The 118,343-nt window shown below is 49.2% G+C and overlaps 2 protein-coding genes and 4 long non-coding RNA genes across 23 annotated transcripts; 4 read left to right on the top strand and 2 right to left on the bottom strand.

The window, feature by feature from the left end:
* Nucleotides 1-4,561: 4,561 nt before the first annotated feature.
* Nucleotides 4,562-26,361, top strand: LOC135975585 (P-selectin-like). 3 transcript variants are annotated; one of them, XM_065566918.1, is made up of 6 exons: nt 4,562-4,652; nt 7,706-7,796; nt 16,395-16,784; nt 18,270-18,377; nt 21,137-21,454; nt 24,886-26,361. In XM_065566918.1, the coding sequence occupies exons 1-6, from the start codon at nt 4,650-4,652 to the stop codon at nt 24,906-24,908; spliced, it is 933 nt and encodes a 310-aa protein (XP_065422990.1). In that variant the 5' UTR covers nt 4,562-4,649; the 3' UTR covers nt 24,909-26,361. The 3 variants fall into 3 exon arrangements, 2 of the variants coding, with proteins under 2 accessions (XP_065422990.1, XP_065422989.1); XM_065566917.1 differs by lacking the exon at nt 4,562-4,652 and having other exon boundaries at nt 7,628-7,796; XR_010592515.1 differs by lacking the exons at nt 4,562-4,652; nt 7,706-7,796 and adding an exon at nt 10,602-15,383.
* A 10,921-nt stretch (nt 26,362-37,282) lies between these two features.
* On the top strand, nt 37,283-42,140 carry LOC135975583 (uncharacterized). Of its 8 annotated transcripts, none has more exons than XR_010592513.1 (7): nt 37,283-37,781; nt 38,038-38,115; nt 38,364-39,251; nt 39,477-39,549; nt 40,070-40,393; nt 40,542-40,629; nt 40,755-42,140. It is a non-coding gene; the product is annotated as an uncharacterized LOC135975583 (long non-coding RNA). The 8 variants fall into 8 exon arrangements; XR_010592511.1 differs by having other exon boundaries at nt 38,364-38,727; nt 38,911-38,971; nt 39,140-39,251; nt 40,070-42,137; XR_010592512.1 differs by having other exon boundaries at nt 40,542-42,140.
* A 9,001-nt stretch (nt 42,141-51,141) lies between these two features.
* On the top strand, nt 51,142-77,993 carry LOC122173011 (uncharacterized). Of its 9 annotated transcripts, none has more exons than XR_010592505.1 (10): nt 51,142-51,304; nt 54,151-54,241; nt 64,439-64,828; nt 65,757-73,678; nt 73,934-74,011; nt 74,261-75,148; nt 75,374-75,446; nt 75,953-76,276; nt 76,425-76,513; nt 76,639-77,993. It is a non-coding gene; the product is annotated as an uncharacterized LOC122173011 (long non-coding RNA). The 9 variants fall into 9 exon arrangements; XR_010592504.1 differs by having other exon boundaries at nt 74,261-74,624; nt 74,808-74,868; nt 75,006-75,148; nt 75,953-77,992; XR_010592501.1 differs by having other exon boundaries at nt 74,261-74,624; nt 75,037-75,148; nt 75,953-77,992.
* LOC135975582 (uncharacterized) lies at nt 56,216-62,129 on the bottom strand. The gene is made up of 2 exons (XR_010592496.1): nt 61,149-62,129; nt 56,216-59,064 (listed from the first exon to the last, which is right to left on the bottom strand). It is a non-coding gene; the product is annotated as an uncharacterized LOC135975582 (long non-coding RNA).
* A 9,061-nt stretch (nt 77,994-87,054) lies between the features above and the next one.
* On the top strand, nt 87,055-117,817 carry LOC135975580 (E-selectin-like). Its single transcript, XM_065566904.1, has 5 exons — nt 87,055-87,201; nt 96,907-96,997; nt 104,426-104,815; nt 107,389-107,496; nt 112,955-117,817. The coding sequence occupies exons 1-5, from the start codon at nt 87,199-87,201 to the stop codon at nt 113,707-113,709; spliced, it is 1,347 nt and encodes a 448-aa protein (XP_065422976.1). The 5' UTR covers nt 87,055-87,198; the 3' UTR covers nt 113,710-117,817.
* Nucleotides 88,659-96,800, bottom strand: LOC135975581 (uncharacterized). Its single transcript, XR_010592495.1, has 2 exons — nt 91,543-96,800; nt 88,659-91,496 (listed from the first exon to the last, which is right to left on the bottom strand). It is a non-coding gene; the product is annotated as an uncharacterized LOC135975581 (long non-coding RNA).
* Nucleotides 117,818-118,343: the final 526 nt, after the last annotated feature.

Below are 118,343 nucleotides of genomic sequence, written 5' to 3'. Positions count from 1 at the left end.
CCTCGGGTCACAAGAAGCTGGAAAGGTTGTCTCTTCCACCATCAGAACTTGGTCCAGTAAAAGATATTACCTCACGCATCTTGTCTGTCTCATCCTGGGACTCACACAGCTACAACAACACTCCTGAACTGGATAAGTTAGATTCTGTTCTAGTGGATGGATTGGTGCATACAACCTGAAAGAAAATTGTACAGGGACTTTGGGGCTAGACGTGGTCAGAAACTGTTAAATATTTTCCACAAACTTTTGAAAGGAACAAATTAATGTTTCTGGGAAGTCTTTGGGTTTTTATTTAAAAACAAATATTTCCCTAAACTTTTCAGCTTTCAAAAATTGAATTTTTTGGCTCTTGCAAATTTTTAAAATGGAACACCTTACTGACTGTTTCCAAAATAACTTTCATCAGAAAATAATTTTTGACCAACTCCACTGTAGCTCAGCATTCTCTCCTGCCTCATTTGAGCACTGGGCCACTTGCAGCTTGGTGCTCGGTCTATTGCAGGGGTAGGCAACCTATGGTACGTGCGCCGAAGGCGGCACGCGAGCTGATTTTCAGTGGCACTGACACTGCCCGGGTTCTGGCCACCGGTCTGGGGGGCTCTGCATTTTAATTTAATTTTTAGATGAAGCTTCTTAAACATTTAAAAAACCTTATTTACTTTACATACAACAATATTTTAATTATATATTATAGACTTATAGAAAGAGACCTTCTAAAACCGTTAGAATGTATTACTGGCACGCGAAACCTTAAATCGGAGTGAATAAATGAAGACTCAGCACACCACTTCTGAAAGGTTGCCGACCCCTGGTCTATTGTGAGGTCACTGGACCAGATCCAGCAAGATATTTAGACTCCTAATTCCCAGGGATTTCAACAGGAGTTCAGGGCCTAAATATCTTTTGTGAGGATACAGACACTGTCCCATTCTGATTCTTCAGTCCTCCAACGTCCTCTGCCAAAACCAGGGTAGGAAAAATCTGCTATTTCAAGAGTGAAATGCAAGCAAGAAAAACGTTGTCCCAGGTCACAAACGCTATTATGCTCCCTTCTCAAGTGAGTTCACAATGCCCCAGTGATGTAGGAAAGTGCAGTTAATCCTAAGTAACAGGCGGGGAAATGGATAAAACATTAAGGCTGATGGGAGAAAAGGACATTGTATCTATAGGGTTCAGCGTGGTAGCCATGTTAGTCTGTGTGTGTGGTACACAAAGATGGGAGTTGCCTTAGCAAGGGGGGGGTCAGTGCTAACGAGACAATTCAATTCAAGTGGAAGTGGGCTATTCTCAACAGTAGAATACCAAGGGAGGAAAAATCACTTTTGTAGTGGTAATGAGGTCAATGTAAACAGGGTGGCCCATTTCAAACCATTGACAAGAAGGTGTGAGTATCAGCAGGGGGAAATTAGTTTTTGTAGTGACTCCTCCACTCCCAGTCTTTATTCAGGCCTAGTTTGATGGTATCCAGTTTGCAAATTAATTCCAGTTCTGCAGTTTCTCATTGGAGTCTGTTTTTGAAGTTTTTTGTTGAAGAATTGCCACTTAAGTCTGAGTGTCCTGGGAGATTGAAGTGTTCTCAGACTCAGAATTTTTAATGTTATAATTCTAGACGTCTGATTTGTGTCCATTTATTCTTTTGCGTAGAGACTGTCTGGTTTGGCCAGTGTACACGGCAGAGGGGCATTGCTGGCACATGATGGTTTATGAGACATTATGGGCTGAAGTGTCACCACTTTGAACCTGGAAACTGCTCCCCTCCCCTGTGGCCGTGTTACATCCCAGCAGCAATCAGGGGCAAGGGGTTAACTGACTGGGCTCTAAGGCTGGCCAATGGGAGAGTGAGGTGACTCTCTCCTGAAGCTATTGACACAGCCCATGCAGAAGGGGAGGTTTAGCAACAAGCAGGCTGTGGAGAGGAGACCCTGGAGGACTCTGCAGCACAAATGGCATTTGTAGCTGCTGCTGGTGGTACCTTTTGTGGGGGGAGAGGCAGAGAAGTGATGGGCTTTCCCTGTGCTAGATTCAGGAAGGAGCAGTGACTGCCCAATACAAAGGGCTATTAGCTGAATTGCCCAAAATAATGTCTCTGAAAAACCAGTTCTGTCCTGTCTCCAGAGGACCCTGCTTAATACTTGCCAAGTTTATTTAGGGTTCATGAAAAGGGGTTTCCCTGACCCAGGTGGAGCTCAGGGCTCTGTGGGGGGAGGGGCATGGGGACCCAGGTGCAGCCTCCAGGGCCAAGGTGAAAGCAGTGATCCTTTGCAGAAGGGGAAATGGGACACCTGTTTCATAGTTCCTGTCCTGAGGCTGGGAGGTGCCCCAGAATGACTGCAGGATGGAGTTACCGATGGTGCAGGGACAGAAGGAGCAGCTGTCTGCAGAACATCAGGCCACTGGGGAGGGGAGGGGTGGCCTGATCCTGATGGTCAGGAGCTTGAGGGAGAGCTAGAGACACTGCGTGCAGAGACCTCGAAACCCTGGAGAAGATTGTGACTGAAACGAAGACTGGTATTAAGGAGTGTGGGGCACTTGGGGAATATGGCTATATGACTACGATATATGGAGTCTATTTTGGGTTGGGGGTGAGAGCAGTCCAGAGGGGGCCTCACAAGTAAGGGAAAAGGCAGGTTTTTGTGGAGGGGTGGTATGTCACTCGGTGGCTGGCACCTGGAACTGCAGTAGGTCCTGCATCCCTGTTGGGACAATGAAGGGGCCAGGCAGCACCTGGGGCTATAAGGGGCAAAGGGCATTCCTGAGAGGGAGGGGCTGTGAGGAGGAACTGTCTGAGGGAGACTGGGGTAGGAAATGACAGGAAGCATCTGCCAGAGTCCCTGAGATGCAGAAAGTGAGCTGAGAAACTGTCTTGATCTTGTTCCAGTTTGGGACTAAACTGTGTCAGAGCCTTGGTGTGGCCATGAGCCCTTGGCAAGCGGGGGGAAGCCCGGCCCTGCGACGGTTCCCGTTCCATTCTTTGGCAGGAGTCTCCTGTAGCCCTAGGCTGTGACAGATGCTGCCTTCAATCCGATCTCCCCTCCCCTGCCTGGGTCTCCATCACTCTCCCGACTCATGTGTCTGTGACCCTGTCTGTCACTGGCTACATGTTGAGCTCCTGTATCTCCCTATGGAACCAGTGAGAGCTGCAGGTGTCCAGCCCCTCTCGGGACTACCCCTGTTGGCTGCGTTTCATGGCACCGTGCTGTGCCCTCCACCTTGTGTTCTAGGCTGATCACTGCAGAGCCACCCGGGGACTGACAGCCAGTGCCTCCTGTACAGGGGAATCCAGGCAGGGGTTTCAGTGTTAGCTGGAGATGGGCAGATACCAGAACCATCACTCCACCCTTCCCTGATCGCTGGGGGCTCTGAATGAAGGACCTATTGGCTGTGGGCCCATATATTGTCCAGCCTTGTTTGTGAATGAACCGCCTGTAACGTGGGTTGCCTTGAACTCCCAGATCTGTTGTTCACCCTGACCCCCAGGGCAGGAGCAACTCCCATTGATTTCTGCTTGGAGATACTCTTACCCTCCAGTCAGCATCAAACCCTGACATCGCTGGCCTGAAGCTTTCAGGAGGTTGGGCTTCTAGAGTTTTCCAGTGAGCAGAGTCAGCTCTGCCAACTAATTCCACTGCAACAATTTGTACTTCGCTGGGTGACCTGGGTTCAGTCTGTAGTGGTGTAAGGACAATGTCTGAGAACTAGAGAAGTGGACAGAGGCTATTGAGTGTCCACAGGAAGTGGAGAGGAAATAGTTGTTTAGCTATATTGTAGAGGGGAAGTTAATGAGAGCTAGAACTGAAGGGTCAGGAGAGGTAAAGACAGATCTCTCAATGGTCTCTGATTCTCTCACTCAGAAATTTAATTCCATAAAACATGAACAGGTAATAAGAGAGAAGCGGTGTTTTGCTTACTTCTCCCAGTTCAGGATGTGCCCCGGTGTTCCTTATGACCGATTTATGGAAATATTGGACACTGAGGTTGATGAATGGGGCATATTTGTATAGTTAAGGAGAACCTTTTTTCTTTGATGGGGGTATTGGTTTTCATAACCATTTGTCCCCATAACGAGTGGCACTGGTGGTGATACTGGGAAACTGAAGCGTCTAAGAGAATTGCTTGTGTGACTTGTGGTTAGCCAGTGAGGTGAGACCAAAGTCCTCTTTGGCTGGCTGGTTTGGTTTGCCTTAGAGGTGGAAAATCCCCAGCCTTGGGCTGTGACTGCCCTGATTTAGCAATTTGTCCTGAATTGGCACTCTCAGTTGGGTCTCGCCAGAACCGCATTCTTACAACTCACTATACCAATCATGCATTGGTTTCCTAACCACTGGGCTAAGGGATATATTGACAGAGGATCCCTCGGTTTCAGCTGTCGTATTCTGGATCAATACCAGATCATTGGAGCAGGGGACTGGGCCCTGGATTTCTCACCTCCCAGCTCAGTCCCTACCCACCAGGCTTCACAGTCACGCTCTCTGGCCCAATGAATCTTCGATCTGTGACTCGGTGCGGGGGGAGGAATAGGGAAGGGATGCAGTGAGGTTCTGCACACTTAAAAGGAAGTGCTGCAAGACACAGCCAAGCAGAGGGACGGTTTAAGCTGTCTCCGGTCCAGGGATTGAGCGAGAGGGGAGGCTGGCAGGTGGGCACTGGAGATGGTAAGTCTAGCACCTTCTTCTACCTGGGGACGTGGCTGGCTTCACCTGTGCAGTGTTTAGGAAGGAGGGAGGCAGGCAGAGGAGCTGCTGCTCACAAGGGAGAGCTACAAGCTGGCTCCTTAGCGACAGCCCCCACCCTCCGCCCCAGACATCTCTGAGTGTGGGGACAGGGGACAGTGCCAGGAACAGAGACCCCAAATGGCCCCCAGAGCAGGTCCCTGCATGGGCAGCAGGGACAGTGCCCTGACAGTGCCCCAAGACCCCTGCAGAAGGAAACTCCAGGTGGTGAGGGGGGTTGAGTTCTCTCCTGTGCTCAACTCGCCAAGATTAATTGAAATGAGACCACCCAGCTTCAACCAGCAGAGCCCGACTGCCCCGCCCTGAGCTGTTGGGGAGCCCCCTCCCTCCCACTGCCGCACCCTGAGCTGTCAGGGGAGCCCCCTCCCCCCCACTTCTGCCCTGCCCCGAGCTGTTGGGGAGCCCCTTCCCCCCCACTTCTGCCCTGCCCCGAGCTGTTGGGGAGCCCCTTCCCCCCCCCACTGCCCTGCCCTGAGCTGTCAGGGGAGCCCCCTCCTCCCCACTCCTGCCCAGCCCTGAGCTCTTAGTGGAGCCCCCCCCCCCCCTCCCGCCCAGCCCTGAGCTGTCAGGGTGCCCCCTCCCCCCTCCACTGCCCAGCCCTGAGCTGTCAGGTTAGCCCCCTCCCCCCACCCACCGCTGTCCAATCTTAGCAGTCAGGGGAGCCCCCGCCCCACCACCCAGCCCTGAGCTGTCAAGGGAGTCCCCCCACGCTGCCCAGCCCTGACATACCCAGGGGAGCCCCCCCCAGCCTGAGCTGCCCAGGGAGAGCCCTCCCCCAACCCTGCTGCCCAGCCCTGAGTAGCCAGGGAGAGCCCCCTGCTGCCCAGCCCTGAGCTGAGGAGAGCCCCCCTGCACTCCCACCCAGCCCTGAGCTGCCCAGGGAGAGCCCCCCTGCCATTGCCCCGCCCTGAGTTGCCAAGGGAGCCCCCCCGATGCCCATCTGAACTGAGGCGAGCCCCCTCACGAACCCCCCACAGCCCTGAGCTGCCAGGGGAGCCCCCTCTGCTGCACAGTCCTGACTTGCCATGGGGACCCCCTCCCCACACTGGTCAGCCCTGAATGCTCAGGGAGAACCCCCCATTGCCAGCCCTGAGTGGCCAGGGAGAGAACCCCTCCCCACCCCACAGCCCAGCCCTGAGCTGATAAGGACAGCCCCCCCACCCCAATGCTGTGCAATTGGGATTTCCCTCAGTCACCTGAGCTGGGAGGCTCTCTCTCCCCCAGCAAACCCATGAATATCCCCTGCACATCAGCTCGAGATCCCGACCTGGGAAGCAGAGCTAAAGGTTAAAAACCGCATGGGGGGGCTCTTCCCCGCTTTCCCTTCCCTTCCTTTCTGCCTTCCCTCCAGAGCTCCTACACTAATGACTTTACTGAATGCTAGCCAATGGCTCCCTGTGCCCCCGCAATTCCAGCCAGGTGGCTGGTACAGCTGGACTTTGTGGGCGTCACTGGGAAGAGCTGGCGCACGGGCGGTGGAATAGCAGCAACCCCAGTGTTGCCTGCCCAGAACTGGGCCCGAGATGGCAAACAGGGGGTTCGTCGCCCAGTGTGCTTGGCACCAATAAAGACACCGAGGGGAGAAAGCAAGCCAAGTTTATTTCAGAGCTCTGAAATGGCACTAGGAGACCAGCATGTCTCAAATCCAGTGCAACAAACAACTTTTACCTTTTATACTCCAAACTGTTTGCATACATCTCTTTGTCTGGCTGTTCCCCCTTACCCCTCCCTTCCAGACAACTGGTACAATAAGCTCTACATAAGCTTGTGAGAACTTTCCCAGTCTTTGCGACCTTGAGTTAGACGCCTGCAAACTAACTACCCCGCTTCTTATCTCTATTATTTCTGCTAGTGTGAGTGAAACTGCAGCCATCTGCTAAAAAGCTGACATTACATTTCTGCTTCAGCCTACTTCAGAGCCTGTAAGCAGTTAGCATAGAAGTAGGTGAGAGTTCCCAAGATGGAGTCACTGTGGTTCACAGACCCAGAGCAAAAGAGCTTCATCGGCACTTTTGGCCTTCCACTCTCCCGAGTTACCTGGTAGCTATGCCTAGTGGACCCCAACCCCAGCATGAGGATTGGTTGGGAAAGTGGAGATGGGCTACCAGAGACGGCCTCATTCAAAGCCTCCCTGCCAGCCAAAAGACAGCATGGAGCCTCTCCGGCCTGGGAGGCTGCTTGGGGAGCCAGCCAGCCACCCCCGGGAAGCTGAGATCCGGATGAGAGGCGCAGCCAGGCCTTGCCACACCACCAGCCTAGCTTCACTGGTTCAGACCACACCCCTCCTTTCCCCCAGATCTCTGGCAAGGCTGGGCTCAGCCCCTGTTGGTAAGATGCCAGAGGGTACATCTGCACTGTGCTTTACACCCACAGCCGGGCGTCTCCCAGCCCAGGTTCGCAGAGCTCACACTATGGCCCTACACACAGCTGTGTAGACACTCGGGCTGGGGCAGGATCCTGCCCTCTGAAGCCCAGGGAGAGGAGGGGCCTGCTGGCGCAGCTTGCAGCATTTCAGGTTTAGACCCAGGGATGGTTCCCATTGTTTCTAATTCTAATATAACTCTATTACACTGGAATATTGCTCCGACTGACTGAGCTGCTCAGCTGTTTATCTGATTTATGGACAAAAACTGCCTCCATCCTCTGAGCTGAACTCATGACACTGACCGACAACATCTCACACTCATACTCACGTTCTCCGGGACGTTCATTAACAACCTGTTGTGGAGATGATGTTGCTAAATCGAATCACTTGCCTTCAATTCCAACGGTTCCTTCTTCCCCTGTGGAGGCTGGCAGCTCTTCCCTCTGAGATTCTGCATTTTATCTGCATGGTGAATGGGAGCTAATCAGAGACAGTGTCTGTGTCAGCCAGGTGTGTCCAAGTGTCTGTTTCAGCTCAGTGTGTAAATATGCCTGGACCTGCCTGCTGTGAAGCACAGAGGGGTTTATGGACATGTTTTTCTGACCCCCAGGGCAGCGCCGGAGGACTCTGCTCCAGTCCAAGGGCTTGGGGATGTGGCTGGAATGTCACCCGACTCCTGTGCTTTGCTGCCATTAGCTGGGGTAAGCCTTCCTGCAGCTCTTTGATGGCCTGCCGCTGCCCCTGCCAGGGGAGAATTCACAGACGTATCCCGGGAAAGCCCTGGGAGGGGAGTGGCATTGTTGTGGCACCATCAGTCGCTCCTGGTCTGCTCAGGGACATTTCACTGCCAGGCCCATTGAAACCGTTTCATTTGGGCCACATTCCCACCTGGGGGTGATTATTTAGGGACCTAAATCCTATTCCTCCTAATCTCTTCTCTTGGCTTTTGGCCCCTCCTGTATCCCAGAAAGCAGTAGAGTCCCTAGCAATTACCTGAGAAACACGGCCCCCTGAGGCTGAGGGAGCCAGGCGCTTCCACCCTAGTTACAATGGAGAAGCCTTCACATGGGCCTGCACGGCTTCCCAAGACAGCTCACAGTTCCCGAGCCAGGCCAGGGGCCGATGAACTCCTCCGTACAGGTGTGGTCCAGGCCAGCCCTCCCCTCTGCAAGTGCTTCCCTGGGCCTGCTGACTGCATTGAGAAAGTCCCAACCCCATTTCCAGCACCGGCACCAGCAGCAGTGCGAGTTTTGGTGCAGACAGAGTGCAGGGGGTTGGCACCTGTCATGGATTAGAGGGTCTGGGCCATGCCCCAGCCTTTAAACCAGGCCCTGGGAGTAACCCCTTTAGTGTGCCAGACTTCCAAGGGCAGGCCACGTGACTATTACTGTAGGCCTGGGCCTTCGGACTCCAGCTCCCCTGTTTCTCACTTAGTGACAGGTTTCAGAGTAGCAGCTGTGTTAGTCTGTATTCGCAAAAAGAACAGGAGTACTTGTGGCACCTTAGAGATTAACAAATTTATTTGAGCATAAGCTTTCGTGGGCTACAGCCCACTTCATCAGATGCATAGAATGGAACATATAGTAAGAAGATATATATACATACAGAGAACATGAAAAGGTGGGAGTTGCCCTACCAATTCTAAGAGGCTAATTAATTTTTTACAATGTGGTAGGCGTGTCGGGACAATGCCACGTCTGGTTTCCGCCTTAGGGCTCTGAACCGCCGACGGGCATGCTCAGGTGTTAGCCCCATTCTAATTCTGGCCTTTTGTTTAAAATGTTCGTAGTCGTTCATGTGTTCTTTAGGCATTTCATCTGCCACCTCTGCTACAGCCTGGAATGGAACCCACAATTCCTGAGGTCTCTGCTGTCAGCAAATAGCTGTGAAATCCACTGGCAAAATGTGTGTCTCATCTCCCTCTAGTGCTGGCCCATAGGGAGTATGACAACCTGCTACTGCTATTGGCTCCTCCATTCACTCAAGTGGCAGAGGTCTGTGCACGGGATCTCAGGATTTTAACCCTGCTGATGATCCATATTGGTGTCACTATGATGCCACGTGATGGGTCTTCTGTTTTTTACAGTTTGCTTTTTAAAAAACCTAGGAAGTTACAGACACACACACACACACACACTACAGAAAAACCTACTTTAAAAGAACATTGTTAACGTTTCAAAGTCAAGCACTGATACCCTAGGGAATGCCAGAGCCCTTGCCTCGCTGAGTGCACAGGATGGACCTACGCTAGGGAATGAATGCAGGTTGTACACTGAGAAAAGCTGTTGTCTGTAGGAGCCCTACCCCATCTGTTGCAGGAGCTGGACGGTGTGATGAATGAGGCGCGGGTTGCAAGAAGAGAAAGGATGGTTTCAAGGGTAAGGCTGTTGACTGCCGCCCTGGAGAATTGGATTCTATCCCTGCCTCTGCCCCAGAGTTGCCATGTGGTGCTGGGCAAGTCACTTAAACCAAACTTTTCCCAGGTGGCCACTGAATGTGTGTTCCTCACTTTCTGGGTGCTCAAATGGAGACCCTGGGGTCTGATTTGCAGAAGTGCTGAGCGCTCACAGCTGCAACTGAAATCAATGGGAGCAGTGCTCTGAACATAGTGCTTTAGAATGCTAAATACTCCAGAAAATCCGGTCCTCAGGGTCTCAAATGCAGATACACAAGGTATATCCGCGGGTGTGGATATCTCTGGCTATAAAGCGGATCTCCACGGATTGGCAGGGCTCTAGTGACAGCGAGTGAGACCCGAAGGGCCATGGCCAACGACTGGGCCAGGAACCGCAGTGGCGAAAGAAGCAGCATGTCGGGCTGTCGTTGCAGGAGCCAGAACCCAGCCCAGGCAGCTCCTCCGGCATGGCTGTACCTCCGCCAGCCCTGCCAGCGGGGCGGGCACTAGACTGACTGGCAGCTGTCTCTGGTCACACTAGTGTGTGCAAGCGGTGTCTCCTGACCGGGAGCATGTGCGCCTGTCTCGCTCGTTGTCACTAGAGCCCTGCATGTCTGCGGTATCTGCTTTAGATCCATGGATATCCGCATCTATGGAGATAATTATGTGTCCGCGCAGGGCTGTACTCAAATGGGACACCCAAAATTACTTCCGGCCTTAATCTCTCTCGTCCAGCTCCTCAAAGGTATTTAGGCACCTAACTTGCAATAAAATCAATGGCAGTTAAGTGCCTAAATACCTTTGAGAACCAGTGCATCTATGCCTCTGTTCCCATCTGTGAAATGGGGATAATACCGCCCTCTCATCTCCCAGGGCTGTTGTGAGTATAAACTCATTCATGTCTGTGAAGCACTCAGGTACTGGCATGATGAGCGCTATAGAAAAGCCTTTGGGGAAATGAATAATTCTGTCTTCAGAGCAGGGTTTGTATAGTGTGCAGTAAATAAGGCTGGGGTGGGGGGAGGAGCAGTCACACATTGACCAGTGAGGAGAAAACACACTATTGAATAGCTCCTCATTCAGTGAGCACCGTCCATCCTCTGTGTAAGGGGACTGTTGCCCCCTTACTAACACTCAGTGGGGGTGTTTTGGTTGGCTAGCTCCCAGCACTAAAAGGGGAAGGGTCGATGGCAAATCAGGAGTCTGAGACTGACTGTCCCCAGGAACAATGGGGAGAGGCCAATGCTCCAGATCAGCCTGATTGACAGGGCGGGCAGGCTAATCAGAGAGTCAGGAGGCCGGGGGGGTCCCGTCCTCCGTGTGAACTGGAATGGCCTGAGACAGACAGAGTGGGGCCGAGCTAAGGAGAGAGCAGGGGCCCGAGCCGAGCTGCTGGGAGCAGAGCTGCAGCCCCAAAGCCAGAGCACAGCCCAGAGAGAGCAGAGCTGTAGCAACCAGAGCCAGAGGGGCCAGACAAGCAGCCAGGAAGCAGGTCAAAGCTGGGAGCAGAGTCACAGAAGCAGCCTGCAGAGCAGAGCTGTGCTGGGGGCAGAGCTGCAGCAACCAGAGCCAGAAAGGCCAGAGAAGCAGCCCAGGGAGCTGAAGGCAGAGGAGCAGCAGCAGCTGTGCTGAGGCAGAGTGGAGCTGGAGCCGGGGCTGGAGCAGTCCGGAGCTGGGGCTGGGGCAGTCCGGAGCCGTGTGCAGTCCGAGTGTGGTGAGCAGCTGGGGAGAGTGAGGGGAACCCTGGGCAGTGGGCCCAGCACAGGGAGACGCCTCAGCCAAGAGGCCTTGCAGGCCAAACTTGCAGGGGGATCATAACCCCGACCGGGCGGGGGCGACGCTGGGAAGAAGGGTCCTGCCACCTAGAGCCTGAGAGCGTGTGGCCACCACCAGAGCAAGTGTCCAACCCACAGCGTCCCTGCAGCACAGACAGGGCCTGAGAAGCAGGCCTGGGACCTACAAGGAACAGACTGAACTGCCCTGACGTTCCAGAGACACTGTTTGTAATGTTCCCTGCCACAGAGCAGGGTGATGTGTTTTCCTTTAACCTTTCCCATTTTTTCCTTATTCTTTTTTAAAATTAATTGTTAATTAAACAACTTGTATTTGCTTTAAATTGTATGGAATAATCAGTGGGTCAGAGAGGTGCCCAGTGCAAAGAGAGTACCCCGGAGTGGGGACACCCTAGCCCCTGTCCTAGGTGACCACAGCAGGGTTGGGGGTCGAGCCCCCCAGGAATCCTGGGCCCAGCCTTGTTGGGGTTACGAGGACTCAGCCAGACAGGAGAGTGGAAGGGGAGCCCTCAAGGGCAGGGAGGCCTCTGGGTAAAGGAAGTGGGAGCGGGGACTCAGATCCTTTCGCTAGTCCACTTCACCGGGGTAGTGCAGAAGCCAGGAAAGTTCCCCACAATAGCGGGACCATTCCCCCGCTTACATAATTGGCGTCACGAACAGGATCCTATCCACAGGGTCCATCCCATTGGTTTTCTGGTTAAGTTCTAGTAGCATGGTCCGGGCCTAGTTGAGCACCCTACCATGGCTGGAATTGAAGAACTACGAACCCAGTTTGCTGAACTTCAGCGCAGATTATCAGACCAAGCGGAGGCATTACAGCAAGCTAGAACTGAACAGAGAGAAGCCTTATCGCTGGCCAAGGCAGTAATAGACCAACAGACAGCAGAAGCTAAGAAACCCCCTACTATTTACGTCCCACGAGAGCGGAAGGTCACGGAGTTTGGTGGCTTCCCGACTAGACCAGGAGACATTACAGTAGAGGAGTGGGTCAAGTCTGTGAAGGCGGCTCTGCGTGTGCTAAGAGTACCTGAAGAAGATCATGTGGACTTCATAGAGGAGCACCTCAAGGGCCAGGCCAAGGCCACAGTAAAGTTCATGGCAGTGGCAGACAAGAAAGATGTGGAAAAGGTATTTGAACTCCTCCTAAAAGTGTATGGAGACAAGGTACCTATTGGAACCCGACTAAAGGAGTTTTTTGAAAGAAAGCAGGAGCCTGGTGAAACTGTCCGGGCATACGCATATGACCTCCAGGAGAGAATGAGCAAAGTGGAGCGGCGAGACCCTCAGCGAGTTCCAGACCCAGATACGGTTCTGAAAGAGCAGTTGGTGCTGGGGCTCCGTGATGACTCCCTCCGACGTGAAATGAAAAGGAGGTTTAAAGAAGAGCCCAGTAAGAAGTTCCATGAACTCATGCAGGCTGCCATTATGTGGTCAGAAGAAGAGGAAGTTCCTGTGGCAGAGGCGGCCAAGCCTAATCCCCATACACGAAGTGGGGGCCTAGTGAATGCAGCTGCTGGGGAAAAGGTCCTGCCCCAAACAGAGCTAACATTGGAAAGCTTAAGTGAAGCTGTCCAAAAACTGGCGGTCCAACAGGGGGAGATGCTGAAAGTGATGACTGAGTTGATGAAAGAAAAGAATCCCATTAGTATGCCAAAGTATCCAAGGGCACCGGGATCCCGAAGAGCCCCACTGAAGGATGAGCTGGGAAGATACATTTGTTACACTTGTGAAAGGCCAGGACATACTAGCCGAGAATGTTCACTGAGAAGGAGAACAGAGTCCCAGGCACTCGAAACCAATGGGGCACCAGGAGCAACTGGTCCCTCTACAGTAGAAGGCCAAGCAGTGGCAGAAGGATTCCTAGGCCTGTCCTTCGTGGAAAATCCCTCTGCATACAGTGTTGAGAGGAACATGGGCAGTGCCAGCATATCTAGCGACTTCTGTAAGCGAGCATTTGGAGACTGTCTAACTGCTGAAGTATGTGTAGCAGGGGTGAAGACCAGATGTTTGTTAGATACTGGCTCAGAAGTCACCACCATTACTGAGTCGCATTTTCAAAAATATCTGAAGGACAAGGACCTGACCATGCACAGCACACAGTTTGTACGTCTAACAGCTGTTAATGGATTGGCAATCCCAGTGGTGGGGTGCCTTGAAGCAGACATAGAGTATATGGGCCAGACACTGCCAGGAAAATGCATCTTCATCCTGAAAGACAAAGCCTCAAAAGGGAGCCATATAGGAGAAGGAGTCCCCGGGATTCTAGGGATGAACATCATTAGTGAGCTAAAGGAGCTACTCTTACCAGGAAAAGGGACTAGGAGGATGAACTGTCACGAGCACTCTACAAAGAATGCTGTGCTGAGTAGAGTACTGGCTCGAGAGGAGAGGCAGAGTCTTTCCCTGGGCCCCACAAGGCATATGGGAAATGGTAAAGTGGGCAGAGAACGGAAGACCATTATTCCTCCTTGGAGAGGGAAGATCCTTGACGAACACAGCTGTGTACCAGGAAATGAGCTGCAGGTGACGAGGAAGAAAGGAGGCTGAGTTACCTTTCTTCAAGAAAGATGTGATGGGAGACTGCCAGTTCCAGTTCAAGCGGCGCGTCAAAGGCTAATTCCTGCACATGTGGCTAACATAAAGGCGTTGCCAGAGAAGCATCAAGAAGTCTTTTCTAAGAATGAGATGACCAATTATGATGACCAGGTCAAAGGTCACCATGACAGGCTGAAGACAGCCTGGAAAGTTGCTCTCAGTACAACTAAAGACAGAGCCCAAAGTAGGAAAAGGACTTATAATAGCAAGTCCAGTGGGGCTCTCATCAGATCTGGTGACTGTGTACCAGTTCGTAGCCGTAGACGCCGGAGATGTAATAAAATACAGGACAAATGGAAGCCAAATCCCCCCACTGTGGTCACCCACAACAATCCCGAACTGCCAGTGTACGCTAACCAGCCTGAACGAGGAGGTCCTGGGATAGTAGTACATAGGGACCAGTTGAAACATTGTACTCTTAGTCCAGACAGGGACCATAGGAGGCATAGATCAGTACGCCCTGAGGAGGCTGAAACCAATTGGGAAATGGTTCTAGTCCCACAAACCGAATACAGAGGGGGACAGAGTGGGGCAAACCCAAACCCTAACAAGAATGGCCAGATCCTTCAAACTGACCCAGTATTACCCGAGAATAGGAAAATAGAAAATATGGGTAACGAACCGCCAGTCTTAGAAAGGTCCCAAAGGGCTAATAAGGGCGTACTTCCTGTTAGACTTAAAGATAATTATGTTATTGGTTCTATGTAGTGTTTTAATGAATATTGTTATGTATGGTATTAAAAAGTAGATGTGGAATGTTAAATATGCTAAATGTTCTTTTGATAATTGTTAATGGGTTGTTGATATACAATGACATGGGTTATGTTGTTACCATGGGGCCTGGATGTACCGATGTAAATATTGTGGATGTGGCAGTATTTTAGCAAGGGGGAATGTAAGGGGACTGTTGCCCCCTTACTAACACTCAGTGGGGGTGTTTTGGTTGGCTAGCTCCCAGCACTAAAAGGGGAAGGGTCGATGGCAAATCAGGAGTCTGAGACTGACTGTCCCCAGGAACAATGGGGAGAGGCCAATGCTCCAGATCAGCCTGATTGACAGGGCGGGCAGGCTAATCAGAGAGTCAGGAGGCCGGGGGGGTCCCGTCCTCCGTGTGAACTGGAATGGCCTGAGACAGACAGAGTGGGGCCGAGCTAAGGAGAGAGCAGGGGCCCGAGCCGAGCTGCTGGGAGCAGAGCTGCAGCCCCAAAGCCAGAGCACAGCCCAGAGAGAGCAGAGCTGTAGCAACCAGAGCCAGAGGGGCCAGACAAGCAGCCAGGAAGCAGGTCAAAGCTGGGAGCAGAGTCACAGAAGCAGCCTGCAGAGCAGAGCTGTGCTGGGGGCAGAGCTGCAGCAACCAGAGCCAGAAAGGCCAGAGAAGCAGCCCAGGGAGCTGAAGGCAGAGGAGCAGCAGCAGCTGTGCTGAGGCAGAGTGGAGCTGGAGCCGGGGCTGGAGCAGTCCGGAGCTGGGGCTGGGGCAGTCCGGAGCCGTGTGCAGTCCGAGTGTGGTGAGCAGCTGGGGAGAGTGAGGGGGACCCTGGGCAGTGGGCCCAGCACAGGGAGACGCCTCAGCCAAGAGGCCTTGCAGGCCAAACTTGCAGGGGGATCATAACCCCGACCGGGCGGGGGCGACGCTGGGAAGAAGGGTCCTGCCACCTAGAGCCTGAGAGCGTGTGGCCACCACCAGAGCAAGTGTCCAACCCACAGCGTCCCTGCAGCACAGACAGGGCCTGAGAAGCAGGCCTGGGACCTACAAGGAACAGACTGAACTGCCCTGACGTTCCAAAGACACTGTTTGTAATGTTCCCTGCCACAGAGCAGGGTGATGTGTTTTCCTTTAACCTTTCCCATTTTTTCCTTATTCTTTTTTAAAATTAATTGTTAATTAAACAACTTGTATTTGCTTTAAATTGTATGGAATAATCAGTGGGTCAGAGAGGTGCCCAGTGCAAAGAGAGTACCCCGGAGTGGGGACACCCTAGCCCCTGTCCTAGGTGACCACAGCAGGGTTGGGGGTCGAGCCCCCCAGGAATCCTGGGCCCAGCCTTGTTGGGGTTACGAGGACTCAGCCAGACAGGAAAGTGGAAGGGGAGCCCTCAAGGGCAGGGAGGCCTCTGGGTAAAGGAAGTGGGAGCGGGGACTCAAATCCTTTCGCTAGTCCACTTCACCGGGGTAGTGCAGAAGCCAGGAAAGTTCCCCACAATAGCGGGACCATTCCCCCGCTTACATCTGCACCGAGTGAGGCAGAGGACCCATGGAAAAATAGTACATTATCATGCCATTAAAGACTATACCATTGTGCATGCGCACAAGGGAGCTGAACTCAGTTACATGGGCAACCTTAATAGTGGCATTTCCTAATGTTTGAGAGCTTGACTTAGCAACCTAAATAATGTTCTTTTAATGCAGTTCCTTTGTGTGTGATATAAGATATAGTCTGGTGTCACCCATCGATAGTCAACTCATAGCTCTGTCACTGACTGTCACACAACTTTGCCTGTTTTTACTCTTTCCAACAGTGCTAGTGACTCAGGTGGAAGTGGGAGCCTGGACCTACCATTATGGTAACAAAGCTGATTACTCCTGGGAGCTGGCCAGAGACTTTTGCAGGTCATTCTACACTGACCTCCTAGCAATCCAGAACCAGGGGGAAATTGCTTATCTCAACAATGTCTTACCCCACCATAGAGCATACTACTGGATTGGGCTACGAAAAATAAACAATGTCTGGACGTGGGTTGGCACCAACAAGGCCCTGACGAAGGAGGCTGAGAACTGGGCTAACAAGGAACCCAACAATAAAGGGAGAAACCAAGACTGTGTGGAGATTTACATAAAGAGGGATCGTGATGCTGGAAGATGGAATGATGAGAACTGCCAAAAGAGAAAGAGGGCGCTGTGTTACCAAGGTAACCACCCCACCACTGTCATTCTCTCTGGAAGTGTGGGTCTGTCTAACACGTGTAGGGCTGGGGAGAGTTGCTAGATTGACAGCTCTGGAGAAATAAGTCCCTAATTGTCCATAGAAGAGTGTCAATGGCCCGGCCGCCTCCCATGCCCCCTCGTGGTCTGAGGTTGCTCCGCAAGCCACTCTCGCCTCGCCTGGCGGGAGTGTTTCCCTACTGCCTGGAGTCTGTTCTCCCTGGCTCTCAGCCTTCTTCAGCCCTCTGGCTCGGGCTTCCTTCCAGGCCCAAACCCTGCCCCCGGTGAAGGGTTTCCTGCAGAAGCCTCCTGGCTTGTCTCTCCCTGAGCATCCCCCTTCTCTGAAGCTTCCTGCCACTTGTCCAGGGACATCAGCTGACCCCTGCTCAGCTGTGCCTACCTGGAAACTAGGGTTGGCTGGCCCCAGGCCTCTAGCCCTTAAAGGGCCAGACGCGCGGTTACAAAGAGGTACTGTCTGGGCAGAGGAACATCACCCACCCACCCACCTAGAGTGCCTCAACCCTCATGTGCAGGGTCAGTCGGTCTCCATGGCCCACCGAGTCCTGACTTCTCTACGGAGACAGCCACCAAGGGCCTGGTTAGTGCTAGCTGGTGTGAGGCGTTAGTGATATTGTCCCGTGGCCGGCAGCACAGATCTGCACCCGCTTTGCATGTTAGCTGCTGTGTGTAACACCTTTGCCTGGGAGCACTCACTGCTCTCTGTGCCTCGCTGGTTCCTTTGGCTGGGGAGTTAAAGTCCTGCCTTCCACGTTCTCCCTCACAAATGGGCCACGCAGACGGGAGCTGAGCCTGGGCTCTCAATGAGTCTTGCTTTGATCCCTACATTCCTCTCCTCACAAAGTCCCGTTGTAAATTGACATGCCAGGCGCTTGGTCCCAGGAGCACCTGTTCTGAGCCCTGGGGAGATGCAGTGGAGTCTCCTTGCCAAAGAGTTACTACCCTCTTCGGAGTGCAATCAGTGCGGGGGGGGGGGGGGGGGGGCAGGAAGGTCAAAGCACAGCCTGATAGCCAAACGTGGCACACACTGCCCTCTGATCAAAGCCTGGGTGTGTCCCCTGCAGGCCCAGCATGCAACGCTCCATCTCAATCCAGAGGGCAGCCTACCCGTCCAGGTCAGCGCTGTCCACAGGCAGCGCCTCTGGGTCCACGAGCAGTGTGACCATCTGTGCAAAGCAGCCACTGCCTCCAAGCTTCTGGCAAGGTGCCAGCGCCACCTAGCTGGGCAAAGCTTGGGTGCCCAGGATGGTATCTAGGCCCCAAGTGCTCTTGCAGGGCCGGAGCCAAGGCCTTTGAAAGCAGGTTTTTAACCCATGACTTTAACAGGCTCTGACAGAATCCCGCAGTGAAGAAATGCAGCAGGGATGGAGTGCAGGATCCGGGCAGTGGGGTGGGGTCTGACTGGGCTCTAAGGAGTTGTTAGGGTGGATCCTAACCCAGCTGTATCTCTGCAGCGTCTTGCCAGCGTTCCTCCTGCAGCCAGCGTGGCGAGTGCCTGGAGACCATCGGGAACTACACCTGTGATTGCTACCCTGGTTTCTACGGGCCTGAGTGTGAACACAGTAAGGGCAGTCGAACAGGGGCACTAGGGGAGGGAGCCCCGCTGCAGGGCCTGCTACAGTCACTGCATTTACTTTCTGGAGGGTCCCAACTCCCCCTGAGGGCATACCTGGCTCTGTAGAGGGTCGTTGGGGAAGAAGGCCTCTGTCAGGACTTGCAGCTCCTCTGTGCTCGGGTCTGTAAATGGCCCTGGCAGTCCTGGACAGACCTCGGCTCCCTCAGGGTCTGCAGCAGCCTCCCAGCTCTGTGGGTTTCTTGTCTTGGGTTGGCTGTAGGGTTCTGTTGTTGAAGCTGATGGTGGTGTCCAGGAAGTTGATGCTAGTGTGGGAGTGTTCCCCAGAGAGTTTAATGGCTGGGTGGGTGGTGGTTGAAGTTGTGATGGAAATCTGTGTGGGAGTTTAAGCGTTGCATTTTGCTGCGGTTCTGGGAGTACGTCTCCCAGACCCGAGGAAGAGCTCGATGGAGCGAAAGCTCGTCTCTCTCACCAACAGAAGTTGGTCCAATAATAGCTATTCCCTCACCCACCTTGTCTCTCTAATATCCTGGGACTGACACAGCTACAGTGCACTCAGCGTGATGGCATTTCTCTTGGTCTGTGACACAATAATTTGAAACACCGCAGCCCATCAATTCCAACATTGGGGAGGATGGAGGACCTGGTCTGGGGATAATGCTGGAATGAGGATACAGCCAAAGCCCCGAGCATGCAGGGAGAATGGGGGACCCTGGAATGGTGGAAAGGGAGAGAATTAGGGCACAGAATGCTCCTGGCTTGGGGCAGAATTGGGGACTGTGGAATGGAGGGGGGGGTGGAAGAAATGGGGGAGACACAGAGCTCCTGGCAAAAGGGTGGGGGCTAGGGAGTCCCTGAAATAGAGTGGGGTGGGAGGGTGGCACCCAGGGACCTTGTGGGGGACAGAGGGATGCAAAGAGTCCCTGGTGCATGCAATGTGCTTGACTTGACTTACAGAAGTAACAAAACATGGGCATCTCTCTAGTTTAGCCCCCGAAGAGTCCAACCCAAACCCACAAAGGGCCGAGCAGAGTCAGGATAAAGTTGTATGCTCAGTAATAGGTTGTTATTGAATGTTTGCTTTGCAATAGTGCTTAGAGGCCTCAACCAACATGTGGGGCCGACTGTGCTAGGCCCTGTACACTAGAGCGGTTTCAGTTTGTGGGAAGTTTCATTGTTTCACAACTAGCTTCATTCCAAACCAAGACGGATCAGGACTGCACCCGGGCCAGGGACCCGAGGACTTCCAGAGTCCCAGAGGCCAGTTACAAGTAGAGCAGCCTGGGGAGTCACTGGCCCAGGACTCTAGAGGCCCTGGGATCTCCAGCCCGGGGCAGTCTGCATGGCGGAGCGACCCCAGAGCTGCACCCCTGGGAGCTGGTCCTGGAACTTCCAGGCTTCCAGCTCCATGACACGGACACTGGAAGCGCCAAGAGCCCTGGCTCGAGCAGGGAGCCGAGCAGACAACAAGAGCCCCTAGACACCTGGCTCTGCCACAGCGTGGGGAGCCCACCCGCCCCGAGACTCGACTCCCGACTCCCCGAGCTGGGGCTCGCGGGACAGAAGAACATAAGAATGGCCAGACTGGGTCAGACCAAAGGTCCATCTAGCCCAGTGTCCTGTCTTCTGACAGTGGCCAGTGCCAGGTGCCCCAGAGGGAATGAACAGAACAGGCATCATCCAGTGATCCATCCCCTGTCGCTCATTCCCAGCCTCTGGCATCCCCATCCCCGCCCATCCTGGCTAATAGCCATTGATGGACCCATCCTCCAGGCACTTATCTGGTTCTTTTTTGAACCCTGTGGATCTTGGAACACCAACAAAAACCACTGTGTGTTTTGACGAAAGTGGAGTCAAATCTGTAGTAGATTTGGTGAATCAGTTCTCGTCAGCGCATTGGCATTTTCAGTCTAAGCTAAGTTTTGCCAGAACATTTGCAATCAGCTCTACTGTAGATGGACATAGTGCCAGAGCCCCTGAGCCAAAGAATTTACACTCTAAAGAGACAAGACAGACAAAAGGGGGAGAACGGGCAGACGTACTAACAGTAGATTGGGAAGTGAGACAGAGATTAAAGGACTAAATCCACACAGGGCTTTAGGCCCTTAAATCCAACATCTGGGGGCCATGGAGATCCTCAAAACCCCTGCTCAGCTGCCGCCTGGCCCTAGAGCTGCTGAAGTTTCCACCAGTAAAACCAGCGCTAAAGACTTGCTGACACTCTCTCGCTATGCTGTAAGCACAGCCCTGCCCAGAGTAACGGTTGCACCTTGATCCTCACTCCCCTGCCATTGCCAGCAGAAGTGCATCACTTCTCAGAACTGCCCATTCCACGTCCTTCAGGGAATCCCATTTTTCTGTAACAAAGGAGAATTGGCCACCCTCTCTCTTGCCCTGCATTGGGCTGGTGGAGGGAAATAGGTCTCAAGAAGGGTTTGAATGTAAGGAATTTGGCAGGCTTGTCAGGCATACACAAGGTTCGGGTAAGATGTCACATTGTTGGAGGAGGTTTGTCTAGACTGAAGCTTCTGGGGTTACCTGCTCACTAAACAGAGCAGAAAAGTCTTGACATGCACGATACAGCTCTATATGGGGCCAAACGAAAGAACATCCGTTTAAACTCTTAACAAGCAGGGGAAACTAAATAGCAGGACTGGAGAGATTCATTTTGTACATCTGCCCTTGTCTGCTGGCACATTGAACTATTTCTCAATGAAGGTGCCATCATCTGTCTTTCTCTTTCTGCAGAACTTACCGACCTGATGGTGAATCAAACCCCAACCAGTGTCAGTGATTTCGAAGGCTCAGAACTTACCATCAATTGTACATTCAAGACAGTCAATAACAGCACCATGTATGTGCGATGGTATAACTATGGGACGGAGGCACTAAAGACAGAGCTGGTGAATGACAGCGATGTGATCACAACCCTGCATTTGGACAATGGGTTTGCCTCTCTCACTTTGAAGAATGCGAATTCATCTAATACAGGAACCTACGTGTGTGAGGTGGGGATCACAGCAAGGAACCTGTCTGTGTCAGGAGCCGGAACCCAGGTGACCATCAGTAAGTGTCAGCAGTCTCCTATGTGCTTCCTACTATGAGACCCAGATACTGTCAGTTCACCACAGAGCGACGGAGCGGGAGCAGGGAAAGCCGTGCTGAGAGCAGTGCTTAATCTGTGCCAGGGCTTGCCAGGCCTGGCAATCCATAGCCCCGGCCCTCGTGGGCTTGCGGCATCAGTTATGAATGTAAAAAACAATTGCTTGAACCCTGGCACCTCTTTCACTACAAGTGAAGCCTGGCCTGAGAGACAGAGCCAGGGACAAACACGAGCCAGGAGTCCTTTAAGCTGCTCTAAGTTATGCCCAGCTCTGAGCTTCTTTATGACAGCGCCCAAAGACTGGGCCGGGCCTGGCCGGGCCTAAAGGCGTCTGGAGCAACACTCGGTGCACCCGAGAATCTGTTCCTCTTTTCTACATCGGTGCTTTTACTGCCCTTTTCATCCTAGTATCTGAGGCCCAGATTTGCAAAGGTATTTAGGCACTGCTCCACTCAGCCCTGGAAGGCCTAAGTGACTTAGGAGCCTCTCTCATTGGAAGTCACTGGGGCACTAAGTCCCTTTTGAAAATGAAATGGAGGCTGCTAAGTCACGTAGACTTTGCTCCACTCAGCACTGCAATGCGTAAATACCTTTAAAAAATCTTGGGCTTGAGCAGCTTCCAGCCATGCATCAAGCAATGTGACTAACATCTGCCAGGTGTGGTCCATTCTCTCTCTCATCCTCTCCCAAGAGGGGGAATTGTGTGTGCAGTGGAGCATTTAGAGTAGGTTTTTTTTAATGCATTTAACTGACACCCACAGCTGAACCTGATGCTTGTGTAAATACACACGTTCAGCAGTTGTCAACAGAATTACTGTTTTGAGGAGGTGGTGAAGGTTCTAGTTAGTGTTGCAATCCGGTGCCAGTTCCAAGCATCAGGAAGCAGTGTGGCATTTCAGTACTGCTGTGTGCTGACAGGGGTAAATGCTGATTTTGTAATGGCGACCACTGGCAAGGAGCTTTAGATAAATTGTACATTCCGAATCCCCCTGTTATTCTATTGTTATGTTGAGAGATACAAACCTTGTAGGATTTCTGGTTTCCCTCCTCCCCTACTGAGCCAGTCCCTGTCCAGTTACAGATCCATCCCGCTAGCCTAGGTATGGAGTCCTGTTTATCCTTTGGATTGGCAGGTGCAGAGTTAATGAAGCCATTTCCCCTTGGGATCAGGGGAATTGGGAGAGTTTTTGTGAGTCTAGGGTGGAAACTATTGATGGGGTCAGTTAGGGGAGCATTGCTCTCGGTAAGGGCTCTGGCCAGGTCTCTAGTGTCTTGGTCTCCTAGGGATTTCCTACTCCTGCGGCAGAGTCAGCGTGCTGGCTGGCCTCATGGGAAGGTTCCCCTAGGCAGAGGGCTGAACCCAGCCTGGTGACCCCACAGGTCCCAGCAGCTGGCATATGAAGAGGAACTTGCTGGCAAAAAGGGAGGCCAAGGAAACTGCCTGTGACACAGAAGGGGATGGGAAATTAAGGGCCGGGGGAGAAACAGTTTTTACGTCTTTAAACTGTCTCTGCCATCCCTTTATTTATCCATCAGTCTCTGTCCCTCCTTTAGAGGCAAATCTGTCCCTCTCTGTCCCTGCATCCCACACTGACAGGTTTTTCTTGATTTCAGATAAAGGGAGTGTGACGGGTTGGGTCACAGAAAATCCCTCAAGGCTGTCACTAGATGTGCTGGGATACCACTGAGAAGAACCACCCTCCCTCCCCCGCCAGACCTGGTTTCCCTCCACTCCTGTATTGCTGAGTTAGACACACCAGTCGGCTCCAGCACAGACCAAGAGGTTGGGCCACGCCTCCCTGCAGTTCACAGAAACTAAGATTCACTTAACCCAGGGGTTCTCAGTTAACAGGGACTTTCCCAACATCTAGTATTCAGTCTTTCTAGGAGCCTAAACCCCAAATAAATCTGTTTTACTCTGTATAAAGCTTATACAGGGTAAACTCATAAATTGTCTGCCCTCTATAAACAAAAGTGATTTTATTCAGTATAAAAAGTAGGATGTAAGTGGTTCCAAGTAATAACAGACAGAACAAAGTAAGTCACCAAGTAAAATAAAGCAAAACACGCAAGTCTAAGCCTAATACAGTAGGAAACTGAATACAGGTAAATCTCACCCTCAGAGATGGCCCAATAAGCTTCTTTCACAGACTAGACTCCTTCCTAGTCTGGGCCCAATCCTTTTGAAACCAACGCTATGGCTTATGGCCTGGGTCCAGCAGTCACTCACACCCCTGTAGTTACAGTCCTTTGTTCCAATTTCTTTCAAGGATCTCTTCGGGGTGGAGAGGCCATCTCTTGAGCCAGCTGAAGACTAAATGGAGGGGTTTCCAAAGCCTTTTATATTCTCTCTCTTGTGGGCGGAAACCCCTTTGTTCTTCTGTGCAAAATCACAGCATCAAGATGGAGTTTGTAGCCACCTGAGCAAGTCACATGTCCATGAATGATTCAGCTTTTTGCAGGCCGACACCATTGTTTACATCATAGTTTGAACATTCCCAGGAAAGCTCAGATGTGGATTGGCGTCTCCCAAAGTCCATTGTCACTTAAGTGTTTCTTGATTGGGCACTCACTCAGAATAGTTCTTTCTCAAGAAGCTGATCAAATACTTCACTGATGCTACTTAGAATCAAACACATGGAGATACAAGTACATAGCCAATATTCATAACTTCAAATACAAAAATGATACACACATACAGACAGCATAATCATAACCAGTAAGTTACAACCTTTCCATAGACACCTTACTTGACCTCCTTTGTACAAGATTTGGTGCAACTATAGGACCTTGGTTGCAACAATGATCTATACGAACACAGTTCATGTCAATAACATCACAGGGAGCAATGCCTCACACGTTGTTTTCGTCATCCGGATGGTTCTCGGGGCCCTTGTTATAATCTCGGCGGTGATGATTGTTGCAGAGTGCGTGATTTCAGAGAAGAGGGGTGAGAGAAATGTCTTCAGTGCAGTCACTGTGCAGAATCAGCCACACAGCTTGAGTTACACATGAGGTCCTTCTGCCTTTTCCTTCTGGGCAACTTCCCAGTCCCAGTGCGTTGAAATCGAAAAGCTGTTTCAGACCCGGCTGGGACTGTTTCCTTGGCCTGTCTGTGCTGGTTTCTGTCTAACATTAAATCCGGGTATCTCAGAACTAGAAGCACAGAGTTTAGGTCTCCATCTTGTAAATGTTCCTGAAGGCCTTTACCGCTCAGGTCTCCCTTTCACAGCACCGATGATCTTTTCCTGTTGCTGCGTCTGTCCAACGAGCCCTGTTTATTTCTGGCTGGCTGGCACGGGCGGAGCTAATTCAACCACTTGGACAAGTGTGATGCACGTACTGCAGGAGTATTCTTTAGGTTCTAACTTACTGAGTCTGATTTTTTCCACAGCTCCTGTCAATCAGACAAGATGAGGATCAGCTGTTATAGCGTACCCTTGGAGATGGAGCTCTCAGACACCTGTTACCCAGGCATTCCCCCCAACACCATGTTGACCATCCTGCCTGCCAGATTCTGCACCTGCAAATAAACCTTGAACTGAACGGAAGGGAGGGGAGGGGATGCTGGATAATTGGAAGGGAGTTCACAGGTGTTCAGAATAAAAAGACTCCTCTCTGACACCCTTTTTTGAGGCAGCAGAACCCGGTGATTGCTGATGGCTTAGGCAGTCTCAGTGGCATCCGACCCATAGGAAAATATGAGACAAACATTTCTGTCACCTAAAGATTCCCCATTGTGCTACCTAGCAATCACTTTAAAGCAGGGGAGCAGAAACTATGGCCCGCGGGCCGGATCCGACCCGTCAGGGCTTTCAATCCGGCCCGCAGGATTGCCAGCCCCATCGCGCAGCAGGGCTAAGGCAGGCTCCCTACCTGTCCTGGCCCTGCGCCGGTCCCGGAAGCAGACGGCATCACTTCGCTGCAGCCCATAGGGGGGAGGGGGCAGAGGGCTCTGTGCGCTGCCCTCGCTTGCAGACACCGCCCAAAGACACCGGGGAACCACGGCCAATGGGAGCTTCGTGGGTCGTACCCACAGGCAAGGGCAGCGCGTAGCAGAGTTGCCTGCCCCACCCCACCCCCAGGAGCCACTGCCAGACATGCCGGCTGCTGCCGGGAGCGGCACAGGGCCAGGGCAGGCAGGGAGCCTGCCTTAGCCCCGCTGCGCACTGCTTCCACACCGGAGCCACCCGAGGTAAGTGGCACCGGGCCAGAACCCACATCCCAAACCCCTCCTGCACGCTGCACCCCAACCCCCTGCCTTGAGCCCCCTCCTGAACCCCAATCCCCTCCCCGAGCCTCCTCCCGCACCCCCTCCTGCACCCAAACCCCCTGCTCTGAGTCCCCGCCTGCACCCTGCACCCCTCCTACACTCCAACCCCTTTCCCTGAGCCCCTTCCTGCAAACCGCACCCGCACTCCCTCCCGTACCCCTACCCCATGCTCCAGCCCTATAGTCATGGCCGTGCATACAATTTCCCCACCTAGCTGTGGCCCTCGGGCCAAAAAGTTTGCCTACCCCTGCTTGAGGCTCATGGAACCCTGGAAGTGAAGATGCTCAGAACAATGGCCCAAAACCCTCTTCCCTATAATTGGTTCAGCTGCTTGTCAGTCAAAGAGGAAATGGAAACATCTGCTGGGAATTGCTGTTCCGTGGGTTCAGATGGCCCCCTTGCTGACGTCAGCTGGCGTACAGTTAAGTACCTGCTTAAGGGTTTGCAGGATTGAAGCCTCTATAAAGGACCATGTTTTTATAACTGTTTTTTTAAATTGTTTTGTCACATGCTGCTCTCTAATAGTTAGATTGTTTTACACGCGACGCATAAGGCTATGCACTTCCAAAGTGTTTTAATAAAATTCTCATAACTCTGGCTATTCTTGATGTCCCTATAAATATGCAATCCTTTTTTGAATCTTCCTCTGCTCTTGCCCGCACTGATTGGGTGGAGGTAATCCTGATTGGGTAATCGTGATTGGGTGCAGGTAATCCTCAGAGAGAGGAGGAGGGTATAAATAAGACAATGGCTTCCCCAGATCCTGTCCTCTCCATCTCAACACATGGCGGCAAGAGTGTGTAAAAGACAAAGAACCAACATTAAAAAGTGTGTGTCCGGGAAGGGGAGAGCTGGAAAGCCTTCCAGTCAGTATGGCCTGCGGAAAGTTTTAGGGAGAGAGATCCCTTTTTGCTTTCAAATCTTATTCAGCTTGGTAAAGTTTAGGAGTTAGGATACGACCACAATCTTTTCTTTTCTAATCAATGCTGACTTTTATGCCTATATCACTTAAAATCCCTCTCTGGTTAATAAGCTTGGTTCATTATTTATCTAAGCCAGGGTGCTTTGGGCTGGAGTGTTTGGGGGAGCTCTACTCACGTTAAAGGCTGGGGCATGTTCATCACCCTTTGATGGAATGACGGACTTTTAATAAGTTTACACCATTTGGGGGTGGGGGGGTCCTGAGCAGTACAAGATGCACAGTTCTGGGGTGCAAGGCTGGGCCTGAGGGATATGCAGGTGTCGCCCTGTGTCTATTCATGACTAGCTGGGCAGAGCATTCATGGATTCAGCTGGGCCTGACTTTGGATGCTGGTGGCTGTGAGTGAACAGAGCCTGGAGGTGTTCACTGTTCACTAGCAAAGCATTGTCAAAGATCTGCAGGCTAGTGAGCAATGGGGACACAGCGGTTCTACAGTCCAGCTTGGGCCCTAGGGCAGTGGTTCTCAAACTAGGGCTGCCACTTGTTCAGGGAAATCCCCTGGTGGGCTGGGCCGGTTTGTTTACGTGCCGCGTCCACAGATTCAGTCGATCGTGGCTCCCTCTGGCCGCGGCTCAAGGCTCTAGGCCAATGGGGGCTGCAGGAAGTGGCGCAGAATGAGGGATGCGTGGGCCGAGGGATCACCCAAACCGAACATGGGCTCTGGCCCCACCCAAGGGATTTCCTTGTTCATCACAGCTTCAGCTCAGCATAAGCCCCCTGACTTTCCAACCCTTCCCTAAGGGCTGGGGCCCTCTGTGGACCAGGGGTCCTGCCCATTGGCTGGAAGAAGGCCCTGAGCCAGTTTAAAACCAGGCTATTTATCCAAAAACCCTTTGTCTATTAGTCCCTGGAGAATCCAGTTTGAAGTAGTATATGTGCACCTCTCCGAGGGGGGTGAGTTCAAAGGGCTGATGATAGAGGAAATACATTAGCATCCCGTCCCTCCTCCGAAGGTACATGCAATGCCCCAGTAGCACACAGAGGGAGAGGGGAGAGTGTGAGGGAGATGGTTTCTGTAACAATGTTTTGTCTCTAAGTTTCTAGCACAGACCCAGGCTCTCTGAGCGACTTGAGTTCCTGCTCTGGGTCCTGCACAGTGGACTGGGTCACAGAGTGGTTATATGAATGATCCATCTTAGTTTGAGGAAACCAACAAAGAACAAAGGTAAAGCATCCCAGAGTGAATCACAATGTGCAATTCAGTAACTGCAGGCACTTCGAACAAACTCACAGGGAAGGCAGTGGCAGAGAGATTAAGGGGGCCATTTTTATTTTTTTCTCCTTTTATCCTCCCCTTCCTTTATCCATTCTTCCCTCTTCCTTTCTGGAGTTTGTTCGTGCTACAGTCATCCCCTAGTTATGTAAACAGCAATGCACCCCATTATCAATTATTTCTTCATCTTCAACCTAGTTCTTTTCTCTCCCCTTTCACCTCTGTCCCTTTATTCAGCCAATGTCTTTACCCCCACACTCTTCCATGGGGAAAACCCAGTTGTGGATTTGGAAGGAACCAGAGCCCAAGACTGAAGTTGGGATGACGGCTGGTAAACTTCTTAGCATGGGCGTCGGTTCCTTTAGTGTTGTTAATGTTTTCTTTGTAATGCTTTCCCCTTAGGAATCTAGGTGCTTGCTTAGAAAGAGCTGTTTGGTAACTTGTAATTGTGGGCAATACACTGGGCAGAGCCTAGTGAGGGAAAGGCGGCTGGGTTGTGGAGAATGTCAAAGTGTAAATCAGGGGGCTCTGCAGTCTTAACATGCCAGTCAAGGGGGAGTGTGTGTGAAGGGAAGACAGTCTCCCCAACAGCGGTGATGGCTGGGAGCTGGGAGCCTAAAGCAGGTGGACCAGGGAAGGGGAATACTGATACAGTTACCCTGGCATGTTCTCCTTGTGCTTTGCACAAACACAGAACCAGATCCTGCATCTTCAAGGTTACTATGGTTACGACCGGGGCTCTGTTTCTTGGCCCAGAGCCAAGGGTGGGGGTTCAGGGTGCTGTTTAGGGGCCTGTGATATACAGGAGGTCAGATTAGATGATCTGTGGTCCCTTCTGGCCTTCAACTCTAGGACTACAGCTCTAAATATGACAATACAAGTGTGCACACTGCTACCTATCTGACTCGATTGTTCTAGCAGAAACATCTAGCTGGTGTGCCTACCCCACCATGCCACACGGCTTCCTATGCCTTCCCAGCTGCCAAAAGATCCAATTGTCCCCGACACAGCAGCCAAAGCCTCCAGCTTCTTCCCTGCAGTTACTTAATTGTCAAGAGTCTTCAGTAGACTGAAGCTGAAAGCAAGGGCAGTGTGAAATACATGGAATGGAAAACCTGACCCACGCAGGGGCTGCTGCGCTGATTATATTAGATTTCTTCATATTCAAGTCAGTCAAAATATTAATTATTAATAGGGTGAATGAAGCTGCTGTAAAAATTTCCAACCTGCTCTACCCACAAGGATATAGACTATGCCACAGAATATAGACCCAGCTGGTCCTGGAGTAACCAGAGCCCTAATTAGGTCTAAAGGCCTTATCCATAGTGTCAAAGTCATCAGGTCTTCCACAGTTACCACAACCCTTCACACTGAAAAACAATGAGTAACGATATAAATATGCCCCATGCATCAACCTCAGTGTCCAATATTTCCATAAATCGGCCATAAGGACACTGGGGCACATCCTGAACTGGGAGAAGTAAGCAAAACGCGGCTTCTATCTTATTTCCTGCTAGTGTTTTATGGAATTAAATTTCTGAGTGAGATAATCAGGGACCATTGAGAGATCTGTCTTTCCCTCTCCCTTCAGGTCTAGCTCTCATTAACCTCCCCTCTACAATATAGCTGAATAACTCTATTTCATCTCCACTTCCTGTTGACACGTCTCTAGTTCTCACAAACATTGTCCTTACACCATCACAGACTAAACCCAAACCAGCCAGTGAAGTACAAATTGTTGCAGTGGAATTAGTTTCCAGAGCTGACTCTGCTCACTGGAAAACTCTAGAAGCCCAACCTCCTGAAAGCTTCAGGCCAGCGATGTCAGGCCTGGATGCTGACTGGAAGGTAGGAGTATCTCCAAGTGGAAATCAATGGGAGTTGCTCCTCCCTGGGGGTCAGGGTGAACAACAGATCTGGGAGTTCAAGGCAACCCAAGTTACAGGGGGGGTCACTCACAAACAAGGCTGGAGAGGCCCTAATACTAGAGAAGAACAAAAGGGGAGATGGTTCGGGTCTTGGTTTTGCAAACTCATCTGCTGGGAAAACCAAAGCCAAACCTGGGGTGATTTGGATATGACGGTTGTAGCAGAAAGAGCCTGAAAGACAGGGCCTGGGACCAGATGAGGCCTGAACCAAACATCAGCCACAGTCAGGACCTGCTACAAAGCAAATGCTTGCTTACAACTTCACTGTCCAGTACACGAACTTGGTAAGGATGTGGCTGGTGTTGCTAAAACAGAGACACTCCTAATAAATACTAGGCACTAGCTAGTCACAAGAATACCCCACTACAGAGTTAAAATATAAATACACTCCCCGAAGATGGTTTGAACCAACAGGTCCAAGGTGGATACTAAGCATGTGAGAGGGGAAATACACAACTTGTTTGTATCAGTGTATAAAAGAGGGGTCTCAGAAGGTACATCTGGCCGAGGGGACAGTGGGAAGTCCTACTGCTGACTGAGCTGGTCCATGTTCATGAGCATACATGTCCTAATGTCCATGCAGAGTGTATGGGGTGCTAGTACCAGTGCTTTGTCGACAACAAACCTGGCCAAGCGTCTTTGCCACTGAACAAGTCTGTTGTCTTTTGGGCAGTTTGACTGAGGTCTCCTGGGCCAGCTAACTGGCCAGAGCCAGGACAATGTATGGACCCACACAGCCAATAACAGGTGTCCTTTTATCAGAGCTCCCAGTGATCATGGAAGGGTGGATGGATGGTTCTGGTATCTGCCCATCTCCCACTAACACTGAAACCCCTGCCTGGATTCCCTTGTACAGGAGGCACTGGCTGTCAGTCCCCGGGTGGGTCTACAGTGATCAGCCTAGAACACAAGATGGAGGGCACAGCACGGTGCCATGAAACGCAGCCAACAGGGTTAGTCCCGAGAGAGGCTGGGCACCCACAGCTCTCACTGGTTCCAGAGGGAGATGCAGGAACTCAGCACTGCTCAGAATTGGCCCATTATGATGGAGATGTAACATTCCACTGTAGGCGTGGTGACCTAGACAAACCCAGAGGTGGGGCAGGCAGGGGATGGGAACTATGATGTAAGCTTCCATAGGTGAGGGCTGTGTAAGTCCCACTCCATCCAAATCACAGGGAAAGGAGCCGTTCATGATCCTGGAATTCACTGTCACAGAGCCCCAGCTGGTGAGTCCAGATCTGAAGTGTAATTTGACTCATTTGAGAGTTTAGAGCCAGCCAGAGCCTTCCCCCTACAGCTCCCCTGGGGGGATGTGGGGCAGGTCACTTTGCCCCACTGAGGAGTTGGTGACGATGACCCACAACTCCCTGTTGTGATGCAGTGATTGATGGGTCAGCCACCAGGGGCTGCGGCATTTCACACCAGGATGTCGCCCAGAGCACATGGCTGCTGCCTGTAGGTCTGAGTACAGGGACTAGGGTGTTGGAGCAGGGCCTTCTGGGACCAACCTGCTTCCATTGTTAAAGATGGGAACGTGAAACACAGAAGGATGAAGGAAAGAATTCTTGTAAGGAGGAAGGAAACAAGGCAGGGACAAGACTGGAGTGGGGGGAGGAAATGAGGTATTGATAATGGAGGTGAGGGGGGAAATGGAAGTTGTTAGTGAGAAAGAAACACCAGGGGCTGAGGAAGGGACAGAGAAGAAAGAGGAAAGGGGAATGGGTGAGGAGAGAGACATGAAAAAGGAGTGGGCAAAGAGGCTGCAAGAGAAGAGAAAGGAGAAGCACAGAAGCAGTGGATGGGGTAAGAACCTGGACTGATTTCTTTAGCATCGGGTAGAATGCTGATTGTCTGTGTCAAGATGTAACTACTAGGGGTTAATCATGCCAGCATTTGTACAATTCAAAAAGGAAAGGGTACAAATGGTCTATCTGAGAAGTGGCATCAGCTTGGTTCTTATCTGTCAAGAGATGACATTGCAATTAGCACTATTCCTGTGGATTTGATCATTACATCTTGTGTGTCAGAAGTTCATATAGTACCACTCTAGTAAGAGAAACTGTTCCTATCAAGAGGTAAGGAATGCACCTTCTGGTAGCAATGGAGTGGAAACTAACCAATCTGAGTGTTTTTAGGTGAAGGAAGTGAATCTATCCTTTGCTGTCAAAGGCTACAAGCAGTTTCGTAAGAATTAAGTAATATACAAAACCAAAGCTTCTGAGAGTTACAGAAGTATTTACTTGTTCTAGTCAAGAATAAAGAAACCACTTATACCTACTAGGGTTTTAACAATACAGCTGATTGTATGGAGAGAAAAAGATAAACCAATACAGCAATTCATCACACAGAAGGCGAGCATTTATGTTCCCTGTTACAAAATGAATCTAAGGACAATTCATTTACCTGTTGCCTGACAAAAATACAGCCTGACAAATGTTGATCTTTGCAGCAGGTCATATTTTGAGATGCAAGGATGACAGACGGCTGTAGGTTACAGGAAGGAATTAGGTGATCCATCCTTTTAAGGAGGTAAGAAATACAATACGCCATTCCCATAATAGTAAATGATTCTGCTCATACTTTCAGGTGGAGGAAATGTAACTGATGAAATCTTCATCTCTAAAGAGCACAAGAAGTTGCTTTACTGAATAAAGCAATAAAAATGGGAGCTACTGGTTCAGATGTAAGTAGTCAGTAATGCTAACTAATGATGATGATCTTTGCTCCTTTTTCCTTCCAAAAAGTGCAGCCAACCAGAGTGTGAAGATGAGAATTTCAACTGGTCTCGCATTTGCAGAGATAAATTGTCCAACCGATTCTATTTTATACAGAAGTAATCATTGTTGCTTATTTATCAAATGTCAAGAAATAAGTGGAACTGATCATTCCTATCAAGAGGTAAGGAAGGCACCTCCTCACAGCATGGGGGCAGGAATTAAAGACTCTCTTTCTATTTTCAGGTGAAATGAAGGTCTTCCGATTAAAGGGAGGATGATAAGTGGCTGCTGTATTTAAGAAACAAAGTCAGCCATGTAAGACCTGGCCACAGGGAAGTAAAGCATCTTTTACTTCTAATTCAGAAAAAGGCAAGCAGCCACTTATATACTTCAAATTTTAGCCACGGAAGCTCACTGTACCTCTAGGAATCAAAGTCTTGCGGTAGAACATTGCTGACAACTAGGTGAGCACGGAAAGGTCTCTAGAAGCTTGATGATCTGGATGCTAAGGAACCTTCTCCATTGATGACTCTTCATAGCTGGTAATGAGTAATAATCAATAATTCTGTCAAACATTGATTGCAGGCTTTTCTAATATGAGATATGAACAGACCAGGTGGTCATTCCTACCAGGGAGAAGTGAGGGTAAGTGGTTGTTCCGGACAAGGAGGTAAGAAATACCAGTCTCCAAACATCCATGTGTAGATCAAGTGGTGTGGATTTTACTTTCTGGGAGAAGAACTGTGGTGGACTTTACTTGTCATGGGGAGAGTATGAAAAGCAGACGCAAGACAAAGCTCCATGGACTTGCCACTTGTTCAATCCAGGAATTAGCTGATCCATCCTTTTAAGGAGGTAAGAAATGCAATACGCCATTCACATAATAGTAAATGATTCTGCTCATACTTTCAGGTGGAGGAAATGTAACTGATGAAATCTTCATCTCTAAAGAGCACAAGAAGTTGCTTTACTGAATAAAGCAATAAGAATGGGAGCTCCCTGTTCAGATGTAAGTAGTCAGTAATTCTAACCAATGATGATGATCTTTGCTCCTTTTTCCTTCCAAAAAGTGCAGCTAACCAGAGTGTGAAGAAGAGCATTTCACCTGCTCTCGCATTTGCAGAGACTAATTGTCCAACCGATTCTATTTGTACAGAAGTGATCATTGTTGCTTATTTATCAAATGTCAAGAAATAAGTGGAACTGATCATTCCTATCAAGAGGTAAGGAAGGCACCCCCTCACAGCATGTGGGCAGGAATTAAAGACTCTCTTTCTATTTTCAGCTGAAATGAAGATCTTCCAGTTAAAGGGAGGATGATAAGAGGCTGCTGAATTTAAGAAACAAAGTCAGCCAGGTAAGACCTGGCCACAAGGAAGAAAAGCATCTTTTACTTCTAGTTCAGAAAAAGGCAAGCAGCCACTTATATGCTTCAAATTTTAGCCACGGAAGCTCACTGTACCTCTAGGAATCAAAGTCTTGGGGTAGAACATTGCTGACAAGTAGGTGAGCACTGAAAGGTCTCTTAAAGCTTAATGATCTGGATGCTAAGGAACCTTCTCCAATGATGACTCTTCATAGCTGGTAATGGGTAATAATCAATAATTCTGTCAAACATTGATTGCAGGCTTTTCTAATATGAGATATGAACAGACCAGGTGGTCATTCCTACCAGGGAGAAGTGAGGGTAAGTGGTTTTCCTGGGCAAGGAGGTAAGAAATACAGGTCTCCAAACATCCATGTGTATATCAAGTGGTGTGGATTTTACTTTCTGGGAGAAGAACTGTGGTGGACTTTACTTGTCATGGGGAGAGTATGAAAAGCAGACGCAAGACAAAGCAACATGGACTTGCCACTTGTTCAATCCAGGAATTAGCTGATCCATCCTTTTAAGGAGGTAAGAAATACAATACGCCATTCCCATAATAGTAAATGATTCTGCTCATACTTTCAGGTGGAGGAAATGTAACTGATGAAATCTTCATCTCTAAAGAGCACAAGAAGTTGCTTTACTGAATAAAGCAATAAAAATGGGAGTTACTGGTTCAGATGTAAGTAGTCAGTAATGCTAACTAATGATGATGATCTTTGCTCCTTTTTCCTTCCAAAAAGTACAGCTAACCAGAATGTGAAGATGAGCATTTCACCTGTTCTCGCATTTGCAGAGATTAATTGTCCAACCGATTCTATTTGTACAGAAGTGATCATTGTTGCTTATTTATCAAATGTCAAGAAATAAGTGGAACTGATCATTCCTATCAAGAGGTAAGGAAGGCACCTCCTCACAGCATGTGGGCAGGAATTAAAGACTCTCTTTCTATTTTCAGCTGAAATGAAGATCTTCCAGTTAAAGGGAGGATGATAAGAGGCTGCTGAATTTAAGAAACAAAGTCAGCCAGGTAAGATCTGGCCACAGGGAAGAAAAGCATCTTTTACTTCTAGTTCAGAAAAAGGCAAGCAGCCACTTATATGCTTCAAATTTTAGCCACGGAAGCTCACTGTACCTCTAGGAATCAAAGTCTTGGGGTAGAACATTGCTGACAAGTAGGTGAGCACTGAAAGGTCTCTTAAAGCTTAATGATCTGGATGCTAAGGAACCTTCTCCATTGATGACTCTTCATAGCTGGTAATGAGTAATAATAAATAATTCTGTCAAACATTGATTGCAGGTTTTTCTAATATGAGATATGAACAGACCAGGTGGTCATTCCTACCAGGGAGAAGTGAGGGTAAGTGGTTGTTCCGGACAAGGAGGTAAGAAATACCAGTCTCCAAACATCCATGTGTAGATCAAGTGGTGTGGATTTTACTTTCTGGGAGAAGAACTGTGGTGGACTTTACTTGTCATGGGGAGAGTATGAAAAGCAGACGCAAGACAAAGCTCCATGGACTTGCCACTTGTTCAATCCAGGAATTAGCTGATCCATCCTTTTAAGGAGGTAAGAAATGCAATACGCCATTCACATAATAGTAAATGATTCTGCTCATACTTTCAGGTGGAGGAAATGTAACTGATGAAATCTTCATCTCTAAAGAGCACAAGAAGTTGCTTTACTGAATAAAGCAATAAAAATGGGAGCTCCCTATTCAGATGTAAGTAGTCAGTAATTCTAACCAATGATGATGATCTTTGCTCCTTTTTCCTTCCAAAAAGTGCAGCTAACCAGAGTGTGAAGATAAGCATTTCACCTGGTCTTGCATTTGCAGAGATCAATTGTCCAACCGATTCTATTTGTACAGAAGTGATCATTGTTGCTTATTTATCAAATGTCAAGAAATAAGTTGAACTGATCATTTCTATCAAGAGGTAAGGAAGGCACCTCCTCACAGCATGGGGGCAGGAATTAAAGGCTCTACTTCTATTTTCAGGTGAAATGAAGATCCTCCAATTAAAGGGAGGATGATAAGAGGCTGCTGAATTTTAGAAACAAAGTCAGCCAGGTAAGACCTGGACACAGGGAAGAAAAGCATCTTTTACTTCTAGTCCAGAAAAAGGCAAGCAGCCACTTATATGCTTCAAATTTTAGACGGGGTAACTCGCTGTACCTCTAGGAATCAAAGTCTTGGGGTAGAACATTACTGACAAGTAGGTGAGCACTGAAAGGTCTCTTAAAGCTTAATGATCTGGATGCTAAGGAACCTTCTCCATTGATGACTCTTCATATCTGGTAATGAGTAATAATCAATAATTCTGTCAAACATTGATTGCAGGTTTTTCTAATATGAGATATGAACAGACCAGGTGGTCATTCCTACCAGGGAGAAGTGAGGGTAAGTGGTTTTCATGGCAAGGAGGTAAGAAATACCGGTCTCCAAACATCCATGTGTATATCAAGTGGTGTGGATTTTACTTTCTGGGAGAAGAACTGTGGTGGACTTTACATGTCATGGGGAGAGTATGAAAAGCAGACGCAAGACAAAGCAACATGGACTTGCCACTTGTTCAATCCAGGAATTAGCTGATCCATCCTTTTAAGGAGGTAAGAAATGCAATACGCCATTCCCATAATAGTAACTGATTCTGCTCATACTTTCAGGTGGAGGAAATGTAATTGATGAAATCTTCATCTCTAAAGAGCACAAGAATTTGCTTTACTGAATAAAGCAATAAAAATGGGAGCTACTGGTTCAGATGTAAGTAGTCAGTAATTCTTACTAATGATGATGATCTTTGCTCCTTTTTCCTTCCAAAAAGTGCAGCTAACCAGAGTGTGAAGAAGAGCATTTCACCTGCTCTCGCATTTGCAGAGACTAATTGTCCAACCGATTCTATTTGTACAGAAGTGATCATTGTTGCTTATTTATCAAATGTCAAGAAATAAGTGGAACTGATCATTCCTATCAAGAGGTAAGGAAGGCACCCCCTCACAGCATGTGGGCAGGAATTAAAGACTCTCTTTCTATTTTCAGCTGAAATGAAGATCTTCCAGTTAAAGGGAGGATGACAAGAGGCTGCTTAATTTAAGAAACAAAGTCAGCCAGGTAAGACCTGGCCACAAGGAAGAAAAGCATCTTTTACTTCTAGTTCAGAAAAAGGCAAGCAGCCACTTATATGCTTCAAATTTTAGCTACGGAGGCTCAATATACCTCTAGGAATCAAAGTCTTGGGGTAGAACATTGCTGACAAGTAGGTGAGCACTGAAAGGTCTCTTAAAGTTTAATGATCTGGATGCTAAGGAACCTTCTCCATTGATGACTCTTCATAGCTGGTAATGAGTAATAATCAATAATTCTGTCAAACATTGATTGCAGGTTTTTCTAATATGACATATGAACAGACCAGGTGGTCATTCCTACCAGGGAGAAGTGAGGGTAAGTGGTTTTCATGGCAAGGAGGTAAGAAATACCGGTCTCCAAACATCCATGTGTATATCAAGGGTGTGGATTTTACTTTCTGGGAGAAGAACTGTGGTGGACTTTACTTGTCATGGGGAGAGTATGAAAAGCAGACGCAAGACAAAGCAACATGGACTTGCCACTTGTTCAATCCAGGAATTAGCTGATCCATCCTTTTAAGGAGGTAAGAAATGCAATACGCCATTCACATAATAGTAAATGATTCTGCTCATACTTTCAGGTGGAGGAAATGTAACTGATGAAATCTTCATCTCTAAAGAGCACAAGAAGTTGCTTTACTGAATAAAGCAAAAAAAATGGGAGCTACTGGTTCAGATGTAAGTAGTCAGTAATTCTAACTAATGATGATGATCTTTGCTCCTTTTTCCTTCCAAAAAGTGCAGCTAACCAGAGTGTGAAGATGAGCATTTCACCTGGTCTCGCATTTGCAGAGATAAATTGTCCAACCGATTTTATTTTATACAGAAGTGATCATTGTTGCTTATTTATCAAATGTCAAGAAATAAGTGGAACTGATCATTTCTATCAAGGGGTAAGGAAGGCACCTCACAGTGAATCTGTTTCTACTTTCAGGTGAAAGAAAGGCAGTGCTGACCTCTCAAGGGAGGAAGATTCCAAGACATGGCTGAACTTAAGAATGCAGCCAGGCAGGTAATGATACCAGTGCAGATGCAAGAAAAGCATCTTATGACTCCAGTTTGGGAAAAAGCCACTTCTACATTATTTATTAACCAATGTAGCTGGTTGCCCCTCTGAAAATCACACCAGGCAATGGAAATTCACTGACAAGGAAGTGAACAGAGAAGAGCATCTGGAAGCCAAATGAAGCACATGTTGACCGATGGCTCTTCATAGCTAGAAAAACAAATAAAAATTCTCTGAAACATTGATGTTTGCAGGTGATCATCATTCAAGATGTGAGGGGATCAGATGACCACCCATGCCAGGAGGAAATGAGTGAAAGCGACTGTCCTGGGGAAGAGGTAAGAAATGCCCAGGCTCAGAGCACCCAAGTGGATATTAATGGATCTTATTAACTTGCAGGTAGAAGAACTGCTGCTGTTCTCACTTCTCAAGGGAAGAATGTGAGAAGCAGGTGCAGACTGTGCTAACGCAGTGGGCCTGGCCACCTGCTGAATCCACAGAGGGGACAGAAGAGCATTCTGTAGCTATAGTCCTGGGAATGGAGAGCAGCCACCTGAGACAGTGCAGCCAGTTGCACTTTCCAGCTGTAAACATCCCTGCAGATCACGGACCAAGGAGGTGAGTTTCAAGTTTCTCTTATTACCAAATGAATCTTGTGCCAAAGCAGCAGTTGCAAACCCAGTCAGGAATAAATACCAAATATTGATAGTTCCAGCAGCAGATCGTACCTCTCCTGATAGGAGAGCAGAGGCTGTTGTGCTCTAGAAAGAATTCATGAAGCTGATCTGTCCATGTCTATAGGTGAGAAACACCATTTCTGTACCAGTCAAGTGGAAACGAATGGATCCTCTCCTACCTTCAGGTGCATCTGAACATTGAGGATATAAAAAACTTCAGGAAGCTCCTAGAAGAGCTGTGAGGGTTCTTACTGAAAGGAAAAAAGTGAAATTAATCACTGCTGTCAAGAGGTCAAGAACTCACCTTCTCTTGACTTTCCAGGTTCAGTTCCTGGATCTGATTACTCTTTCAGATGAAAGAAATGAAACTTGCCTTGTATACCAGGAGAGGAATACTGCACGAGCAGCCTGACCCATTGCGAAGTGAAGAAAGCATGTTTTCCTTGTGGATAAGGAGTAGTTCAGGTAATGATACCAGTGCAGATGCAGATTTCATAGGTTATAGGAACCTATGAAATCTGTTTGAAAGATTGCAGGTGAATGTACCTCTGGTCAGCTCACCACAGCCTCGGTGAATATTTCTATATTGGTTATTTGCCAAGGGAAGAAGGTTGGGGAAAGCACCATAAAAATGTAGGACACCACAAGATTGATTATAAGTAATGCTGTGTCAAAGATTGATTGTTACAGCTGATCACACACCCCAAGATGCATGAAGAGTCGAGGGCCATAGCAGACAACAGGGGTTCCTCTTTATCAGGAGGTAAGGAATATACCCGCTTATAGCATCCCAGTTCAAATTCAAGACTTTGGTTTTTCTTTCGGAGCCTATGTTATATGTCAGGAGGGGAATGCTGCCAACTAATTGAGAACAAAGCAAAGTATGTAGCCAGAGCCTCTGAGATGCAATAGAATCATCCTGTGAGTCTATTCATGGAAAAGGAGAGTAGCCACTTATCCCCAGCAAGTGTTAAACCACGCAGCTGGTTGCATCTCTCCAAACACAGCCACGCTCAGACCATTCCCGGCAAGGAGGTGAGCATCTAAGGTTCCATTTTGCCACCTAAAGTAAATGAAAAATGATCATTTCAGTGAAGAGCCCTCCAGACACCAAACAAATCTGTCAGATATTGATCATTACAGCACCTCGCACTTCTCCGGATGTCAGGAGAGCAGAGGGCTGTGCTTTTCAAGAAGCAATTAGAGAAGCTGATCATCCCCGTTTGTGAGGTGAGACATACACATTCTCAGAGAGTTCAGGTAACAATAATGGATCTGGTCAGTCTTTCAGATGGAAGAAATGCAGCTGAGCTGATCTTCCCAGACAGGAAGGCTTGGAAGTTGCAAACAATCATGATAGCGAACCATTTTTGTTGACCAAAGGAAAAATGGAGCTGGGTGCTGGCTACAGGTCGGTAACATTGGTATTTAGACAGCTCAGTAAATAAGAGGGCAACTGACCACAGTGGAGAGGTGAGTATTTGAACTGCTCTTGCAAGAGATTAGCTGTGCTACTGATTATATTTGTGCAGAATTGTTCATTGCACTTTATTGTCCTTTAGAAGTGCAGGAAGAAGATACATGAAGTGGATCATTTCTGTTATGAGGTAAGACGTGCTCCGTCTCATGGCAACAATCTAGAAGTCAATGATTCTGGGTACATTTTCAGATTCTTCTGCCATTCAGAGGGGAATACCACAAAACTGATGACGGCCATTCTTGCGGAGATCTAAGAAAAGCATCTCCTCTCTCTAGTTAAGGGACCACCTATCAAGATTTAGACATTGCAGAAGATGTTACCTCTCAAAAGGAGAGCAATGCTTAGACCATCACTGACAAAGAGGTGAGCATTCAATGTTCTCTTCATGCTAAATAAATCGGATGCAAACCAACATTTCAATGTAAGACCCCCAAAATCTGAACATACCTAGTAATAATAAAGTATCTTTCAAATACGGTTCATTACAGCTGACTGGGCTTCAAGCTGTGGGAACAGTAGGAAGATTTATGCCAGGAAGATATACGAAAGGTGATTGTTCCTATTGAGAGGTGAGAAATGCCTTCCAGCATTCCTTTAGAAATAAATGGATGAGACTATACTTTCAGGTACAAGAAATGCAGCTGATCTTCCCTTTGGAGAGAAGAAATCGACAAGCAGTTGACAAACTGCACAGCTCAGCAAATTTCTGAAAAGAAATCAACTCAGTGACCGGATGGGGAGTAAGGAAAACTGGGACTTTCCCCTGTAGTACAATGAAGCTGGTGGTATATATGAAGAGAAGGGATCTAGGATTAGCTGTTAGTGGATGAGCAATTGAGCTGTTTGTAATTTTCCAGATGATCGTGGCCCAGGTGGCCATGAACAGTAAGAAAATATTCCTGTTTTTATACTCTGACTGGGTGCTGAACTATGCAGTTGGGTCTAACTCTGTCAGGTTATGGCTCAGAGAAAATTGGCCGTTCTAACGGGGAAGCGGTGCAGCTGTCTCTGTCAGTTAGATTCACAGTGCATCTGCTTCTGCTGTGAGTGGTGTTGAAATCCACCTGGCAAGAGAGACACAAAGGAGCTGGTTGTGACTATAGAGAGAGGAACTGGAAGGAGAAGTTAGTGCAGGGGAAGAGGAAAGCAATATAAGAGGTTGTGTCTGTCAGGATTGATCAGTGGAGCTGGTTGTAACTGTCACAGGTCAGCAATATCTGGTTGTATCTGTGTGTTAATGAAGGGGCTGATTGATACCTGCCTATGGAGGAAGAGCCTGTTGGACCCACCAAGGATAAAGCAGTGCAGCTGGTCAGAGCAGCCAGTAGGGAAACGATGCTGCTGCTGGTGGTACTGGTGAAGAAATAGCATTCACCTTGACAGGGCTGTGGGAGGATTCAAATTCGTATCTGTTCACCTGCTGGGGGAAGGAGAGCAGCTGGTTCTGTCTGCCAGGATGGAAGCAATGAAGTGAGTCGTACCTTATCAGAGGAAAGCACTGGTGATTGGCGAATAGTGGGACACAGACTGTATCTCAGGGTGTGACTGGGGCAGGGAGTGTAACCATAGCAACCAGTGGGTCCTTTCCCATTGTGGTCCTTGCTCGCATGCACAGGGTCAAACTGATCGCCATGGTTGGGGTCAGGAAGGAATTTTCCTCCAGGGCAGATTGGCCTGAGACCCTGGAGGTTTTTCGCCTTCCTCTGGGGCATTGAGCAGGGACCAGCCCTTAGGGCCATTTAGAAACAGACAATAAAAAATAATAGAAAGTGAAATGTGTCACCTTTCATCATTGCCTCTGTGCTTCTTTAAAAAAAAAAGTTGTCCTCCCCCTCCCCCATACACATGACCCTTCCCCATCTCTCTGCAGATGGGACCTTCCCTCCACAAGCAGTGTGTCACCCTCCCCCACCCCCTGCAATCATCACAGCTCTCCCCACTTGTTTCCTTTGTTTCCTCTCCCTGTATCTATTCTATTTCCTCTTCCATCCCCCCTTTTCTGGGGCTATTTCCATCAGATCTTTTCTTGTCTTTTGTGCTTTTCTTTTTTCTGCTGTCTTTTCTTTTCTATCTTTTCTCTCCATTTACTTCCTGCAATGGGGTGGACTAGGCCCAGAGGCCCCCTGCTGGAGGCCTTAGGGTCCTGCCACATCCGTCCCAGGAAAGGAGCAGTGGAGCTAAGTCCTCCGAGCGGCCTAGAGAGACTGTGCAGGAAGCGACCAATCAGGGAAAGGCTGCTGTTCTTAGGATCCCTGGGCTGGGACTTGGAGTAGTGGGTGGGCCTGGGTCCCCTCCCCTCCCATAGGCCACTGGGGAAGTGGGCTTACAGTTGAACTGCCATGCACCCCCAGAAGGGGAACTGAACTGCTAAGTGGCCCAGCTGGAGAGCTGGGGCCAGAAGAGACCCAGTGGGTGAAGATGATTGTCTCTGGGGAGGGAGGACTTCCTGGGGGCATGGCCTGGTACTATCTGAAGACTGCAGACACACTTGACCATGGGGTGCTCATGAGAGATGGGTGCCCACTGTTATACGTCCCCTTCCCTCTTTCCCTTGCTATTCTCTAGTTGTCTCCCCTTCTGGCCCAAAGCTTCCCAATCTCCTGCCCTGCTCCCTGGCTGTTTCTAATTGGCTCCAGGTGCTAACAAAGAAGCAAAGTCTGACTCAAATACTATATGAAGGAGTCTTCTAAAAACACCTGTAGTAAAGGGATATTGACAAGCTCCCCCATCAAGTGAAATTCCCCATGGTGCAGAGAGCTGGGCCAAGGCCTGTGCCCCAGGTAAACTTGCAAACCAGGGTTTAACTCCCCAGTGTTCACACACAAGCTCAGAGTTGTGCACTCCACTGTAATGCAGAGGAGTGGCATTTCCTCTGGGTCCTCTGTCACCCCATAAGACCTACTGCAATAAAACACAGCCCCGTCCCTCATACCCACTCAGAGGAAAGCTGTGTGAATGTTCCCAGCTGTGATGGGGAAGGAGCACAGGGTAAAGTTCTAGCCCCACTGAAGTCTGTGGGAACTTTGCCATTGACTCCCATAGTGCTGGGAGTTCACCCACAGCCTTGCTGATCACAGGTCAAACAGAAGCATGGACACTCCTCAGTTCAATGCACCTGGGGTGTTTGTTGTTAACCAAGAGAAGAACTGTTGTCGGAATGACCTGTAACTGGGCATGCTGGCAAAGTCCAACTGGGGGACTGGATGGGGGGTCAGCCAGGAACACATGACTGCAGGTGTTTGGCGAGAACAGCTGTGAAGGTGGAGAGGGAGGTTGAGTTGGGTTCTTATCTAGGGGCAAGGAAGCATGGTGGGAGATAGGTTAGATCATGTCCAAATCCCACTGCCATTTGTCCTGCCTGCTGGGTCATGTTCTCTGCCTGTTCCCATAAAGGTTCACAGGCAGGCGCTACCCATTCTTCTCCTAGTTGTTTCTGTGTCCCTAATTCCCCATTGTCTTCCTGCCCAGATTCTCCCTTCCCTATCACGTTCCCATTGGCTATAAACAAGGCATTCTATATGCGACGGTGGGCTTGACCTCAATATTGCAGCAGGACCCCTGTGGAGAGTTGGCTGGATGTGACCGAGGGAGCTATCATATGAGTGGAAGGCAGTAAAAAACCCACCAACAACCCCAGCAGCTGTAGACAATAGACTACCCCTGAACGTGAAAAGTAGGGCATGGTCCTGTGGCTCCAATTAACCACCAATCTTCTCAGAGGCTGCTGGTGGTGGGAGAGGTCTGGGACCTATGTCAGATCCAGCTCACTCCACAGCAGGAAGGAAAAGCCGTGCTAAAGAGCAACAGACTGTACTAAAGACAGCATCAGATCGGTCTGTGGTGAAGTGACCCCTTGGAAAAGAAGCCCCTGAATTTGGGAGAGTTTAGGTACAGGCTGAGGCCTACCTCCATGTAAAGACTTCAAACAGACAGGAAAATAAACTTTGGGTTTCTAGAGCTTGGTGAACTCATGGGGGGAAATGGGACAATAAGTAGGTGTAGATGATAAAATAAATACTACTGCAGTCCTGTTTAACAGAATTGCTACATTCTCTCTGGCTCCCTTGCCACCCTCTTCTCCCTTCTCCCCCTCCCCTCGCCCCTGTATATAAATCCTGTGGTGGTCAAGTCACTCTGGCCCACCAGGCAATCACTGGTGACGCTGGGAATTTCCCCTCACGAAAAGCTCTGCTGAAAACTAACAGTAGTTTTCTTGCTCAGATTTGTTTGACACTTTTTTAAATGGACACTCTGAAAACAAGCCATGTTCTGTATGAAATGTTTTGATGGGGAAATGTGATTGACCTTTGTCTTATGTTGCTGAAACGCTACAAGCTGAGGAGCTTGCAGTAGCTATGGCGATGTTTTAACAGTGGATGCCTTTTAATTATGTCAATATGATCAGTACAGCATCCCCTGTGCTGTTGCATTTTACTGTTTTTTATGCTGTGTCTCAATTTTTAATTGTGCTTGTCCTGCAGAGTTTAGTATTGAAAATGAAAATTGGCTGGAGAATCTTCTCACTAGTTCCCATTTGTGAGATAAACACGCTGATTGGCTGTTCAAATGATCAGCAATGAAATAGTTAATGTAGACATTCTCAAGTTGGTACAGAATTAACACTTCTGTTATGATGCACTGAGTAGTTCACATCTCTGAGCTATTGTTTCTGCCTGCCTGCAGGCTCAGGATGACAGCTCTGCAGTAGGAAGGGCTTTTTCTGACACCACAAAGGCTAGAACCGTAGGCTGGGATTGTTGAAGGCTCCCAGGAGACCGGTGACCAGATGCCATCGGTGGCACTGTGGTGGTGGCAGTTTTCAGTGCTGTCTGAAGTCAGCAACTGGGCCAATCCTAGGGCGGTGGAGCAAAGGACAGGAGGTGGCTGTTCTGCTCAGAGACCTTCTTCCCATTCCCCATGGCGGCTCCACCTTTGCTTTGCTGTCACACACCTGCCCCTGCACATGCCCATGCGGTTTCTGAGTGTAGCTAACCTGGGTTTCTCAGGCTCACCAGTGCTGCTTCTCCCTGGGACCAGAGTGTGTTGCTGTCATTCCAGTGTTGTATCTCCTGTGGTGCAATATTGGGGGCCAAGCTGCTGCCATCCCAGTATTGAGTCATTATTTCTTGGGACATGGTAGCTCTGGGGCAGGAGGCTCCCCTCTGAACTCCCAGGTCTCAACAGGTGACTGACGTCAGGACAAGAAACACAAGAATCAAGGGAAGCAGGGCTCTCTAATGGAACGGGATCCTGGAATCCTAACCTGGCTCTCTGCTAGACTCCCTTTGTGGCTTTGGGGAAGTCACTTCTCCTTTGTCTCAGATTCTCCCATCTGTAAAATGGAGCTAATACTGGTGACCCTTCTGTGCCCCCTTAGTACACGGCTTTCCGCTCCTGTGATAGGGCGGGGGGCTGATGGGAGTGTTCCTAACAGGGTTCACCTGCACTGGGACCTCACTGTGCTATGACTCCATTTTCACTTCAAATCCCCTCACGTATCGGCAGGTGGACGGGGGTGGGGCTGCTTTAAAATAGATGGAGACCCTGCTGGGAAGAGCAGTGACCCACCGAGCTGCCTTAAGGAGGGGCTGGTCAAGCTGTGATCTCGGCTACACGCCCTGGCATGTGAGAACTTCCCTGGAGAGGGATTTCAAGGAAGTTCAGTTTGGGGAGAACCAAGGCAAAAACTTTCAGCTTCCCTCGGGGAAAGGTCTTGTCAATTCTTGTGAGCCCCTCCCCGCACCAATCCCAGATATAGTGATCTCCGCTGTACTGGTGCTGTGTTGGGGTCCTTCACCAGAGTTCAGTTCCCTCGACTGCAGCTTCAGCCAAGATCCCCCTCAATGCTGCCTCTTGCTGGGAAGTCTCCTCAGTGCCATCTCTTTGCAAAGTCCTCAGTGGAGAGGATGACAGGACCCCTGAGCGGAGTTCTTGCCACGAGGTAGGAGCCTTGTTCCCTCAGTCTTGCTCTCTTCATTCAGTCCCATTATCTGACCAACTTGGGGCTCGTGTACAGTTCCAGGGAGGACCCAAAATGTCATGGAGGATTTCAGGTAAAGCTTAGGCAATGAGTTCTTTAGCTGTACTTCCCCCTGTTTGCTGACAGAGGGCGGCAGAGTTCCTTCTCTGAGCAGTTTGTCACTGGAGTTCTGGGTAAACAGCTGATGGAGCAGGTGTTGGCTGGTCTTTCTCCTCTTCACCAATGGGTGGCGGTAATGAGCTGCATAACATCTGCGTTTCAGGCTGCCAGGCACACACATTGCATGGGCTGGTAGCTGTGAGCTCTGCTACCAGCGCCACAGAGTTCCAGTACCAGGGTGACTGACACTCGTAAAACACAGACGAGGGTGAGGCAGGTAATCTCTTATCGAACCAACTTTTGTTGCTTTTCAAGCTCCACAGAGCTCCTCGGGTCACAAGAAGCTGGAAAGGTTGTCTCTTCCACCATCAGAACTTGGTCCAGTAAAAGATATTACCTCACGCATCTTGTCTGTCTCATCCTGGGACTCACACAGCTACAACAACACTCCTGAACTGGATAAGTTAGATTCTGTTCTAGTGGATGGATTGGTGCATACAACCTGAAAGAAAATTGTACAGGGACTTTGGGGCTAGACGTGGTCAGAAACTGTTAAATATTTTCCACAAACTTTTGAAAGGAACAAATTAATGTTTCTGGGAAGTCTTTGGGTTTTTATTTAAAAACAAATATTTCCCTGAACTTTTCAGCTTTCAAAAATTGAATTTTTTGGCTCTTGCAAATTTTTAAAATGGAACACCTTACTGACTGTTTCCAAAATAACTTTCATCAGAAAATAATTTTTGACCAACTCCACTGTAGCTCAGCATTCTCTCCTGCCTCATTTGAGCACTGGACCACTTGTAGCTTGGTGCTCGGTCTATTGCAGGGGTAGGCAACCTATGGTACGTGCGCCGAAGGCGGCATGCGAGCTGATTTTCAGTGGCACTGACACTGCCCGGGTTCTGGCCACCGGTCTGGGGGGCTCTGCATTTTAATTTAATTTTAGATGAAGCTTCTTAAACATTTAAAAAACCTTATTTACTTTACATACAACAATAGTTTAATTATATATTATAGACTTATAGAAAGAGACCTTCTAAAAACGTTAGAATGTATTACTGGCACGCGAAACCTTAAATCGGAGTGAATAAATGAAGACTCAGCACACCACTTCTGAAAGGTTGCCGACCCCTGGTCTATTGTGAGGTCACTGGACCAGATCCAGCAAGATATTTAGACTCCTAATTCCCAGGGATTTCAACAGGAGTTCAGGGCCTAAATATCTTTTGTGAGGATACAGACACTGTCCCATTCTGATTCTTCAGTCCTCCAACGTCCTCTGCCAAAACCAGGGTAGGAAAAATCTGCTATTTCAAGAGTGAAATGCAAGCAAGAAAAACGTTGTCCCAGGTCACAAACGGTATTATGCTCCCTTCTCCAGTGAGTTCAGGAAAGTGCAGTTAATCCTAAGTAACAGGCGGGGAAATGGATAAAACATTAAGGCTGATGGGAGAAAAGGACATTGTATCTATAGGGTTCAGTGTGGCAGCCATGTTAGTCTGTGTGTGTGGTACACAAAGATGGGAGTTGCCTTAGCAAGTGGGGGGTCAGTGCTAACGAGACAATTCAATTCAAGTGGAAGTGGGCTATTCTCAACAGTAGAATACCAAGGGAGGAAAAATCACTTTTGTAGTGGTAATGAGGTCAATGTAAACAGGGTGGCCCATTTCAAACCATTGACAAGAAGGTGTGAGTATCAGCAGGGGGAAATTAGTTTTTGTAGTGACTCCTCCACTCCCAGTCTTTATTCAGGCCTAGTTTGATGGTATCCAGTTTGCAAATTAATTCCAGTTCTGCAGTTTCTCATTGGAGTCTGTTTTTGAAGTTTTTTGTTGAAGAATTGCCACTTAAGTCTGAGTGTCCTGGGAGATTGAAGTGTTCTCAGACTGGCTTTTGAATGTTATAATTCTAGACGTCTGATTTGTGTCCATTTATTCTTTTGTGTAGAGACTGTCTGGTTTGGCCAGTGTACACGGCAGAGGGGCATTGCTGGCACATGATGGTTTATGTGACATTATGGGCTGAAGTGTCACCACCTTGAACCTGGAAACTGCTCCCCTCCCCTGTGGCCGTGTTACATCCCAGAAGCAATCAGGGGCAAGGGGTTAACTGACTGGGCTCTAAGGCTGGCCAATGGGAGAGTGAGGTGACTCTCTCCTGAAGCTATTGACACAGCCCATGCAGAAGGGGAGGTTTAGCAACAAGCAGGCTGTGGAGAGGAGACCCTGGAGGACTCTGCAGCACAAATGGCATTTGTAGCTGCTGCTGGTGGTACCTTTTGTGGGGGGAGAGGCAGAGAAGTGATGGGCTTTCCCTGTGCTAGATTCAGGAAGGAGCAGTGACTGGCCAATACAAAGGGCTATTAGCTGAATTGCCCAAAATAATGTCTCTGAAAAACCAGTTCTGTCCTGTCTCCAGAGGACCCTGCTTAATACTTGCCAAGTTTATTTAGGGTTCATGAAAAGGGGTTTCCCTGACCCAGGTGGAGTTCAGGGCTCTGTGGGGGGAGGGGCATGGGGACCCAGGTGCAGCCTCCAGGGCCAAGGTGAAAGCAGTGATCCTTTGCAGAAGGGGAAATGGGACACCTGTTTCATAGTTCCTGTCCTGAGGCTGGGAGGTGCCCCAGAATGACTGCAGGATGGAGTTACCGATGGTGCAGGGACAGAAGGAGCAGCTGTCTGCAGAACATCAGGCCACTGGGGAGGGGAGGGGTGGCCTGATCCTGATGGTCAGGAGCTTGAGGGAGAGCTAGAGACACTGCGTGCAGAGACCTCGAAACCCTGGAGAAGATTGTGACTGAAACGAAGACTGGTATTAAGGAGTGTGGGGCACTTGGGGAATATGGCTATATGACTACGATATATGGAGTCTATTTTGGGTTGGGGGTGAGAGCAGTCCAGAGGGGGCCTCACAAGTAAGGGAAAAGGCAGGTTTTTGTGGAGGGGTGGTATGTCACTCGGTGGCTGGCACCTGGAACTGCAGTAGGTCCTGCACCCCTGTTGAGCCAATGAAGGGGCCAGGCAGCACCTGGGGCTATAAGGGGCAAAGGGCATTCCTGAGAGGGAGGGGCTGTGAGGAGGAACTGTCTGAGGGAGACTGGGGTAGGAAATGACAGGAAGCATCTGCCAGAGTCCCTGAGATGCAGAAAGTGAGCTGAGAAACTGTCTTGATCTTGTTCCAGTTTGGGACTAAACTGTGTCAGAGCCTGGGTGTGGCTGTGAGCCCTTGGCAAGCGGGGGAGAAGCCCGGCCCTGCGACGGTTCCCGTTCCGTTCTTTGGCAGGAGTCTCCTGTAGCCCTAGGCTGTGACAGATGCTACCTTCAATCCGATCTCTCCTCCCCTGCCTGGGTCTCCATCACTCTCCCGACTCATGTGTCTGTGACCCTGTCTGTCACTGGCTACATGTTGAGCTCCTGCATCTCCCTCTGGAACCAGTGAGAGCTGCAGGTGTCCAGCCCCTCTCGGGACTACCCCTGTTGGCTGCGTTTCATGGCACCGTGCTGTGCCCTCCACCTTGTGTTCTAGGCTGATCACTGCAGAGCCACCCGGGGACTGACAGCCAGTGCCTCCTGTACAGGGGAATCCAGGCAGGGGTTTCAGTGTTAGCTGGAGATGGGCAGATACCAGAACCATCCCTCCACCCTTCCCTGATCGCTGGGGGCTCTGAATGAAGGACCTATTGGCTGTGGGCCCATATATTGTCCAGCCTTGTTTGTGAATGACCCGCCTGTAACGTGGGTTGCTTTGAACTCCCAGATCTGTTGTTCACCCTGACCCCCAGGGCAGGAGCAACTCCCATTGATTTCTGCTTGGAGATACTCTTACCCTCCAGTCAGCATCAAACCCTGACATCGCTGGCCTGAAGCTTTCAGGAGGTTGGGCTTCTAGAGTTTTCCAGTGAGCAGAGTCAGCTCTGCCAACTAATTCCACTGCAACAATTTGTACTTCGCTGGGTGACCTGGGTTCAGTCTGTAGTGGTGTAAGGACAATGTCTGAGAACTAGAGAAGTGGACAGAGGCTATTGAGTGTCCACAGGAAGTGGAGAGGAAATAGTTGTTTAGCTATATGGTAGAGGGGAAGTTAATGAGAGCTAGAACTGAAGGGTCGGGAGAGGTAAAGACAGATCTCTCAATGGTCTCTGATTCTCTCACTCAGAAATTTAATTCCATAAAACATGAACAGGTAATAAGAGAGAAGCGGTGTTTTGCTTACTTCTCCCAGTTCAGGATGTGCCCCAGTGTTCCTTATGACCGATTTATGGAAATATTGGACACTGAGGTTGATGAATGGGGCATATTTGTATAGTTAAGGAGAACCTTTTTTCTTTGATGGGGGTATTGGTTTTCATAACCATTTGTCCCCATAACGAGTGGCACTGGTGGTGATACTGGGAAACTGAAGCGTCTAAGAGAATTGCTTGTGTGACTTGTGGTTAACCAGTGAGGTGAGACCAAAGTCCTCTTTGGCTGGCTGGTTTGGTTTGCCTTAGAGGTGGAAAATCCCCAGCCTTGGGCTGTGACTGCCCTGATTTAGCAATTTGTCCTGAATTGGCACTCTCAGTTGGGTCCCGCCAGAACCGCATTGTTACAACTCACTATACCAATCATGCATTGGTTTCCTAACCACTGGGCTAAGGGATATATTGATGGAGGATCCCTTGGTTTCAGCTGTCGTATTCTGGATCAATACCAGATCATTGGAGCAGGGGACTGGGCCCTGGATTTCTCACCTCCCAGCTCAGTCCCTACCTACCAGGCTTCACAGTCACGCTCTCTGGCCCAATGAATCTTCGAGCTGTGACTCGGTGCAGGGGGAGGAATAGGGAAGGGATGCAGTGAGGTTCTGCACACTTAAAAGGAAGTGCTGCAAGACACAGCCAAGCAGAGGGACGGTTTAAGCTGTCTCCGGTCCAGGGATTGAGCGAGAGGGGAGGCTGGCAGGTCGGCACTGGAGATGGTAGGTCTAGCACCTTCTTCTACCTGGGGACGTGGCTGGCTTCACCTGCGCAGTGTTTAGGAAGGAGGGAGGCAGGCAGAGGAGCTGCTGCTCACAAGGGAGAGCTACAAGCTGGCTCCTTAGCGACAGCCCCCACCCTCCGCCCCAGACACCTCTGAGTGTGGGGACAGGGGACAGTGCCAGGAACAGAGACCCCAAATGGCCCCCAGAGCAGGACCCTGCATGGGCAGCAGGGACGATGCCCTGACAGTGCCCCAAGACCCCTGCAGAAGGAAACTCCAGGTGGTGAGGGGGGGTTGAGTTCTCTCCTGTGCTCAACTCGCCAAGATTAATTGAAATGAGACCACCCAGCTTCAACCAGCAGAGCCCCACTGCCCCGCCCTGAGCTGTCAGGGGAGCCCCCTCCCCCTCCACTGCCCCGCCCTGAGCTGTCAGGGGAGCCCCCTCCCCGCCTACTGCTGCCCAGCCCTGAGCTGTCAGGGGAGCCCCCTCCCCCCCCCGCCGCTGTCCAATCTTAGCAGTCAGGGGAGCCCCCGCCCCACCACCCAGCCCTGAGCTGTCAAGGGAGTCCCCCCACACTCCCCAGCCCTGACATACGCAGGGGAGCCCCTCCCCAGCCCTGAGCTGCCCAGGGAGAGCCCTCCCCAAACCCTGCTGCCCAGCCCTGAGTAGCCAGGGAGAGCCCCCTGCTGCCCAGCCCTGAGCTGAGGAGAGCCCCCCTGCACTCCCACCCAGCCCTGAGCTGCCCAGGGAGAGCCCCCCTGCCACTGCCCTGCCCTGAGTTGCCAAGGGAGCCCCCCGCTGCCCATCTGAACTGAGGCAAGCCCCCTCATGAACCCCCCCCCAGCCCTGAGCTGCCAGGGGAGCCCCCTCTGCTGCACAGTCCTGACTTGCCATGGGGAGCCCCTCCCCCCACTGGTCAGCCCTGAATGCTCAGGGAGAACCCCCCATTGCCCAGCCCTGAGTGGCCAGGGAATAGAACCCCTCCCCACCCCACAGCCCAGCCCTGAGCTGATAAGGACAGCCCCCACCCCCATGCTGTGCAATTGGGATTTCACTCAGTCACCTGAGCTGGGAGGCTCTCTCTCCCCCAGCAAACCCATGAATATCCCCTGCACATCAGCTCGAGATCCCGACCTGGGAAGCAGAGCTAAAGGTTAAAACACACATGGGGGACTCTTCCCCGCTTTCCCTTCCTTTCTGCCTTCCCTCCAGAGCTCCTACACTAATGACTTTACTGAATGCTAGCCAATGGCTCCCTGTGCCCTGCAATTCCAGCCAGGTGGCTGGTACAGCTGGGCTTTGTAGGCGTCACTGGGAAGAGCTGGCGCACGGGCAGTGGAATAGCAGCAACCCCAGTGTTGCCTGCCCAGAACTGGGCCCGAGATGGCAAACAGGGGGTTCATCGCCCAGTGTGCTTGGCACCAAGAAAGACACCGAGGGGAGAAAGCAAGCCAAGTTTATTTCAGAGCTCTGAAATGGCACTAGGAGACCAGCATGTCTCAAATCCAGTGCAACAAATACAAACAACTTTTACCTTTTATACTCCAAACTGTTTGCATACATCTCTTTGTCTGGCTGTTCCCCCTTACCCCTCCCTTCCAGACAACTGGTACAATAAGCTCTACATAAGCTTGTGAGAACTTTCCCAGTCTTTGCGACCTTGAGTTAGATGCCTGCAAACGAACTACCCCGCTTCTTATCTCTATTATTTCTGCTAGTGTGAGTGAAACTGCAGCCATCTGCTAAAAAGCTGACATTACATTTCTGCTTCAGCCTACTTCAGAGCCTGTCAGCAGTTAGCAGAGAAGTAGGTGAAAGTTCCCAAGATGGAGTCACTGTGGTTCACAGACCCAGAGCAAAAGAGCTTCATCGGCACTTTTGGCCTTCCATTCTCCCGAATTACCTGGTAGCTATGCCTAGTGGACCCCAACCCCAGCATGAGGATTGGTTGGGAAAGTGGAGATGGGCTACCAGAGACGGCCTCATTCAAAGCCTCCCTGCCAGCCAAAAGACAGCATGGAGCCTCTCCAGCCTGGGAGGCCGCTTGAGGAGCCAGCCAGCCACCCCCAGGAAGCTGAGATCCGGATGAGAGGTGCAGCCAGGCCTTGCCACACCACCAGCCTAGCTTCACTGGTTCAGACCACACCCCTCCTTTCCCCCAGATCTCTGGCAAGGCTGGGCTCAGCCCCTGTTGGTAAGATGCCAGAGGGTACATCTGCACTGTGCTTTACACCCACAGCAGTGCGTCTCCCAGCCCAGGTTCGCAGAGCTCACACTATGGCCCTACACACAGCTGTGTAGACATTCGGGCTGGTGCAGGATCCTGCCCTCTGAAGCCCAGGGAGAGGAGGGGCCTGCTGGCGCAGCTTGCAGCATTTCAGGTTTAGACCCAGGGATGGTTTCCATTGTTTCTAATTCTAATAGAACTCTATTACACTGGAATATTGCTCCGACTGACTGAGCTGCTCAGCTGTTTATCTGATTTATGGACAAAAACTGCCTCCATCCTCTGAGCTGAACTCATGACACTGACCGACAACATCTCACACTCATACTCGCGTTCTCCAGGACGTTCATTAACAACCTGTCGTGGAGATGATGTTGCTAAATCGAATCACTTGCCTTCAATTCCAACGGTTCCTTCTTCCCCTGTGGAGGCTGGCAGCTCTTCCCTCTGAGATTCTGCATTTTATCTGCATGGTAAATGGGAGCTAATCAGAGACAGTGTCTGTGTCAGCCAGGTGTGTCCAACAGTGTCTGTTTCAGCTCAGTGTGTAAATATGCCTGGACCTGCCTGCTGTGAAGCACAGAGGGGTTTATGGACATGGTTTTCTGACCCCCAGGGCAGCGCCGGAGGACTCTGCTCCAGTCCAAGGGCTTGGGGATGTGGCTGGAATGTCACCCGACTCCTGTGCTTTGCTGCCATTCGCTGGGGTAAGCCTTCCTCCTGCTCTTTGATGGCCTGCCGCTGCCCCTGCCAGGGGAGAATTCACAGACGTATCCTGGGAAAGCCCTGGGAGGGGAGTGGCATTGTTGTGGCAACATCAGTCACTCCTGGTCTGCTCAGGGACATTTCACTGCCAGGCCCATTGAAACCGTTTCATTTGGGCCACATTCCCACCTGGGGGTGATTATTTAGGGACCTAAATCCTATTCCTCCTAATCTCTTCTCTTGGCTTTTGGCCCCTCCTGTATCCCAGAAAGCAGTAGAGTCCCTAGCAATTACCTGAGAAACACGGCCCCCTGAGGCTGAGGGAGCCAGGCACTTCCACCCTAGTTACAATGGAGAGGCCTTCACATGGGCCTGCACGGCTTCCCAAGACAGCTCAGAGTTCCCCAGCCAGGCCAGGGGCCGATGAACTCCTCCGTACAGGCATGGTCCAGGCCAGCCCTCCCCTCTGCAAGTGCTTCCCTGGGCCTGCTGACTGCATTGAGAAAGTCCCAACCCCATTTCCAGCACCGGCACCAGCAGCAGTGCGAGTTTTGGTGCAGACAGAGTGCAGGGGGTTGGCACCTGTCGTGGATTAGAGAGTCTGGGCCATGCCCCAGCCTTTAAACCAGGCCCTGGGAGTAACCCCTTTAGTGTGCCAGACTTCCAAGGGCAGGCCACGTGACTATTACTGCAGGCCTGGGCCTTCGGACTCCAGCTCCCCTATTTCTCACGTAGTGACAGGTTTCAGAGTAGCAGCCATGTTATTCTGTATTCGCAAAAAGAACAGGAGTACTTGTGGCACCTTAGAGATTAACAAATTTATTTGAGCATAAGCTTTCGTGGGCTACAGCCCACTTCATCAGATGCATAGAATGGAACATATAGTAAGAAGATATATATACATACAGAGAACATGAAAAGGTGGGAGTTGCCCTACCAATTCTAAGAGGCTAATTAATTTTTTACAGTGTGGTAGGCGTGTCGGGACAATGCCACGTCTGGTTTCCGCCTTAGGGCTCTGAACCGCCGACGGGCATGCTCAGGTGTTAGCCCCATTCTAATTCTGGCCTTTTGTTTAAAATGTTCGTAGTCGTTCATGTGTTCTTTAGGCATTTCATCTGCCACCTCTGCTACAGCCTGGAATGGAACCCACAATTCCTGAGGTCTCTGCTGTCAGCAAATAGCTGTGAAATCCACTGGCAAAATGTGTGTCTCATCTCCCTCTAGTGCTGGCCCATAGGGAGTATGACAACCTGCTACTGCTATTGGTTCCTCCAGTCGCTCAAGTGGCAGAGGTCGGTGCACGGGATCTCAGGATTTTAACCCTGCTGATGATCCATATCGGTGTCACTATGATGCCACGTGATGGATCTTCTGTTTTTTACAGTTTGCTTTTTAAAAAACGTGGGAAGTTAGACACCCCCCCCCCCAACCTACTTTAAAGGAACACTGTTAACGTTTCAAAGTCAAGCACTGATACCCTAGGAAATGCCAGAACCCTTGCCTCGCTGAGTGCACAGGATGGACCTACGCTAGGGAATGAATGCAGGTTGTACACTGAGAAAAGCTGTTGTCTGTAGGAGCCCTACCCCATCTGTTGCAGGAGCTGGAAGGTGTGATGAATGAGGCGGGGGTTGCAAGAAGAGAAAGGATGGTTTCAAGGGTAAGGCTGTTGACTGCCGCCCTGGAGAATTGGATTCTATCCCTGCCTCTGCCCCAGAGTTGCCATGTGGTGCTGGGCAAGTCACTTAAACCAAACTTTTCCCGGGTGGCCACTGAATGTGTGTTCCTCACTTTCTGGATGCTCAAATTGAGACCCTGGGGTCTGATTTGCAGAAGTGCTGAGCACTCACATCTGCAACTGAAGTCAATGGGAGCAGTGCTCTGAACATAGTGTTGCCAGCACAGAGTGCCCGAGGCAAAGCAACAGCGGGTTCGTTGCCCGGTGTGCTTCGCGCCAATAAACACACCAGGGGGAGAAGCAAACAAAGTTTATTTGGGATCCCAAAGCGGTGCTAGGAGACAGGCACGTCTCAGATCAAGCACATTAACAGGAACAGTTTTTCTTCTTTTATACACTTTGCAGTTAAGCCTCACCCCCCCCTTTCTCCTCTAGCCCTCTCTTTCTCCCCCCCCTTCCTCCTTCTAGCCCTCCCGTCCCTGGTAATAGTTAAGTCATTCTTGGCAGCTATAAGCCTAGCTTGTTAGTAACTTCTTTAAACCGTTATCTTGTCCTTTTTCTTTTCAGCCAGAAACATGCAGGCCTCATTATTACTGCTTGAGCAGGGGGTTGCACACAGATAACTGGTTGCTTACATATTCCAATTGCACCTGGCTTTTGAGGTTGATTAGAGTTTAAACATGGAAGGACAGAGTTTGGTTCACTTAGGCCTAGTGCAGGAAGGCTTCATTGACACTTAGTGGCCTTCCACCCTCCCGAGTTACCTAGGGTGAGGCCTAGTGACGTCAACAACTCCCTCCTTTGAGAATACTCAACAAGCTTTTGGCTGAGTTTTCTCATATTCTGTGGACAAGCTATGATTAAGTGCTATGAAGCTGGGGTTTTCAATGAGAGGGTATGCCGGGATTTTTGAGGAACGGGGGGCACAAAGCTTACGGAGGAGCATTTTAAAACAAGCAATTAGGAGGAGGGTGACCAGGCACAATACCACACCGGTGAGGAGGAGACGCACAAGGCCACCCCCCAGTCCTCCTAGGTTGGGCAACCAACTTCAAAGGGAATTGAAAACTGTGGGTTTCTTTTTTTGGGCCTTCCACTGCTTGAAAGCCTGTTTGGCCGACAGGACGTGCTTGTTAATGTCCTGTGAGTTTTCTGGGACATAAGTACAACATTCATTCCCAATAAGGGCACACACCCCGCCCTGGAGGCTAAAACATAATTTAAGGCCTGTCTGTTTTGCAGGGACAGCAACCGGAGCTGGTATAGCTCTGAGTTAAGGCTCTTCTCTATGGCCAAGGTTTCACTGGCGAATGTGGTGAGAAACACAGAGAGCCTATGATAAAATTGGGTTAGCCGTTCTACCCCATAGGATGGGAGGAGGATCATACCCAACCTGTCTCCTTCCTTAATGGGCTCTGAGGTGGCATACAAAGATTTACGCTGCCTGGGGCGGCCAGGGGTTGTCCTTTAATGCATACTGGGATTCAATGGTACAGTTTTGTGACAAGGGGGTACCCAAGGTATTTCTTCCCCTACTGAACCATCCCCAACAGATATCTGACCAATTTTGGGGGACCACCCTTCAGGGTAACCCAGCTGCGTGGTGCGGGATTTGGGAGGTGGCATACTTAGCAGTTAGAGAGGTTAAATTCTTGGGCAAAGCAAACCTTCAAGGACTCATATGTGTTTTTGTTTCTAAGTTAGTAGGGATCCCTTTCCATCCCACATGTGCCTGGGGGAAATGGGAGGTAACGAAAGGAGTGTCCCTATGGCAAAGAGTACCACTGTGGCAGACCCTGGACCTGAACTCATGCTGGGCAGGTGACTCTAGGGCCTAACAATTACAATTCCCCAAATACCCACAAAATATCAATTACCAATAGTAGGCAGATTAAAAACAAAAGGGCCAGGCCACCAGGTTAGGCCGGCCCTGTGAGAGTAAACACAACCAACGCTTAGAGTTTTCACGGAGAGTGCGCTGCGACTGTCCAAAGAGACTACAGGGCATTCCCAGCAGATCTTATTGTTTTTTTGAATAACAGTTTAAGTCCTAGGTCGTAGCTGGTAGTTCTTTTCCGTAGGTTGGACGGTCCACCGTTCAGGAGCGGGCACTGCCTTCAGACGGGAGTGATTGAATCCAGTTCTTGTGTCCTTTGACCTTTGCTGCTGTGTGGGAGACCAGCAGGACGGTGTGGGGTCCCTTCCACTTCTCTTGGAGAGGCTTGTCCTTCCAGGTCCAAACGAGAACGGAATTGCCTGGCTGCAAGGAATGGACAGGGGCATCCAGCAGGAGAGGCTGCAAATCTCTGGTATACCTGTGGAGAGAACAGAGAACAGCAGACAGAGAGCACATGTACTGAGATAAAAAGCCACACCCCATTTCCCACTTCCCTGCCAGAACCGGTGTACCGTTCATAGGCCATGCCCTTCCAAACATAATCTCGAAGGGACTGAGCCTTAACCTGCCCTTTGGGAGAGCGCGCATGTGGAGCAAAACAAGGGGTAAGGCATCAGGCCATCCGCTGAATCGATCCACCAAGACGAAAAGGTATTTGAATCCTTGGGTCCGGGGGAACTCAGTAAAGTCTATTTGCCAAACCAGCCCCGGGCCTGGGGTAGGTTCCAGAGTGGCTGATGGCACTGACACTCCAGCTCGAGGGTTGTTCTTTTGGCAGACTAGACATTCAGCCTGTACCTGGGAGGCCAGGGGTGTAAGAGCCTCCCTGCCAGCGTATAATTCTTTGTTTCTTCACCAGGGTCAGTTCTTAATGTCTTTTGTAGTCAGGAATTCCTGGACTTTGTGGTTTCAATGAAGCAAGTGTTCCTTCTTCTCTTTTCCTGAAACAGTGTGGTTCAGCATCATACAGGGGAGAGGTTACTAGCACATCACCCTGTCTTTAAATAGGCTTATCATCAGTCGGAGAGTCCTCCCGAGGTGGAGGGGTCTTTTTACAGTGAGAAGCCTGGGTCCAGATGGGCAGTCCTTGGTACTTCACAGCGGTGTTGGTGGTGAACAGGACTTGGAAAGGGCCTTTCCAGTGTGGAGCCAAAGCAGTTTTTCGTTGATGGACTTTACGTAGACTCAGTCTCTTTGTTTCAATGAATGGCAGGGCTGCTAGGGTCTTTGGGTAGCACTTCTTTTATCTGTGAGAAAAGAAACCTAACACATTTCATTAATGCCTGGCAATGTTTTGCAGATCTCATAGTTGCTTGGGCCCATTCAGGCCCCCCCTTTTCTTGGCTGTCGGCCAAGTCTTAGCTCTGGGCAGTGTCCTTGGATGGTGCCAGCATTTTATTTTTGGACTGAGCTTGCTAGCTGTATTTTTTTCTTTAGTTAACTCGTTCTGTTCTTTTTTTTTTTTTTTTTTGGCTTCTTTTAACTTACAAAGGAAACTTTTATTTTTCACTCATACACTTTTTTTTAACAATGAACACATACACATTGCTATTATTTAGTAAAATAACTTCTATACAGAGCTTTGGAGCAACAAACCAGGACGAGCACACCCACTTTTGAGGAGTCCAACAAAGTTCAGGAGGCTCACAGTGGCTTTAAGGCAAGGGGTGAGACCCACAGCAGCAATCAACAAGTCATCCACATATTGCAGGAGGAGGACCCTGTCCTCATTGTCCCACTCTTCCAAGTCTTTGGCCAGGGCCTGGCCAAACAGAGTGGGGGAATTTTTAAATCCCTGGGCTAACACTGTCCAGCAAAGCTGCTTTTTAACCCTCCTTTTGTCTTCCCACTGGCTCCACTCTGGGGCTTGCAAAGCTGAGGGCTCAGTTGCAAGAGTCATTATCCAGGTATTCTCTGGGGGTAAGGTGAGGGTTATTTCATTTTGGGTGAAATGCAGGGTGGCTCCTAAGCGACAAAGCAGGTCCCATCCTAGTAGAAGTGTTGAACAATCGGGGAGGTAAACCAGTTTGTGAGATAGAGTTCTGTTTCTCAAAGCACATTCTGCTGGGGCATATACTGGGCACTTGGTTCTTTTCCCTGTGGCACCCACCACAGTGAGGGACTCTGACACAGGCAGCTGCAGGGGTTGGTTTACGGCGGTTCGTGCAGCTCCAGAGTCTATTAAAAAGTCTATGTCTGAATCTCCCACCTGCATTTTTACTCGGGGTTCCAGGGGCAGGATAGTCCGTCTCCCCTGACACTCCTATTCTTGATCCTCCGCTGCCATCATAGGGGTACCTTCTCTTTCGGGGCACTCATTTTTCCAATGTCTTTCTTTTCAGCATCTGGCACACTGGTTGCGACCCAGACGCCTTTCCTGTGAGCCAGGGCACCCACGCCCATGTCCTTTCATTCCCCGGCCCCTTCCACCTTCCTGGAATTTTCCCCTGCCACCGGCCTGTACTGCTGCGACCATCATTTTCGCTTGCCTCTTTTCCTTTTCTTTAGACATAACCTGATTATGCTCCACCTCAGACAGCAGGGTCTGCATAAGGACATTACAATCATTCCAGTCAGGCTTACAGATAGCCAGGCACCCTTCAAAGACCGAGATAAACTTGCTTGGGTTCGTAGAGAATTCCCCTGCCTGTGCCTTAAAGGCTGCTAGGTCCACCGGGTTAAAAGGCACATGGGTGTAAACCTGCATAGTAGTGGCCTGATTCCTATCTGAGCCATGTCTGGACACCACGGTCTCAGTGATCAACGGATAAAATTCCACCGAGGGGGCAATCTCTGGGACCTGAGACACCTTGTCTTTATATGGTGGGGGTGTGATAGCCGAAGGGGACACCGGACCTGCCATTACAGCTGTGTGTGTGTGTGGGGGGGGTTCTGGGGACTAACAGTAGCTACTACTGAACCTGTCGGAGTCAAATTACACTTTTGCAAAATATCTAACTTATCTCTTAGCAACATAAACAACTGTACATACATATGTTCATTCCATTTACCCGTTTGCTGACAAAACAGAAGTAATTGAAGGATCGTATTATAATTAAGTGATCCTTCCGGTGGCCACCTTTCCTGGTCCTCTAGCTGATATTGAGGCCAGTCTACTGTACAGAACCTTTTCAGTTTACTTTTAGTTATTGGATTTGCGCCAAACACTTTCCAATTCACCAGAATGCATTCCAAGGGTGTACACCTTGCCCTGCCTGCCATACTCTGTCCCTGCCCCGTAGGGAGACACTGGGCGTCCCCAGGTCATAACAGGTAGACACTGGGCGTCCCCAGGTCAAGACAAATAAAGTCCCCACTGGACTTTTCCTACCTTATCCAAGGGTCCGGTTCTGCACCGTCGCCCTATCCATGGGACCGGTTCCCCACCGTCGCCCGCAGCTGCTTCTCCACTACTCGAGCGCGTTGCACCGTTGTGCCCTCTGGGGTCGACCAAACCACGTCTTCGCCGAGGCCCCCGGTAAAGTCACCGGTGCGCGCTGGGCGTCGGTCGTCGCCGCAATCTGTCGACCTCCGAGAGGGGTCCGGGCAAGGCTAAATTTCAGCCTCGAGCCCCACGTTGGGCGCCAAAACTGTTGCCAGCACAGAGTGCCCGAGGCAAAGCAACAGCGGGTTCGTTGCCCGGTGTGCTTCGCGCCAATAAACACACCAGGGGGAGAAGCAAACAAAGTTTATTTGGGATCCCAAAGCGGTGCTAGGAGACAGGCACGTCTCAGATCAAGCACATTAACAGGAACAGTTTTTCTTCTTTTATACACTTTGCAGTTAAGCCTCACCCCCCCCTTTCCCCTCTAGCCCTCCCTTTCTCCCCCCCCTTCCTCCTTCTAGCCCTCCCGTCCCTGGTAATAGTTAAGTCATTCTTGGCAGCTATAAGCCTAGCTTGTTAGTAACTTCTTTAAACCGTTATCTTGTCCTTTTTCTTTTCAGCCAGAAACATGCAGGCCTCATTATTACTGCTTGAGCAGGGGGTTGCACACAGATAACTGGTTGCTTACATATTCCAATTGCACCTGGCTTTTGAGGTTGATTAGAGTTTAAACATGGAAGGACAGAGTTTGGTTCACTTAGGCCTAGTGCAGGAAGGCTTCATTGACACTTAGTGGCCTTCCACCCTCCCGAGTTACCTAGGGTGAGGCCTAGTGACGTCAACAATAGTGCTTTAGAATAGGGTTACCATACGTCCGGATTTCCCCGGACATGTCCGGCTTTTTGGTCCCCAAATCCCCGTCCGGGGGGAATTGCCCAAAAGCCAGACATGTCCGGGGAAATAGGGAGGCTAGGATCTCCGAATCTGTGTGTGTTGGTCGCCTGCTGTGACATCATCGCGGTGCGACACTCGCTCCTGCCCAGGGCATGCTGGGGGCTGTAGTCCGTCCGGGCCTCATGCTCCAGGGAGAGCCGGGAGAGGGGAGCGGCCGAGAACTACAACTCCCAGCGGCCCCTGCGACGCGACCAACCTGCCCCTGTGAGGCAGCAAGCCGCGGGGAGGGCGCGGGCCCCTGTCCTTTGGGTGGGGGGTGTCTCTGGGCGCCGCTCGGTAGCCATCGCAGTGCTTGGGGGCGCCCCAGGGGGGGGTTGTGGACGCCAGCGTGTTGCGGGGAGCCGGCACTGTCCGGATTTGCGTCCTCCTGGGGCTGGAGCTGCGCCCCCGGCTCCGGGCACCAGTCACGTAGGGTTACCATACGTCCGGTTTTTCAGCAATCAAACCCCCGTCCGGGGGGGAACTGCCAAAAAGCCGAACATGTCCGGGAAAAATACCAGAAGGGCACTTCCCCTCCCGCGGCTCCTCTGTTCCTCCCCTGACTCTTCGGCTCTGTTTAAGAGCCAAGCTGCCCGAGCAAGCGCTACCGGCTTCGGGCAGCCCCCGTGCCTCCAGACCCTGCGCCGCCGGAGCAGAGCAGCTGGAGCCGGGGAGGAGAAGTGCCCGGCCGGCGGCTGGGGTCTGGAGGCAAGGGGGGCTGCCGAAGCTGGAGCGCTCGGGCAGCTCGGCTCTTAAACAGAGCCAAAGAGTCAGGGGAGGAGCAGAGCAGCTGGAGCCGGGGAGGAGAAGTGCCCGGCCTGGTACGCAGGGTCCGGAGGCAAGGGGGCTGCCGAAGCCGGAGTGCTACCGGCTTCATGGTTTGCCGGGCAGCCTCCAGACCCTGCGCCCCCGGCTGGGCGCTTCCCCTCCCGGGCTCCAGCTGTGCTGGGGAAGTGCCGGCCGGGGGCGCAGGGTCTGGCGGCTGTCCGGCAAACCGTGAAGCTGGTAGCGCTTGGGCAGCCCTTTTCGTGTGGCTGGGAGGGAGGAGGGGGAGTTAGGGCGGGGACTTTGAGGGAATGGGCGGAGTAGGGGTGGAGTTTGGGTGGGGCTGGGGTGGGAAAGGGGCGGAGCCAGGGCCCGTGGAGTGTCCTCTTTTTTTATTTTTTAAATATGGTAACCCTACTTTAGAATGCTAAATACACCAGAAAATCCAGCCCTCGGGGTCTCAAATGCAGATACACAATGTATATCCGTGGGTGCGGATATCTGTGGCTATAAAGTGGATCTCCACGGATTCGCAGGGCTCTAGTGACAGCGAGTGAGACCCGCAGGGCCATGGCCAATGACTGGGCCAGCAGGAACTGCAGTGGCGAAAGAAACAGCATGTCGGACTGTCGTCGCAGGAGCCAGAACCCAGCCCAGGCAGCTCCTCCAGCATGGCTGTACCTCCTCCAGCCCTGCCCACTGGGGCGGGCACTAGACTGACTGGCAGCTGTCTCTGGTCACACTAGTGTGTGCAAGCGGTGTCTTCTGACCGGGAGCATGTGCGCCTGTCTCGCTCGTTGTCACTAGAGCCCTGCATGTCTGCGGTACCTGCTTTAGATCCATGGATATCCGCATCTGTGGAGATAATTATGTATCCGCGCAGAGCTCTACTCAAATGGGACACCCAAAATTACTTCTGGCCTTAATCTCTCTGGTCCAGCTCCTCAAAGGTATTTAGGCACCTAACTTGCAATAAAGTCAATGGCTGTTAGGTGCCTAAATACCTTTGAGAACCAGTGCCTCTATGCCTCTGTTCCCATCTGTGAAATGGGGCTAATACCGCCCTCTCATCTCCCAGGGCTGTTGTGAGTATAAACTCATTCATGTCTGTGAAGCACTCAGATACTGGCATGATGAGCGCTATAGAAAAGCCTTTGGGGAAATGAATAATTCTGTCTTCAGAGCAGGGTTTGTATAATGTGCAGTAAATAAGGCTGGGGCAGGGGGGAGGGGTGGTCACACATTGACCAGTGAGGAGAAAACACACTATTGAATAGCTCCTCATTCAGTGAGCACCATCCATCCTCTGCACCGAGTGAAGCAGTGAGGACCTATAGAAAAATAGTACATTATCATGCCATTAAAGACTATATTATCGTGCATGCGCACAAGGGGGCTGAACTCAGTTACATGGGCAACCTTAATTGTGGCATTTCCTAACGTTTGAGCGCTTGACTTTGCAACCTAAATAATGTTCTTTTAATGCAGTTCCTTTGTGTGTGATATAAGATATAGTCTGGTGTCACCCATCGATAGTCAACTCATAGCTCTGTCACTGACTGTCACACAACTTTGCCTGTTTTTACTTTTTCCAACAGTGCTAGTGACTCAGGTGGAAGTGGGAGCCTGGACCTACCATTATGGTAACAAATCTGATTACTCCTGGGAGCTGGCCAGAGACTTTTGCAGGTCATTCTACACCGACCTCGTAGCAATCCAGAACCAGGGGGAAATTGCTTATCTCAACAGTGTCTTACCCCGCCATAGAACATACTACTGGATTGGGCTACGAAAAATAAACAATGTCTGGACGTGGGTTGGCACCAACAAGGCCCTGACGAAGGAGGCTGAGAACTGGGCTAACAAGGAACCCAACAATAAAGGGAGGAACCTAGACTGTGTGGAGATTTACATAAAGAGGGATCGTGATGCTGGAAGATGGAATGATGAGAACTGCCAAAAGAAAAAGAGGGCGCTGTGTTACCAAGGTAACCACCCCACCACTGTCATTCTCTCTGGAAGTGTGGGTCTGTCTAACACGTGTAGGGCTGGGGAGAGTTGCTAGATTGACAGCTCTGGAGAATGAAGTCCCTAATTGTCCATAGAAGAGTGTCAATGGGCCTGACGCATATATAGGTACCGCCCTGTGTCTATTCATGACTAGCTGGGCAGAGCATTCGTGGATTCAGCTGGGCCTGACTTTGGATGCTGGTGGCTGTGAGTGAACAGAGCCTGGGGGGGTTCACTGTTCACTAGCAAAGCATTGTCAAAGGTATCCAGGCTAGTGAGCAATGGGGACACAACGGTTCTAAAGTCCAGCTTGGGCCCTAGGGCAGTGGTTCTCAAACTAGGGCTGCCGCTTGTTCAGGGAAATCCCCTGGTGAGCTGGGCCGGTTTGTTTACCTGCCGCGTCCACAGATTCAGTTGATCGTGGCTCCCTCTGGCCGCGGTTCACCGCTCTAGGCCAATGGGGGCTGCAGGAAGTGGCACGGAACGAGGGATGCGTGGGCCGAGGGATCACCCCAACCCGAACATGGGCTCTGGCCCCACCCAAGGGATTTCCTTGTTCATCACAGCTTCAGCTCAGCATAAGCCCCCTGTCCTTCCAACCCTTCCCTCAGGGCTGGGGCCCTCTGTGGACCAGGGGTCCTGCCCATTGGCTGGAAGAAGGCCCTGAGCCAGTTTAAAACCAGGCTATTTATCCAAAACCCTTTGTCTATTAGTCCCTGGAGAATCCAGTTTGAAGTAGTATATGTGCACCTCTCTGAGGGGGGTGAGTTCAAAGGGCTGATGACAGAGGAAATACATTAGCATCCGTCCCTCCTCCAGAAGGTACATGCAATGCCCCAGTAGCACACAGAGGGAGAGGGGAGAGTGTGAGGGAGATGGTTTCTGTAACAATGTTTTGTCTCTAAGTTTCTAGCACAGACCCAGGCTCTCTGAGCGACTTGAGTTCCTGCTCTGGGTCCTGCACAGTGGACTGGGTCACATTTTCAAAACCCACAGAGTGTTTATCTGAATGATCCATCTTAGTTTGAGGAAACCAACAAAGAACAAAGGTAAAGCATCCCAGAGTGAATCACAATGTGCAATTCAGTAACTGCAGGCACTTCGAACAAACACACAGGGAAGGCAGCGGCAGAGAGATTAAGGGGGCCATTTTTATTTTTTTCTCCTTTTATCCTCCCCTTCCTTTGTTCATTCTTCCCTCTTTCTTTCTGGAGTTTGTTCATGCTACAGTCATCCCCTAGTTATGTAAACAGCAATGCACCCCATTATCAATTATTTCTTCATCTTCAACCTAGTTCTTTTCTCTCCCCTTTCACCTCTGTCCCTTTATTCAGCCAGTGTCTTTACCCCACACTCTTCCATGGGGAAAACCCAGTTGTGGGTTTGGAAGGAACCAGAGCCCAAGACTGAAGTTGGGATGACGGCTGGTAAACTTCTTAGCATGGGCGTCGGTTCCTTTAGTGTTGTTAATGTTTTCTTTGTAATGCTTTCACCTTAGGAATCTAGGTGCTTGCTTAGAAAGAGCTGTTTGGTAACTTGTAATTGTGGGCAATACACTGGGCAGAGCCTAGTGAGAGAAAGAAGGCTGGGTTGTGGAGAATGTCAAAGTGTAAATCAGGGGGCTCTGCAGTCTTAACATGCCAGTCAAGGGGGAGTGTGTGTGAAGGGAAGACAGTCTCCCCAACAGCGGTGATGGCTGGGAGCCTAAAGCAGGTGGACCAGGGAAGGGGAATACTGATACAGTTACCCTGGCATGTTCTCCTTGTGCTTTGCACAAACACAGAACCAGATCCTGCATCTTCAAGGTTACTATGGTTACGACCGGGGCTCTGTTTCTTGGCCCAGAGCCAAGTGTGGGGGTTCAGGGTGCTGTTTAGGGGCCTGTGATATACAGGAGGTCAGATGAGATGATCTGTGGTCCCTTCTGGCCTTCAACTCTAGGACTACAGCTCTAAATATGACAATACAAGTGTGCACACTGCTACCTATCTGACTCGATTGTTCTAGCAGAAACATCTAGCTGGTGTGCTTACCCCACCATGCCACACGGCTTCCTATGCCTTCCCAGCTGCCAAAATATCCAATTGTCCCCGACACAGCAGCCAAAGCCTCCAGCTTCTTCCCTGAAGTTACTTAATTGTCAAGAGTCTTCAGTAGACTGAAGCTGAAAGCAAGGGCAGTGTGAAATACATGGACTGGAAAACCTGACCCACGCAGGGGCTGCTGCGCTGGTTATATTAGATTTCTTCATATTCAAGTCAGTCAAAATATTAATGATTAATAGGGTGAATGAAGCTGCTGTACAAATTTCCAACCTGCTCTACCCACAAGGATATAGACTATGCCACAGAATATAGACCCAGCTGGTCCTGGAGTAACCAGAGCCCTAATTAGGTCTAAAGGCCTTATCCATAGTGTCAAAGTCATCAGGTCTTCCACAGTTACCACAACCCTTCACACTGAAAAACAATGAGTAACGATATAAATATCCCCATGCATCAACCTCAGTGTCCAATATTTCCATAAATCGGTCATAAGGAACACTGGGGCACATCCTGAACTGGGAGAAGGAAGCAAAACGCCGCTTCTATCTTATTTCCTGCTAGTGTTTTATGGAATTAAATTTCTGAGTGAGATAATCAGGGACCATTGAGAGATCTGTCTTTCCCTCTCCCTTCAGGTCTAGCTCTCATTAACCTCCCCTCTACAATATAGCTGAATAACTCTATTTCATCTCCACTTCCTGTTGACACGTCTCTAGTTCTCACAAACATTGTCCTTACACCATCACAGACTAAACCCAAACCCAGCCAGTGAAGTACAAATTGTTGCAGTGGAATTAGTTTCCAGAGCTGACTCTGCTCACTGGAAAACTCTAGAAGCCCAACCTCCTGAAAGCTTCAGGCCAGCGATGTCAGGCCTGGATGCTGACTGGAAGGTAGGAGTATCTCCAAGTGGAAATCAATGGGAGTTGCTCCTCCCTGGGGGTCAGGGTGAACAACAGATCTGGGAGTTCAAGGCAACCCAAGTTACAGGGGGGGCCCCTCACAAACAAGGCTGGAGAGGCCCTAATACTAGAGAAGAACAAAAGGGGAGATGGTTCGGGTCTTGGCTTTGCAAACTCATCTGCTGGGAAAACCAAAGCCAAACCTGGGGTGGTTTGGATATGACGGTTGTACCAGAAAGAGCCTGAAAGACAGGGCCTGGGACCAGATGAGGCCTGAACCAAACATCAGCCACAGTCAGGACCTGCTACAAAGCAAATGCTTGCTTACAACTTCACTGTCCAGTACACAAACTTGGTAAGGATGTGGCTGGTGTTGCTAAAACAGAGACACTCCTAATAAATACTAGGCACTAGCTAGTCACAAGAATACCCCACTACAGAGTTAAAATATAAATACACTCCCCGAAGATGGTTTGAACCAACAGGTCCAAGGTGGATACTAAGCATGTGAGAGGGGAAATACACAACTTGTTTGTATCAGTGTATAAAAGAGGGGTCTCAGAAGGTACATCTGGCCGAGGGGACAGTGGGAAGTCCTACTGCTGACTGAGCTGGTCCATGTTCATGAGCATACATGTCCTAATGTCCATGCAGAGTGTATGGGGTGCTAGTACCAATGCTTTGTCGACAACAAACCTGGCCAAGCGTCTTTGCCACTGAACAAGTCTGTTGTCTTTTGGGCAGTTTGACTGAGGTCTCCTGGGCCAGCTACCTGGCCAGAGCCAGGACAATGTATGGACCCACACAGCCAATAACAGGTGTCCTTTTATCAGAGCTCCCAGTGATCATGGAAGGGTGGAGGGATGGTTCTGGTATCTGCCCATCTCCCACTAACACTGAAACCCCTGCCTGGATTCCCTTGTACAGGAGGCACTGGCTGTCAGTCCCCGGGTGGGTCTACAGTGATCAGCCTAGAACACAAGATGGAGGGCACAGCACGGTGCCATGAAACGCAGCCAACAGGGTTAGTCCCGAGAGAGGCTGGGCACCCACAGCTCTCACTGGTTCCAGAGGGAGATGCAGGAACTCAGCACTGCTCAGAATTGGCCCATTATGATGGAGATGTAACATTCCACTGTAGGCGTGGTGACCTAGACAAACCCAGAGGTGGGGACAGGCAGGGGATGGGAACTATGATGTAAGCTTCCATAGGTGAGGGCTGTGTAAGTCCCACTCCATCCAAATCACAGGGAAAGGAGCCGTTCATGATCCTGGAATTCACTGTCACAGAGCCCCAGCTGGTGAGTCCAGATCTGAAGTGTAATTTGACTCATTTGAGAGTTTAGAGCCAGCCAGAGCCTTCCCCCTACAGCTCCCCTGGGGGGATGTGGGGCAGGTCACTTTGCCCCACTGAGGAGTTGGTGACGATGACCCACAACTCCCTGTTGTGATGCAGTGATTGATGGGTCAGCCACCAGGGGCTGCGGCATTTCACACCAGGATGTCGCCCAGAGCACATGGCTGCTGCCTGTAGGTCTGAGTACAGGGACTAGGGTGTTGGAGCAGGGCCTTCTGGGACCAACCTGCTTCCATTGTTAAAGATGGGAACGTGAAACACAGAAGGATGAAGGAAAGAATTCTTGTAAGGAGGAAGGAAACAAGGCAGGGACAAGACTGGGGTGGGGGGAGGAAATGAGGTATTGATAATGGAGGTGAGGGGGGAAATGGAAGTTGTTAGTGAGAAAGAAACACCAGGGGCTGAGGAAGGGACAGAGAAGAAAGAGGAAAGGGGAATGGGTGAGGAGAGAGACATGAAAAAGGAGTGGGCAAAGAGGCTGCAAGAGAAGAGAAAGGAGAAGCACAGAAGCAGTGGATGGGGTAAGAACCTGGACCGATTTCTTTAGCATCGGGTAGAATCCTGATTGTCTGTGTCAAGATGTAACTACTAGGGGTTAATCATGCCAGCATTTGTACAATTCAAAAAGGAAAGGGTACAAATGGTCTATCTGAGAAGTGGCATCAGCTTGGTTCTTACCTGTCAAGAGATGACATTGCAATTGGCACTATTCCTGTTGATTTGATCATTACATCTTGTCTGTCAGAAGTTCATATAGTACCACTCTAGTAAGAGAAACTGTTCCTATCAAGAGATAAGGAATGCACCTTCTGGTAGCAATGGAGTGGAAACTAACCAATATGAGTGTTTTTAGGTGAAGGAAGTGAATCTATCCTTTGCTGTCAAAGGCTACAAGCAGTTTCGTAAGAATTAAGCAATATACAAAACCAAAGCTTCTGAGAGTTACAGAAGTATTTACTTGTTCTAGTCAAGAATAAAGAAACCACTTATACCTACTAGGGTTTTAACAATACAGCTGATTGTATGGAGAGAAAAAGATAAACCAATACAGCAATTCATCACACAGAAGGCGAGCATTTATGTTCCCTGTTACAAAATGAATCTAAGGACAATTCATTTACCTGTTGCCTGACAAAAATACAGTCTGACAAATGTTGATCTTTGCAGCAGGTCATATTTTGAGATGCAAGGATGACAGACGGCTGTAGGTTACAGGAAGGAATTAGGTGATCCATCCTTTTAAGGAGGTAAGAAATACAATACGCCATTCCCATAATAGTAAATGATTCTGCTCATACTTTCAGGTGGAGGAAATGTAACTGATGAAATCTTCATCTCTAAAGAGCACAAGAAGTTGCTTTACTGAATAAAGCAATAAAAATGGGAGTTACTGGTTCAGATGTAAGTAGTCAGTAATTCTAACCAATGATGATGATCTTTGCTCCTTTTTCCTTCCAAAAAGTGCAGCTAACCAGAGCGTGACGAAGAGCATTTCACCTGCTCTCGCATTTGCAGAGACTAATTGTCCAACCGATTCTATTTGTACAGAAGTGATCATTGTTGCTTATTTATCAAATGTCAAGAAATAAGTGGAACTGATCATTCCTATCAAGAGGTAAGGAAGGCACCCCCTCACAGCATGGGGGCAGGAATTAAAGACTCTCTTTCTATTTTCAGCTGAAATGAAGATCTTCCAGTTAAAGGGAGGATGATAAGAGGCTACTGAATTTAAGAAACAAAGTCAGCCAGGTAAGACCTGGCCACAAGGAAGAAAAGCATCTTTACTTCTAGTTCAGAAAAAGGCAAGCAGCCACTTATATGCTTCAAATTTTAGCCACGGAAGCTCACTGTACCTCTAGGAATCAAAGTCTTGGGGTAGAACATTGCTGACAAGTAGGTGAGCACTGAAAGGTCTCTTAAAGCTTAATGATCTGGATGCTAAGGAACCTTCTCCATTGATGACTCTTCATAGCTGGTAATGAGTAATAATCAATAATTCTGTCAAACATTGATTGCAGGTTTTTCTAATATGACATATGAACAGACCAGGTGGTCATTCCTACCAGGGAGAAGTGAGGGTAAGTGGTTTTCATGGCAAGGAGGTAAGAAATACCGGTCTCCAAACATCCATGTGTAGATCAAGTGGTGTGGATTTTACTTTCTGGGAGAAGAACTGTGGTGGACTTTACTTGTCATGGGGAGAGTATGAAAAGCAGACGCAAGACAAAGCAACATGGACTTGCCACTTGTTCAATCCAGGAATTAGCTGATCCATCCTTTTAAGGAGGTAAGAAATGCAATACGCCATTCCCATAATAGTAACTGATTCTGCTCATACTTTCAGGTGGAGGAAATGTAACTGATGAAATCTTCATCTCTAAAGAGCACAAGAAGTTGCTTTACTGAATAAAGCAATAAAAATGGGAGCTACTGGTTCAGATGTAAGTAGTCAGTAATTCTAACCAATGATGATGATCTTTGCTCCTTTTTCCTTCCAAAAAGTGCAGCTAACCAGAGTGTGAAGAAGAGCATTTCACTTGCTCTCGCATTTGCAGAGACTAATTGTCCAACCGATTCTATTTGTACAGAAGTGATCATTGTTGCTTATTTATCAAATGTCAAGAAATAAGTGGAACTGATCATTCCTATCAAGAGGTAAGGAAGGCACCGCCTCACAGCATGTGGGCAGGAATTAAAGACTCTCTTTCTATTTTCAGGTGAAATGAAGGTCTTCCAATTAAAGGGAGGATGATAAGAGGCTGCTGAATTTAAGAAACAAAGTCAGCCAGGTAAGATCTGGCCACAGGGAAGTAAAGCATCTTTTACTTCTAGTTCAGAAAAAGGCAAGCAGCCACTTATATGCTTCAAATTTTAGCCACGGAAGCTCACTGCACCTCTAGGAATCAAAGTCTTGGGGTAGAACATTGCTGACAAGTAGGTGAGCACTGAAAGGTCTCTTAAAGTTTAATGATCTGGATGCTAAGGAACCTTCTCCAATGATGACTCTTCATAGCTGGTAATGAGTAATAATCAATAATTCTGTCAAACATTGATTGCAGGCTTTTCTAATATGACATATGAACAGACCAGGTGGTCATTCCTACCAGGGAGAAGTGAGGGTAAGTGGTTGTTCCGGACAAGGAGGTAAGAAATACCAGTCTCCAAACATCCATGTGTAGATCAAGTGGTGTGGATTTTACTTTCTGGGAGAAGAACTGTGGTGGACTTTACTTGTCATGGGGAGAGTATGAAAAGCAGACGCAAGACAAAGCTCCATGGACTTGCCACTTGTTCAATCCAGGAATTAGCTGATCCATCCTTTTAAGGAGGTAAGAAATGCAATACGCCATTCCCATAATAGTAACTGATTCTGCTCATACTTTCAGGTGGAGGAAATGTAACTGATGAAATCTTCATCTCTAAAGAGCACAAGAAGTTGCTTTACTGAATAAAGCAATAAAAATGGGAGTTACTGGTTCAGATGTAAGTAGTCAGTAATTCTAACCAATGATGATGATCTTTGCTCCTTTTTCCTTCCAAAAAGTGCAGCTAACCAGAGCGTGACGAAGAGCATTTCACCTGCTCTCGTATTTGCAGAGACTAATTGTCCAACCGATTCTATTTGTACAGAAGTGATCATTGTTGCTTATTTATCAAATGTCAAGAAATAAGTGGAACTGATCATTCCTATCAAGAGGTAAGGAAGGCACCCCCTCACAGCATGTGGGCAGGAATTAAAGACTCTCTTTCTATTTTCAGCTGAAATGAAGATCTTCCAGTTAAAGGGAGGATGATAAGAGGCTACTGAATTTAAGAAACAAAGTCAGCCAGGTAAGACCTGGCCACAAGGAAGAAAAGCATCTTTTACTTCTAGTTCAGAAAAAGGCAAGCAGCCACTTATATGCTTCAAATTTTAGCCACGGAAGCTCACTGTACCTCTAGGAATCAAAGTCTTGGGGTAGAACATTGCTGACAAGTAGGTGAGCACTGAAAGGTCTCTTAAAGCTTAATGATCTGGATGCTAAGGAACCTTCTCCATTGATGACTCTTCATAGCTGGTAATGAGTAATAATCAATAATTCTGTCAAACATTGATTGCAGGTTTTTCTAATATGACATATGAACAGACCAGGTGGTCATTCCTACCAGGGAGAAGTGAGGGTAAGTGGTTTTCATGGCAAGGAGGTAAGAAATACCGGTCTCCAAACATCCATGTGTAGATCAAGTGGTGTGGATTTTACTTTCTGGGAGAAGAACTGTGGTGGACTTTACTTGTCATGGGGAGAGTATGAAAAGCAGACGCAAGAGAAAGCACCATGGACTTGCCACTTGTTCAATCCAGGAATTAGCTGATCCATCCTTTTAAGGAGGTAAGAAATGCAATACGCCATTCCCATAATAGTAACTGATTCTGCTCATACTTTCAGGTGGAGGAAATGTAACTGATGAAATCTTCATCTCTAAAGAGCACAAGAAGTTGCTTTACTGAATAAAGCAATAAAAATGGGAGCTACTGGTTCAGATGTAAGTAGTCAGTAATTCTAACCAATGATGATGATCTTTGCTCCTTTTTCCTTCCAAAAAGTGCAGCTAACCAGAGTGTGAAGAAGAGCATTTCATTTGCTCTCGCATTTGCAGAGACTAATTGTCCAACCGATTCTATTTGTACAGAAGTGATCATTGTTGCTTATTTATCAAATGTCAAGAAATAAGTGGAACTGATCATTTCTATCTAGAGGTAAGGAAGGCACCTCACAGTGAATCTGTTTCTACTTTCAGATGAAAGAAAGGCAGTGCTGACCTCTCAAGGGAGGAAGATTCCAAGACATGGCTGAACGTAAGAATGCAGCCAGGCAGGTAATGATACCAGTGCAGATGCAAGAAAAGCATCTTATGACTCCAGTTTGGGAAAAAGCCACTTCTACATCATTTATTAACCAATGTAGCTGGTTGCCCCTCTGAAAATCACAGCCAGGCAATGGAAAATCACTGAGAAGGAAGTGAACAGAGAAGAGCATCTGGAAGCCAAATGAAGCACATGTTGACTGATGGCTCTTCATAGCTAGAAAAACAAATAAAAATTCTCTGAAACATTGATGTTTGCAGGTGATCATCATTCAAGATGTGAGGGGACCAGATGACCACCCATGCCAGGAGGAAACGAGTGAAAGCGACTGTCCTGGGGAAGAGGTAAGAAATGCCCAGGCTCAGAGCACCCAAGTGGATATTAATGGATCTTATTAACTTGCAGGTAGAAGAACTGCTGCTGTTCTCACTTCTCAAGGGAAGACTGTGAGAAGCAGGTGCAGACTGTGCTAACGCAGTGGGCCTGGCCACCTCCTGAATCCACAGAGGGGACAGAAGAGCATTCTGTAGCTATAGTCCTGGGAATGGAGAGCAGCCACCTGAGACAGTGCAGCCAGTTGCACTTTCCAGCTGTAAACATCCCTGCAGATCACGGACCAAGGAGGTGAGTTTCAAGTTTCTCTTATTACCAAATGAATCTTGTGCCAAAGCAGCAGTTGCAAACCCAGTCAGGAATAAATACCAAATATTGATAGTTCCAGCAGCAGATCGTACCTCTCCTGATAGGAGAGCAGAGGCTGTTGTGCTCTAGAAAGAATTCATGAAGCTGATCTGTCCATGTCTATAGGTGAGAAACACCATTTCTGTACCAGTCAAGTGGAAACGAATGGATCCTCTCCTACCTTCAGGTGCATCTGAACATTGAGGATATAAAAAACTTCAGGAAGCTCCTAGAAGAGCTGTGAGGGTTCTTACTGAAAGGAAAAAAGTGAAATTAATCAGTGCTGCCAAGAGGTCAAGAACTCACCTTCTCTTGACTTTCCAGGTTCAGTTCCTGGATCTGATTACTCTTTCAGATGAAAGAAATGAAACTTGCCTTGTATACCAGGAGAGGAATACTGCACGAGCAGCCTGACCCATTGCGAAGTGAAGAAAGCATGTTTTCCTTGTGGATAAGGAGTAGTTCAGGTAATGATACCAGTGCAGATGCAGATTTCATAGGTTATAGGAACCTATGAAATCTGTTTGAAAGATTGCAGGTGAATGTACCTCTGGTCAGCTCACCACAGCCTCGGTGAATATTTCTATATTGGTTATTTGCCAAGGGAATAAGGTTGGGGAAAGCACCATAAAAATGTAGGACACCACAAGATTGATTATAAGTAATGCTGTGTCAAAAATTGATTGTTACAGCTGATCACACATCCCAAGATGCATGAAGAGTCGAGGGCCATAGCAGACAACAGGGGTTCCTCTTTATCAGGAGGTAAGGAATATACCCGCTTATAGCATCCCAGTTCAAATTCAAGACTTTGGTTTTTCTTTCGGAGCCTATGTTATATGTCAGGAGGGGAATGCTGCCAACTAATTGAGAACAAAGCAAAGTATGTAGCCAGAGCCTCTGAGATGCAATAGAATCATCCTGTGAGTCTATTCATGGAAAAGGAGAGTAGCCACTTATCCCCAGCAAGTGTTAAACCACGCAGCTGGTTGCATCTCTCCAAACACAGCCACGCTCAGACCATTCCCGGCAAGGAGGTGAGCATCTAAGGTTCCATTTTGCCACCTAAAGTAAATGAAAAATGATCATTTCCAGACACCAAACAAATCTGTCAGATATTGATCATTACAGCACCTCGCACTTCTCCGGATGTCAGGAGAGCAGAGGGCTGTGCTTTTCAAGAAGCAATTAGAGAAGCTGATCATCCCCGTTTGTGAGGTGAGACATACACATTCTCAGAGAGTTCAGGTGACAATAATGGATCTGGTCAGTCTTTCAGATGGAAGAAATGCAGCTGAGCTGATCTTCCCAGACAGGAAGGCTTGGAAGTTGCAAACAATCGTGATAGCGAACCATTTTTGTTGACCAAAGGAAAAATGGAGCTGGGTGCTGGCTACAGGTCGGTAACATTGGTATTTAGACAGCTCAGTAAATAAGAGGGCAACTGACCACAGTGGAGAGGTGAGTATTTGAACTGCTCTGGCAAGAGATTAGCTGTGCTACTGATTATATTTGTGCAGAATTGTTCATTGCACTTTATTGTCCTTTAGAAGTGCAGGAAGAAGATACATGAAGTGGATCATTCCTGTGACGAGGTAAGACGTGCTCCGTCTCATGGCAATAATCTAGAAGTCAATGATTCTGGGTAGATTTTCAGATTCTTCTGCCATTCAGAGGGGAATACCACAAAACTGATGACGGCCATTCTTGCGGAGATCTAAGAAAAGCATCTCCTCTCTCTAGTTAAGGGAACCACCTTTCAAGATTTAGACATTGCAGAAGATGTTACCTCTCAAAAGGAGAGCAATGCTTAGACCATCACTGACAAAGAGGTGAGCATTCAATGTTCTCTTCATGCTAAATAAATCGGATGCAAACCAACATTTCAATGTAAGATCCCCAAAATCTGAACATACCTAGTAATAATAAAGTATCTTTCAAATACGGTTCATTACAGCTGACTGGGCTTCAAGCTGTGGGAACAGTAGGAAGATTTATGCCAGGAAGATATACGAAAGGTTATTGTTCTGTTGAGAGGTGAGAAATGCCTTGCAGCATTCCTTTGGAAATAAATGGATGAGACCATACTTTCAGGTACAAGAAATGCAGCTGATCTTCCCTTTGGAGAGAAGAAATCGACAAGCAGTTGACAAACTGCACAGCTCAGCAAACTTCTGAAAAGAAATCAACTCAGTGACCGGATGGGGAGTAAGGAAAACTGGGACTTTCCCCTGTAGTACAATGAAGCTGGTGGTATATATGAAGAGAAGGATCTAGGATTAGCTGTTAGTGGATGAGCAATTGAGCTGTTTTTAATTTTCCAGATGATCATGGCCCAGCTGGCCATGAACAGTAAGAAAATATTCCTGTTTTTACACTCTGACTGGGTGCTGAACTATGCAGTTGGGTCTAACTCTGTCAGGTTATGGCTCAGAGAAAATTGGCCGTTCTAACGGGGAAGCGGTGCAGCTGTCTCTGTCAGTTAGATTCACAGTGCATCTGCTTCTGCTGTGAGTGGTGTTGAAATCCCCCTGGCAAGAGAGACACAAAGGAGCTGGTTGTGACTATAGAGAGAGGAACTGGAAGGAGAAGTTAGTGCAGGGGAAGAGGAAAGCAATGTAAGAGGTTGTGTCTGTCAGGACTGATCAGTGGAGCTGGTTGTAACTGTCACAGGTCAGCAATATCTGGTTGTATCTGTGTGTTAATGAAGGGGCTGATTGATACCTGCCTACGGAGGAAGAGGCTGTTGGACCCACCAAGGATAAAGCAGTGTAGCTGGTCAGAGTAGCCAGTAGGGAAACGATGCTGCTGCTGGTGGTACTGGTGAAGAAATAGCATTCACCTTGACAGGGCTGTGGGAGGATTCAAATTCGTATCTGTTCACCTGCTGGGGGAAGGAGAGCAGCTGGTTCTGTCTGCCAGGATGGAAGCAATGAAGTGAGTCGTACCTTATCAGAGGAAAGCACTGGTGATTGGCGAATACTGGGACACAGACTGTATCTCAGGGTGTGACTGGGGCAGGGTGTGTAACCATAGCAACCAGTGGGTCCTTTCCCATTGTGGTCCTTGCTCGCATGCACAGGGTCAAACTGATCGCCATGGTTGGGGTCAGGAAGGAATTTTCCTCCAGGGCAGATTGGCCTGAGACCCTGGAGGTTTTTCGCCTTCCTCTGGGGCATTGAGCAGGGACCAGCCCTTAGGGCCATTTAGAAACAGACAATAAAAAATAATAGAAAGTGAAATGTGTCACCTTTCATCATTGCCTCTGTGCTTCTTTAAAAAAAAAAGTTGTCCTCCCCCTCCCCCATACACATGACCCTTCCCCATCTCTCTGCACACGGGACCTTCCCTCCACAAGCAGTGTGTCACCCTCCTCCACCCCCTGCAATCATCACAGCTCTCCCCACTTGTTTCCTTTGTTTCCTCTCCCTGTATCTATTCTATTTCCTCTTCCACCCCCATTTTCTGGGGCTATTTCCATCAGATCTTTTCTTGTCTTTTGTGCTTTTCTTTTTTCTGCTGTCTTTTCTTTTCTATCTTTTCTCTCCATTTACTTCCTGCAACGGGGTGGACTAGGCCCAGAGGCCCCCTGCTGGAGGCCTTAGGGTCCTGCCACATCCGTCCCAGGAAAGGAGCAGTGGAGCTAAGTCCTCCGAGCGGCCTAGAGAGACTGTGCAGGAAGCGACCAATCAGGGAAAGGCTGCTGTTCTTAGGATCCCTGGGCTGGGACTTGGAGTAGTGGGTGGGCCTGGGTCCCCTCCCCTCCCATAGGCCACTGGGGAAGTGGGCTTACAGTTGAACTGTCATGCACCCCCAGAAGGGGAACTGAACTGCTAAGTGGCCCAGCTGGAGAGCTGGGGCCAGAAGAGACCCAGTGGGTGAAGATGATTGTCTCTGGGGAGGGAGGACTTCCTGGGGGCATGGCCTGGTACTATCTGAAGACTGCAGACACACTTGAACATAGGGTGCTCATGAGAGATGGGTGCCCACTGTTATACGTCCCCTTCCCTCTTTCCCTTGCTATTCTCTAGTTGTCTCCCCTTCTGGCCCAAAGCTTCCCAATCTCCTGCCCTGCTCCCTGGCTGTTTCTAATTGGCTCCAGGTGCTAACAAAGAAGCAAAGTCTGACTCAAATACTATATGAAGGAGTCTTCTAAAAACACCTGTAGTAAAGGGATATTGACAAGCTCCCCCATCAAGTGAAATTCCCCATGGTGCAGAGAGCTGGGCCAAGGCCTGTGCCCCAGGTAAACTTGCAAACCAGGGTTTAACTCCCCAGTGTTCACACACAAGCTCAGAGTTGTGCACTCCACTGTAATGCAGAGGAGTGGCATTTCCTCTGGGCCCTCTGTCACCCCATAAGACCTACTGCAATAAAACACAGCCCCGTCCCTCATACCCACTCAGAGGAAAGCTGTGTGAATGTTCCCAGCTGTGATGGGGAAGGAGCACAGGGTAAAGTTCTAGCCCCACTGAAGTCTGTGGGAACTTTGCCATTGACTCCCATAGTGCTGGGAGTTCACCCACAGCCTTGCTGATCACAGGTCAAACAGAAGCATGGACACTCCTCAGTTCAATGCACCTGGGGTGTTTGTTGTTAACCAAGAGAAGAACTGTTGTCGGAATGACCTGTAACTGGGCATGCTGGCAAAGTCCAACTGGGGGATTGGATGGGGGGTCAGCCAGGAAGACATGACTGCAGGTGTTTGGCGAGAACAGCTGTGAAGGTGGAGAGGGAGGTTGAGTTGGGTTCTTATCTAGGGGCAAGGAAGCATGGTGGGAGATAGGTTAGATCATGTCCAAATCCCACTGCCATTTGTCCTGCCTGCTGGGTCATGTTCTCTGCCTGTTCCCATAAAGGTTCACAGGCAGGCGCTACCCATTCTTCTCCTAGTTGTTTCTGTGTCCCCAATTCCCCATTGTCTTCCTGCCCAGATTCTCCCTTCCCTATCACGTTCCCATTGGCTATAAACAAGGCATTCTATATGCGACAGTGGGCTTGACCTCAATATTGCAGCAGGACCCCTGTGGAGAGTTGGCTGGATGTGACCGCGGGAGCTATCATATGAGTGGAAGGCAGCAAAAAGCCCACCAACAACCCCAGCAGCTGTAGACAATAGACTACCCCTGAACGTGAAAAGTAGGGCATGGTCCTGTGGCTCCAATTAACCACCAATCTTCTCAGAGGCTGCTGGTGGTGGGAGAGGTCTGGGACCTATGTCAGACCCAGCTCACTCCACTGCAGGAAGGAAAAGCCGTGCTAAAGAGCAACAGACTGTACTAAAGACAGCATCAGATGGGTCTGTGGTGAAGTGACCCCTTGGAAAAGAAGCCCCTGAATTTGGGAGAGTTTAGGTACAGGCTGCGGCCTACCTCCATGTAAAGACTTCAAACAGACAGGAAAATAAACTTTGGGTTTCTTGAGCTTAGTGAACTCATGGGGGGTAATGGGACAATAAGTGGGTGTAGATGATAAGATAAATACTACTGCAGTCCTGTTTAACAGAATTGCTACATTCTCTCTGGCTCCCTTGCCTCCCTCTTCTCCCTTCTCCCCCTCCGCTCGCCCCTGTATATAAATCCTGTGGTGGTCAAGTCACTCTGGCCCACCAGGCAATCACTGGTGACGCTGGGAATTTCCCCTCACGAAAAGCTCTGCTGAAAACTAACAGTAGTTTTCTTGCTCAGATTTGTTTGACACTTTTTTAAATGGACACTCTGAAAACAAGCCATGTTCTGTATGAAATGTTTTGATGGGGAAATGTGATTGACCTTTGTCTTATGTTGCTGAAACGCTACAAGCTGAGGAGCTTGCAGTAGCTATGGTGATATTTTAACAGTGGATGCCTTTTAATTATGTCAATATGATCAGTACAGCATCCCCTGTGCTGTTGCATTTTACTGTTTTTTATGCTGTGTGTCAATTTTTAATTGTGCTTGTCCTGCAGAGTTTAGTATTGAAAATGAAAATTGGCTGGAGAATCTTCTCACTAGTTCCCATTTGTGAGATAAACACGCTGATTGGCTGTTCAAATGATCAGCAATGAAATAGTTAATGTAGACATTCTCAAGTTGGTACAGAATTAACACTTCTGTTATGATGCACTGAGTAGTTCACATCTCTGAGCTATTGTTTCTGCCTGCCTGCAGGCTCAGGATGACAGCTCTGCAGTAGGAAGGGCTTTTTCTGACACCACAAAGGCTAGAACCGTAGGCTGGGATTGTTGAAGGCTCCCAGGAGACCGGTGACCAGATGCCATGGGTGGCACGGTGGTGGTGGCAGTTTTCAGTGCTGTCTGAAGTCAGCAACTGGGCCAATCCTAGGGCGGTGGAGCAAAGGACAGGAGGTGGCTGTTCTGCTCAGAGACCTTCTTCCCATTCCCCATGGCGGCTCCACCTTTGCTTTGCTGTCACATACCTGCCCCTGCACATGCCCATGCGGTTTCTGAGTGTAGCTAACCTGGGTTTCTCAGGCTCACCAGTGCTGCTTCTCCCTGGGACCAGAGTGTGTTGCTGTCATTCCACTGGTGTATCTCCTGTGGTGCAATATTGGGGGCCAAGCTGCTGCCATCCCAGTATTGAGTCATTATTTCTTGGGACATGGTAGCTCTGGGGCAGGAGGCTCCCCTCTGAACTCCCAGGTCTCAACAGGTGACTGACGTCAGGACAAGAAACACAAGAATCAAGGGAAGCAGGGCTCTCTAATGGAACGGGATCCTGGAATCCTAACCTGGCTCTCTGCTAGACTCCCTTTGTGGCTTTCGGGAAGTCACTTCTCCTTTGTCTCAGATTCTCCCATCTGTAAAATGGAGCTAATACTGGTGACCCTTCTGTGCCCCCTTAGTACACGGCTTTCCGCTCCTGTGATAGGGCGGGGGGCTGATGGGAGTGTTCCTAACAGGGTTCACCTGCTCTGGGACCTCGCTGTGCTATGACTCCATTTTCACTTCAAATCCTCTCACGTATCGGCAGGTGGACGGGGGTGGGGCTGCTTTAAAATAGATGGAGACCCTGCTGGGAAGAGCAGTGACCCACCGAGCTGCCTTAAGGAGGGGCTGGTCAAGCTGTGATCTCGGCTACACGCCCTGGCATGTGAGAACTTCCCTGGAGAGGGATTTCAAGGAAGTTCAGTTTGGGGAGAACCAAGGCAAAAACTTTCAGCTTCCCTCGGGGAAAGGTCTTGTCAATTCTTGTGAGCCCCTCCCCGCACCAATCCCAGATATAGTGATCTCCGCTGTACTGGTGCTGTGTTGGGGTCCTTCACCAGAGTTCAGTTCCCTCAACTGCAGCTTCAGCCAAGATCCCCCTCAATGCTGCCTCTTGCTGGGAAGTCTCCTCAGTGCCATCTCTTTGCAAAGTCCTCAGTGGAGAGGATGACAGGACCCCTGAGCGGAGTTCTTGCCACCAGGTAGGAGCCTTGTTCCCTCAGTCTTGCTCTCTTCATTCAGTCCCATTATCTGACCAACTTGGGGCTCGTGTACAGTTCCAGGTAGGACCCAAAATGTCATGGAGGATTTCAGGTAAAGCTTAGGCAATGAGTTCTTTAGCTGTACTTCCCCCTGTTTGCTGACAGAGGGCGGCAGAGTTCCTTCTCTGAGCAGTTTGTCACTGGAGTTCTGGGTAAACAGCTGATGGAGCAGGTGTTGGCTGCTCTTTCCCCTCTTCACCAATGGGTGGCGGTAATGAGCTGCATAACATCTGTGTTTCAGGCTGCCAGGCACACATTGCATGGGCTGGTAGCTGTGAGCTCTGCTACCAGCGCCACAGAGTTCCAGTACCAGGGTGACTGACACTCGTAAAACACAGACGAGGGTGAGGCAGGTAATCTCTTATCGAACCAACTTTTGTTGCTTTTCAAGCTCCACAGAGCTCCTCGGGTCACAAGAAGCTGGAAAGGTTGTCTCTTCCACCATCAGAACTTGGTCCAGTAAAAGATATTACCTCACGCATCTTGTCTGTCTCATCCTGGGACTCACACAGCTACAACAACACTCCTGAACTGGATAAGTTAGATTCTGTTCTAGTGGATGGATTGGTGCATACAACCTGAAAGAAAATTGTACAGGGACTTTGGGGCTAGACGTGGTCAGAAACTGTTAAATATTTTCCACAAACTTTTGAAAGGAACAAATTAATGTTTCTGGGAAGTCTTTGGGTTTTTATTTAAAAACAAATATTTCCCTAAACTTTTCAGCTTTCAAAAATTGAATTTTTCGGCTCTTGCAAATTTTTAAAATGGAACACCTTACTGACTGTTTCCAAAATAACTTTCATCAGAAAATAATTTTTGACCAACTCCACTGTAGCTCAGCATTCTCTCCTGCCTCATTTGAGCACTGGACCACTTGTAGCTTGGTGCTCGGTCTATTGCAGGGGTAGGCAACCTATGGTACGTGCGCCGAAGGCGGCATGCGAGCTGATTTTCAGTGGCACTGACACTGCCCGGGTTCTGGCCACCAGTCTGGGGGGCTCTGCATTTTAATTTAATTTTTAGATGAAGCTTCTTAAACATTTAAAAAACCTTATTTACTTTACATACAACAATAGTTTAATTATATATTATAGACTTATAGAAAGAGACCTTCTAAAAACGTTAGAATGTATTACTGGCACGCGAAACCTTAAATCGGAGTGAATAAATGAAGACTCAGCACACCACTTCTGAAAGGTTGCCGACCCCTGGTCTATTGTGAGGTCACTGGACCAGATCCAGCAAGATATTTAGACTCCTAATTCCCAGGGATTTCAACAGGAGTTCAGGGCCTAAATATCTTTTGTGAGGATACAGACACTGTCCCATTCTGATTCTTCAGTCCTCCAACGTCCTCTGCCAAAACCAGGGTAGGAAAAATCTGCTATTTCAAGAGTGAAATGCAAGCAAGAAAAACGTTGTCCCAGGTCACAAACGCTATTATGCTCCCTTCTCAAGTGAGTTCACAATGCCCCAGTGATGTAGGAAAGTGCAGTTAATCCTAAGTAACAGTCTGGGAAATGGATAAAACATTAAGGCTGATGGGAGAAAAGGACATTGTATCTATAGGGTTCAGCGTGGTAGCCATGTTAGTCTGTGTGTGTGGTACACAAAGATGGGAGTTGCCTTAGCAAGTGGGGGGTCAGTGCTAACGAGACAATTCAATTCAAGTGGAAGTGGGCTATTCTCAACAGTAGAATACCAAGGGAGGAAAAATCACTTTTGTAGTGGTAATGAGGTCAATGTAAACAGGGTGGCCCATTTCAAACCATTGACAAGAAGGTGTGAGTATCAGCAGGGGGAAATTAGTTTTTGTAGTGACTCCTCCACTCCCAGTCTTTATTCAGGCCTAATTTGATGGTATCCAGTTTGCCAATTAATTCCAGTTCTGCAGTTTCTCATTGGAGTCTGTTTTTGAAGTTTTTTGTTGAAGAATTGCCACTTAAGTCTGAGTGTCCTGGGAGACTGAAGTGTTCTCAGACTGGCTTTTGAATGTTATAATTCTAGACGTCTGATTTGTGTCCATTTATTCTTTTGCGTAGAGACTGTGTGGTTTGGCCAGTGTACACGGCAGAGGGGCATTGCTGGCACATGATGGTTTATGTGACATTATGGGCTGAAGTGTCACCACTTTGAACCTGGAAACTGCTCCCCTCCCCTGTGGCCGTGTTACATCCCAGCAGCAATCAGGGGCAAGGGGTTAACTGACTGGGCTCTAAGGCTGGCCAATCGGAGAGTGAGGTGACTCTCTCCTGAAGCTATTGACACTGCCCATGCAGAAGGGGAGGTTTAGCAACAAGCAGGCTGTGGAGAGGAGACCCTGGAGGACTCTGCAGCACAAATGGCATTTGTAGCTCCTGCTGGTGGTACCTCTTGTGGGGGGAGAGGCAGAGAAGTGATGGGCTTTCCCTGTGCTAGATTCAGGAAGGAGCAGTGACTGGCCAATACAAAGGGCTATTAGCTGAATTGCCCAAAATAATGTCTCTGAAAACCAGTTCTGTCCTGTCTCCAGAGGACCCTGCTTAATACTTGCCAAGTTTATTTAGGGTTCATGAAAAGGGGTTTCCCTGACCCAGGTGGAGCTCAGGGCTCTTTGGGGGGAGGGCATGGGGACCCAGGTGGAGCCTCCAGGGCCAAGGTAAAAGCAGTGATCCTTTGCAGAAGGGGAAATGGGACACCTGTTTCATAGTTCCTGTCCTGAGGCTGGGAGGTGCCCCAGAATGACTGCAGGATGGAGTTACCGATGGTGCAGGGACAGAAGGAGCAGCTGTCTGCAGAACATCAGGCCACTGGGGAGGAGAGGGGTGGCCTGATCCTGATGGTCAGGAGCTTGAGGGAGAGCTAGAGACACTGCGTGCAGAGACCTCAAAACCCTGGAGAAGATTGTGACTGAAATGAAGACTGGTATTAAGGAGTGTGGGGCACTTGGGGAATATGGCTATATGACTACGATAGATGGAGTCTATTTTGGGTTGGGGGTGAGAGCAGTCCAGAGGGGGCCTCACAAGTAAGGGAAAAGGCAGGTTTTTGTGGAGGGGGGGAAGGTATGTCACTCGGTGGCTGGCACCTGGAACTGCAGTAGGTCCTGCACCCCTGTTGGGACAATGAAGGGGCCAGGCAGCACCTGGGGCTATAAGGGGCAAAGGGCATTCCTGAAAGGGAGGGGCTGTGAGGAGGAACTGTCTGAGGGAGACTGGGGTAAGAAATGACAGGAAGCATCTGCCAGAGCCCCTGAGATGCAGAAAGTGAGCTGAGAAACTGTCTTGATCTTGTTCCAGTTTGGGACTAAACTGTGTCAGAGCCTGGGTGTGGCTGTGAACCTTTGGCAAGCGGGGGGAAGCCCGGCCCTGCGACGGTTCCCGTTCCATTCTTTGGCAGAAGTCTCCTGTAGCCCTAGGCTGTGACAGATGCTGCCTTCAATCCGATCTCCCCTCCCCTGCCTGGGTCTCCATCACTCTCCCGACTCATGTGTCTGTGACCCTGTCTGTCACTGGCTACATGTTGAGCTCCTGCATCTCCCTCTGGAACCAGTGAGAGCTGCAGGTGTCCAGCCCCTCTCGGGACTACCCCTGTTGGCTGCGTTTCATGGCACCGTGCTGTGCCCTCCATCTTGTGTTCTAGGCAGATCACTGCAGAGCCACCCGGGGACTGACAGCCAGTGCCTCCTGTACAGGGGAATCCAGGCAGGGGTTTCAGTGTTAGCTGGAGATGGGCAGATACCAGAACCATCACTCCACCCTTCCCTGATCGCTGGGGGCTCTGAATGAAGGACCTATTGGCTGTGGGCCCATATATTGTCCAGCCTTGTTTGTGAATGACCCGCCTGTAACGTGGGTTGCCTTGAACTCCCAGATCTGTTGTTCACCCTGACCCCCAGGGCAGGAGCAACTCCCATTGATTTCTGCTTGGAGATACTCTTACCCTCCAGTCAGCATCAAACCCTGACATCGCTGGCCTGAAGCTTTCAGGAGGTTGGGCTTCTAGAGTTTTCCAGTGAGCAGAGTCAGCTCTGCCAACTAATTCCACTGCAACAATTTGTACTTCGCTGGGTGACCTGGGTTCAGTCTGTAGTGGTGTAAGGACAATGTCTGAGAACTAGAGAAGTGGACAGAGGCTATTGAGTGTCCACAGGAAGTGGAGAGGAAATAGTTGTTTAGCTATATTGTAGAGGGGAAGTTAATGAGAGCTAGAACTGAAGGGTTGGGAGAGGTAAAGACAGATCTCTCAATGGTCTCTGATTCTCTCACTCAGAAATTTAATTCCATAAAACATGAACAGGTAATAAGAGAGAAGCGGTGTTTTGCTTACTTCTCCCAGTTCAGGATGTGCCCCAGTGTTCCTTATGACCGATTTATGGAAATATTGGACACTGAGGTTGATGAATGGGGCATATTTGTATAGTTAAGGAGAACCTTTTTTCTTTGATGGGGGTATTGGTTTTCATAACCATTTGTCCCCATAACGAGTGGCACTGGTGGTGATACTGGGAAACTGAAGCGTCTAAGAGAATTGCTTGTGTGACTTGTGGTTAACCAGTGAGGTGAGACCAAAGTCCTCTTTGGCTGGCTGGTTTGGTTTGCCTTAGAGGTGGAAAATCCCCAGCCTTGGGCTGTGACTGCCCTGATTTAGCAATTTGTCCTGAATTGGCACTCTCAGTTGGGTCCCGCCAGAACCGCATTGTTACAACTCACTATACCAATCATGCATTGGTTTCCTAACCACTGGGCTAAGGGATATATTGACAGAGGATCCCTCGGTTTCAGCTGTCGTATTCTGGATCAATACCAGATCATTGGAGCAGGGGACTGGGCCCTGGATTTCTCACCTCCCAGCTCAGTCCCTACCCACCAGGCTTCAGTCACGCTCTCTGGCCCAATGAATCTTCAAGCTGTGACTCGGTGCGGGGGGAGGAATAGGAAAGGGATACAGTGAGGTTCTGCACACTTAAAAGGAAGTGCTGCAAGACACAGCCAAGCAGAGGGACGGTTTAAGCTGTCTCCGGTCCAGGGATTGAGCGAGAGGGGAGGCTGGCAGGTCGGCACTGGAGATGGTAGGTCTAGCACCTTCTTCTACCTGGGGACGTGGCTGGCTTCACCTGCGCAGTGTTTAGGAAGGAGGGAGGCAGGCAGAGGAGCTGCTGCTCACAAGGGAAAGCTACAAGCTGGCTCCTTAGCGACAGCCCCCACCCCCCGCCCCAGACACCTCTGAGTGTGGGGACAGGGGACAGTGCCAGGAACAGAGACCCCAAATGGCCCCCAGAGCAGGACCCTGCATGGGCAGCAGGGACGATGCCCTGACAGTGCCCCAAGACCCCTGCAGAAGGAAACTCCAGGTGGTGAGGGGGGGTTGAGTTCTCTCCTGTGCTCAACTCGCCAAGATTAATTGAAATGAGACCACCCAGCTTCAACCAGCAGAGCCCCACTGCCCCACCCTGAGCTGTCAGGGGAGCCCCCTCCCCGCCCACTGCTGCCCAGCCCTGAGCTGTCAGGGGAGCCCCCTCCCCGCCTACTGCTGCCCAGCCCTGAGCTGTCAGGGGAGCCCCCTTCCCCCCCCCCCCCCGCCGCTGTCCAATCTTAGCAGTCAGGGGAGCCCCCGCCCCACCACCCAGCCCTGAGCTGTCAAGGGAGTCCCCCCACACTCCCCAGCCCTGACATACCCAGGGGAGCCCCTCCCCAGCCCTGAGCTGCCCAGGGAGAGCCCTCCCCAAACCCTGCTGCCCAGCCCTGAGTAGCCAGGGAGAGCCCCCTGCTGCCCAGCCCTGAGCTGAGGAGAGCCCCCCTGCACTCCCACCCAGCCCTGAGCTGCCCAGGGAGAGCCCCCCTGCCACTGCCCTGCCCTGAGTTGCCAAGGGAGCCCCCCTGCTGCCCATCTGAACTGAGGCAAGCCCCCTCATGAACCCCCCCCCCCAGCCCTGAGCTGCCAGGGGAGCCCCCTCTGCTGCACAGTCCTGACTTGCCATGGGGAGCCCCTCCCCCCACTGGTCAGCCCTGAATGGTCAGGGAGAACCCCCATTGCCCAGCCCTGAGTGGCCAGGGAGAGAACCCCTCCCCACCCCACAGCCCAGCCCTGAGCCGATAAGGACAGCCCCCACCCCCATGCTGTGCAATTGGGATTTCACTCAGTCACCTGAGCTGGGAGGCTCTCTCCCCCAGCAAACCCATGAATATCCCCTGCACATCAGCTCGAGATCCCGACCTGGGAAGCAGAGCTAAAGGTTAAAACACACATGGGGGGGCTCTTCCCCGCTTTCCCCTTCCCTTCCTTTCTGCCTTCCCTCCAGAGCTCCTACACTAATAACTTTACTGAATGCTAGCCAATGGCTCCCTGTGCCCTCCAATTCCAGCCAGGTGGCTGGTACAGCCGGGCTTTGTGGGCATCACTGGGAAGAGCTGGCGCATGGGCAGTGGAATAGCAGCAACCCCAGTGTTGCCTGCCCAGAACTGGGCCCGAGATGGCAAACAAGGGGTTCGTCGCCCAGTGTGCTTGGCACCAATAAAGACACCGAGGGGAGAAAGCAAGCCAAGTTTATTTCAGAGCTCTGAAATGGCACTAGGAGACCAGCATGTCTCAAATCCAGTGCAACAAATACAAACAACTTTTACCTTTTATACTCCAAACTGTTTGCATACATCTCTTTGTCTGGCTGTTCCCCCTTCCCCCTCCCTTCCAGACAACTGGTACAATAAGCTCTACATAAGCTTGTGAGAACTTTCCCAGTCTTTGCGACCTTGAGTTAGACGCCTGCAAACTAACTACCCCGCTTCTTATCTCTATTATTTCTGCTAGTGTGAGTGAAACTGCAGCCATCTGCTAAAAAGCTGACATTACATTTCTGCTTCAGCCTACTTCAGAGCCTGTAAGCAGTTAGCATAGAAGTAGGTGAGAGTTCCCAAGATGGAGTCACTGTGGTTCACAGACCCAGAGCAAAAGAGCTTCAGCGGCACTTGTGGCCTTCCACTCTCCCGAGTTACCTGGTGTCAAAGTTAGACTCAGGACTCATAGTTTGTCAGACCACTCTGTTTTATTAGCACAGCGCTCTGCTAATACATTCAGATAATGTGAGCTCCCATGCAAGATTCAAACAGTCTTATTTATACAGATAAAAGGGTGCAAACTAAACAAAGGGACAGAGAGAGCAAAATTGTAAAATATGCATGGAGCATAATATGCATATCCTGCTTCCTTGTTAACTCTTATCGATCTAAGACTAATGCTTCACCAATTGCCCTTAAGTGGCAAGTTAAGCAGTTAATGTCTGCTTTCCTGCCCCCCTGGCTTGCAGCATTTCTCATTTCTACTTAAAGGTACATACAGCATTCTTTAATTCATTCTATTTCTTTAGTATAATTCATTTCACTTTCACAATCCCTCCTTTTGGTCAAGCTTACGCAAAGACCAACAATTACTGGGTTCCACATATTAATAGTTCTTTATCTCTTCGTTCATCAGTGATATTTAACATCATCATATTAGCACTCTGTTTTGGGGTAGTCACCTGGGTGGCATACCTTACACAATTCTGGATACAACAGGAGATTAACTGAAAACATACAAAAATCATTAGGATTCCAAACAGGATAGTCAGGGCTCCCTGAAACAACCAGTTTCCTGTGCTAGAGAAACTGAATAGGTTACTTAGCCACTTCCATAAAGAACTTGGCTCTTCATGGGGAAGATATGCAATTTGTTCTAAGTGACTAGCACGATCTATTACCTCATTGGTGTCGTCAGGTATGAACACACAACATTCTTTCCAATGAGAGCACAGGTCCCTCCTTTGGCCGCCAGCACTATGTCCAATGCCTGACGGTTTTGGAGGGCCATCTGTTGGATCACCCCTGTTTCTTTGGCCAGGGTCTTTAAACTCTCTCCGGTTTCATTTGCCATTATTTCAACTACTGCTTGTAACCTTAGGAGCCTTTTTGCATGGTGTATTACTCCCCCAAGTGGGATAAGGGAACAGCCAATGACCTCTTCCCAGGTCAAGGGGCTTATGTTATTTACATACCATTGGGCATCTGATAAGTCCCTTCTTCTTCGCCTGAAATTACGGAGGCGTTCTCTTGGGAAGGACCCTAGCACTCAGAATTGTGGGAAGAGTCGGGCGGGATAACAGATACCTGACCAGTTAGCTGGTAACACAGTATAAGCTTTGGTCCCACAAACCCAATGATGGCCTATTAAGGCTGGGAAGGGTCGGTTGCACCCATTTGTCACATAGGTGCCTACAAAGGAGGAGTAATATCCTCCGAAGGGCACAGGGTAATTCTCCTTACGAGGAGTGGTGTTATTTGCATGGCATTGAAAGATTGTATTGTTTTCACTAAGGTTACTGTAGGGGGAACATGAGCTTGATTTTTCTGTTTGATCCCAGGTTGAGAAAAAATTCATATCCCCATACCCGGCCCACCACTCTTTAGTTTTGTTTGAATAATCCCATACACCATTGGCCACAATATGCTGAAGGCAATGACTTTTTCCCAGATCCAGCCCTGTCCCATTACACACCCAACACCAATGACCTTTTCCCTCCACCACTCTTATCCATTTAGATACAATTATTCCCACTGCTTCCCAAGTGTCATTATTGTTCCATGTTTTGTTAAACGGACGAGGTCCTCCAGTGAAGTCTGGGGAATTGAGTGGGATTGCCAGGACAGGAACACCAGCTTGAGAGTGGGCTGGGATGTGGCTGCAGACCCAGCAATTAGAAATATTAAGAGTCTGAGCTATCCACACTTGCTGCTGGATAAAAGAATTGTCATTGTGGACTCCCCAGACCTTAAGACACCAGCAGCTGAGGAACAGGCGCCACCAGAGGCACATGTTGCAGGCAAGGCCCTTCCGGTTCTGACAACCTCAACTGAGGGAACCGCAGTCACGGTTTTACATCCACCAGGCAGCAGGCGCTAGGCTCACTACTGCTTCTTTTTGGGCCTTGCTTTAGGTCCTCGTCTGCTTCTGGCAACCCTTACAAGAGCGTAGATGGTAAGGTATTGCAGGCTGTTCCTCTACGTCTTCTTCTGGAGTCAAAATTGACTCTGCGTGGTCCTGAGGTAATTGGTTTGCTGGGGGGTGCCTTCTTACACTGCGAAGCATGTATGCACGCTGTGATGCCATGCACGCTGTGATGCCAGACAGTTTAACAGCCATCTGGATAGTAAGCAGTACCTGATGATTTTTTGATGTCCTTTAAGTCTCTTTACTTCTTCTTCCTTGACTCTGGCTATAACAATGGCCTTCACACCTTATCTTTTCCTGATGCATACATTCCTTATTCACACAGATTGAGAATACAAACAGTAGTATTTTATATGGAGCAAAAAAAGGCATTGCAAATTAAACCTTGCTAAGTTTTACAATCAATAACCAAGACAATTTACATTGAGACCCAGGCCTTCAATGTTCCTCTAATCTACTTAACATAGACACAATAGAGAATCCTGTTTCTTACTTACTAAACCTTAAAACAAAGAAATGTATATTTAACTAGAGGCCTACTTTGTAATACATATAGGAAACCATAGTAGACATTATAACTTATTCTAAAACAAAAGGGTGACCATAATCAGTCATAAGGATTGTTCTGGTCTGTCATTCCTTTCTGCTATTCAAAAAGGGTGGCTGACAGGGATGAAATCAAATCATACATTAATTCCTATGGGACATTATAAGATCCTGCTCCTACATATCCCCCTTTTGACACTAAGATTATTAATCGCCAGTGTCACTTCTTATTTAGTCCACGTAATAGAAAATACTGGGAGGTGATTTGGGCCTGTGGCTCTAGCTTTGCATACATTTGTTTTATCCAACAGCACATTTTAAACGTTACAATTAAACACATACAATTTAAAATCAAAAACAATAAGGGTTAGTAACATTAGTACGCCAGTAGTTGTGGGAGACCATTCAGAAAATACATTATACCAATGGTAAGCTGTTATGTCTTTCTGCAGTGGCAATTCTTAACATGTTGCCATTTGCATGTATAATATGAATGGTTTGGTTTCCCACATTGCCCTTTTGTTTGTTTTCGGAACTATGTTACCTTTTTATCTTTTGTAAACACAGTACTTACATTACATTCACATTTGTCTATTGGAAGGTTGCTAACACTTCCATTCTTTTAAAACACTTTCCCCCCCAAGAATTAACACATACACATAGCCCATTATACAGTACTTTGGTCTCATTATTCATTTTATCCCACACACAGGATCCTAGTGAGATGTCTTTACTACAGGGCTTTGGAGCAACAGGCATGGATAAGCATACCCACTTTTATTTGTTTCTTATTAGGTTGTCCTGTAGCTGATATTAGCTTTTCCTGAAAGACAAAAATAACATTTTTCTACCCCTTTGGGGTGGCATTCATTATTGCTTAAAATATTCCTTTCTTTTACAAACACCCTTGCTGATTGCAGGCAAAACAAGAGGAATTACCTCCATATTTTCCTGTGTTTTTGTTCTATAGGCAGGCCAGGTTTTAATGGCTTCTATCTTTTAAGAGTTATGGGGAAATTATCCCACTGTTCAGTTATTAAATCCATGAGGTGGTGTACCTCAGTTTTCCCTTTACAGCAGACCAAGGTTACAATATCTTTCCTGCTGTATTAAGCTTTAAGTTTGTTCACAGGTAACAGCTGAAAAGCATCATTACCATAAAGGATTTTTTTTTCTTCAAAAATCATACACACTATACATTGTTACAGGGGTACTTAGTAACATTAAATTTATTTTAATTAAAGGTATCTTGTTATACCGTGCCTTTTATTTAGACAATTTGTTTGCTGACCAGGTATGTTCTTTATCTGCAACTTCTTTGTGCTGGCAGTTCTCTCACTTCCTTTATCAGTTAGATAATTTGCATCCACACAGGCTTGGCTTTTGGATTCAAAACCATTAGCAGAGCTCAGAGACTCTGTCTTAAAAGGAACACAATTAACTTTTACCAGAGTTTTGATTACTTTTAACTCTTGCTTCCAAAACACACATAGATCTGAAAAAGAACACACAGTCTATTGTGGCTCCTTTGGAGCCCTAATAGGATTTTAATTAAGTAGCATGTTTCGTTTGCATTTCTTTTACCCCCTCTATAATATACACTGCACACGTCTGCACATTCCTTCTATACTTTAACTTTTAAAACATTAGCCATATTAATTTTTACATAAGTGTAACTGTTTCTTTTGTTCTTACAGAGTTTTATTTACCCTTATCAAAGTGACAGTCTGATTACACAGAGCCATTTTAAGGCTCAGTGTTTCTAACATTTCTTCTTTTTGTTTTGTGCACCTCACCCCTGCTGTTGCTTCAGAGGGCCACTGATTTTATTCTTTTCCTACAGCTTTCATTTGCTATTTTGTTACAAAAACAAACAAACAAACAGAATCCAGAATCTCTCCCTATTTTTCTGATTTTGACTGTCCTGCTGCAGTCATGACTTGGTCTTTATTTGAAAACATTAAAATTTTGTAAAGAATCAAGTTACCCCTTAAGGGTTAAATACCAAATCTCAAAGTCAACCAACACTGATTACCTGTATCTGGCAAAAAGGTCTGTCAGTTTTGCAACTTTGAATTAAAGAGTCAAATGGATTTTTAGTGGCATTATAAACAAAACAAAACCAATTTATCTTAAACTTACAAAACAGGAGTTTTACAAACCTCACATATTCCCACAGACAGACAGATACATACACATTTTCTCTCCCTTAACATCCCTCTTACACTGCTTTGTTTTTACATAGTTGTACATAGATTACATTACCTTTATACATTTGGGGCAGTTAAGTTCCAATAGAACCCCCCCCCCCCATGTTCTTTTAGCAAATTTGACTCAATTGTCCATAGTCAAATGATTTTAATTAGATAGTCTCTTTACCTGGATTATTTACAGACATTCCTCTGGAAAAGGGCCCATTTTTCCTTTAGAATGGCTGCAAAGAAACCAAGAATTCTTTTAACAAGATCCTTTTTAACATTTTCACAAAGTTTAACTATTTAATTCTCTCCAGTCTCTGTAGAGTTAACTTTTCACTCTCTTTCCTTAAATCACTTGTTTATTTCCCAAAATGACACCTTTATCAACTCAGATTTCACCATTTTAAGTATTGTTCCAGGGGTTCATACTTGCACTTACTCCTGACACTATGCCCTTAGGGCTTCCAACCTGTTTTTTTGTTTGTTTTTTGTTTTTAGTTTCTTTATCTGTTGCTTGCCTGCTTGTCTGGGCCCAATCCTGCTTTTTCCAATGAACCATTTTTGTGAGTGATATTGTGGTCATTTCACAATTTTGAAAGAAATGCTTAAGGAAAGGGCCCAGGAAGGGTGGGGGCTAGTTGAGGAGCCCACCCTCCTTGCTGAATTGGTAATGGAACACTAAAGAATCAGTTTCTGAGGCAGACAACGAAGGGGAACAGAACAAGGGGCATTTTATCCTTTTTACAATGAGAGGGGAGTATGAAGGGAGTTGGGATCGATCCGGGGTTGTTGTTGTTTTTTTTTTTGTCAGAGAACAGGGTGAAGGGGAGCGCTCAGTCTGGTGGTGGGAGAGGAGGCTTTTAATAAAGCTTTTAATTTATTATTTGAATATTTGAGAGAGGTGAGTTTTGATTTTGTCCACCTACGATTTGCCTCTTCCCACCACTGCATGAAACAATTAACCTCTCCTTTAGACAATTTAGTTTTAGGCTGACCGAGTTTGTTGTTTTAAGATGTCCACTCGGACCTTGTTCCAAGGTTTTAACAGTGGCCACTGAGTTTTGGGATCTCCCTGAGTTAGCCTAGACCATTTTTCCAGAAATTTACAGGAGTCCGGACCCTTCCTAAAACTGAGCCGGCGTTCCTTTAGGGAACTGTCCCGACTTAGACGTCTGGTTACCAATACAGGAGGACTTTACACACACCAATCACACAAGAAGGAAATTCGGGTTCGTCAGAGCGATGCCCGGTGCAACACACAAAAGGAGCCCATAGGCTACTGACTCAATCGCCCTTGCTTTCACACCAAGGGTTTTACCCAAGGTGCGGTGCGGCTGCGATTGTGCAGATTTCACTCACTCAGACCGCGGGGACAGGAACCCCTTGGTTGGCCGATCCCCGGACGGAGATGGCACCCAGACTCAAACACTCCACAGGAGGACGGATAGACAGAGACAGAACAGTCATCAGTCCGGACAAAACACAGAAATAATTACCTGACCAGATTCCTGATGTCAGATCCCGGGATCCCTATCAGAACAGAGTGGGAACCAACAGGTTCAATGGCATAGACTTCACTGTGGTTGTGTGCCCTTCCGTTCAGGAGGAGGACCGCTCGGGCCAAATGCCCAGGTGCCGGCTACCACGGTCGTCCTACAAAAACAGTCAGGAATGACACAGCCCCAGTGAAGACGGTTGCCATCTCGGTGGAACCTCCAAATTGTCAAAGTTAGACTCAGGACTCATAGTTTGTTAGACCACTCTGTTTTATTAGCACAGCGCTCTGCTAATACATTCAGATAATGTGAGCCCCCATGCAAGATTCAAACAGTCTTATTTATACAGATAAAAGGGTGCAAACTAAACAAAGGGACAGAGAGAGCAAAATTGTAAAATATGCATGGAGCATAATATGCATAACCTGCTTCCTTATTAACTCTTATCGATCTAAGACTAATGCTTCACCAATTGCCCTTAAGTGGCAAGTTAAGCAGTTAATGTCTGCTTTCCTGCCCCCCTGGCTTGCAGCATTTCTCATTTCTACTTAAAGGTACATACAGCATTCTTTAATTCATTCTATTTCTTTAATATAATTCATTTCACTTTCACACTGGTAGCTATGCCTAGTGGACCCCAACCCCAGCATGAGGATTGGTTGGGAAAGTGGAGATGGACTACCAGAGACGGCCTCATTCAAAGCCTCCCTGCCAGCCAAAAGACAGCATGGAGCCTCTCCGGCCTGGGAGGCTGCTTGAGGAGCCAGCCAGCCACCCCTGGGAAGCTGAGACCCGGATGAGAGGCGCAGCCAGGCCTTGCCACACCACCAGCCTAGCTTCACTGGTTCAGACCACACCCCTCCTTTCCCCCAGATCTCTGGGCAAGGCTGGGCTCAGCCCCTGTTGGTAAGATGCCAGAGGGTACATCTGCACTGTGCTTTTACACCCACAGCAGTGCGTCTCCCAGCCCAGGTTCGCAGAGCTCACACTATGGCCCTACACACAGCTGTGTAGACACTCGGGCTGGGGCAGGATCCTGCCCTCTGAAGCCCAGGGAGAGGAGGGGCCTGCTGGCGCAGCTTGTAGCATTTCAGGTTTAGACCCAGGGATGGTTCCCATTGTTTCTAATTCTAATATAACTCTATTACACTGGAATATTGCTCCGAGTGACTGAGCTGCTCAGCTGTTTATCTGATTTATGGACAAAAACTGCCTCCATCCTCTGAGCTGAACTCATGACACTGATCGACAACATCTCACACTCCTACTCACGTTCTCCGGGACGTTCATTAACAACCTGTTGTGGAGATGATGTTGCTAAATCGAATCACTTGCCTTAAATTCCAACGGTTCCTTCTTCCCCTGTGGAGGCTGGCAGCTCTTCCCTCTGAGATTCTACATTTTATCTGCATGGTAAATGGGAGCTAATCAGAGACAGTGTCTGTGTCAGCCAGGTGTGTCCAAGTGTCTGTTTCAGCTCAGTGTGTAAATATGCCTGGACCTGCCTGCTGTGAAGCACAGAGGGGTTTATGGACATGGTTTTCTGACCCCCAGGGCAGCGCCGGAGGACTCTGCTCCAGTCCAAGGGCTTGGGGATGTGGCTGGACTGTCACCCGACTCCTGTGCTTTGCTGCCATTCGCTGGGGTAAGCCTTCCTGCAGCTCTTTGATGGCCTGCCGCTGCCCCTGCCAGGGGAGAATTCACAGACGTATCCTGGGAAAGCCCTGGAAGGGGAGTGGCATTGTTGTGGCAACATCAGTCACTCCTGGTCTGCTCAGGGACATTTCACTGCCAGGCCCATTGAAACCGTTTCATTTGGGCCACATTCCCACCTGGGGGTGATTATTTAGGGACCTAAATCCTATTCCTCCTAATCTCTTCTCTTGGCTTTTGGCCCCTCGTGTATCCCAGAAAGCAGTAGAGTCCCTAGCAATTACCTGAGAAACACGGCCCCCTGAGGCTGAGGGAGCCAGGCGCTTCCACCCTAGTTACAATGGAGAGGCCTTCACACGGGCCTGCACGGCTTCCCAAGACAGCTCACAGTTCCCCAGCCAGGCCAGGGGCCGATGAACTCCTCCGTACAGGCATGGTCCAGGCTAGCCCTCCCCTCTGCAAGTGCTTCCCTGGGCCTGCTGACTGCATTGAGAAAGTCCCAACCCCATTTCCAGCACCGGCACCAGCAGCAGTGCGAGTTTTGGTGCAGACAGAGTGCAGGGGGTTGGCACCTGTCGTGGATTAGAGAGTCTGGGCCATGCCCCAGCCTTTAAACCAGGCCCTGGGAGTAACCCCTTTAGTGTGCCAGACTTCCAAGGTCAGGCCACGTGACTATTACTGCAGGCCAGGGCCTTCGGACTCCAGCTCCCCTGTTTCTCACGTAGTGACAGGTTTCAGAGTAGCAGCCATGTTATTCTGTATTCGCAAAAAGAACAGGAGTACTTGTGGCACCTTAGAGATTAACAAATTTATTTGAGCATAAGCTATTGTGGGCTACAGCCCACTTCATCAGATGCATAGAATGGAACATATAGTAAGAAGATATATATACATACAGAGAACATGAAAAGGTGGGAGTTGCCCTACCAATTCTAAGAGGCTAATTAATTTTTTACAATGTGGTAGGCGTGTCGGGACAATGCCACGTCTGGTTTCCGCCTTAGGGCTCTGAACCGCTGACGGGCATGCTCAGGTGTTAGCCCCATTCTAATTCTGGCCTTTTGTTTAAAAGGTTCGTAGTCGTTCAGGTGTTCTTTAGGCATTTCATCTGCCACCTCTGCTACAGCCTGGAATGGAACCCACAATTCCTGAGGTCTCTGCTGTCAGCAAATAGCTGTGAAATCCCCTGGCAAAATGTGTGTCTCATCTCCCTCTAGTGCTGGCCCATAGGGAGTATGACAACCTGCTACTGCTATTGGCTCCTCCATTCGCTCAAGTGGCCGAGGTCTGTGCACGGGATCTCAGGATTTTAACCCTGCTGCTGATCCATATCGGTGTCACTATGATGCCACGTGATGGATCTTCTGTTTTTTACAGTTTGCTTTTTAAAAACCGTAGGAAGTTATAGACACACACACACACACACACACACACACACAACAGAAAAACCTACTTTAAAAGAACATTGTTAACATTCATACAGGCCAGGGCTTTATAAAGCAGCGCACAAGCGACCAGGGAGCTTTGCGAACAGGGGCTGTTAACAGGGAGTTTCGGAAGGGAGTTTGGAAGGGGAGCAGGAAGGGGGCGAGGGTCCCTTGCCAGTTCCATCTGTTTTCTCTTGATTCCCCTTAATACCTATAAAGCAACTACATTCATAACTTTTTGCTTAAACAACCCTTTCAGCTGACAGGGGGCTGCAGACGGGAGTTTGACAGAGGGAGGCTTACGATGGTTAGGAAGACCCGCAACACCTGTGCCAGCACTGCTACTGTCTCCTCCACCTGTGCCTGTAGCCAGACAGAGTGCCTAAGCATGGATGCCTCTACCCAGATCCTGGTGTGGTTTTGCAAAGACTGTAACTTGCAATTTCCACTTACTGATATCCAGGCTGGGGGGACCATCCAATGTGAGAGGTGCCTGCTGGTGGAATCTCTCAGGCAGCAGGTGGGAGAGCTACAGGAGGAGGTGGCTAGGTTGAGGAGCATCCGTATCCACGAGCAATTCCTCGACAGTGTCCATGTGGAGACAGCTGAGGTAGCTGTCCCAGTACACAGGACTGCTGATACACCACTGGTGGAGGAGGAGATGGCTCAGGGTGGACACTGGCAGCTGGTTACTTCTGGCAGCAGGCAGTGCTCCACCCTTGCTCCGAACCCTCCTGCCGTGGTTATAGGTAACCGTTATGCTCTTCTTGATACAGGAAAGAAGGAATCACTCCCTACAGTAAAGGAGGAGAAGCCTCGTACCCCTAAGGCTGGAGAGTCTGCTGCCACCACTGCGAATAGGAAACGTAGGGTAGTGGTGGTCGGAGACTCTCTGCTGAGGGGGACGGAGGCACCCATCTGTCGCCCTGACATTTCATCTCGGGAGGTATGCTGCCTGCCGGGGGCCCGTATCAGAGACGTTACGGAGGCTTTGTCGAGGATTATCCAGCCCTCTGACTACTACCCCATGCTACTCATCCATGTGGGCACAAATGATACTGCGCGGTGTGACACTGAGCGGATCAAGAGTGACTACAGGGCTCTGGGGGTACGGTTGAAGGAGTTTGGAGCGCAGGTGGTATTCTCTTCAATTCTTCCTGTCAAAGGTAGGGGCCCGGGCAGAGACAGATGCATCATGGAGGTGAATGCCTGGCTGCGAAGATGGTGTCGCCAGGAGGGCTTTGGCTTCCTAGACCACGGGATGCTATTCGAGGAAGGACTGCTAGGCAGAGATGGCGTTCACCTTTCGAGGAGAGGAAAGACCCTATTCGGACACAGACTGGCTAACCTAGTGAGGAGGGCTTTAAACTAGGTTCGACAGGGACAGGTGAGCAAAGCCCACAGGTAAGTGGGGAACATGGAGACCGGGGAGATGGGTTGGAAACAAGAGGGAGTGTGGGCTATATTGGCAGAGAGAAAGGAGAGTCAGGACAAAACTGGGAGGAAAGATCAAACCAGTATCTTAGATGCCTATATACAAATGCGAGAAGTATGGGGAATAAGCAGGAAGAACTGGAAGTGCTAATAAATAAATACAACTATGACATTGTTGGCATCACAGAAACTTGGTGGGATAATACACATGATTGGAATGTTGGTGTGGATGGGTACAGCTTGCTCAGGAAGGATAGACAGGGGAAAAAGGGAGGAGGTGTTGCCTTATATATTAAAAATGTACACACTTGGACTGAGGTAGAGATGGACATAGGAGATGGAAGTGTTGAGAGTCTCTGGGTTAGGCTTAAAGGGGCAAAAAACAAGGGAGATGTCATGCTAGGAGTCTACTACAGGCCACCTAACCAGGTGGAAGAGGTGGATGAGGCTTATTTCAAGCAACTAACAAAATCATCCAAAGCCCAAGATATGGTGGTGATGGGGGACTTCAACTATCCGGATATATGTTGGGAAAATAACACAGCGGGGCACAGACTATCCAACAAATTCTTGGACTGCATTGGAGACAACTTTTTATTTCAGAAGGTTGAAAAAGCTACTAGGGGGGAAGCTGTTCTAGACTTGATTTTAACAAATAGGGAGGAACTCGTTGAGAATGTGAAAGTAGAAGGCAGCCTGGGTGAAAGTGATCATGAAATCATAGAGTTTGCAATTCTAAGGAAGGGTAGAAGGGAGAACAGCAAAATAGAGACAATGGATTTCAGGAAGGCAGATTTTGGGAAGCTCAGAAAGCTGATAGGTAAGGTCCCATGGGAATCAAGACTGAGGGGAAAAACAACTGAGGAGAGTTGGCAGTTTTTCAAAGGGACACTATTAAGGGCCCAAAAGCAAGCTATTCCGCTGGTTAGGAAAGATAGAAAATGTGGCAAAAGACCACCTTGGCTTAACCACGAGATCTTGCACGATCTAAAAAATAAAAAGGAGTCATATAAAAAATGGAAACTAGGACAGATTACAAAGGATGAATATAGGCAAACAACACAGGAATGCAGGGGCAAGATTAGAAAGGCAAAGGCACAAAATGAGCTCAAACTAGCTACGGGAATAAAAGGAAACAAGAAGACTTTTTATCAATACATTAGAAGCAAGAGGAAGACCAAAGACAGGGTAGGCCCACTGCTTAGTGAAGAGGGAGAAACAGTAACAGGAAACTTGGAAATGGCAGAGATGCTTAATGACTTCTTTGTTTCGGTCTTCACCGAGAAGTCTGAAGGAATGCCTAACATAGTGAATGCTAATGGGAAGGGGGTAGGTTTAGCGGATAAAATAAAAAAAGAACAAGTTAAAAATCACTTAGAAAAGTTAGATGCCTGCAAGTCACCCGGGCCTGATGAAATGCATCTGAGAATACTCAAGGAGCTAATAGAGGAGGTATCTGAGCCTCTAGCTATTATCTTTGGAAAGTCATGGGAGACGGGAGAGATTCCAGAAGACTGGAAAAGGGCAAATATAGTGCCCATCTATAAAAAGGGAAATAAAAACAACCCAGGTAACTACAGACCAGTTAGTTTAACTTCTGTGCCAGGGAAGATAATGGAGCAAGTAATTAAGGAAATCATCTGCAAACACTTGGAAGGTGGTAAGGTGATAGGGAACAGCCAGCATGGATTTGTGAAGAACAAATCATGTCAAACCAATCTGATAGCTTTCTTTGATAGGATAACGAGCCTTGTGGATAAGGGTGAAGCGGTGGATGTGGTATACCTAGACTTTAGTAAGGCATTTGATACGGTCTCGCATGATATTCTTATCGATAAACTAGGCAAATACAAATTAGATGGGGCTACTATAAGGTGGGTGCATAACTGGCTGGATAACCATACTCAGAGAGTTGTTATTAATGGTTCCCAATCCTGCTGGAAAGGCGTAACGAGTGGGGTACCGCAGGGGTCTGTTTTGGGACCGGCTCTGTTCAATATCTTCATCAACGACTTAGATATTGGCATAGAAAGTACGCTTATTAAGTTTGCGGATGATACCAAACTGGGAGGGATTGCAAGTACTTTGGAGGACAGGGTCATAATTCAAAATGATCTGGACAAATTGGAGAAATGGTCTGAGTTAAACAGGATGAAGTTTAACAAAGACAAATGCAAAGTGCTCCACTTAGGAAGGAAAAATCAATTTCACACATACAGAATGGGAAAAGACTGTCTAGGAAGGAGTACAGCAGAAAGGGATCTAGGGGTTATAGTGGACCACAAGCTAAATATGAGTCAGTGTGATGCTGTTGCAAAAAAAGCAAACATGATTCTGGGATGCATTAACAGGTGTGTTGTGAGCAAGACACGAGAAGTCATTCTTCTGCTCTACTCTGCTCTGGTTAGGCCTCAGCTGGAGTATTGTGTCCAGTTCTGGGCGCCGCATTTTAAAAAAGATGTGGAGAAATTGGAAAGGGTCCAAAGAAGAGCAACAAGAATGATTAAAGGTCTTGAGAACATGACCTATGAAGGAAGGCTGAAAGAACTGGGTTTGTTTAGTTTGGAAAAGAGAAGACTGAGAGGGGACATGATAGCAGTTTTCAGGTATCTAAAAGGGTGTCATAAGGAGGAGGGAGAGAACTTGTTCACCTTAGCCTCTAAGGATAGAACCAGAAACAAAGGGTTTAAACTGCAGCAAGGGAGGTCTAGGTTGGACATTAGGAAAAAGTTCCCAACTGTCAGGGTGGTTAAACACTGGAACAAATTGCCTAGGGAGGTTGTGGAATCTCCGTCTCTGGAGATATTTAAGAGTAGGTTAGATAAATGTCTATCAGGGATGGTCTAGACAGTATTTGGTCCTGCCATGCGGGCAGGGGACTGGACTCTATGACCTCTCGAGGTCCCTTCCAGTCCTATAATCTATGAAAAAAAAAAACATTTCAAAGTCAAGCACTGATACCCTAGGAAATGCCAGAACCCTTGCCTCGCTGAGTGCACAGGATGGACCTACGCTAGGGAATGAACGCAGGTTGTACAGTGAGAAAAGCTGTTGTCTGTAGGAGCCCTACCCCATCTGTTGCAGGAGCTGGAAGGTGTGATGAATGAGGTGGGGGGTGCAAGAAGAGAAAGGATGGTTTCAAGGGTAAGGCTGTTGACTGCCGCCCTGGAGAATTGGATTCTATCCCTGCCTCTGCCCCAGAGTTGCCATGTGATGCTGGGCAAGTCACTTAAACCAAACTTTTCCCGGGTGGCCACTGAATGTGTGTTCCTCACTTTCTGGGTGCTCAAATGGAGACCCTGGGGTCTGATTTGCAGAAGTGCTGAGCACTCACAGCTGCAACTGAAGTCAATGGGAACAGTGCTCTGAACATAGTGCTTTAGAATGCTAAATACTCCAGAAAATCCGGTCCTCGGGGTCTCAAATGCAGATACACAATGTATATCCGCGGGTGCGGATATCTGTGGCTATAAAGTGGATCTCCACGGATTCGCAGGGCTCTAGTGACAGCGAGTGAGACCCACAGGGCCATGGCCAACGACTGGGCCAGGAACCGCAGCGGCGAAAGAAGCAGCATGTCGGGCTGTCGTCGCAGGAGCCAGAACCCAGCCCAGGCAGCTCCTCCGGCATGGCTGTACCTCCACCAGCCCTGCCAGCGGGGCGGGCACTAGACTGACTGGCAGCTGTCTCTGGTCACACTAGTGTGTGCAAGCGGTGTCTCCTGACCGGGAGCATGTGCGCCTGTCTCCCTCGTTGTCACTAGAGCCCTGCATGTCTGTGGTATCTGCTTTAGATCCATGGATATCCGCATCTGTGGAGATAATTATGTATCCGCGCAGGGCTCTACTCAAATGGGACACCCAAAATTACTTCCGGCCTTAATCTCTCTGGTCCAGCTCCTCAAAGGTATTTAGGCACATAACTTGCAATAAAGTCAATGGCTGTTAAGTGCCTAAATACCTTTGAGAACCAGTGCCTCTATGCCTCTGTTCCCATCTGTGAAATGGGGCTAATACCGCCCTCTCATCTCCCAGGGCTGTTGTGAGTATAAACTCATTCATGTCTGTGAAGCACTCAGATACTGGAATGATGAGCGCTATAGAAAAGCCTTTGGGGAAATGAATAATTCTGTCTTCAGAGCAGGGTTTGTATAGTGTGCAGTAAATAAGGCTGGGGCGGGGGAGGGGGGAGGGGTGGTCACACATTGACCAGTGAGGAGAAAACACACTATTGAATAGCTCCTCATTCAGTGAGCACCGTCCATCCTCTGCACCGAGTGAAGCAGTGAGGACCTATAGAAAAATAGTACATTATCATGCCATTCAAGACTATACTATCGTGCATGCGCACAAGGGGGCTGAACTCAGTTACATGGGCAACCTTAATAGTGGCATTTCCTAACGTTTGAGCGCTTGACTTTGCAACCTAAATAATGTTCTTTTAATGCAGTTCCTTTGTGTGTGATATAAGATATAGTCTGGTGTCACCCATCGATAGTCAACTCATAGCTCTGTCACTGACTGTAACACAACTTTGCCTGTTTTTACTCTTTCCAACAGTGCTAGTGACTCAGGTGGAAGTGGGAGCCTGGACCTACCATTATGGTAACAAATCTGATTACTCCTGGGAGCTGGCCAGAGACTTTTGCAGGTCATTCTACACTGACCTCGTAGCAATCCAGAACCAGGGGGAAATTGCTTATCTCAACAATGTCTTACCCCACCATAGAGCATACTACTGGATTGGGCTACGAAAAATAAACAATGTCTGGACGTGGGTTGGTACCAACAAGGCCCTGACGAAGGAGGCTGAGAACTGGGCTAACAAGGAACCCAACAATAAAGGGAGGAACCAAGACTGTGTGGAGATTTACATTAAGAGGGATCGTGATGCTGGAAGATGGAACGATGAGAACTGCCAAAAGAAAAAGAGGGCGCTGTGTTACCAAGGTAACCACCCCACCACTGCCATTCTCTCTGGAAGTGTGGGTCTGTCTAACACGTGTAGGGCTGGGGAGAGTTGCTGGATTGACAGCTCTGGAGAAGTAAGTGCCTAATTGTCCATAGAAGAGTGTCAGTGGGCCGCCCGCCTCCCATGCCCCCTCGTGGTCTGAGGTTGCTCCGCAAGCCACTCTCGCCTCGCCTGGCGGGAGTCTTTCCCTACTGCCTGGAGTCTGTTCTCCCTGGCTCTCAGCCTTCTTCAGCCCTCTGGCTCGGGCTTCCTTCCAGGCCCAAACCCTGCCCCCAGTGAAGGGTTTCCTGCAGAAGCCTCCTGGCTTGTCTCTCCCTGAGCATCCCCCTTCCCTGAAGCTTCCTACCACTTGTCCAGGGACATCAGCTGACCCCTGCTCAGCTGTGCCTACCTGGTAACTAGGGTTGGCTGGCCCCAGGCCTCTAGCCCTTAAAGGGCCAGACACACGGTTACAAAGAGGTACTGTCTGGGCAGAGGAACTTCACCCACCCACCCACCCAGCTAGAGTGCCTCAACCCTCATGTGCAGGGTCAGTCGGTCTCCACGGCCCACCGAGTCCTGACTTCTCTAAGGAGACAGCCACCAAGGGCCTGGTTAGTGGTAGCTGGTGTGAGGCGTTAGTGATATTGTCCCGTGGCCGGCAGCACAGGCCTGCACCCGCTTTGCATGTTAGCTGCTATGTGTAACACCTGTGCCTGGGAGCACTCACTGCTCTCAGTGCCTCGCTGGTTCCTTTGGCTGGGGAGTTAAAGTCCTGCCTTCCACGTTCTCCCTCACAAATGGGCCACGCAGACGGGAGCTGAGCCTGGGCTCTCAATGAGTCTTGCTTTGATCCCTACAGTCGTCTCATCACAAAGTCCCGTTGTAAATTGACATGCCAGGCGCTTGGTTCCAGGAGCACCTGTTCTGAGCCCTGGGGAGATGCAGTGGAGTCTCCTTGCCAAAGAGTTACTACCCTCTTCGGAGTGCAATCAGTGCGGGGGGAGGGGGGCAGGAAGGTCAAAGCACAGCCTGATAGCCAAACGTGGCACACGCTGCCCTCTGATCAATGCCTGGGTGTGTCCCCTGCAGGCCCAGCATGCAACGCTCCATCTCAATCCAGAGGGCAGCCTACCCGTCCAGGTCAGCGCTGTCCACAGGCAGCGCCTCTGGGTCCAGGAGCAGTGTGACCATCTGTGCAAAGCAGCCACTGCCTCCAAGCTTCTGGCAAGGTGCCAGCGCCACCTGGCTGGGCAAAGCTTGGGTGCCCAGGATGGTAGGGTTATCATCCGTCCGTATTTCCCCGGACATGTCCGGCTTTTGAGTCTCTAAATAGCCGTCCGGGAGGAATTGGTAACAAGGTTAAAATGTCCGGGGAGGTTTTCTCCCTCGCCTCCCTCCCTCCCATGCAGAGTGTGGCTGCTGATTGGGCGGCTAGGCCGATTGACCCACTCCCATTGGCCTCCAGCAGCCAGAGCCCTCCCCTGCTCCCCCCTCCCTCTCTCTGTAGTCCTATGTAACACACAAACCGACCCACGTGGAGCCAGAATGGTAAGAGGAGTTGGGGGGGGCAGTCAGGGAGCAGGGGAGTGTTGGATGGGTCCCCAGCCTCCACCTGCCGTCCCGCCTCTGTGCATCCCCCCCTCCAACACTCCAAACCCCCCAGCCCCAGCCCTCATCCCCACACACCCTAATCCTCTGCTCCATCCCTGAGCCCCCTCCTGCATCATGAACCCCTCATCCCCAGATCCACAGCCCTCACCCCTGCATCCCCTCCTATCCCCAAACTCCCTCCCAATCCCCCTGCCTCCTTCCCACACACCCCCTCCTGCCCTCAAACTTCCTCCCAAAGCCTGCACCCCCTCCCTTTGTACTGCCTCTCACCCCCAAACTCCATCCCAGAGCCTGCACCCCTCACCCCCTCTTGCACACCCACCCCCTGCCCCAGCCCAGAGCCTGCACCCAGCACCCAAACTCTATCCCAGAACCTGCACCCCTCCTGCACCCTAATCCCCAGCCCAGGACCTGCACCCCAGACCTCCTCCCCCCTCCCAACCCCCCTCCCAAAGCCTTAGGCAGGTGGGGTGGGGGGTTCTGGGCACCACCAAAATTTCTACAACCCTGCCACCCATACGAGTGGATAAGGGTCAGGGCAGTCAGGGGACAGGTAGGGTCCTGGGGGGGCAGTTAGGGTAGGGGGTTCTCAGCAGGGGGCACTCAGGGGACAAGAAGCAGGGGGGGGTTGGGGTTCTGAGGGGAGCAGTCAGGGGGTGGGAAGTGGGAGGGAGTGGATGGGGCGGGGCTCCCCCCCCCCCCCCCAAGTGTCCTCTTTTTTGTTTGTGGAAATATGGTAACCCTACAGGATGTTATCTAGGCCCCGAGTGCTCTTGCAGGGCCGGAGCCAAGGCCTTTGAAAGCAGGTTTTTAACCCATGACTTTAACAGGCTCTGACAGAATCCCGCAGTGAAGAAATGCAGCAGGGATGGAGTGCAGGATCCAGGCAGTGGCGCGGGGTCTGACTGGGCTCTAAGGAGTTGTTAGGGTGGATCCTAACCCAGCTGTATCTCTGCAGCGTCTTGCCAGCGTTCCTCCTGCAGCCAGCGTGGCGAGTGCCTGGAGACCATCGGGAACTACACCTGTGATTGCTACCCTGGTTTCTACGGGCCTGAGTGTGAACACGGTAAGGGCAGTCGAACAGGGGCACTAGGGGAGGGAGCCCCGCTGCAGGGCCTGCTACAGTCACTGCATTTACTTTCTGGAGGGTCCCAACTCCCCCTGAGGGCATACCTGGCTCTGTAGAGGGTCGTTGGGGAAGAAGGCCTCTGTCAGGACTTGCAGCTCCTCTGTGCTCGGGTCTGTAAATGGCCCTGGCAGTCCTGGACAGACCTCTGCTCCCTCAGGGTCTGCAGCAGCCTCCCAGCTCTGTGGGTTTCTTGTCTTGGGTTGGCTGTAGGGTTCCGTTGTTGAAGCTGATGGTGGTGTCCAGGAAGTTGATGCTAGTGTGGGAGTGTTCCCCAGAGAGTTTAATGGCTGGATGGGTGGTGGTTGTTGAAGTTGTGATGGAAATCTGTGTGGGAGTTTAAGCGTTGCATTTTGCTGCGGTTCTGGGAGTACGTCTCCCAGACCCGAGGAAGAGCTTGATGGAGCGAAAGCTCGTCTCTCTCACCAACAGAAGTTGGTCCAATAATAGCTATTCCCTCACCCACCTTGTCTCTCTAATATCCTGGGACTGACACAGCTACAGTGCACTCAACGTGATGGCATTTCTCTTGGTCTGTGACACAATAACTTGAAACACCGCAGCCCATCAATTCCAACATTTCAGGGAGTATTGAAGGCATCACTGGGCAGAACTCTGTTGATATTGGGGAAATCAGAAAACCCAAAGAGGGAAAAGTGGGGGACACGTGGAGTGCCTGCTCTGTTTAGCAGAATAACACCTTGGAGCAAAGCCACCTCTGTAACTGTCTAAATCAGGGGTGTCAAACTCAATTGCACAGGGGGCCAAAACTCAAAACTCGCGGGCCGAACAGTATAACCATTTATTTAACAGACTAAATATTTTTGTTTTTTAACCATTAATATGAACCAAAATACAGGATATCATTCCAAAATAAATACATTTCAACTTAAAATATTTTGCTCTTCATAAAAAAATATCCTGTCAATACAATACATTCAAAATCTGTACATGCTGGAATATTAAAAAATCTGAAAATATAAATAAAAAATTGAATGTAAAGCAAAAGTATAATCATAACAAATCATAACATTCCATTTTCTTGTCCTATTTAGTCAGAGCCTGATACTTGGAGTCTTTTCTTTGCAACAAGTTCGTTTATGTTTGGGGTTAGGTTCTGTGTTGTGAAGATTCTCAGGATCGATTGCAGGTGTTCATCAGTGAGGCGACTCCTGTGTGACGTTTTGTTAATTTTCATCACAGAGAACAGCTGCTCGCACAGATATGTGCTGCCAAACATGGACAGGATTCGAGCCGCATGTTGGCGGAGCTGCGGCATCGCTTCAGGAATGAAGCGAGTGAACTGTGCTGGCCCCGCAGTGTCGTACTTTGCCTTCAGTGTCCCGTTACATTGCAGTTCTATCAGCTCCATCTGCATTTCTACAGGTGCGGTTTCCACATCGACTGCAAATGGGTTGCGAAGCAGCTCGAAGTTACTTTTCTGTGCCTCAAAGTCACTGAAGCGCCGTGCGAACTCAGTGCGCAGCGCGCTGAGTTTTTCAGCAAAGGTGGCATTTGGGAAAACTGTGGCACTTTCTTGGTTCCGTATTACTTGGCAACAGGGAAAGTGAGACAAGTTGCATTGGTGCATTTGTGTCTCCCATAAGCGCAGCTTCACTTGAAATGCCTTCACTGCATCATGCATATCGGTTATTATGTGCTCCCGTCCCTGGAGTTGAAGGTTTAAAGCGCTAAGATGCGACGTTATGTCAGCCAGGAACGCCAACTCACATTTCCACTTTTCATCCCGCAGAACTGTGCAGTCTTTCCCCTTACTGTCCATGAACTGGCAGATTTCCTCTCGCAGCTCAAAGTGTCTTTTGAGAACTTTTCCCCGACTTAGCCACCGGACCTCCGTATGATATGGCATATCGCCAAACTCGCTATCTATTTCCCGCAGAAAAGACTGGAATTGGCGGTGATTTAAACCGTGGGCTCTGATAAAGTTGACGGTTTGTGTTACAGTGTTCATCACATGATCCATTTTTAGGACTTTAGCACTCAGCGATTCCTGGTGTATGATGCAGTGATACACTGTCAACTCACCGGCACAGTTCTCCTCCCGCATCTTTGAGCGCATCCTTCCCACCAGTCCATTTTTTTCACCACACATAGCAGGTGCGCCATCTGTTGTAAGTCCAACGAGTTTTTCCCACGGCAGTTTCATGTCGGTTACACTTTGAAATACATTTCCAAAGATGTCTTCTCCTTTCGTTGTCCCGTGCATCGATTTAATGTCCAGTATTTCCTCTGTTACGCACAAATTGGAATCCACACCACGGATAAATATCGCCAGCTGTGCAGTGTCAGTCGCGTCAGTAGTTTCATCCACGGCAAGGGAGTATGCAACAAAATCTTTTGCTCTTTCAATCAACTGTGTTTTCAAATCAGTCGCCATCTCACAAACCCGATTAGCAACAGTGTTTCTGCTGAGGCTTACATTTGCAAACGCTCGCGTTTTATCTGGACAAAGGACGTCGCACACTTTCATCATACAATTCTTTACGAATTCCCCCTCGGTAAACGGCCGTCCTGATTTGGCGATCTCTTCGGCCACAATGAAACTTGCTTTCACAGCAGCTTCACTTTGTGATTTTGCTTTGGTGAAAAACGTCTGCTGGGATGTCAAATTCTTCTTCAACTCCTCTACCTTTTGTAGCTTCTGTCCTGCGCTCAGGTTTTTGAATTTGTTCTCATGTTTCGTCTCGTAGTGCCGTCTTAGGTTATACTCCTTCATTACAGCGATATTACTCCCGCAAAGGAGACACACTGGTTTACCTGCAATTTCAGTAAACATATACTCATTCTCCCACCGGCTTTGAAAGCCTCGGTTTTCAGAATCAATTTTTCTCTTGGCCATTGTTGGGGTCTAGCTTTGATTTGAGATTAGCGTTGTATACATCAACAGACCGCGAACTTGAACCGCGGCTTGCCGTTGGCGGCAATTGCACTGCATCATGGGATTTGTAGTGTGTGTTATTGGGGCGTCATATCACAGGGCCATTAAAAACAGATATATAAAACGATTTCGCGGGCCGGATATAATTGTATGGCGGGCCGGATGTGGCCCGCGGGCCTTGAGTTTGACACATGTGGTCTAAATCAAAGAACCAGTTTGTGGCACCAATTAACACTTCCCAGTAGAAAAACATTCCCATCTCATCTCTGCTCCTTCCCCCAGTAGAGTGTAACATGCTGACACTGGATGATTTATGTCCCGGGCAGGAAGAGGAGAAATAATAACAATGGGGGAAAGGAGGAGGGGAAGTCAGACAGAGCCCCTGACATGGGGAGGTTGGGGGACCTGGTCTGGGGATAATGCTGGAATGAGGATACAGCCAAAGCCCCAAGCATGCAGGGAGAATGGGGGACCCTGGAATGGTGGAAAGGGAGAGAATTAGGGCACAGAATGCTCCTGGCTTGGGGCAGAATTGGGGACTGTGGCATGTGGGGGGTGGAAGAAATGGGGGAGACACAGAGCTCCTGGCAAAAGGGTGGGGGCTAGGGAGTCCCTGAAATAGAGAGGGGTGGGAGGGTGGCACCCAGGGACCTTGTGGGGGACAGAGGGATGCAAAGAGTCCCTGGTGCATGCAATGTGCTTGACTTACAGAAGTAACAAAACATGGGCATCTCTCTAGTTTAGCCCCCGAAGAGTCCAACCCAAACCCACAAAGGGCCGAGCAGAGTCAGGATAAAGTTGTATGCTCAGTAATAGGTTGTTATTGAATGTTTGCTTTGCAATAGTGCTTAGAGGCCTCAACCAACATGTGGGGCTGACTGTGCTAGGCCCTGTACACTAGAGCGATTTCAGTTTGTGAGAAGTTTCATTGTTTCAGAATTGGCTTCATTCCAAACCAAGACGGATCAGGACTGCACCCGGGCCAGGGACCCGAGGACTTCCAGAGTCCCAGAGGCCAGTTACAAGTAGAGCAGCCTGGGGAGTCACTGGCCCAGGACTCTAGAGGCCCTGGGATCTCCAGCCCGGGGCAGTCTGCATGGCGGAGCGACCCCAGAGCTGCACCCTGGGGAGCTGGTCCTGGAATTTCCAGGCTTCCAGCTCCATGACAGGGACACTGGAAGTGCCAAGAGCCCTGGCTTGAGCAGGGAGCCTAGCAGACAACAAGAGCCCCTAGAGACCTGGCTCTGCCACAGCGTGGGGAGCCCACTCGCCCCGAGACTCGACTCCCGACTCCCTGAGCTGGGGCTCGTGGGACAGAAGAATATAAGAACGGCCAGACTGGGTCAGACCAAAGGTCCATCTAGCCCAGTATCCTGTATTCTGACAGTGGCCAGTGCCAGGTGCCCCAGAGGGAATGAACAGAACAGGAATCATCCAGTGATCCATCCCCTGTAGCTCATTCCCAGCCTCTGGCATCCCCATCCCCGCCCATCCTGGCTAATAGCCATTGATGGACCATCCTCCAAGCACTTATCTAGTTCTTTTTTGAACCCTGTGGCTCTTGGAACACCAACAGAAACCAGTGTGTGTTTTGATGAAAGTGGAGTCAAATCTGTAATAAATTTGGCGAATCAGTTCTCTTCAGTGCATTGGCATTTTCAGTCTAAGCTAAGTTTTGCCAGAACATTTGCAATCAGCTCTACTGTAGATGGACATGGTGTGAGAGCCCCTGAGCCAAAGAATTTACACTCTAAAGAGACAAGACAGACAAAAGGGGGAGAACGGGCAGATGTACTAACAGTAGATTGGGAAGTGAGACAGAAAGATTAAAGGACTAAATCCACACAGGGCTTTAGGCCCTTAAATCCAACATCTGGGGGCCATGGAGATCCTCAAAACCCCTGCTCAGCTGCCGCCTGGCCCTGGAGCTGCTGAAGTTTCCACCAGTAAAACCATCGCTAAAGACTTGCTGACACTCTCTCGCTATGCTGTAACCACAGCCCTGCCCTGAATAACAGTTGCACCCTGATTCTCACTCCCCTGCCTTGCCAGCAGAAGTGCATCACGTCTCAGAACTGCCCATTCCACGTCCTTCAGGGAATCCCATTTTTCTATAACAAAGGAGAATTGGCCACCCTCTCTCTTGCCCTGCATTGGGCTGGTGGAGGGAAATAGGTCTCAAGAAGGGTTTGAATGTAAGGAATTTGGCAGGCGTGTCAGGCATACACAAGGTTCGGGTAAGATGTCACATTGCTGGAGGGGGTTTGTCTAGACTGAAGCTTCTGGGGTTACCTGCTCACTAAACAGAGCAGAAAAGTCTTGACATGCACGATACAGCTCTATATGGGGCCAAACGAAACATCCGTTTAAACTCTTAACAAGCAGGAGAAACTAAATAGCAGGACTGGAAAGATTCATTTTGTACATCTGCCCTTGTCTGCTGGCACATTGAACTATTTCTCAATGAAGGTGCCATCATCTGTGTTTCTCTTTCTGCAGAAATTACCGACCTGATGGTGAATCAAACCCCAACCAGTGTCAGTGATTTCGAAGGCTCAGAACTTACCATGAATTGTATATTCAAGACAGTCAATAACAGCACCATGTATGTGCGATGGTATAACTATGGGACGGAGGCACTAAAGACAGAGCTGGTGAATGACAGCGATGTGATCACAATCCTGCATTTGGACAATGGGTTTGCCTCTCTCACTTTGAAGAATGCGAATTCATCTAATACAGGAACCTACGTGTGTGAGGTGGGGATCACAGCAAGGAACCTGTCTGTGTCAGGAGCCGGAACCCAGGTGACCATCAGTAAGTGTCAGCAGTCTCCTATGTGCTTCCTACTACGAGACCCAGATACTATCAGTTCCCCACAGAGCAACAGAGCAGGGAAAACCGCGCTGAGAGCAGTGCTTAATCTGTGCCAGGGCTTGCCAGGCCTGGCAATCCATAGCCCCGGCCCTCCTGGGCTTGCGGCATCAGTTATGAGCTTGAAAACCAGCAAAAGTTGGTTCAATAAGAGATTGCCTGCCTCACCCTCCTTGTCTGTGTTTTACGAGTGTCAGTCACCCTGGTACTGGAACTCTGCATGGGCTGGTAGCTGTGAGCTCTGCTACCAGCGCCACAATGTGTGTGCCCGGCACCCTGAAATGCAGATGTTATGCAGCTCACTACCACCATCTATTGGTGAAGAGGAGAAAGAGCAGCCAACAGCTGCTCCATCAGCTGTTTACCCAGAACTCCAGTGACAAACTGCTCAGAGAAGGAACTCTGCCGCCCTCTGTCAGCAAACAGGGGAAAGTACAGCTAAAGAACTCATTGCCTAAGCTTTACCTGAAATCCTCCATGACGTTTTGGGTCCTCACCAGGACTGTACCCGAGCCCCAAGTTGGTCACATAATGGGACTGAACGGAGACAGAGGAGAACAAGGCTCCTACCTAGTGGCAAGAACTCCGCGCAGGGGTCCTGTCATCCTCTCCACTGAGGACTTTGCAAAGGGATGGCACTGTGGAGACTTCCCAGCAAGAGGTGGCATTGAGGGGGATCTTGGCTGAAGCTGCAGTAGAGGGAAGTGAACTCCAGTGAAGGACCCTGACACAGCACCAGTACAGCTGAGATCACTATAGCTGGGATAGGTGCTGGGGAAGGGGCTCACAAGAATTGACAAGACCCTTCCCTGAGGGAAACCTGGAAGCTGAAAGTTTCTGCTTTGGGTCTCCCCAAACTGAATTGCCTTGAAATCCCTCTCCAGGGCAGCTCTCATGTGCCAGGGCATGTAGCCGAGATCACAGCTTGACCAGCCACTCCGTAAGACAGCTTGGTGGGTCACTGCTCTTCCCAGCAGGGTCTCCATCTATTTTAAAGCAGCCCCACCCCCGTCCACCTGCCCATTCGTGAGGGGATTTGAAGTGAAAATGGGGTCATAGCACAGTCAGGTCCCAGCACAGGTGAACCCTGTTAGGAACACTCCCACCAGCCCCACGCCCTATCACAGGAGCAGAAAGCCATGTACTAAGGGGGCACAGAGGGGTCACTAGTATTAGCTCCATTTTACAGATGGGAGAATCTGAGACAAAGGAGAAGTGACTTGCCCAAAGCCACAAAGGGAGTCTAGCAGAGAGCCAGGTTAGGACTCCAGGATCCCGTTCCATTAGATACCCTGCCTCCCTTGATTCTTGTGTTTCTTGTCCTGACGTCAGTCACCTGTTGAGACCTGGGAGTTCAGAGGGGAGCCTCCTGCCCCAGAGCTACCATGTCCCAAGAAATAATGACTCAATATGGGGATGGCAGCAGCTTGTCCCCCAATATTGCACCACAGGAGATACAACACTGGAATGACAGCAACACACTCTGGTCCCAGGGAGAAGGAGCACTGGTGAGCCTGAGAAACCCAGGTTGGCTACACTCAGAAACCGCATTGGCATGTGCAGGGGCAGGCATGTGACAGCAAAGCAAAGGAAGAGCCACCACGGGGAATGGGAAGAAGGTCTCTGAGCAGAACAGCCACCTCCTGTCCTTTGCTCCACAGCCCTAGGAGTGGCCCAGTTGGTGACTTCAGACAGCACTGCACACTGCCACCACCACAGTGCCACCGATGGCATCTGGTCACCGGTCTCCTGGGAGCCTCCAACAATCCCAGCCTACGGTTCTAGCCTACTGCAGAGCTATCATCCTGAGCCTGCAGGCAGGCAGAAACAATAGCTCAGAGATGTGAGCTGCTCAGTGCATCATAACAGAAGTGTTAATTCTGTACCAACTTGAGAATGTCTACGTTAACTATTTCATTGCTGATCATTTGAACAGCCAACCAGCGTGTTTATCTCACAAATGGGAACTAGTGAGAAGATTCCCCAGCCAATTTTCATTTGCATTTTCAATACTAAACTCTGCAGGACAAGCACAATTAAAAATTGAGAGACAGCATAAAAACAAACAGCACAGGGGATGCTGTACTGATCATATGGACATAATTAAAAGGCATCCACTGTTAAAACATCACCATAGCTACTGCAAGCTCCTCAGCTTGTAGCGTTTCAGCAACATAAGACAAAGGTCAATCACATTTCTCCATCAAAACATTTCATACAGAACATTCCTTGTTTGACAAAATGGAAACTTTTTCAGTGTCCATTGAAAAAAGTTTCAAACAGAAATCTGAGCAAGAACAAAAACTGTTAGTTTTCAGCAGAGTATTTTGGTGGGGGGAAATTCCCAGCATCACCAGTGATTGCCTGGTGGGCCAGGGTGACTTTGACCTCACAGGATCTCTTTATGGGGCAGGGTGGTGGTGGCGGCGGCGGCAAGGGAGCCAGAGAGAATGTAGCAATTCTTCTAAACAGGACTGCCATAGTATTTATTTTATCATCTACACCTACTTATTGTCCCATTTCCCCCCATGAGTTCACCAAGCTCTAGAAACCCAAAGTTTATTTTCCTGTCTGTTTGAAGTCTTTACATGGAGGTAGGCCTCAGCCTGTACCTAAACTCTCCCAAATTCAGGGGCTTCTTTTCCAAGGGGTCACTTCACCACAGACCCATCTGATGCTGTCTTTAGTACAGTCTGTTGCTCTTTAGCACGGCTTTTCCTTCCTGCAGTGGAGTGAGCTGGGTCTGACATAGGTCCCAGACCTCTCCCACCACCAGCAGCCTCTGAGAAGATTGGTGGTTAATTGGAGCCACAGGACCATGCCCTACTTTTCACGTTCAGGGGTAGTCTATTCTCTACAGCTGCTGGGGTTGTTGGTGGGTTTTTTGCTGCCTTCCACTCATATGATAGCTCCCTCGGTCACATCCAGCCAACTCTCCACAGGGATCCTGCTGCAATATTGAGGTCAAGCCCACTGTCGACTATAGAATGCCTTGTTTATAGCCAATGGGAACGTGATAGGGAAGGGAGAATCTGGGCAGGAAGACAATGGGGAATTGGGGACACACAAACAACTAGGAGAAGAATGGGTAGCACCTGCCTGTGAACCTTTATGGGCACAGGCAGAGAACATGACCCAGCAGGCAGGACAAATGGCAGTGGGATTTGGACATGATCTAACCTATCTCCCACCATGCTTCCTTGCCCCTAGATAAGCATCCAACTCAACCTCCCTCTCCACCTCCACAGCTGTTCTCACTGAACATCTGCAGTCATGTCTTCCTGGCTGACCCCCCATCCAGTCCCGCAGTTGGACTTTGCCAGCATGCCCAGTTACAGGTCATTCCGACAACAGTTCTTCTCTTGGTTAACAACAAACACCCCTAGGTGCATTGAACTGAGGAGTGTCCATGCTTCTGTTTGACCTGTGATCAGCAAGGCTATGGGTGAACTCCCAGCACTATGGGAGTCACTGGCAAAGTTCCCAGTGACTTCAGTGGGGCTAGAACTTTACCCTGTGCTCCTTCCCCATCACAGCTGGGAACATTCACCCAGCTTTCCTCTGAGTGGGTATGAGGGACGGGGCTGTGTTTTATTGCAGTAGGTCTTATGGGGGTGACAGTGGACCCAGGGGAAATGCCACTTCTCTGCAGTACAGTAGAGTGCAGAGCTCTGAGCTTGTGTGTGAACACTGGGGAGTTAAACCCTGGTTTGCAAGTTTACCTGGGGCACAGGCCTTGGCCCAGCTCTCTGCACCATGGGGAATTTCACCTGATGGGGGAGCTTGTCAATATCCCTTTACTACAGGTGTTTTTAGAAGACTCCTTCATATAGTATTTGAGTCAGACTTTGCTTCTTTGTTAGCACCTGGAGCCAATTAGAAACAGCCAGGGAGCAGGGCAGGAGATTGGGAAGCTTTGGGCCAGAAGGCAAGGCAACCAAAGAACTGCAAGGGAAAAGAGGAAAGTATAACAGGATGGCACCTATCTTTCATGAGCACTCCCTGGTCAAGTGTGTCTGCAGTTTACAAATAATATCAGGCCATATCCCCAGGAAGTTCTCCCTCCCTGGAGACAGTCATTTTCACCCACTGGGTCTCTTCTGGCCCCAGTTAAGCCTCTTAGCAGTTCTGTTCCCCTTCTGGGGGTGCATGACAGTTCAACTGTAAGCCCACTTCTCCAGTGACCTATGGGAGGGGAGGGGACCCAGGCCCACTCACTACTCCAGGTCCCAGCCCAGAAATCCTAAGAATAGCTCCACACACCACAGATACTTCCCTGGGCCACTTTCCCACAGCCCCAGCCTTCACCAATACTTCACCCTTACCTCAGGGCTCTTCTAGGTTCAGCCAGGAGCTCTTCCTCACTGCTAACCAGCACTGAGCTATCCATGGTGCTACTATTCCCTTTGGCCAGCCAAGAGCCCCTCTAGCTCTAACAAGGAACTGACTGATGCAGCCGCTGCAGCTCCTTTTATATGGCCCTCCTGAGCCCTGATTGGCTGCTTTCTGCAGCCTTTTCCTGATTGGTCACTTCCTGCACAGTCTCTCTAGGCTGCTTGGAGGGCTTAGCTCCACTGCTTCTTTCCTGGGATGGATGTGGCAGGACCCTAAGGCCTCCAGCAGGGGGCCTCTGGGCCCAGTCCACCCCGTTGCAGGAAGTAAATGGAGAGAAAAGATAGAAAACAAAAGACAGCAAAAAAAAAAAAGAAAAAAAAAAAGAAAAACACAAAAGACAAGACAAGATCTGATGGAAATAGCCCCAGAAAAGGGGGGATGGAAGAGGAAATAGAATAGATACAGGGAGAGAAAACAAAGGAAACAAGTGGGGAGAGCTGTGATGATTGCAGAGGGTGGGGGAGGGTGACACACTGCTTGTGGAGGGAAGGTCCCGTGTGCAGAGAGATGGGGAAGGGTCATGTGTGGAGGGGGGGAGGACAGCTTATTTTTAAAAAGAAGCACAGAGGCAATGATGAAAGGGGACAGATTTCACTTTCTGTTATTTTTTATTGTCTGT

Source organism: Chrysemys picta, chromosome 14 (genome assembly GCF_011386835.1).
Source record: "Chrysemys picta bellii isolate R12L10 chromosome 14, ASM1138683v2, whole genome shotgun sequence".
Classification (NCBI taxonomy): Eukaryota; Metazoa; Chordata; order Testudines; family Emydidae; genus Chrysemys; species Chrysemys picta.
Note: the sequence above shows the minus strand (reverse complement) of the source record. Positions and strands in the feature narration are given on the sequence as shown.

Coding starts and splice junctions, on each gene's coding strand:
- LOC135975580 (XM_065566904.1), top strand. Junction 104,816..107,388: donor GAGGGCGCTGTGTTACCAAG/GTAACCACCCCA, acceptor GTATCTCTGCAG/CGTCTTGCCAGCGTTCCTCC. Junction 107,497..112,954: donor CGGGCCTGAGTGTGAACACG/GTAAGGGCAGTC, acceptor CTCTTTCTGCAG/AAATTACCGACCTGATGGTG.
- LOC135975585 (XM_065566917.1), top strand. CDS start 7,643: ATGCCTGGACCTGCCTGCTGTGAAGCACAGAGGGGTTTATGGACATGT. Junction 7,797..16,394: donor CTTTGCTGCCATTAGCTGGG/GTAAGCCTTCCT, acceptor TCTTTCCAACAG/TGCTAGTGACTCAGGTGGAA. Junction 16,785..18,269: donor GAGGGCGCTGTGTTACCAAG/GTAACCACCCCA, acceptor GTATCTCTGCAG/CGTCTTGCCAGCGTTCCTCC.